The sequence below is a fragment of the Urocitellus parryii genome, chromosome 8, assembly GCF_045843805.1.
Source record: "Urocitellus parryii isolate mUroPar1 chromosome 8, mUroPar1.hap1, whole genome shotgun sequence".
In the NCBI taxonomy this organism is placed as follows: Eukaryota; Metazoa; Chordata; class Mammalia; order Rodentia; family Sciuridae; genus Urocitellus; species Urocitellus parryii.
Window position 1 is genome coordinate 102,297,508 of NC_135538.1, and position 144,179 is coordinate 102,441,686.

General features: G+C 35.4%; 4 protein-coding genes across 5 annotated transcripts in view; 1 reads left to right on the forward strand and 3 right to left on the reverse strand.

Moving 5' to 3' along the window:
- Nucleotides 1–609, reverse strand: part of C8H6orf141 (chromosome 8 C6orf141 homolog) — a 3,594-nt gene extending 2,985 nt beyond the window's left edge. The window contains exon 1 of the mRNA XM_026415289.2: nucleotides 1–609. This exon is cut by the window's left edge and continues 407 nt beyond it. Coding sequence (XP_026271074.2) covers nucleotides 1–579 — 579 coding nt within the window. The 5' untranslated portion in view covers nucleotides 580–609.
- A 15,760-nt stretch (nucleotides 610–16,369) lies between these two features.
- On the reverse strand, nucleotides 16,370–27,367 carry Glyatl3 (glycine-N-acyltransferase like 3). Its single transcript, XM_026415292.2, is given in 6 exon segments — nucleotides 16,370–16,393; nucleotides 16,395–16,797; nucleotides 19,954–20,080; nucleotides 21,432–21,558; nucleotides 23,231–23,338; nucleotides 27,290–27,367. Coding segments are annotated over 6 exon segments (867 nt in total).
- A 6,339-nt stretch (nucleotides 27,368–33,706) lies between these two features.
- Nucleotides 33,707–52,931, reverse strand: Cenpq (centromere protein Q). 2 transcript variants are annotated; one of them, XM_026415288.2, is made up of 9 exons: nucleotides 52,810–52,931; nucleotides 45,670–45,777; nucleotides 44,889–44,943; nucleotides 43,459–43,579; nucleotides 42,809–42,877; nucleotides 40,376–40,505; nucleotides 36,429–36,539; nucleotides 35,825–35,902; nucleotides 33,707–35,038 (listed from the first exon to the last, which is right to left on the reverse strand). In XM_026415288.2, exons 2-9 carry the CDS (start codon nucleotides 45,769–45,771, stop codon nucleotides 34,907–34,909), a joined length of 798 nt encoding a protein of 265 aa, XP_026271073.2. In that variant the 5' UTR covers nucleotides 45,772–45,777; nucleotides 52,810–52,931; the 3' UTR covers nucleotides 33,707–34,906. The 2 variants fall into 2 exon arrangements, with proteins under 2 accessions (XP_026271073.2, XP_026271071.2); XM_026415286.2 differs by having other exon boundaries at nucleotides 36,420–36,539.
- A 134-nt stretch (nucleotides 52,932–53,065) lies between these two features.
- Nucleotides 53,066–86,829, forward strand: Mmut (methylmalonyl-CoA mutase). The gene is made up of 13 exons (XM_026415285.2): nucleotides 53,066–53,167; nucleotides 56,786–57,209; nucleotides 58,440–58,807; nucleotides 61,607–61,764; nucleotides 63,811–63,982; nucleotides 67,201–67,449; nucleotides 68,889–69,000; nucleotides 70,232–70,347; nucleotides 73,768–73,883; nucleotides 75,412–75,543; nucleotides 77,450–77,597; nucleotides 82,712–82,879; nucleotides 86,401–86,829. Exons 2-13 carry the CDS (start codon nucleotides 56,825–56,827, stop codon nucleotides 86,527–86,529), a joined length of 2,253 nt encoding a protein of 750 aa, XP_026271070.1. The 5' UTR covers nucleotides 53,066–53,167; nucleotides 56,786–56,824; the 3' UTR covers nucleotides 86,530–86,829.
- The last annotated feature ends 57,350 nt before the right edge of the window (nucleotides 86,830–144,179 follow it).

Sequence of the window (144,179 nt, forward strand, 5' to 3'; positions counted from 1 at the left end):
CTCCTCGGTCCTCGTGGTCATGCGACCCTTCGTCCATGCAGTCCGCAGCACTTCTTGCGTCGCCTGATAATCCACGACCCGCACAAGCACAGATTTGGGTGGCGCTGCAGGGTCTCGCGGCTGGGCTCCAGAAGGAGCGATAATTCGCCTGCCAGAAATTCTCTTTTGTCCTTGAAAGAGAGAAGAGCAGTCGGGTTCCTGGTCGTGATCCTCTCCGCTCGCCTGGGGAAGATCCTCCTCACCAGCCACCTCCTCTCCGCCTGCAGGGTTCGCTTGAGTCCCCAACCACCTTTCTGGGTGCAGAAGAAAGAGCACTTTCTCTCGCACCCAGGACTCACAATCCAAATTCTCTCTGGCTGGCGGTCGGAGGGCTGGACCTGCAGACCTGGAGTCCTGGGAGCCGCCCAGGCTTCCGCTGGCCACCGCCGGTGCGGGATCCCGGGCGCCAGGAGCCAGGGGAGTCTGGCGCCCCACCTTGCACAGAGAGGACCCGGGGTCCCGCTGGGTGCGGGGGCAGTCCGTAAAAGGCACAAACCCCTGGGATTCCGGGGTCCCCATCCTGGCAGGAGGATCATTCATGCGTTGGTTCTTTCACCAGTTCGTGCAGGAAACTCCTACTGCTCTCGGAAAAGCGCGGGACTGGCAGGCCCTGGGTGTGGCCTCCGAAGCCAGTCTGCGACTCCCGCCCCAGGAGAGCTGGGTTGGCTAAGGCCAGTTTGTCTCTGAACCCCGCCTCCTCTCCTTGAGGATTTCTAGCCAGATGACTGACTTCAGGTCCCGGTGACTTTTCCTTTCTACCCTGTCCTTAGCCTTGCTCCTTTTGTCACATCTTTGTTTCTAACCCCTATGACTTCTCAGCTCTACTCTATTTCCCCACCCACCCTTCCTTTTTCTACAGTGCTAAAGTGCAAAGGACGCCTTTCCAAGGCGCCTCCCACAAATGCTCAAAACAAAGTGCTTTCTTTCCAGGGATGCTTTCCATGGGAAGAAACAGAACCAGGAAGTTTGTTTAGTTATCAGAGTTAATGAAAGTCTCCCCCAACCCCCGCAAAAAAAAAAAAAAAAAAAAAGAAAAGAAAAGAAAAATCATGCCCACTTCAGATCAAATCCCACTGGGTTTCCAATGTAGATCAAAGGGTGAGACTGAAATGTTGAAGCTTTCAGTTTGTTCTTCCTTTAAAATGCCAGCATCTGTGGGACAGTGGTCACTCCAGTCTTCATTATGATTATAATCAATGCTTATCTCAGGAAGGGGCCTAGTGCATTGCCATAAAACAAACTAAACAACAAAAGTAAAACATAAACTGCTAAATGAACTTCTTTAGGGTTTAAAATTGTATGATTTTATTTGTATTGCTTGCCTTTTTGTTGTTGTTGTTGTACTAGAGATTGAACCTAGGGGCGCTTAACCACTGAGCAGTATCGCATCCCCATCCTTTTTTATTTTGAGACAGGGCCTCACTTAGTTGCTGAGGCTACAAACTTGCAATCTTCTTGCCTCAGGCTCCCACTTTGCTGGGAGTACAGACATGTGCCACCATTTATGATTTCCTATTCATTATGGGTAATAGGTATTTGTTTTATTTAAAAACATTCACCATTTCACTGATTTAGAAAAATGACTACAATAATGGAAATTTCTGCATGTATATGAAAGACTAGTACTATGGTGAGATATTAGAAAGAAAGAATCTTCTGATGTCTTTCTGCCAAATTATATAAAAATTATTGGAGGAAGAGTGAGAAAAACTGAATTGGATCTGACTGATTAGATGCCTGCCCTTGGGCTGGCTTGTGCTATGTCACAATTTACTAAATTCTTCAGGTGTTTTAGACAAGAATTGCTCTAAGCATTCTCTATATTTAAACTCATTTATACTTTACTGAATAGTAAAGTAGTGCAATTTTTTTGGTATTCTTGAGAATTTTGCAAGAGAGGGATTAAGTATTTATCCAAGGTTAAGCACTCATGAGTGAAGCCAGGATTCTAACGTGTTCCAAAGTTTGCTTCTTAATGACCTCTAAATTGTCTTCCTATTTTGAGACTATGACTTCAGATTCTTTTCTATTGACACACTTCACCAGTTACTGAGTATGAACTAAATGTCAGCCACTCTTCTAGATGATAGGGACATAAGGAGGAACAGGTCAAATTGCTTAACTTCTTAAAAGTTTTTAATTCTAAAATGTATATGCATCAAACACAGAAGTCAGAGATAATAAATCAACTTGAATGTACATGAAAATCACTAGCAGATTAATGCCCTACCCTACTCTCAGAGATGCTGTTCTCATAGGATAAGGGTAGGGTTTAGAATACTGATTTTAGCAACACCACCAATAATTTCAATGCTAGTGGTCCATGGATACTATACAAAACAATAAAGAGTCAATTGGTAAATAAATTTGTTCAAATAATATTTTTCATCGTTAGACATTAAAAGGCCTGACATGTTATGACAGGCTGTGTTCACTCACATATCATTTTATCTGGAAATAGGTAAGTGATTTTCAGCTCTGGTTTGTACATGAAGCTCAGGCCTCACCTGATACCAATAGATCAGTATCTATTACATACTGATAGATCACATCAGAGAGGGTGCCAACTAGAATGTTTGAATATCCGAAATGGTTCTTGAGAAACTAGTATTAAAGACCACTGCAAAATGGAGCTTACTTATTGGTTGCTATATGCATGTCTACCATGTATGACTATATTATTCTTGCTAAGTAAATGCAAAAATTTCTCTAACTAGGGTTGAGAAGGCAAAGCTAATGAACATGAAACAGTTAAACTTTCCAATTTGCCAATAAGGTTAGGCTATGTCAGTATTTTTCAGACTTCACTGTGCACTGAATCATCTAGGAAAATGTTTAATGAAATAACTGTATCTGGCCTGCTCTGAAAGATTTTGGCTTAATTGGTCTGGACTGTGACTTGGAGCACTGGCATTTTAAAATACTTCCCAGATTAGTTCTAATAGGCCACAAAGTGTGAGAACACTGAAGTGGGTTATCTTTAAGCTATGAAACTAAGTTAAGGACAAATAAGAAGAAAATATATTGAAATGTGGCACTCTATCCAGTAAATATATAATTCCATGTTCATTAAAAACAAAAATGTATATAAAACAACAAATAGTGATAAATCTATGTATGCAGTAGAATACCACTCAGAAATAAAATAGATTGATTGTTCTGAACAAAGAAAAGAGCTTGTGTTGTATGAATTTATTCCCATAAAAGTATAGAAAAATGCTAGCTAATCCAGAGGCACAGAAAGCAGATCAATTGTTGGCTGAGTATACAATGGAACAAGGAAATCGGTAGGAGGGGGCAGACTACAAAGGTTCCTGAGAAAGCATTAATGGATGCTGAACATGTTCATTATCTTTGTGAGGATGATGGGAAAAACCTACCAGACTGCACAAATTAAGGATGCGGAGGTAAAAGTAACTGAATTTTTTATTATTGTTCATTTCTTGGTATTCTTTTGATGGACAGTCATTGTTTGGATGCCTGGAAAAATAAAGTCATATATAATTAATTTTTTTAAAGGAATTAAATGTACATTGCAGACTACAATTTAAGGAAAAAGCAATCATCTGACAATAAAACTATATTATCTATTACAAACAGAATTTGGTTCTGGGAGGGATAGATGGGATATTCTAGATGACGTGATTTTTTTTCTCTTTTTCAGTGCTGGGGTTCAAACGGAGGGCCTTGTGCATGCTTGGCAAGTGTTCTACCTAGATAGAACACTATGAGTTATTCCTAGATAAGGCAATATTTTGAGCCATGGTACAATGGTAGGTATAGAAGTATATGAAAAGAACAGTTGTGTACTTTTCTCATAAATCAAGATGTCCATAATTTTATCCATTCCCATAGTTTCAACTGCAACCTGTTCACTGATGATTCTCAAATTTATATTTACATTTGTATTCTAGATGCTGCTGCTTACTCCTTATTTCTAGTATTACAGAAGATAATATTATTGTCTTATATATATTTACTTCCTTATCTTGAAGAAGGATCATACTTCTTGCTTTTTCACCTTAGAATTTGCAAGGCACTTTCCTGCCCATGTTGACTTTAGCCATATTTGTTGCAGCTTATAAGATGTAAGGAAATGTGATATTGGATGGCTCTGGGAAGATGTTTGAGGTGTGACTGCAAGGTTGGCTCTGGGGTTGCCCCAGATCAGCTGCTATCTGGGTCATGATTCGAGATGGAGGCCCACACATGGAAGAGGACTGAGTAGAATCCAGTAGAGCTGAATTAGCTGATACATATTCTCAACAAGAAATGAGTTTATTCAGTTATTGCTATCATAAACCAGTGAGATTTGGGGGGTTGTGTCTTACCATAATCTAATCTAATGAAAAATGTTTCTATTGAATTGTCTACTGGACCTCTCTTCTGAATGTTCTGCACCTCACTCTGAACCTGAAATATCTAAAATTGAATTAATCAAGTATTCTCTTAAATCTGATTTTTCTGCCACAGAACTGCCCATTCAGTCTTGGGAAGATCTGGGTGATTCTGCATAAGCAAAAATGACTTGAAATTTATGTATAGACACACCTCTACCAATCCATCTTCAGATGACTGAATGTTTTATGATAGCCTTCTCCAAAGCAGGGGGGAATGTTCCAGTTTCACCAGATTCTATAAACTCATTTCATTTTTGGAATTGGCTTATAGATTTCAGATCATTTTTTATATATAACCTTTATTATTTTTCTTTTTTAAAACATAATTTTGTTGTGGATCAATGGTAGAACACCTGCTTAGTATGTGTGAGGCACTGGGTTTGATTCTCCACATTGCGTAAAAATAAATGAATAATGTAAAGGTTCATCAAAAAAATATTTATATTTAACGCCCTTATATTAGTCAATGATTAATGTTCAGCATGATTTGAACCATTTGCATTACACAAAGAAAAATACTTACTTGTGTTTAAAAAAAAAAACTAGTGAAGGAAAGTCTATAAAAAATACCTGCTTTTTCTTTCTGTGTTTCTTATTTCAAAGACTAGCATGACTGGCAATTCTAATGTCTTCTCCTCAGTGGCTACCTCTTTCCCATATATCTAACATTTAATAGAGTGTTGTAAATCAACTTTAATTTTTTCCCTTTTTGACCCTTCCTCTCTAATTTCCACAGTTATAAAAACAAAGATTGACTCTTAGGCATGGCATAAAAGATCTTCATAACTCTACCCGAACTAATCACTGCATATGGCTGAATGAATCCATAAAAGGAGGACCAGATAGCCTAAATGAATACACAATGTAGGTTGGAGAGCAATATGAGGTTATTCTCTATCAATAAAATCTAATCTGATTATGAATAAACCTCAAAAACTGCAAACCTTTGAAAAGAAAGTTTAACTATATTTCCTTTATAACTAAGATTCACATGACCTGAAAAGATCAGACTATGTAAAGACTCAGTACTGGACTGAGTCAGGAGCCTTGGTTGGCCTATATCACTCTGGGAAAGTTTCCAATGTCTCCCAGTCCGTGTTCTTGACTGTCAGGTACAAATAATACCTTCCCTGCTTCCTTCCCACGGTCATTATGAAATTCAAATGAAACAATTCTTCTGGTAACCCTTTCTAAACTATAAAGCCTGTAAAATATTTGTAATTTAACTTTTTAAAGCTCATTTGTTGTAGAACTCAGGACCCAATACACTTATTATTATTATTATTATTTTAGCCCTTGCAGGAAATATGTGGGAGTCAATGACTTAAGCTCAAAAATGAGAACCACACTTATAATTTTAGGATAGAAGAGCAAATATTGGTTAATAAATTGGGGGAAAGATAGAAAGAATGGGAGAATGGCTAATCTGTGAGTATCAAGTAGCATATTCACCTAGGAGTCTGGTGAGATAATTTTTTAAAAGAGGTATCTTTGGTTTAAATTTTGAGAAACCAATGTGCATGTTCTTGGAAGAAGACAGAAGAGGCTTAAATTTACTGGGACTAACTTGCTAAACAAAATTTAAATGGTATGTTAAAGCACTTTCTCTCCATAGAGAAGGTAGTAACTTTTCTTTAAGATGATATTGGCAAGATGTTTTGAAATTCCAGGTCAGACAAAGTATTGTAGCTGTCCCAGCTTACTGACAGAGTTGACTCATATAGCCCTCTGAGCAATAAATAGCTGTTTGAAAGAAACTTTAAAATTGTAATTCAGTGTCAGCTGTCTGCCTTTTACATGGTATTAAAGCATATTCATCATAACCTCTCCAGTCAGAGATCAAGGTTTAAGATCAGGTGCTCTGACAGAGTATGAATAAGCAACTTACTAAACAGGATATTACATCACCAGTAGTCAAATCAACATTTAACGATAATAAAGAGCCTATGTGTTTTAGCCCATATTCATCTGGAACATAAATAAGTTTATCTCTTTGACAGCAGTACATGGTGTTATTATAAAATTTAACATTTGACTAAATAAAAGTTAATATGTATTAAATTTTTAAATAAAACAATTAGTAAATTAGATGTCACAATCTTTATCTCCAATTAAAGTAGGTTTTTCTTATTACATCCCATTAAATGATCCATATACCTGCAATCAGGTTAGGGTTTGAAATAAGTAGATTTTTATAAGTCTGCTGTCTGTAACTTTATTTAAATGGTTCTTTATTTAAGTGGTTCCACCATTGTGTGTGTGTGTGTGTGTGTGTGTGTGTGTGTGTGTGTGTGTGGAGCAAGAGAAAGACAGAAAAAGAAGATATTAAAAGTGACATAAATAATAACTAATGGAGCTAGGTAAAGGGTATACAACCGCAATTACTCCAATTGTGGGAGCCTTTAATAATATTTTATATCCATAGAGATTCCAATCCTTAAATATTTAGCTCCATATGAAGATTTATGAACATGCTATCAACAAAGGAAAGGATGGGTGGAAAAGACTGTCTGCTGTTTAGCAAGTTAGCAAACAAGTTAATCTGGAATGTCCATCAATTCAAAGAAACTGTTAGTAGTAATCCCTCATCTCTTATACATACTTTATAATTCACCCCTCAAGGGCAAGCTTTGAGTGGTTATTAGAAAACCCTGCTCACCAGGTCTACTTCCTCATTTTTTCTCAACCCTTGTGATAAGGACAATCTTATGCTATTTTCTTATTCTCCCAATTTTATATTTCTGACAACTACCCTTTCCTCTGATCATGCTTTCCATCTCTTTTATTCTTTCTCTGCACTTCCTTGATCTTACTCCTTTACTTACTATTTTATTTACTACTTGTATTTATGTTACTACTTTTTCCCTTCAAAATCTTGCTTCCTCTCTCTTTCCACTTCTGCATTCTTTCTCTGTTAGATTTCCATCATCTATGGCTAACACTCTTATTTCTTATGTTGGGTTGAAAGCTTTTGAACAGGGTGAGGCATTGTAAATTCCATTTTTTAAAAAATAATTATTATCATGGGGTTACTAGTGAAAAAGACAAGAAATGCATAGTCTAGAAAAATAACATTTTTCATATAATATTTTATATTTTGCATTAAATTCTTAATGACTTATGTTTCAGTCACTTATACACAGTTTAAATTTGCCTGCTAATTTGCAGTATCAATAGTTTCATTTGGACTGGAACAATGAAAATAATTAAAGTAATAGTGCAATAAGCAGCTGTATACCCTTTACCCTGATCCATTAGTTATTAATTATGTCACTTTTAATCTTTTTTTTCTTTCTCTTGCTCTACATACACACACACACACACACACACATAAAATGGTGGATACATCTTTCACTAAGAACCATTTAAATAAGGTTATAGAGAGCAAATTTTACTTATAATACTTCAGCATGCCTTTGAAACATTAGCTTATATAACAACTTTTCCCCATTACATCTAAGAAAATTAACATTCAGTCATTAATATCATTTAATATAGAGTCTAGATTAAATTTTCCCAACAGTCCTCAAAATGTTACTTTTAGATTTTGTTCCCCTGAAGGCTTATAATTTACAGTTGATTAAGACAGTTATAATCTAAAGTAAAGCACTAATTTTTTTTTCAAGACATTAACTTTTGAAGAATTCAGGCCAATTGTCTGAGAAAAAGCTCCACATTTGGGGTTTTTCTGATTATTTCCTATTGTCAGGTTTCAGTTAAACACTTTTGATAAGAATCCCACATGGGTGGTGTGTTGCACTTCTGGTTGTGTCACATCGGAAGGCACATGATATGAAGTTGCTCCAATGTTACTCTTGCTAAGCGATCACTTGGATGGAATGGTGGCCCCTGGACAGCTATACTTTAGAGGTGATTTTACTTCTTATAATCAAAAAGTAATCTGTAAATTGAGAATCTGATGCTGTGTTACTCTCCAGTTAAAGCAGTCAGTGTAGATAGGTAATCGGGTTGGATCCAGAAAATGGAGGCCGCCTTGGGAGAATGTAAAGGTCACCAGAGCACCTTGATTACCAGTTACCTGCCTATACTACCCCTCCCCGAAGATTGCAGACAGGAATCTGCTAATTAATGCCCCCTGGGCTGCAGCTTCCTTCTTGCCCCATCACTCCTTTTGGCTCTTCCCTCTGTCCCTCTGCTTCTTACCTTTTGGCCATCCCACCTGCATGCTGGGCCTAGACACTAGGCAGGAAGGAGGGAGATAATGGGGAAGAGAGCAGGAAAACAAAGAAAATCTAAAATATATAAAAGAGGCAGGATGCTCTCACTTCTTGGGATACCAGGATACAAGCTATGGCCCCCAGCTTCTCTCTCTGGGGAGAAGTCTGTGTTACTGTTTTTAAATAAAACCTGCTTCATATGCTTGCCTCTGACCTTCTCTAATGTTCAAACTTCAACATTTGAGGAAGCAGAACTGATAATAGGCGGTATCACCATTTCCCAACATCTATTCATTTGTTGGCTTTAACATTCATTGATAATTTTTGCCTGAATCAATGATTAAATTGGGTGTTTCAAAACAACGATTTTCTAATTATGTCATCCTTTCTAAATTCCTTAATACTCTTCTCTAAAGAAGAGCTTTTGCTTGTCACCCCACTTGTATTTTCAAATCACTGAGAACTTAAAGATGTATTTAAAAATCAGTTGTGCCAGATGTAGCGACATAAGCTTACAAAATCCCAGCATCTCTGGAAGCTGAGGTAGGAGGATCTCAAGTTCAAAGCCAGCCTCTGCAATTTAGGGCAGCCCTAGGCAACTTAGTGAGATACTGTACCAAACATTGTTTTAAAATGAGTTGGGGAGGGGGCTAGGGACGTGACTCAGTAGTTAAGTGCCCCTGGATTCAATCCTCAGTACAAAATAATACATTTTAAAAAGTAAGTAAAAGTATTTATTTTTAGATCTTGGACCAGTATGCTGGTTATTATGTTAGAAGGAATGAGATATGAATCCTGTCTTACTTTTTTCAAGTAGCTATCCACTTGTCTCATTGCAATTTATCTAGAATTTCATTTTTATCCCAATGATTTGACATGACACTTTATTTTCAACTTTCCTAGCTACTTGTTCATAGCTCTGCATAATCATTAACTACATTATTTAAATTATAGAAAGTTTATAATATTTTAGCCTTTGTGGAATTAACCTTCCTCTTCCCTTCTTTTTTTTTAAATTTGTTTTAAAAATATTTATTTATTTTTTAGTTATTGGCGGACACAACATCTTTGTTTGTATGTGGTGCTGGAGGATCGAACCCGGGCCGCACGCATGCCAGGCGAGCGCTTTACATAATTTGTATTGCTATTTGTAAATGTTCATTTTCCATGTGAGGCCTAGAAGAACCTTATCCACCTTTAGAAAGAAAAAAAAATCTTTCATTTTTTACCAAAATTGACATCTTTGTTATGTCAAGTTTCCTACTCAAGAAGAGGTCTTTCTATGAACAGTGGTAAATTTTAAAAGAACATCATTTATCTACTTTTATCTGTAAAACTGAAGAGTAAGGCAAAATAGACTGCTTCAATTTAAGATCTTTAATGTGTTGTAATAAATTACTAGAATTAATCATGATAATACTTAAATCATCACTATTATAAATAGCTTACATCTCTTATTTATAAATCATGCTCAGAAAACTACTTAGTATACTTATATAGAATTCAATTCATATCACAATCTAAAATAAATTTTAAAAACAAAATTTCAAATTGCTAAATTCCACTAAATTTAACATATAATAGTGTAAACAAAAAAAAAAATCAAACCACTATATTCTAAGAATAGGATTTAAGTCACTGAGTCTTGCATAAAATATAATTTTACAATAATCACTTAAACAGAAAAATCAGTATGAACTGACATGAAAAAAATACTAAAATTATATTGTTAAGTCAAAAAGCAAAGATGTATTTGCAAAGCAATATATATATACACTATATATACATATATATATAGCATGTTCTCATTTCATAAATAATAGGATATACTCATGTGTTCTACATTACATAATATGCACATATATATATGTATATATACAACATGGGTATATACATTATATATGCTACACATATATTCACACACACATAAGAACACATGCATACAGAATTCTAGATGGAAACCCAAACTGTTAGTAGTTATTATTGGTAAGTGGCAAGATAAGAGATTCACTGTTATATATATATATATATATATATATATACATAGTTATATACTGTAAAATATCTATTTTTGTAAGGAAACATTCCATATTTTTAAAAATACATATAATTTTCAATAAATACTGGGACAGAACCTGGGGCAGAGTATCACAGAGCTATTTTTCAGACAGAATCTCACTAATTAGCCAAGTCTGACCTTGAACTTGCAATCCTCCTGCCTCAGCCTCCCAAGTCACTAGGATTATGGGCATACACTACTATATCCAGCTACAATTTTAAAATTAAAAAAAGTAAAAGGATAAGTCAAAAATTGATACAGTAAAAAGTTAAAAGTACTTAAAATATTTTAAAGTTAAAAACATAACTAACACTCTTATGTGAAAAATCTGAAATATTTACAAAAAATATTTATAGACATTTCTCAATAGGCAAACAGTACCTTATAATTAAATGGGCAAGTTAATACAGCAAGAACCCAATAACATACAAGAAGAATTTTTAATATTTGCAAAAGAACAATAAAAATGATGACAATATTTATAAAACGTCAAAAGTACAAAAATTTTAATAAACACAGGTTAGTTCAATCAAGTTAGTTTATTGCTTAGGATATAAAACAAAACTACTCATTCATGGCTCAATGAGGTCAAGTACTATAAGTTGGCACAATCGTTCGAGATAAGAGTTCCACATTATATATCAGGATTTTAAAATGTCCATATATGTTGATGTGGCGAGTAAACTTACAAGAATCTTCTGAAAGCAAATAGTTGAAAATGCAGCTAAAGTTCTAAGGAAATGAAACAACTCAAGTGCTCCCTCTATTGGGAAATAATCTGAAACTAAAATCTGACATCTGGTGTTTGCTGTGATAATAGCATGATATTGACTAAAGGTCTGATAGTCCTGTGGCAAGCGATGCATTTGAACTGTGTTTAAAACCTAAAGCCATTTGGAAATAGGTCTGTGAGTGAAAGAAAAAGTTTCATATAAACTCCTAAGAGGAATTGCTAGACATTTGCTGCTCTTTTCATAATTTTTCTTCTAATTACAAGAGAAGGAATAAGGGGAGATGAAAAAAAAGTTCCCTCAAGGAAAAAACATGTCACCCAAGAAGTGCACACAATTGAAAAAGGGCTGGGACATTTACAATACCAGCACTGCAAAGTGGGTAAGGAAAAGAGGAGAGGTGAGCAGTGGCTGTTTTCTCTTTCTTACCATATTCTTTGGTTGTAGCACAAGGCCAAGATCAGAGAGAGCAACCGTCTCTCAGCACTTGGGTTTTATAATTGGAACTAAGTTTGAGAATCTTGGGCAGTTAGATACTTGGGAAAAGTGAACTGGGGTGTCAATTCTAGGTACGATAATGAAGAAAAAAGCTTGTCTGTATTTTATAACTATAGGCTATTTTCATTTTCCCCACATTGAATTTTAATGCAGCCATCACAGGCAGGAAGGAAAAATTAATCCTTGTACTCTGAGTGTGCTCTTCCATCACACCTTTTTAGAGATAAAGAATACCAAAACTTTAGGTGTGTTAGAGACAACTTATAGAAATTTAATATATAACTATTTCATGCTCTTTCTCACAATTGAAATCACAAACTTGATTAAAAACACAAAGACAATCAAATGATATATTACTTGATGAGACTCTATTATAGTGGATGCATTAATTTCCACCCCAAATCACACTATCTTGCTCCCAAATTTTGAGAAGATTAAATTCTCAGTTGTTCCTTTTATTTTGCCTCATTAGTATTGGTTAAAACTCTTCATGAGTTTATATATCACAATAATGAGAGTGAATACTCATTATTGCTAAAATACCTAGCAGTTTACAAAAGCTAGTGGACATCCATCCTGGACAGACACAAGACAAGTACATATCTCAGGACAGCTGAGTGTGTTACCTTTACTGACTCCTTTTATTATCATTCCTGGCCATGGCTGCATCATAAAATACTTGGTGCTGTTTACCAAAGGGTCATCTCTCCCCAGTAAAAGCCATTAAACTGCTTTCAGAATTATCTGCTTATCATTCCCTCTTTACTGTCACAGTTAAATCTCAAATAGATTATGCATATTTTTCTGCAACTGCTTTGCCTTGTTTTGAATCTCATATTAACTTTTACATCTTTTCCATGTTAGCAATCATAGCTTTCTAGGATTCCATGAAATTTCATTGAAATTATACTATATATATTTAATCAGTGAACTAATTCACACATTTTAATTTTGCCTTTATGATGATGAAATGGATAACCTTTTGTATAAATCTTTGTACACTTTCTATCATAACAGGAAGACAAAATTTTAAAGGTAGTATTGTTAGATCAAAGGAATATAATCTATTATTTCTATTATAATTTTTATTTCTTTATTTTTATGTGGTGCTGAGGATCGAATCTAGTGCCTCATGCATGGTAGGCAAGCACTCTACTACTGAGCCACAAACTCAGCCCCCAGGCTTGTTTCATATTCATGAATATATCTCATTGCACTATAACATGCATACAGACAATTGCGTCATCATTTAATATATTGAAGAGCTTTCACAAGGTGAACACTCCTGTATAACCCATCCAGGAAAATAATAAAAATATTAACAAAAATCCAGAAGCCACATTCATATCTTCTTCTACTTACTCTCCTTCTCATGAATAACTAATTCTTGACTTCTAAAGCCAAAGGTTAGTTTTACCTGGTTTGAGATTTTATATAAAGAGAATCACATAATTTGTAATATTTTCTGTCTTCTTTTTAGTATATGTATTTAAAATATTTGATAGTGCAATGGAGATCTCTCATTCCTCATGTGTTGGACTCTCAGAATAATTTCACACCATTGACCATCTCTGTGTGTTGACATTTTTCTTCTGTCTCTTTCATGGCAGTCATTTCGTGGCATTCCTCCTATCTTCTGACTGATTCTCTTATTACAGAGTCTTTTCCTTCACTTTCCTTAAATATTTGATTTATTCAAGGTCCAGTTTTGGACAATCTCAGTCAGACTTCTAGCCATTGTTACCATCTACACCCAATGTCTCCTAAATATATATTTGTATCCCAGAAAACTTCTCTGAGCTTAAGACTCAAATATTCATCTTTTAAAAAAAAATTTTTTAGTTGTATATGGTCTCAATGCCTTTATTTGTTTTCATGTGGTGCTAGAATTGAATCCAGTGCCTCACACTTGTGAGGCAAGTGCTCTACCACTGAGCTACAACTCCGGCCCATGAAATATTCATCTTGATCTCATCTGTTGCATGTTTCAAAACTCTACATTCCCAAACTGAGCAAACATTTTCCTGTTCCCAAATGTCCCAGACCTGGCACTGTTCCAGTGTTTCTGATCTCAGTGGAAAAATATCACCAGGTATAGGTTTCACAACATAGACGTCCAGGAGTCAACTTGACATTTACATCTCACTATGCCCTACAGCCACTAAAATTACTAAGTCCTGGAAACTTGTTCTCCTGAATAGCTTGGGTAACTGTGAACTTTCATTATTTTCATTGTGAGAACATTCAAATGTAAGCTACTATTTGCTTAGATGATAGCCTCCCAATTAATTCCCAAACAAATTATACTCTGGTTAAAACTCTTCATGGGTTTATATATCACACTGAATAATTTCCTTGAATCAGCAATTAAAGCCCTGTTTTGACCTGGTCACTTCCTACTTCTTGAGTCTCCTTTCCCTCCACCCCATTGTTCTTCTCTCCTTACTCTAAATATTTCTTCACACATTCCTTAAAAGGGTTTGAAATAGGCATGAAAGTTGAGAGATTCTACCCAATGTGGCTATCTGGGAGAGAAAAAAAGAAAAGAAGATGATACATGCAATTTGATAGAAAAAAGGTTTTTGTTGTTGTTGTTGTTGTTTGTGTTTTCAAATATGTGTTCCATTTGGAGGATGAAGATGGAGGTAGAAAATTCAGAAAACAATGAGATAAAGGATAATCACCTTCAAAGAGTTTCAAGCTGTTTAAGGGGCCAATTAACATAATGACTAATAGTATAGTGTAGTTGCATGGTTTAGAGTCTGACAAACTCAGGTCATGGTTATGACTCAGCCATTTAAAGCCTGCATAACTTTTGGTGAATCACAATATCTTTAAGCCAAAACTCTCACAATAAGAGACTGCCTCATCGGTCACATGGATTAAGCTATGTATATCTAGTATTTGGTAAAGTTAACAGAGTTAAATGCTAAATAAGTGGTAGGCAGATTATCATTAAAAAAATAAGTCTATAATAGTATTGTCATATATTAGACAGGAGTAACTCATGCTTAATCAATGCTTAAGATAATAAGCATCCCAGGAGCAAAAATTAGACCATGTTCTCCCAAGAGGTTTATGGACTCCTGTTATTTGGTGCTCCTCCCTCTGACACCAAGGACAAGTTTCTAGGTAACCACTGACTCAGGATGAACTAAACATGTATGCACCCTCAAGGAGTCTTATTGTTTATTAAAATTTACTCAGTGTAAATCACCTGTTTTTATTGTAAATGCAGGACACAGCTTATGAGGTTTATCTCTTCCTTTACTGTCCTTGAAAAATACACATATATGAACAAAACTGAAACCCAAAGAAAAAATAAATATTGTTGGCATAGGAGAATAAATTATTAATTTAATTATTTAGGCATTTATATTTCCTTTAAGAAAGGATATACAATTTAATGAAAAGAATGACTTGAAATCAAAATTACAGAGTTCTGGCTTTGCCTTCAGCACTGATTATATAGAGTACAATCTTGACAAAATCATTTATTTTCCCTGTACTTCAAATCCTTCCTATGTAATAAGAGGGTTAAATTGTATTATCAAAATTCCTGTGTATGTGTGTGTGTGTGTGTGTATGTGTGTGTGTGTGTGTCTATACTTATATGGCATTTGTATACACACATATGTACCAATAAGGAATCTTAGTCTTTTAATGAAAAAGCATATTACAAGTAAGGGGGCCAGATAGAGGATGGATAAGTTCTACTCCTACATTGTCATCTGTTTATAGCATTAAAATCCCTATATTTTCATCCATCCAAGGCAACTGAGAAGTGGGAACCTGTTGGAAATGCAAATTCTCAGGCCCAACACTATATTTACTAAATCAGGAGCTGTGGAGGAGGGACCAGCCATCTGTGTTGCAACTTGCCCTCCAGGTGATTCTGATAAACACTAAAAGGTGAGAACCACTGCCTTTGAACATTCCCAGAGGAGAACTATTCACTAATTTCATAGGCATAAGCAGAAAGCCAACAATTAAAGGGGAAAATGCAGGACACTTAACAGAAAACTCGGAGCAGAGGTGGTAGAATAGAGGTTAGTTAGTGAGACATAGCAATGAGGGTCAAGGAAGTTTCATGATTGCAGCGAACTTGGTATGGTTGCGAAAATACAGAGCAGAGGCCTAAACAACTAGCCACATGCTCCTGTGTTAAATCATTATTTTTTCTCATGAAATCATTTTTGCCTATATGCTAAGACCTGCTGGCTTTAGAAACTTCTTTCCTATAGTGAATCCTACAGAAGAAAAAACTTCCTCTTCTCTTAGCCACAGCTATACTCCTGACAACTACAGTTATATACAGCAGAAACCTGAGGCAAGATTAGCCAAGACTTCTCAGATGATCCTGCACATCTTCTCCAGCCTCTTATCACCAGGTTTAGTTCTCCTCTACTTGCAGCTTAGAGAGTGTGTTTGGGAAAGCAAGAAAATTTCTGGAATGTCACTGGGCTAAAGGTGAGCTTGGGCAGAGAAAGGTTGGGGGGGTAAGAATAAGCCTATGAAAACGACAAGGCAAGAACTCAGCATGGACACTCTTGAGGAGACTTATAGATGCCATGTTGTCATCCAGAACATTTCCCTGAGAGGGGAATCCCCGGCTTTGCAACTTCCTGGCCAGCGTGAGGGCCACCAGCCGGCTATAACCTTTCCTGCGATGATCGGGCAGGGTGTAGCCGTGGCACATGGTGGCAAACTGGTCTGTGATAGACCAGGATACCGGGTTTCCCTTGTCATCACGGACACACACACTGGGGAAGCAGGAGATGAGTTTGGCAATGTACCGGAGACACTGCTCATTGCCGCCCCTTGACCAAGTGCGGTTGAGGAGATCAGCATCTGCAACACTCAGATAGGTGAGTCGCGGGGAAGACCCCGTGCTAAAAGAAATCAAGATGAAAAAACGAATGAGCTCAGGATTCTGTGACAATAAATAACCAATTTTCCCATACTGATTTAATTGAATTGCCAAAAAATAAAACCAAGTTTCTTAATATGCCAGGCATATGTACATACTCTGGAAATGTTAGCTCTTCTAGGCCTGGTCTTAAGTTGCTTTTCTCCAGGTTAAATATTCTCATTTTTTCCCGAGTTTCTCTTTTTTTATGGACTGCTACTCTGCACTACATTGATTCCAATGATATATGTGTTTCTAGGGGTTTACTAGAATACTACATAAAACCTCTGCCAATAAGATAAAGTGAGTGTAAGGTTTTTTAAGAACTGAGACAAATTACACAGTTGAAAGCCTATGAGGCTGATTGTGTCTTGGAATTTGACTTCATTTTTGAATTGATCAACATCATCAAGACCATTCTCAGTGAACATTAAGAGACTGATAATATAGTTCTTGCTATGATTTTTGTAAGTACAATTTCATGGTATTTTTCTTAGCAGCTGTATAGTGTTAGCTCACATTTTAAACATGCTGTCAGCTATGGCACTAGACCATTCATTAAGTGTGGGGAAAACCAATTTTATAGGATTTCAAATCAATTTTAAAAGTGAACTTCAAAGCAAGAATAAAGAATTCTCAGACAAAAATGTTGCTGCACACAAAAACATTGCCAAGGCCCCTGGCAAAGAACAGTTATGTTGGAGATTCTGACCTGCTGTCTACAGGGCAGAGCATTCAAAATGGAGTCCACAAGTTTGGGTAATGATTTATATATTAAAGACAAAAAGTCATTACTAGAAAAAAACACAGGGGATAAGCTCATGACATTTGAATAAGCAAGAATTTTTGAATAAGACTTCAAAAGCACAGAAAAGAAACAAATACACAAATGGGATTATACCAAATTAAAAATCTTCTGCATAGCAAGGGAATAAATGAAAAGAATAAAGAGACAATCTTCAGAATGGATGAAACTATACATCTGTTAGTTTGTATCTAGAATATAAGTCAAAAACACAAGAGAAAAATATCGAAATAACTCAATTTAAACATAGAAAATAAACCTAAATAGACATTTCTCAAAATAAGACATGCAAATGGCAAACAGGTATGTGGAAAAAATGCTTACCAATATGAAAAACTCAAAAGATAACAAGTGCTGGTGAGCAGGTAGAAAAAGGCAACCCTTAGTGTTGGGGGGAATGTAAATTAGTCAGCCATTATGGAAAACAGTGTGGAAGTTCCTCAAAAAGAAAAATAGAACTGTCATCTGATCCAGTAATCCCACTCCTGGGTATATATCCAAAGGAAATAAAGTAAGTATGTAAAAGAGAAATCTACTCTAAGAAACGGAACCAATCTAAGTGTCCTGATGAATGGATAAAGAAAATGTGGCATCTATACACAACAAAATACTAGTCAGCCACAAAAATGGATTAAGTCATAGCATTTGCAACAACATAGATGGAACTTGAAGAAATAATATTAAGTAAAATATGCTAGATACAGAAAGACAAATATGCTAGGTACTGCATGATTTCACCTACCTAAAGAATCTAAAGAAATTGATCTTAAAAAAGAACAACAGTGGTTACTAGAGGTTAGGGAATGTAGGGGAGAGTACCATTTTTTTAAATGAATTCTTATGATTTAGAGATACATATTAAATTATTTAAGGATATAAATTATTTAAGGATATAAAGATAATATTTATTTCATTCCCTTAAAATAATCCAGATGGTGCAAAGATATGTAGGGATGTGTATTAAATAAGACTATCTATATATTGGCGGGCAGTTCTTTACACTATTGTCTCAATTTTTGTTGTACATTTGAAATTTTAATAGTTTAAAAAACAGTAAAAAGAAAATCCATTTGCTTTCCTGTGACTTAAAGTGTCTGTTCTTCCCCAGGTTTAGTCTTGTCACACTCAATAATTCCTTCCATATGTATCATAGAAGAAAAGGAAATTAACAATCATCTATATGGGTACTTTTCACCTTGTTTCATTCGTTTACAAAAACAATGTGAAGATGATATTATGTCCTAATTCTTGAGGAAAAGAAATTAAGGCCCAGAAAGGTTAAAATGAAGGAACGGCGTTTAGTAAATGACAAAGCAAGAACCTCAAAGTAGGAGAAAATAAGAACAAATGCAGATACAAACTAACAAATGGGTTCAAATATTGCTTTATGGAGCTGGATTTCTTTGGATTATTTCCTGGTTCTAAAATTTACTTCTATATATTACTTCAAATCTATCAAAAATGGAATACTCCTCCTCCTACTACTACTACTTTATAGGCCTGTGGAAAGGATTAAGGGGAGATATATTTTAAAACTTTAATGCTATATACTTAAAATCTCAATAAAGTTCATTATATTATACCCCTTTCCTAAAACAACAAAAACAATCACATACATTTTGGATTCAGACAAGAGAGATTATTTAGAATTATGTTGGAGAGGAGAACACCCAAGGATTGAGTTTTCTATGTGCACTATGAAAATGCAGGTATTCTGCGGGCACAGTGGCACATACCTGTAATCCTAGTGGTTTAGGAGGCTGAGGCAGGAGGACTACAAATTTAAAGCCAGTCTTGCAACTTAGGAAGGCCGTAAGCAACTTAGTGAGACTGTGTCTAAATAAAAGATGAAAAAAGACTGGGGATGTGGCTCAGTGTTAAAGTGTCCCTGGGTTCAATCCTTGGTACTGAAAAAAGGAAGGGGGAGGGGGTGCAAGTCTTTTGAGTTCATTTACAACTATGGACAGAGACCCTTACTTATTTTCAAAGAAATTATGAGCACTGAAGCATGAGGGAGAGGGAAAGAGTAACACACACACACACACACACACACACACACCCCAATTAAAGGTGTTCATACAATAATCTAATACAGAAATGGTAAAGATATAAAATGTATGGATATAGGTTTGTTCATATGTGTGTATAAACACACACAAACACACACACACACACACACACACACACACACACATACACACACACACTTTTAGTATAATGGTCCAAAACCAAATGTTTAAATATTCCTAAATGATACCAAGAGCTCCAGTTTTTACTATCTGGTCTTTCACAGCACTTAAGTCCTATCCCAAATGCAGAACTTGGTTTACATACAGGAAACTGGTATCTGGCAGAGATGAAACAGGAGAAAAATGAACAGCCTTGAAGGAAGTCAGTTTTATATCCAATTGCTTTGAATTGGCAACAGCTTTGGAAGCATCATATAACTCACTCTGTAGCCCTGTGGAAAGACAAACAAAAAAGATGAGCATTTTATTTGAAAAAGCAAATTGCTCCAGTGTTTGTATACTGAACATCATCAATACCACCAGTTTGCTACCTTGTATTATCCTAAACTTACTACACACACACACACACACACACACACACACACACACACTCACTTATTATGGCTATTCTCTATCTCATTTTTTATTATTTTTTGGAGAATTTTTGAATTCTCATCACATTGCCACCCACCATAACTTTTCATGGAAAGTTCTGTTGGAAATATCCCATGAGAATTTGGAATTTTGTTGTACAAATTTTTATTTGTTTTTTATTACTTGGACAGATCTAAACTCCTTGAAATAAGGTACAATGACTTATAGCTCTAAAAATCTACAATTGACTATTAAACTAGAATTGTAAGAGTTTAGATTTGTTTGACAAGTTAACTTTAAAGTTTCTCTGCCAGCCTGTTGCCAAATTCTCCGTTATGGTATTTAAGGTGGAAACTGAGTGTTGATGAGATTTATCCTGAACTTTCTCAGATCCCACTTATTTATTATAGCTATACTGTAGTATTTATAAACCTTTATTCTGTACTTTTTAGATTTAAAGCACTGTGCTCAGGTACTGCTTCACAGTGGTAGAGAAAATTGTCTGGTCCTTCTTTGTTCTTATATAGCTTATAATGAGTCCTCTCTCCACTTCTCCAACTCCCCAGTACTCCATTCTTTCCATTCAGAATCCTGATTAATTATATTCTCTGGAAATTGACTTTCCTTCATCCTTCATTTCCTAGTGGCTTGTTCCCTCCCCTCTTGTGAGCCACTTCTCAGTGTGGCCTTGAAACTTCTTGAAAAAAACATAAATGGGAAGCCATATCCAACACAGTGTGGTATCTGAGCCTTGGTTCCACACTAGAGAGTTTAGCCTTAGAGAAGATAAGAAGGCTTCAAGTTGATGCCATTAAAATTACAAATGCTATGGTAGCATTCAATATTTTAAAACTCAAGTTACATCTAAATAATTTGAAGGGCTTTCTATGAGAAAAAAAATAGGCAGCACCAATCAAAGGTGTTCTTAAAATAATCTAATATAGAAATGGTAAAGATATAAAATGTATGGATATAGGTTTGTTCCTATGTGTGTATGTCTATTTCATATATATATATATATATATATATATATATATACACCCACCCACATCTGTGTCATACACACACACACACACACACACACACACACACAATACCTATCTATATATCTCTGAGATATATATATATATATATATATATATATATATATATATATATAAAATGGGAAAGGAAATGACTGCATAACATATGTCTTGCATATGACCTCACCTTGTATTTGAAAAACTTGGTTCCAGTTAATGACATCATGTTCTTCCAATAGCTGTTGGTAAGCCCTGACATCCTTGTAGAACACAGCATAGGCATTAGTATAATGGTCAAGGTTATCTGTCTCAGCCTAGGACAAAAGACATAATTATGAAAACATGAACGTATCATCTGGATAACCTAAATCCTAGAGAGCTTTGATATCATTAGCTAGGCATGCCTATCTAATTTTCTGTTACAAAAATTAATCACCTAAAAACACTAAAATGAGAATGAGGCTAATGTGCTGCAGTGTAAAGAGAAATAGTTTTCTTGATTCTTGATTTCTTTTTCTTGATTCTTTTTTGGGGGGATTAAAGAGGTTTCAAGACATTTATTTCACATTTTTCTCAGATTTTATTTATTTTTGAAAGTAAATAGGGGTCAGGTATAGTGATATATACCTATAATACCAGCTGATGGAAGCTGTAGGGAGGCTAAGGCAGAACAATTACCTAAGGCCTTGAGTTTGAGTTTAGGTTGCGCAACATAGGAACAGTATCACAACTGTGTGGTGTGTGTGTGTGTGTGTGTGTGTGTATTATCTGAGTCTTGACTTCTTGCTCAGGGAGTTCAGCCTCAGAAAAAGTAAGAAGTCTCAAATTAATGCTATTAAGGTTATAGATGCTATGGCTGGCATCCCAAATTATAAAAGTGAATTACATCTAAATAATTCCAAGGTTTTTCTGAGAAAATATTATATATTGTATATGTAATATATATTTAATATATTTTATATAAAATATTATATTATATATTATTGCATAATATATTATTACATAATATATTATTGCATAATATATAATACATAATTATATGATATACATAATATATAGTATATACGTATATTTAATATATTTTATATATGAAATATATAATATATAGCTATATATTATATATATAAAGGGCAAAACTCAGTGAATACATCTCTAAAAATCAAAGCTTCATGAATCTTCCTAATTTGGAGGACAGCATGGATTTAATCACTTTAGCTTCACTGGGTCTCAGAGGCAGAATGGACTGAGTGTTGTCTTCTTTAGTCGTCTTCTGTATTTATCCACGTGACCGAAGTCATCAGTCATAAGGAATCATCCATACAGAAGAAGCTAGTATATACTGTGGTCATGTATGCTTTATGCTTCTAGAGATGAAGAAGCACTAAAGGAAACACTTTTGGACTAGAGGTCTTCCATAGGCCAGACACTCTGAAGCCAATCACATTAAAAAGTTATGGTGAAAAAAAATGGGCTGAGGTTGTGGTTCAGTGATAGAGCACTTGACTAGCACATGTGAGGCACTGGGTTCAATTCTCAGCACTGCATAATAAATTAATTAATAAATAAAAATAAGGTATTGTTGTGTCCATCTACAACTAAAAATTTAAAAAAAACAAAAAAGGAATGGTGAACCTGGCACAGTAGTGAACACCTATAATCCCAGCACCTTGTGAATCTGAGGCAGAAGGATCTCAAGTTTCAAGCCAGGGATCTCAAGTTTCAGCAATGGCAAGGCACTAAGTAACTCAGTGAGACCCTGTCTCTAAATAAATACAAAATAGGGCTGGGGATGTGGCTCAGTGGACAAGTGCCCTTGAGTTCAATCCCCAGTACCCCCTGCCCCCCCCAAAAAAACTAATGGTGAACTATGTAGTATATCAAGATAATATATATGACTACTAAGATCATGCTAGTCCCTTTACCTAATCTATTTTTTTCCAATTGATATCAATTCTTGTTTTCATTTATTTGCCTTTCAGAAATTACCTCTCTCTGTCTTCGGGTGATAACAGCTTTGAAGTCTGGCCATGAATCTAGTACCACTTCCTTTTGAAAGGGATTCCCACGATTTATGTTCATCACCGCTCCATAAACCTGAGCCAGAGAACCAAGAAGGACAAACCAATCACAATACCATCTGTTTCAATTGCATATTACACTCTTTTGTTCCAGTATATAATCATGGTCATTAGAGGGGAAATTAAAAATATATTCACAGACAAATACATTATATAGACATATAAACTTCTTTACTGTTATCAGGGCACATGAAAACTGGTAAAAAGTCTACTAAAGCCTATGAAAACTCTCCCTAAACCTAGCTTTTACAGTGCAACAGTGAAAGAGTCTTAAGTTGATAGACTTACTAGGTGAGACTTGCCACAGATTGCTGAATAAACCACAATCTTATGGCCTATACATATTTTAAAAGTCCCACAGATATTCTTAATGTTTAGCTGATTTTGAACATACTATTCTATACAAAAATAACTTGTAAAATACAACTACTCATTCAAGCCTGAATAACAGGCAAAACAAGCCCAAATAAAAAATAAAAATTTGCATTTATTTCAGATTTGATGGAGCAAGGCTTTGTAAACATTTCTTGAGGGTCATATCTGGGTCTCATTCAGTATTTTATCGATGGAACCTGAAGTTGCTGATGGAATGTTTGGTGACTGAACAGTACTGGAGCAGTATTAGAATGTGCCGTTCACATCTTCTTTTTCTCCGCTAAGAAAAATATCTGTCCCCCAAACATATATGTATGTGCTTATAAAGGTGGGAAAAAGATATAGTGGTAGGTAACAAGAACTTCGGAGTTATGGGAAGAGGTTCCTAGCACTTTCATAAAAAAATAAAAATGAGAAACTAAATATCCATCGATGATGAAATGAAGAAATACATTTTGATATATTTATCCTATAGATTACAAAACAGTAATAAAAGTGAATAGACCACAGCTACATGGAATCACTACGAATCTCACACAAAAAGTTATGCAAAAGAAGCTGGGTATTTTAAAAAAATAAACAAAAAACACTTTTTGTGTGATTTAATTTATTTACATCCCCAAACAGTAAAAACTAAATCATGGCTTTGGAAGGTGTCCAATTTTAGGGAGCAGGGAGAGGTGGTGGTCAAAAAGGAGCAGTGGGAGTTGAGAAGCAGCCTCTGAAGTAAATGTTCTTTCTCTACCAGAGTGGATGTTACATAGGTATTCGATTCACGAATATTCACTGAGTTGCATAATTACATTGTGTGCAATTTGTAGAATGTATTGGACTTCAATGAAACATATTTAATAAATTAGTGAAAAATATTTAAATTGTAAGGGGTTTGGAACCTACATTTTACTTCCATTATCATGACCTGAACCCAAACCACACACCTAATTCACTCATCTTTTCTCAGTCTAGAACATTATACAACTTTCTTCTGTTTTACCTAATCTGGAATCTCCCTTGAATATGCTCACAGAGTGTGTCTTTCCGTATTGAGTGTGGTTTATATGAATGTGTAACTTGGATCATTCGGAGTGTAAACCAAAGAACCAAAGTAACCTGGAAGGGTAATTCTTATTCAGTTAATCATTAAATTCTGCAAATACCTGTCTTACATGTACACAATGATGTTTATTAAAATGATGTTATGTAAGGAGACTATACATCCTTATTGAAGAATGTAACCTAATTATGATTGGAATGTTCAAAAGGCTAAAAGGGAAAAACTCTTTTAGTATTCAAATTCTGAAAGAAAAAAAACGTGTTTGTATATGATTTGGAAATAAGTGAAAGATTTGGCATTGGTAAAAAAACAAACAAGCTCTTCTAATAGCTGGTGATTTAAAGGGTGAGTGTTGAGTGTGGGGGTTGCCTAGGAGGAAGTAAAGTTGTTGGGCAATCAGCAGTTAGAGCTTAGAAGGAAATTTAATCAAACACTAAGCTGAGGTCATAATACACATAGCCATAATCTTCATAGAATTGAGGAAGGGTGAACAAATAAAACTACATTTACTTCAACTTTTTAATTCTCAAACATCTTTTAGGACTCCATGAAGGTCACTGAGGCCTTTTTAATTATCTCTGGAAGAAGAACTAGCCAGATATATTATTAGAGCAAAAAAAGCCTACTAGCTTATTGCATTAATTAACTTCAGTGTCAGTATTAAAAATAGGAAAATATAGATCTCATTGAAAGAGGAAAATCTTTTAATATTTAGATTCTAAAAGTAAAATTTAAAAAACAAAACTTCTTTGTGTAAGATTTGGAAGCAATTGAAAGATTAGGCATTGGTAAAAAAACATTCTTCCAGTAGCTGCATATTCAAAGGATGAGTGGTGCTGAATGCTTTTTATAGTACTTTTTCTGATTTGGCAGCCATGTAGTCTCAAATTATTATTGGATATTTCCTACCACATGCATTTTAAGAACTATCAATAAGGCAAGATGACCAGATTTAATTAACACAGCACCATGCACCAGGAGACTCCAGTTAGACCCCTTTGTTTTAAATTTTAATGAACATAAGAATTATCCAGGGTATTAAAATTTCAGGACTCTGGTCTCCATCTTCAAAAATTCAGATTTATTATTTGTTTCCTGAGTGATCTTCATTTCATTCCCATTTGAGAACAGGTTGTACAACTGTCTTTTTGCTCAAGAAACTCAGCCATTCAAAGGCAATTTCATTGTAAATGCTTATAGCAGTTCTAGTTACACTTATTGTAAATTTTTTTTTTAAGTACTGGAGATTGAACCCAGGGATACTTTACCACTGAGTGCCATCCCCAGTTCTTGTATTAGACAGAGTTTAAGATATTGAGTCTGGCCACAAATTTGCAATTCTCCTGCCTTACCTTTCCAGTTTCGGGGGTTACAGGTGTGTGCCACTGTGCCTAGCCACTTATCATAATCTTTTGATAATGACATCTTCCAAAGTGGCACTGAGTTATCTGTTGGCCCTCCTGGATTTTAGACCACAGGTTTGATGGCCAACAGAATTGCTGAAAAAATTATCAATGCCTAAATTTCAGTTCTATTGTTTACTAGGTTTATGTTATTTATTTCGGTGCCAACCATGCTACACCCTTTTGCCTTTTAAAACATTTTATTAAGTTAATTTTGGGAGGGTAACAGGGATTGAACTCCAGGACACTCAACTACTGAACCATATCCCCAGCCCTATTTTGTATTTTTATTTAGAGAAAGGTCTCACTGAGTTGCTTAGCACCTTACCATTGCTGAGGCTGGCTTTGAACTCATGATCCTCTGTCTCAGCCTCCCGAGCCACCATTTAAAACATTTTAAAACTCAAACTTACTTTAGAAATAATGTATCCCAGAATTATTAAATATCCCTATAAGTCCTCTAGAGTGATTGTCAAAAATCCTCTGGGCCTTATCCACAATCCATTGTATCACTATTTGGCAGGAGACAGCTGGGAAACTATGTTTATAAAGTGTGCCAGAGATCTAACATCAGGGGGAAAAATGGTATGTGTGTGTGGTGGGGAGCCACCCCTGACCAGCATGGGCAGCTGAACTTAAGATCACTTGTGTGAATTTGCAGGGACACCAAATAAAACACAGGCACAATTTACCTTTATACAAGCTTCAGGTTGGCTTCCTGGTTCTGGGCCTCAGGCTCCCCAAAAAGGAGAGCAAGATTAAAGTCACGAGAGGCTGACGAAAGAGGGGACATGGTCGGAAGTGAGCTTTTATTGGGGGGACTCTTGTTCTTATAAAGTTCTGTCCTAAAAAAGGCATAAGTAACAGGACTACAAGGGACAGGTGAGTGTAACTCAATCCTGGGGCACATACCCACAAAGAAGACCCCTTACTATGTGAGCTAGACCCCGCCCAAGCTACAGCTAATGTAGTGGTTGGTCAGAATCTAAGGCATCAGGACTGGAAGGTGTGGTCATTCATTGTGACTACCCACAGTGGGGGGACAGCCACAAGGCTTACATTATTTTACAGATTCATGCAATTAAAAGAAAACAACTAATACAATAATAAATTAGTACAATAAAGTTTATAATACCTTGAGTGATTCAGGAAAGTGATTCTTCAATATGTTCTCTAGCATCAGTAATTTGGTAGAACAGTTTAGCACCAACATCTTCTCCAGATCTTTGCAATTCCACACCTAATTTGAAACTTGAAGTTACAATTTAATTTTTGAACCTACTTAGGAATATGTTGGTAGCCGTTTTCCTTGGGTATATTTCTGACTCTGAAGAGGGAAGAAGGAAGAAGGTGGGCAAGCGCTGGGATGAGTAAACTAGAAAATGGAGATTGCTTCTGACCTAATCCTAGACAGATGAGGCTAACTGTAAACTGGGCTAAATCTCTCTATTATATACATTCAATGTACTCTGAACCCTTCCTTCAGGGCACTGAATTACAATCGTAATTTTATGTTTAATTGTGTTTTCTTTGACATAGGTCTGCCTAAAGTGGCCTGTCAATTTCATGAATTCAGGGTCCCTGTTTGTGTTCCACTGTATCTAGAGCTCGTGCCACAGGGCCTTGCAGAGCAGGGACCTTCTAAAAATAGTTACTGAGTGGATAATATGAAACTCAGGGTAAGATTTCTGGGGTTAAGTAGAGAAACTTCTTAACAGTGTGGGGCAAAGGCTAGAGAAAGACTTGAGTGGTTTTAAAGAACAAGTTGGAAAGAATCAGATGTGGGCAGAAGCTGTGGCTCATTTAATCAGATAAAATTCTGGAAAGAAAAGGACCTAAATGTAATACATATAACTTCATCTTTTCTAATGCAATTACACTTTCCAGATTTGGGAGCTCTACCTCCCCTGATTTCTTCCCAAGAAACCTTTCCCCCAACATTGTGAGAGCTTGACTTTATTTAAAAACAAAACAAAACAAAACATTTTTCTCCCTACAGTCAATGTAAGAGTTTTTCCACTTACACTCCTGGCAGTCAGGCACTAAGACGACAAAGATAATTCAGATAGACATCATAACCTAATGCTTCTGGGATTTGGGGGAGAGCTAGAATTGTTCCTTCATGACACATTTGCTGGATAAATTGACTTGATTTCCTTATGTGGCATATCTCTGGAACTATAGGATACCCAGAATATTTGGCTATGAGCTACCTAAAAATCCCCTGTAAAACTCTTCCATGAGGTTTATGTGGGTATGAAGTTCTAGGCAGCATTCAAATAGCCCTGTTGCTCTAGAGTTCACTGAGTGGTGCACTTAAGGTGTCTTGTTTTCTACAGGAATCAAAGATGTACAAACGGCCAGCGAAGCACCAGAAAATCAGGGGGCTTTTGAACCCATGTATTCATAGTCTGGGCCAGTATTAGAGTCTTTGAAAAGATCAAGTTTCTAGATTTTTTTTTAAGATGAGCAAAGAAAATGAGAAATGTACCCTTCCTCTCTTTACCCTGGCATCAACTGAACTTTTCACTCACTTGTGTCATCTCTAAATTAAACTTTTTTTTGGTGGATATTTGCACTAAACACATTTATTCTAATTCAATATCTTTTGATAGAAAATGAAATTATTTCAAAGGTCAGTTTCTCATAAATTTCTTAATTTACTTTGATGCCTAGAGATCTTTTTATGCCCTAATACTTAGCAAAGTAGTTAATGCAAAGAGTAGGAATAACAAGTATTTGTTGATGATTTGCTGGCTTATTACCTGGCTTGTTTCCCAAAGAATATAAGACCACTTATGGAATAAGTAAAATACATGAAGAAAAATTAAGTTGAAAGCTCAAAGGGAAAATATAGTTACAAAAAGAATATAGATTCAAGAGTGAGGTTAGTTCACAAAACATGGAATATAGTCCTACATATACAACTGATCTACCTTATTCATATTCCATTATTTGAGAATGTTCCTATTCACTAAAATTTATTTCTAACTCACAAATTAATATTTGCAGTGCTTTTGCAGTAATTTTAAGACACGCATAGAGCAGTAAAATTTTTTCTTCCAACACACTTCCCACTAAGGTTGTTCAGGGCATACTCTGCTTTCTTGTTTCTACTATCAATTACTGTAAACAAATGTTCTTTTCATGGTCTCTCTAGTACCATTAAAAAAATTTTTTTAATGCTTTCTGTTGATTTTGCTGTTTCAAATAGTGTATAAGTGCTAATTTGACATTTCTAAGTTCAAAATGGCTGTAATGGGCCTTAAAGACAAAATACATGTAACAGGTAAGTTTCACTAATGCATCAATTATAATGTTCTCAACCACGAGTTCAATGACAATGAATCAATAATAATGAATCAATAGTAAATATGAAATGATGTATCTTTGAACAAAAGTACATGTAAAATAAGGTTTTGTATTACCTACTTAATGAAACCAGAGGCTTAGAGGAACGTAACTTATTATTAGGTTGTTGTTTCAATATTGGCTAGGTCTGTTTTCGACATTACTATCATGAAACAAAAGGACTTTCATATACAATCAGGAATCAACTGTACTTGCAGGAAGTAAGAGCCCACATTTGATTCTGAGCTGTTTTATTAGCTATCACACAGAGAAATGATCATGATCAATTATATGATTCAGATGCTCCTAAGAATATCATAAGCTCTATTTCTTAGCATTTGCTTGTTTTTTTCACTTATGCCATCTCTAAAGTCTAGTTCTCCAAATTCTTAATAATCAAAACCTTCCTTGATCAGGCATTAATCTACCCCTCTAGAGTAAGCTCTTGCAACTCACAAACAAATTACTCAGGGTGACAAATTAAAATGAGAGACATTTCTCCCATGGGTTCATATAGAAGACACTATAGTTAACACAACATTTGAAAATATGCCTTCAGTAAACAGTGACACATTTTATGGGAATATGTCACTAAATACAAAGATCTTTTTTTTTTTAATGATACAAACAGAATGCAGAAATCTTCACAAATGGAGAAAACATTTTTACACATTTTTGAATTATTATTAAAAAGTCATAATGACAACTACGAACTCTGAAACCGACAAGATCACCCATACCCTTCCGCTCAACACAGGTTCCCCATAATCAGTATGTGTTCTAGAATTGAAAGGTAAATGTTTGTAACACCTTTAACCTAACGGTTACCAAAAACAGACTCATGAATTGAAAGTCTTTGTCAAGAAAAATGGTCATATGCATATCAGTTTTAGGAACTGAAGATTCTTTGGAGCATTTGAAATGTTCATTAGAGCAAGTACCTGAAATGCTTTTGATTAATATTAATCATAAACATTAGATCTGTTTTTATGGTATTATACAGCATTTACAATACAATGGTGGGTCTTTTAGGAAAAACTTTTCTTTTTAAGCACTCACAATTCAATGTTCGTAATTATTTTTTATGTTATAGAGGCTTTTGGTTTTGAGAGATTACTCTCTCTTACTCTAGTTGTGCCCAAATCACAATGCAGTTTCATATTTCATAACACTCATTGTCCTCATATTAAGACATTTAAAAAGAAAATACAAACCAACAAAACAAAATGTACTTATTCTTTCTGCATAAAGTGGACTTCATCTCTATTTCTCCTGTTCTTCGCTACAATTATAACCTAATGATTTTACTATTTTAGTAGGGGGAAAAAATCTTACCTGCTATTGAGAGTTCAGTCTGAAACTGAGATCTCTTAGCTGTGTATCAGTGCAGTAGCTCCTTCTGTATAAATGGTAAATTTATACTTAAGGCTATTTCCCTAATTAGTGGAAAGAGAGAGGAAAAAAAAAAAACCCACACCTGTAGAAGGGGAGGGTTTATGATCTGTGTAAGGTGACAATCATCTCAAACAGAATGTAAGAACTTTTGTTCTACCACTTTCTATCCCATTTGATCTTAATGGTTTAAAAGTAAGGGAGCAATAATCTTGATTTGGAGATGGATATTTTTAAGACATACAACTATCAGGATCTCATGGAAGAAGATAAATATGGAATGTGACACAAGCAAATGAGAAATAAGAAAGTGATATAGAGGTACTGATCTTTGAGGTATTTTTACATGAAGAAAATGATTTTGCTGCCCTAAACTTTCAAAGCTGCAAGGGAATAATCTCTGGACAGGATACTTGTGAAATTGAGTAATTTTGTAAATTTTAATTCCTTTACCTTATTCTTTGAGAAAGTTTACTTTTCTTAAAATGGCTGCAATCTTAAACCCAGCATAAGTATTTGCTTGGACATCTCAGCACACAGTGGCAATACCTAAGTTTTGGAATGGTAAGTCATACAAATGTCTCTTCAGCATATGGAGAGTGGTTCAATTTGAATGTGGTCACATGGGAGGATGTTCTTCACTATCTTTATGTTTCATAAAATTAATAGACATTCTCTACTAGAAGACACTAGTAATACATTGGGCAGTTGGTAGTTAAAAGTGACTGGATAAATTGTTTTAAATATCAATTATGGATCAAAATAAGTTTTTTAACTTTGGTATATTCACAATTTTTAATTTTTAAAAAACATGTTACTGAGGGCAACATATTTTCCTGTTTGTACTCCTAGAGAACTTATTTTTTTTCCTAAATGTTAATAGAAAAATAGACTTAAAATTTGAATAGAAGCTGTTATTTGCAGAAAAGAAATGTTATGAAATTAAGTACAATATCCTAGGGAAAACTAATAAATTTAGAGAGGGTAGGATTATTTATGGACTCTGAAACATAAAATAATTTCTCTAAGTTTAGATTACATCCTGTTTCCATGAGCATCCAAAACAAACTTCCAATCTTTTTGAAAGTTCTTTGTTCTCTATTAAACATAAAAAATAATAAGAATAGCTGCTCTTTGCCTGAAGGAAAAATAACAAAAAAGGCAAAATGTACTTTCCCAGGAAAACTGCTTTGGTTGAAGGAAATTAAATTTGAGATAGACTAACTGGGCTAAAATGAACTTTTAATTCTGAGATTAAAAGGAAAAAAAACAAAGGAGGTAAATGAAGGTTGCCAATGTCAGATAAATTTAAAGGTATTTTCTTAGGTAAACTCAAGTAACAATAAACCCAGTAATAACAAATTATCACTATACTCCCAAAATACATGATTTTTTTTCTTTAACAGAATTTACTCATTAGATTCAGTAGCCCCTTCTATGTGTAGCTTAGTAGAAAATTCTTAAGTGTCAATTATTTTTTTTCACTTCCTAGTTCAATCTCTTACTAATTGTGTGATCTTAAAAATAGTTAATTAACCTTTCTGTACCTCAGTTTCTTCATCTGTTGGAGAAAATAGTGACTACTGAGGTTTAATCCCACCGGGGATCAAAGATTGTAATTAACATTGGTATAAATACGTGTATACATGTAATGGACTTAGAACAGCCCCTGGCATTCAGCAGGCACTCAATAATTAACACCAGCCATTTTTATCATTGTTTTTATTGTATAGCCCTCTTGTCCCACTTGAAAATTTGCATTATTAATTTTAAAAATCCTCTTTGGGAGCAAAAATAGGATGAAATAGGCCAAAGCACATTTGTTTTTAAATGAAATGAACTACTCTATAGTGGTTTATGAATTTAAAAAACATTATCTTTCTCTCTGTACAATTTTAAAACGTATAACCATCTTTGTTTATGGTTGTTACAGCACATTCATAGCCCTATAATGAAAGTTAACAAGGGAAACAAATACTTAGACCAACCAAGAGAAAGCGGTTCTGTCGTAGTTTAGAAGTAAAGAAATACATTCGATAGAAGCAACTTTTGATAAGAAAAGCTAGTTAGAAAACAAAACAAGCTTATTCCCTTTAGACATGCTAAAGCCCAATTGAGAAATGTGTTTGTTCTTGCTTTCATTTTTTCCTTTCTCTGAATATTTCTTGATAAATGAAACACGAGTGGATTTAGTCTTATGCTAAGAAACTAAGCCAATGCAAACCATTCAAATACTAATTAATTTTGACAGGTGCAACTGCGTATTTTTGGTAAACAGAGAATGCCAAGAAATTCTATCCAACCAAATAAAAGTAAATCCCTTAATTTTAGGTTCTAGCACAGGTGCCTCGTATTAAACAAAGCCTATTTGCTAGATATGCACAACTAAGAGTTGGGCAAATCTAAGGGCTCATATAAAGAATTTTAAATGATTACATTACACTAAAGTCTGTAACACATCCATTGTCTCTCTCTCAAAAAATTTAAACCAAATTTTCTTCCTTTGGCAGAATTTAGTTGCTTTGCCAGCTTCCTTTCCTGAAGACTTTCTTCCCCTTTAAAATCCATTACTGATCCTCCTTACCATTACTTCCTAAGAGAAAATTGTGTTTGATCCTTTAACTAAGGTGTTTCAAGATCCCAAAGATGTGTGATTGTGCTCATTACAATTAACATTAACTTCAACCTGCTTAACTACAAATGTGTTCCTGGTGGTCTCTGCCTAGAAGATATTAACAGAATTATGGCATCTTCTAAATAAACTAAGAAAAAGATTCTCAGACACAAAAACAAATGGTAGTTAATTTATTTTACAAACAGATAAAAGAACTAAGACAATTTACAGTAGTGGCTTAGGAAAGTTTTTTCATATATTTATAGCAATCACTTATTGACACAAATAAGCTTACTACATAATAAGGACAAATTTATAAGAAAGGGATTTGTGGGGGTCCAGTTTGAAATGACAATAGCCACATAAGTAGTAAACATCATCTGGTTACCAGGTAACCCTGGTGGTCACCATGGTGACTATGTATTCCAAACTCTGTACAATAAGCAAATTCATTAGTCAGCTAAGCATTTGTGTGAGACACTAACACCTGAATTGTCTCTTGACTGACTTTTGACATGTTAACAGTATTTGAGAAAGCCAAGGTGCATTTTGGTTGGCTGTGAGATACCTTCCTCCTGCTGTAGGGTAAAGGGATTCTTTACAGTCTTTAATAAACTGCATTTTATATAATCCTGAATTTGTCCACTGCCTTCTTAGGTTTCAATATAGTTTACCTTTGGCAGTCAGTTCTTATACACTCAGCTTTCTCAAAACAGTTTTTTGGTTGATTTTTGTTTCAAGGTCTAAATGTGCTTAGGTTCCTGTTTAATAATAATTTTTAAAAATAAAACTATACTTTGATGAAGGCAGAAAATAAATATTCAACATCTATTCCTTAACCAACCAAAGAAATAAAATTTGATGTTACTTTTAAAGTTAAAGATACCTGGCAAATCTTAATCACTCCACAAAAAGTTTGTGAGTTAGGTAAAAGTGAAGGCATTTGGGAATTTCTCAAGTTCCAGGTGACTAGACAAAAACAACAACAACAACAACAACAAAACAAAAACAAGCTATCAGCTAAAGAATGAGTGACAGCAAATACTTACATAATTATTCATTAGGCACTATACATAAACACTTTATATATAAGAAGTCACGATATGACAATTATATGCTAACCAATAAATGAGCTTCATACAGTCATTATAAATCATTAGGTCAGGACTATTCTTATTTTATGTGTTTAGGCAAATAACTGCAAGATACAACAATATAAATATTGGTCTTCTAGATTTAGCAGCTGCTCTAAACAGAGTTTTCAGGACTACATTAGATGCTAATTTTAAGTGCATACTAGGCTTTGGCCTCTGTAATACAATCATAAGTTAACAGTTTTATAAATTCATAAACATTAAATTAATATGAAACAATCTTAAAAAAAAAAAAAACTCTTTACGAGGCATCTAGTTTCTTATAGGCTTCTTCGATGAACATTGACAAGTTCTTCATCTGGGATGAACTGTGAAGAACATCCAAGTCCTTTAGAAGAGCATTTTGGTTTGGAATTAGCATCAAAATTTCTTTCTGTAGGTAAAATGGTGTAATCAGTTTTTAATATTTTCTTATGAAAAATGCCTGTTATTTAGAGAGAACAGTATAATAGTGTCAAGTATCCACCACCCAAATCACTATTCATCTTTCAAATCTATCTTTCCCTTTTTCTATTCCTGCTCCTCTCACCATTGATGGATTATGGATAGAAAAACAACAAAATAAAATAAAAACAACTGTTAAAATTTATTTCTCAAAATGTATTCTACAGTTGTAATAGTGTGTGTGTGTATGTGTTTGTGTGTGTGCACGCTCCTGTGTGTATAGCATCATCTGTAACACAAAAGTTCTTTATTTTCATCACAATTATATCTTGGTATAGCTGTGCAATGAAATGTTACCAACAAGCTATGGACAAGAATGAGAAATCTAGCAAGGCATGGTGGATCATGCCTGTAATCCCAGCAGCTTGGAGGCTGAGGCAGGAAGATTGTGAGTTCAAAGCCAACTCAGCAAAGGTGAGGTGTTAAGCACCTCAGTGAGACCTTGTCTCTAAATAAAATACAAAATAGGGATGGGGATGTGGCTCAGTGGTCAAGTGCCCTTGAGTTCAAACCCCAGTACCTCCCACCCCCCAAAAGAATGAGAGAACTATATGAACCAACAAGCAGATATGTTCAAACTATACATTCAAATGAGATAAGTGATTTGCCCGTTTTTCTCAGGATTAGACTTTTTTAAAGGAAGGAATAGGATATAATTTTACATATATGGAATTCATACTTGGTGATACAGTCAGTAGGGTAAATGGGTACTTACGTGAAGTGTGGGTGCTTTAAGACTGTTCTGAGAAAGTTCTGGAAGAGAGAGTACCCCACTACAATCCATTTGAAGCATCTAACATAGAAACAGAAAACTAGACATTATTTGAAAATATAGATATTGACCATTTTATTATTCTCCAAAGTTATCTTATTAAAATTTAAGCATTAAAAATTATATCTAAATTCCAGCAATACAATTTTTTCTTTTTTTATTAGAACTTTACAGTTACATGAAATAGTTGGGTTCATTCTGACATACACACATGGGAACTAATTTCAGTTCATGAGCCCCTTTTTCCCTCCTCCTTTTCCTCTACTCCACCCTCTTCTCTCCCATTTTTCTTTCTTTACTAGACTTCCTTTTACTCATCTATTAATTTATAATCAATTGGTTCTCTATGTTAACCTATCCTCTCCTCCCCCTTTCCTTTATTTTACTCTAGCTTTCACATATTAGAGGAAACATTTGATCTTTCAGTTTCTGAGTTTGGCTTATTTCACTTAGCATGATATTCTTCTCCATTTCCATCTTTTTACCAGCAAATATCATAATTTCATTCTTTTTCAGCAACATATTTTTAAGCAATTACCTGTTTTACCTTTTCCTCCTCTTCTTCTACCTCATGTGCCACAATTTGAATTTTGTTCTTTAGTCTATGAATATTTTCAGTCATTGATTCTGTGGTCTCTACCATTTTATCTATTTCTTCCTGAATCAGAAAGAAAAAACAATTAATATTTAAATTAAATGTTATCAAATTAACTCCATTATCTATGTTTATATATGCATATACATATATAGATAGTCTTAAAAACCTCATATATTAAGACAGTTTGGGAAGAAAATACTGAATTTTTCTGTTTCTTTCAAAAAACTGACTTCCTAGAAAGCTGTTTTGCCAATGTAATAATGCCTTAAAATGAAACTGAATTTTACTGGAATAAGGAGATACACTCTATGTCCATGAATGCTTCTTCAAAAACTTACTAAAGCTGCTAGTATCAGGATCCTTGAGGACCCAAATGTGAGTCCAAGAACTGATAATAAGCACATATAGCAGCCTTCCTTACGTATGATATAACTTCAGGTAGCAGAGAAACTAATTTCAAAGTTTTTTCATTTAGTTAGGAACATTTGCATGTCTGCTATTTTAGTTTGTCAAAGAAGGCAATACTGATCATTAGAGCTGGGATAGTAATAAAAAAAAGTGACAGTTTCCCACAGACATGAATGAAATGAGTATGGGAAAAAACAAAGGAATGAGCTGGTTGTAGGCCAAGTATAGAATTAGTTAGCTTCCAGAATTCTAAAGAGTATTAAGTACTGTACTGAAATTCCTAGCAACAGTTAATGATAGCAATGCTTCTGGGAGTTAGGGAACAATTAAATACATCTTAAAGAAAATATTTAGAGGTAATAACTCTTAATACTGTTCAGCAATACAGCCAATGCTACATCGATGTTCTTCTGCAAATACTGGAAGCAGAATTGCTGCTGGCAATTATAGCAGTATTCTTCAAGAAATATAATATTTATATAAAATATAAATTCTAAATGGCTATTTTCTTAAAAGTGCACCTGCAGGTATTGGTAACTGCCAATTACAGCTTTAATAAACTTCAAGAATTATAAATGGTTTTTACATTTTTAAATGAGAGTTAAAAACCAAACCAAAAGAATATGCAACAGGGAAAATATGTGTTCCACAAAATCTAACTTGTTTATTGCCTGGCCTGTTACAGGAGAAGTGTGCCAATCCTTGAGTGCCTAAAGTGTGAGACTGTGAATTTAACTCACTAGAATGCAAATTCCACAGAGGAAGACTTTAATTCTTTTTTTGTTGTTGTTGTTTTTTGCACCAGGGATTGAACTCAGAGGTGCTTAACCACTAAGCAACATTCCTAGCCCTTGCCCATCCCCTTTTTTTAAGATAGGGTCTCACAAAGAAAAAAGTTACCTATAATAAGGATTAAAAGTTTTCATTAAAAAATTTTAGAATTTTTTTGTAGCATTGTTTTGCTTATCCTCTTTGAGTATTATTATCATTCTCATGCTGTTTCTTCATCAAAATTTTGTCATTCTTTTTCAATTCCTTTTTTTTTAAGAGAGAGTGAGAGAGGAGAGAGAGAGATAGAGAGAATTTTTAATATTTATTTTTTAGTTCTCAGTGGACACAACATCTTTGTTGGTATGTGGTGCTGAGGATTGAACCCGGGCCGCACGCATGCCAGGCGAGCGCGCTACCCATCCCCTTCAATTCCTTTAAAAAACATTTTTTTATGATTTAAATTGTTTTCTCGGTTTATCTTCTTTTTAATCATACACATGATCTGTTCAGTCTATTTGCTTTAGTGTTTCTGCTAATTTAACTTGCAAATGCAAACTATTTACCTAAATATCTAATTCTTTCCTGAATTCTGTAACTTCATTTATTAGTAGTTTTAACACTGATTTACAATTTTTTTCCCCACACCTTCTATCATTTTTTTCAATTTCTTTCAACTCAGTTGAGATATTAGGTTAGTGTTCTTCTGTTTTGTGCCCTTGTCCTTTTGGCATGCTTTTTAAAAATTTTCTATAGGAATGCTATTTTTGTTCCTCATTTTCAACATTTGTTTATGCTGATTTTGAAATCCTATCGCTCCATTGTTATGAAAGATCTGGAGATTAAAAAAACAATGCCTCAGCAGTTTTAATGCCATCTTCCCAGAATATGAGACTTTGTTCAGAGTTTCCTTTTCCTTAGCATCATCATTAAGAACAAAATAATCAATCATGTTATATAGGAGTAAAACTTGTGTTACTATTAACAGGTTTCAGAAAATTACTAACAATAACTCTAGGCTGCAGAGGGAAAAAGCAATGTTTCCAAGTAAGAAACATAAAACTAATGTATACAAACAGTTTAAAAACTACTAATTTGAAGACCATCTTATGTAAATAAACTCTGCCCAAAACACCAGTAGTGCTTTCATTGAGTAATTGACTACCACAAGGCTTAGACAGTATTTGTTTCTGTCACATGGATGTATTATTTTAACTGTAAAACAGAAATGTTTCCCCGTATTATAAAAATCACACTATTGCTTACTACTTCTGAATATTTTTAATTGATTTGTGGAAATATTAAATATTAAAATAACATTCACCATTATTATTCACTAAAATCTTTTTTTTAATATTTTTAGTTTTTCGGTAGACACAACATGTTTATATTTTTATGTGGTGCTAAGGATCGAACCCGGGTCCCGCTCGTGCGAGGCAAGCGCTCTACCGCTAAGCCACAATCCCAGCCCTCACTAGAATCTTAAAAAGATAACCTAACTGATATCATCTCAGTGTTTATTAAGTGGTGGAGGTAGTGCCAATACTAAAAAGACACCCTGATAAAGTAGTAACACTGGGGGTAGAAACTAAAGGTAGTATTACACTAGGAATAAATGAGGCAACCACCAAAACAAAAAACAAAACAAAAAAACCCTATTTATTTATAATATATTTAGATCTGTGGCTCCTATCTCTTCCACTAAATTCTTAAAAAACTATGGAAGGCTGGAATGAATTACTTGAGAATTTTGAAAAAATGCTAGAAATTCTTGGGGATATATTGTTTGCATAAAGCACTACTACCTCTACTACCTTGCAATCAGAATTGCTAACAAAGACCTAATCACCACATCTACAAACTACTTCAAATGTTTGAGGAGGATTGGGACTGTAGCTTAGTGGCAGAGCGCTTGCCTACCATGCGTGAGGGACTGAGTTCCATCCTCAGCACCACATAAAAATAAACAAATACAATAAAGGCATTGGGTCCATCTACAACTACAAAAAAAAAAAAAAACCTAAAAAAATGTTTAAAGAATACTTGGTCCAAATTGTTTTAGTTTTTGTAATTAATTGATAAGCTTCTTTAAGGTTCTTATTTGTTCATATATCCACAAATTAAAATTCTTAAAGTTCACCAAGATGGCTAAGGTTATTTCCTGTTAAGAAGTAATATAGCATAATGATTAAGCATCAAGCTCTAAAGTCAGACCGATTAGATTAGCATCTCAACTTGAAGCAGTTTGTTTTAAGGTTCCATTAGAAGTAACAATGTATGTATTTTTTTCCCATTTGTAAAATGAGATAATTAAGGTTAGACTCTAACTTACTGTGAGGATTAAGAAATATAACTATATAGAAAGCCCTCAATACACTTAAGCTATGATAACAATAATACAATGACTATATCTTCTTGCCATATACAGGATGAAACTAATGTTTTGAGATTCTATGGCATCTAGTGATGAATTCCTATAACTTTATAATTAAAAATATTAAGACAGTTATATTAAAACAGTTTGATAGAAAACAACAACAACAACAAAAATAGGACTATTACTTCACCACAATTATATCAGAAACATTTCAACTTCAGAGACCCCAAATCCAGTATTTATTACTGGAAAAATATTATGGTAATTCTTAAAAATATTTTTTAAAGTCTCTTTTTCTTCCCCCTAACCTTCTAATTATGGATTCTCTATTCAAATTCCATACCTGCAATAATGCCAAACCTTCTTCATTAGCTGTTTCTTGTGCCTTTTCCATTTTCAGTAGATTTGAAACATCAGTTAAATATTTCAGCTTTCTGGGAGGGACTTTCATAGTTTCACACAACTGTAGTAATCTTAAGAATAGAATAAAATATGATTGTTTTATTTCTGTTTTCAAACAGTTCTCTCTCTCTCTTTTTTTCTGTCCTGATATTCATAAAGGCTATAAAATTCTTCTACTAACAATGGCTAAACTATGGTAGAAACTCCTGTCCCTCCTTCCCCAAAAAAGTTCTGGTAAAATTTATGAAGAATTATCTCAGATCACGGCTTTTCACCAAAAGAACACTTTTTATTTTACACACTTAACAACTTACATGTATTTTAAAATCAAATTTTCCTTTTATTACCTATATATGTTTCTTTAAAAAAATTTTTTTTTAGTTGAGGTTGGACACAATATCTTTATTTATTTATTTTTATGTGGTGCTGAGGATCAAACCCAGTGCCTTGCACGGGCTAGGCGAGCACTCTGCGCTGAACCACAGTCCCAGCCCTTATAAATGTTTTTTAAACTATGATGGCACATAAGTCTATTACTAATTGTGAATTGTTGGGTTAAGAGAGTCTACTTAACCCATTTACATTAATCATACATGAGAGTTTTTACCACAAAATTAATTCAACACCAAGAAGCGCATTACCTAAGCTGGGTCTGAGACTATATCCCAGAATTTTCTAACTGAAGTAAGGGGATAAAAGTATTTTTTTCCTGTTTTTTTTTTTTATAAGACTGAAAGATGTATACTATAGGGAGCTGTATGTTTACGTTTTTAATCTAGAGAAAACAACTGATAGCTAAAAAGAACTAAAAGAATGAAGATAGCATGCAGAGAAAAGCAGAAACAAGATTAATATGTGAAAATAGGTTCCAGTAGTAAATATCAATTTGGCAGATGTAGAGATATGTTAATATACCCAAATATAATTTGTCACAGATTATAGTTATTCATAGAATAACTTTAACAACAAGTGTTTCAAATACACTTTGAGAAATGCTGCTATAAAAATATTTATTCAGATTTCTAATTAGGACCTGGTATAGATTCTAATGCTGCACTCTGTTGTGTCAGAATTAAGAATATCAGTAAGATGATTATTTTGGTAACTAAAGAAAGTGAGTTGTGAAAGTAAAAATGTAAAGAAAATAGGCAGGCTTTGAAATATATATCTCCATAGCTACATGAAGAGAACTGCCTATCTGTTGAATATAATTTCATCTTTTCTGACAACAATTATTATGTACTATGATATTGTCATTCATATGCTAAGCAACACTGTTTGTCTTATAAAGTTAAATTTTTTTTTTTTTGGTACTAGAGGTTAAACCCAGGGGAACTCAACCACTAAGCCACATCCCCAGCCCTTTTTAATTTTTTTTTAATTTTGAGACGTGGTCTCACTAAGTTGTTTAAGGTCTAACTAAACTGCTGAGGCTAGGTCTAGAACTCGTGATCCTCCTACTTCAGCCTCCCGAGCTGCAGGGATTATAGGTATGCGTCATCACACTTGTCACTGTCTTATGAGTTTATATAGCTGGTTTTATTATACTTCTATTCATTAATTTTTTTGGTATCCTCCTTGTTCTTTAATAGTGGCCATTATATCTTTATGAAGCTTATAAGCTTGCTTCCAGTAGTCCTTCTTTAATCTGTTCAATTTCTTTTAACAAACTCCTACCCTCACCTACCCCATTCTATCCCACTCTTATTTTGCTACTATGGGTTGAGAACTAAAGAAAAGGAAATAAAATTTGTGCTCAAAGGACTCATAGAAGATAAAATACTAGTTCACAGACATTTCTAGGCTAACCTGAAACTGAGATGTAAAACAAGATTTTATGAAAAGAATAGTTGTGCTAATACTAGAGAAAAGTAATCACTGAAAATCATGGGCAGTGGTGTGGTTTTTAAGAACACTTGAAAAGAAACCTGTTAATGACTTGTCACAACATAAAGAGTAAAAATATCTTGGAAAATTATATCTGCTCCTTGTGCAAAAAGGATAACACAACATGAAGTGGCGGAAAAACCACAGAAAACGGTTAAAAATACAATAGTGAATTGTTAACTTCAAATTGTTAAAAATGAAGTCTAAAGAAGTTAAAGTTGAAATATTTTTCAAATTTTGACATAGGACAATGAAACATGGCAATAAGAGTTTTGTGATTCTTGGTATTTTATACAAATTCTCTGAAACTAAAATTATTTCATTAACAAATGCAGCAGCAGTTTAGGTGAGAACACATATTTCCAAGCTATATACTTTATTAAAAAAGTAAAACAACAACTTACATTTCATAAATGTCAATTTTAGCAACAGAAACAAAATCAGACTTTAAAAAATTAGTCATTTTTTAGTTGCATAACTATATTACCTTATCTTCAGGTAGTTGAGATGACATTGTATTTGTTCCTTTTCTTTAATTTTGTTACTCAAAATTGCTCTAGGAAAAAAACATTTTAAATAAATATTTATTTAAAACACAAATGAATGTGTGTACTTTTTTTCTCTGAATCCTCTCTAGTGCTACTCTTTACTAGACAGGCAGAATCAATCACTTTTCCTTTTATATTAAATATGTTTTAAACCAAAGTATAATGCAATTTTAAAAATCATTGTATTATAAGAATTTTTGTGCCTCATTCTTCTGAGAGAATTTAGCTCTACAATAGCAGAATTCTGTCTTAATTTCTTTGTATCCCCAGTAGCATTGTAGCTTCCATAGAAAGAATCACTTTGAACTCAATTTCTTCCAGCATCCTTATTGACAGAACAAATTAAAATTTTTACAGAAAGTAGATCAGGCCACAAAGACTAGACTTTTATTTCACTGACAGAATCTTAAGTTTCAAAAATTAAAGACTTTTTGCAGAAGGTTAATGCCCTCATAAGGTATTAAATTTATCTTCTTCTGAAATAGAAAAGGAATCCATCACTTTAACATATAGTGATATTTTAAAAAATGTCTATAGGAAACAAATAAGTAGGAACCAAATGAGTTAAAAGGAAAAATTGTATACTCACATTATTACTGATTCTATCATAGTTTGCAAATGCTCTCTGGTACTGTTTGAAAGAAGTTGCCAGGTTTTTCTCTTGTTGGATGCTATCTTTATCTGTTTTAGATTAGTATGTTTTATTTGTTCTGTTATTGATAATAGAAAAAGACTTTGGTCAATTCATAAAGCTTGCTTGTTTTTACTTAAAAATTACTTTTTTTAAAATCTAAAAACGTTAAGGGAATTATGAAAACAAAAAAAAATCACTTTTATTACATAGCTATAACGTGCAAGGAGTTGAATACGAGGGTTTTTTTTTTTTGCCTACTATTATGTTAACTGAAACACTAATATTGGAATACAAACTTCAAATATATTAGGGATTGAACTCAGGAGCACTTAACCACTGAACCATATCCCCAGGCCTATTTTGTATTTTATTCAGAGACAGGGTCTCACTGAGTTGCTAAGTGCCTTGCTTTGCAGAGACTGGCTTTGAACCCCCGATCCTCCTTGTCTCAGCCTCCTGAGCCACTGAGATTACAGGCGTGCACCACCGTGCCCAGCTCAAATAATTTTAATTGAAGAACTAAGCTATAATTATTACAGCTTGGTACTCAGAAATGACTTGAATTCCTTAAGAACTTCACTAAGATAAGAAAATGATTTCTACCAAATACTGCATCGGAACTGGAACAAAACAGACTAATGGAACCACAAATAGATGTTCAGTATGGATTACATTGTACTTATAAGGAATAAACAAGAATACATAGTATTGGCTCCTGTAAATATCCGTTTGAAGAAAAACAATGTTAAAAAATTACAGATGTGCAGAGCATTACAAAAGAAAAAAGGACTGTGCCCTATGGAAGTATAAAACCAGAACCTCATCTTTGGGGAGGAAAGACACAAATCATACCAATGAAGAAATGATGTTCAATGGGGCTGAGGATGTGCCTCAGTGCTACAGCACTTGCCTGGCATATGTGAGGCCCTGGGTTCGATCCCTACCACCGCCCCCCCCCCACACACACATAAGGAAAAAAAGAGGCAATGTTTAAGAAAGCAACAACTTCAAACTAATTATTCCAAACAAACTTAGTGGTTCAAAACTAATCTACACAGTTATACAGTAGTGATAGAACATAAAGCATATTTGTCTTGAAGAGAAATAAGTAGGTTTGTCTCTATTCATAGATCAGTAATAATTCAGATTGTGATATGATTTTTCTCTAGTCCTATCAACTTAGTTGCATAGAAGCCTAGATGGTATTTTGTTGGAGATATACAGTAAAATTTCAGTTGACCAAAATAATAACCATATCTTACAAAACTCCGAATTTCGGGATTTATTATTATCTTTAGCTTTTGCAGAATCAATAAACAAGATGCTGAAAATTTGTTCATGGCTTGAAAAAGTTACACGGTAGATAAGATATAGGTAAGGAATACCTTCAGAAGACAAATTCTTTGGATGATTTTTATTTCTTTTTCCTGTGTTTCTAACCTAAAAGGAAACACACACAGAATTAAACAACAGATAAATATCATCGTAACAATAGATTTGTCATATATATTGAAGAGGATTCATATACCCTCTTGTGGGTAGAAAAAAAGTTGCTGGTTATTCATGTATTCTTTAATAGGGAAGGGCTGCTAGATATATGCCTGTAATTCCAGGGAGGCTGAGATAGGAGGATGGCTAGTTAGTGAGACACTGTCTCAAAATAAAAAAAAAAAAAAAAAATTAAACAAACAAACAAAAAAAAAGGCTGTGGCTAAGTAGCTAAGCACCACTGCATTCAATCCCTGGTACAAAAAAAAAAAAAAAAAGGGAGGGGGGCAAATTTAGTTAGAATTATAAATTTCCCCCCAAACTATTTTCTCTCTATGCTAATAAAAATCTACACCAAAAGACAGACTCTTATCTTTTAACATAGAAATGTGATAAGAACGCATAGACTTTATTCCTAACCTTTGCATTTAAACATCTTAGCAAAACCCCCAGGGACCCTTCTTCCTCCAAGAATTCTATGGTCAATGTTTATTTTTAGATTTGGAAGTAAGTAACAATTTTTATTTGACAACTTCCTAAATGTTAGAAAGGTTTCCAGACTATGAGATGAATTTTATAATTTGTACGAAGTCTGATCCTCTTGTATTTTCTCAAATACAAGAGATGATGTTCCTAATCAAAAGAGTACTAAATGGTAAGACCTGATATTTTCATTACCTGTTTCTTGGACAACTCCAGTTCCTCATTATCGATTTTTCTTTTTGAACTTCTTTTCAACTGTTGAGACTTCTTCTTAGAAGCATTTGCTTTACCAGGCATCTCGATCTACATAGTAAAAGAGTAACAATGTTTTAAAAAGTGTGTAAAAATGAAAAGAACACTGAAAAATGCTAAAGCCAATACAACGTTTTGTTATAATTTTTCCTTCTTTAAAAATAATAATTTAAATAAGTTTTAGGGAGAGTATTATATGTTTTTAATACATTTTAAAACAAATAATTTGGCTTTTTTATATCAGGAGATCTAATTCAATTTCATTTTTTGAAATTGTTTCAATTTTGATGGTTTTAATAATAATTTAAAAATGCTTTTGCATCTTTCACCTCCTATCATCCATACATTATCTCCATGTTAATATCAAAAAATTATAAAGAGTCAGAAAATGTCAGATCAAAGAATAATATCTTCTGATTTTAAGTAATGGGTTTTCCCATTGTTCAATTTATGGAAAAGATGGGAGAAGATAATTTTTAAGATTATATTATCAATGAATATTTGTGGATATTAATGTGACAGCCTGACACTTATAAGGATTTAAGTCACATTTAAATACACTATGTACATTTTAACAAGAGTACAAAAGTATACCAACTACAAAATACACATGGGAATGGTGGTGTCAATGAGAATACTTAGAACAATTCCTTTTCCCTAATAGCCCTTTATCACCAAACTCATTTCTGATAGAGGAATGAGTTATGTATTCTTATACTAGGCCACAGGAGTAAATAGGTTACAAGATAGCTATAGTACACAGGAAATATGTATACACACACACACACACACACACACACATATATATATGCATACATTGTTTATAGGTACATATACTGGATATATAAAGTACTCACCATTCCTTTTCTAAACATACTTCTCTCCTACTGGTAATTCTGCCATTCATGTATACACTGTTCCTTTGCCTGAGCTGCTCTCTCCCCTATCTTACCTATCCTCTCAGATTATGAGCCATCTTCTTCCCAAAGCCTACCTAAAAATGCTACTTCATTTATTCCAAAGTTTATGGGCTCTTATGTCCTCTCTCATTTTACACTTACAGTTTGGATGTTATTCACTTTCTCTTAATATTCTTTACCCAATAACATGTAATTCAGTACTATTTTAAATTTGATTCTCAAATTGGTGCAATTCCTTTAAAAACAGAAATTGAGAATAACTTCAGAGGTAATGCTTTGTTTTTCTCCATTCATTATGATGCTAGCTTTGGGTGTATCATACGTATACAGAACTTTTGATGAAGTTCCTTCTTGTTCTAGTTCTACACCGTTTTTTTAACACGAATTGGTGCTGAATACCATCAAAGGCTTTTTCTGCATCTATTAAAATGATCATGTATGCAACTTCAGTCCTTAATTATATTTATGTTATAGATTATATTTATTGGCTTACATATATTGACCCAACCTTGCATAACTGAATGAAAATAACTTAATAATGTTGTACAATATTCTTAATGTGCTTTTAAATGTGGATAGCTAATCTTTACTAAGGATATATGCATCTATATTCATCAGGGATTTTGGTCTAGTTTTCCTTCCTTGATGTATTCTTACCTGATTTTATTATCAGGGTGATACTGTATTCATAGAATGGATTTGGGAGGGTTCCCTTCCTTTCTATTTCATGGAAATAATTTGGAGAGTACTGGCACAAGTTCTTTAAAGATATTGTAGAATCCAGCTGAGAATCCATTTGGTCATGAGTTTTTCTTGTTGGAAGGCTTTTTATTACCACTTCAATCTTGCTGCTTGTGTTTTGGTCTGTTGAGGTTTTCTCTATCTTCCTAGCTCAGTATGGGTAAGTCATGAGACTAGAAATTTGTCAGTATCTTCTAAATTTTCCAAATTATTGAAATGTTTATGTTCAAATTAGTCTCTGGACATCTTCTGGATTTCAGCTATGTCTGTGGTGATATCTCCTTTTTCATCTCTAATTGATTTGGGTGTTCTGTCTCTCTTGGTTAATTCACCAGGGTATATACATCTTATATGTCTTTTCAAAGAACCAACTTTATGTTACACTTATCCTTTCTATTGTTTTCTATTCTTTATTTCATTAATTTTGGGTCTGATCTTAATTATTTCCAGTTGGAATTAGTTTTTTTCCTAGGGCCTTGAAATGTAACAATTGATTGTTTATTTGGGATTTTTTAAGTATAGGTATTCAATGTACTCTTACCACTCCTATTCAATATAGTACTTGAAATTTTAGTAATGAATAATTAAGACAAAGAAGGAAATTAAAGGGATATAAATAGGAAAAGAAGAAATCAGCTTATCTATTTGTAGATGATATGATACTACACATAGAAGATCCAAAAAACTCCACCAGACTTCCAGAGCTGATATTGAGCAAAGTAGCAATATACAAAAATCAATAGCTTTTCTATCCAGCAATAATGAACGTACCTGCCCCCCGTGTAAATCTAATCAAATTTAGATTTGGTTAAAAGACCTTTATAATGAAAATTATAAGCTACTCCCCCATACACTCCCCTAGGGCAACTGAGAATCAAACCCTGAATCATTCTACCTCTGAGCATCCCTAGTTCCCTAGTTTTTAGCATCCCTAGCACATCCCTAGTTCCCCAGTTTTTGTTGTTGTTGTTGTTTTTACTCTCACTAGGTTGCTCAGGCCAGCATGGAACCTGGATCCTCCTGCCTTAGTCTCCTGCTTTGCTAGGATTACAGGCATGCACCACTGCATGCACCTTAAAGGAAGAAATTGAAGAAGACATTAGAATATGGAAAGACCATCCATGTTCTTGGATAGGCAGAATTAACATTTTTAAAATGGTCATATTACTAAAAGCAATCTACATATTCAATGCATTCCCACTGAGGCAGGACCACAACCCCAGATTAAAACCCTAGGCTAAAGCTTGATTTTTTTGTTTTTATTTTTGGTTGTCTGAGTAGAAGACCCCACTCATGCTTAGATACCCATACATTCTGCTGTTGCCCCAAGTTTCCTTAACTACTCTAATATTAGTTAACCTCATTAAGTTGTTTTGAACCCAAGCAATTCTTTTGTTTTAAGGAACAAGTACAGATAAATTCAGGTAAACAAACACACTAAATAATCCCATTATGGGAATAAGAAATTAAAGTTGTGCACCTTCAATTGAGACAGAGAAAGAGAACAATCAAAGGGGAACTTTCCACTGAAAGGTTGGTTCTTCATCAAAACAGTATAAATACTCCTAGGCAGTCCCTCTTTGGGACCCCTCCCATGCTGTAGGAGCTTTCCTTGTTTGCTTCTAATAAATCTGCTACTGAATTCTCACCCTCATCATGGTGTACTTCATTCTTTGGGTGCATGAGACAAAAACCCTCCAGCACTCACATGACCCTGTGTTACACCATCAAAAATATCAAATACATTTTTCACACAACTAGAAAAAAGTCCTAAAATTTACATGAAAGAATAAAATATTAATAATAGTCAAAGCAATTATGAACAATAAGAATAAGGCTGGAAACATCAAAACACCTGATCTCAAATTATACTACACAGCTAGAGTAACAAAAAAGGTATGGTACTGGCATAAAAACAGACATGTAAATCAATAGAACAGAAGACACAGACACAAATCCACATAGATACATTTATCTGATCTTTGGCAAGGGAGTCAAAAACATATGTGAGAGTAAGGATAGCCATTTAAACAAATGGTGCTGGGAAAATAGGATATTAATTGGCAAAGAATAAAACTAGATCCCTCTCACCCTGCACAACAAACAACTGAAAGTGGGTCAAAGACCTGAATATTAGACCATAAATTTTACAACTGATAGAGGAAAACAAAAGGTCAATATTCCAGCACTCCAGCATATAGGCACAGGCACAGACTTCCTTAATGAGACTCCTAAAGCTCAAGAAATGAAACCAAGAATGGACAAGTGGGATGGTATCACATTAAAGCTTCTGCATAGCAAAGGAAACCAAGAGTGTAGAGAGAGTCTACTGAATGGGAGAAAAATCTTTACCAACTATTCTTTCAACAGATTAATATCCAGAATATACACAGAACAAAAAACACTTAACATTAAAAAACAAAAACAAAACAGAATAACCCTATCAACAAATGGGCAAACAATCTATACAGACATTTCTCAAAAGAAGAAATACAAATGGCCAAGAAATATATGAAAAAAATGTTCAATATCCTTAGCAATTAAGGAAATGCAAACCAAAACTATACTGCAATTTTGTCTCACCTCAGATAGAATAACAAACATCAACAATACAATAATAGTGGGGCGCAGTGGCATATGCCTGTAATTCCAGCAGCTCAGTAGGCTGAGACAGGAGGATTGTGAGTTCAAACCCAGCTTTAGCAATGACGAGGTGCTAAGCAACTCAGTGAGACCCTATCTCTAAATAAAATACAATAGGGCTGGGGATGTGGCTCAGTGGTTGAGTGACACTAAGTTCAATCCCTGGTGCCAGAGAGAGAGAGAGAGAGAGAGAGAGAGAATACAAATAATAAATTCTGGTAAGAGTGTAAGGAAAAAGTCTCATATTGTTAATGGGACTAAAATTTAGAACATCCACTGTGGAAATCAGTATAGATTCTTCAAAAAACTAGCAGTGGAATGATCCTATGACACAGCTATTCCACTACTTGGTATTTATGCAAAATAATTAAAATCAGTATACTATGGTGATACACACATGCATATGTTTATAGCAGCATATTTCACAATAGCCAACTTATGGAACTAGTCTAGATGTCTGTCAAAAGATGAATAGTTCAAGAAAATGTGTGTGTGTGTATATATATATATATATATATATATATATATATATACACACACACACACACACACACACACACACAATAGAGTTTTACTCAGCCATAAAGAATGAAACTATACCCTTTGTTGGTAAATGGATGGAACTGGAAAATATTATGTTAAGTGAAGTAAGCCAGACTCAGAAAGTCAAGGATTGAATTCTTTTTCTTATATGTGGAAAACAGATGGAAAAAAAAAGTGATCCCATGACAATAAAAGGGAGAATAATAGAGTAAGAAAGGAGATTCAAAGGGAAGAGGGAAAGAGAAGGTACTGTGGAATGAAACTGACCAAATTACACTATGTCCATATATGAATATACACAATCATCCTCACTTTTATGTATACTTATAATGCACTAATTAAAAAAATACAATGGAGACAAGTAGAGTAGAGGAAGTAGGGAAAGGGGAGGTACAGGGAAATGAGATTGATCAAAGTATGTTATGTGCATTTATGAATGTCACAATGAGTCCCACCATTAAGTATAAATTATAATGCTCTAATAAAAACTACAAAAAGAAATTGAGCATAATAAAAGTTTCCATAAAATATGAAAAAGCAATTTTATGTATGTCAAGTCTAATCATAAAATAATTGACCTTGTTTTTTGAATCTCATTTTTCTGGTGTAATATTTAAAGAGTGGACTTTATTTTTAGACCAATTATAGTTTTACAGTGAAACTGGGCAGTAAATATAGGGAGTTCCCATATAGCCTCTGCCTATGCCAATCCACTCCAATTTCCCCCATCAACATCTAACACCAAAGTACTGGAGCTGCTACAACAAACCTACCTTATCATATCAACCCAAATCCATAATTTAGATTATAGTCCATTACTGATGTTGTACAGTCTATGGGTTTGAATAATAAATTTTAAATTGTATTTTAAGAAAGTATCAGTTGTGTATGACAAGATTTTTTTAAAAAAATCAGTCCTTTGTCAAGATTTTAGAAAGAATTGTTTTAATACTTACTTGAGATCATAAAACACAACATAAAAGGTTTCTAAACCTCAGCACTATTAATATTTTGTATGGGATAATTTTTGGAGTTGTTGTTGTAGGAGGCTATCCTATGCACTGTAGGATATTTAGAAGTATTCCTTGTCATCATGCTTCAGAAGCTAGAATCCACCCACTCACAAAGAGTGAAAACCAAAAATGTCTCCACACATTGTGAAATTTCCCCTGGTGCAAAACCGCCCTATGTTGATAACCACTGTATGGTGGTTAAGAGTAAGCCAGGGATGAGGATAAATAAATTGTCCAGGCTGCAAATCCTAGCTCTGCCACTTAACAAGCTATATAGCTTTGAAATAATTAACTCAGTTTCTGTATTAGTAAAATAGCTTAATAAGAGTACTAACATCAGAGTGGCTGAGGGGCTAAAATGATTTATTACAGAACATATAAAGTGCATAGAACAATACTTGGGTTACAGTAAGAACTCAATAAACAAAAGTCGTCTTGAGATAACTGTGGTGTATATAAAAAGAAACAGAAATTTTGTCCTATTTCTGAATCCACAGGAAACCATAGCCTTGTCATAGTGACTAGAAACAGATATGGCAATTCCTATCTATCATGTGGTAACTGCTATGAAAGAGACATGACTGAATGAATACCTCAAATTTGATTGCGTGCACATGTAGGAATACACAGTATTTAAAGAAACCATTATTTGAATTACAATAAAATATTTAGCCAGAAGAAGAATGAATGAATGAAGTATTTAAGAGAAATCGGCAAAAGCAATGGCAGGTCAGAGGGAATGTAACTGGTGTCGACGGCAGGAAACCTTCAGCGAGGCTTTCACAGTGTAAGGTAGGAGTAGAAAGAAACAAGGCACCAAGAAGAGTTTGCAGTCGGACTGTACACCAAAGAGGGAGGTATCCCACGTAATCTGGTTTCCCCATCACCTTGCTGAAGCTCAAATCAGGGTGCTCAACCCAGAGGGCACAAGAGGGTGCACGACCCCTGAAGAAACACGGACACTGCTCTCTAAAGCTGCACCACCGACTGCGCAGACCTTCAGGAATGTGGCCAAGGAGGATGACCACAGTGAGGACCGTGCGCGGCTTCGCGCCCTGGAGAAAAAAACAAATACCTCAGCCTTTGGCTCCTGAGTTGCAGACTTTTTGGGACTTCGGACATTTCCCCTTGAAAAACCGCCTCGCTCGTCAAACAGAAATCTCGGAGTTTGCTATAAACGCGTTGGCTAGAAACTCATCCCTTAACCTGGATTCACGACTCACCACTGACTGATTCTTCTTCAGTCTCTCTGGAACTTGAGCTCAGACTACTTCGCGCCCAAATAATCAAAAGCCGGAGACCCGGAATAACGTGAGAAGAAAGCGGAAATGCTTGCAGTAGAAGGCGGTCGTCCAGGCCTGCTCCTAACGTCATCAGAAGCGCGCTCGCAGAACGTGTGATTTGATTGGTCTGGCAGAGGGCGGTGTCAGCCTCGGCTCCCTGATTGGCCTAGGAGTCGTTCGCGCTTGCGTTGTTGCCGGGACTTCCAGACGTGTTGACCTCTTGGCAAGTGAGGGGCGGGAGCGGTGTGCGTGGGGTCTGCTGCCCTCTCCCACAGAGCTGTCAGCAACAAGTCCGCCAGTGAGTAGAGCTCTGCACCTGGGAGCCGGTCAGGTTTTCAGATACTTCCATTTTCATTTTTCTGGCTCGTCTCTGCTCTACCCCCTTTTCTCTTATCTCCCCTACTCTGTCCTGTCCTTCTTTTTGTTTTCCTTCATACTGGAAAGGATAGCACTTTTCTCGACTTTCTTTCTTCTCAGGGTTAAATTTTCATTCAGGTCCTTGGGTATTTGAAGGCACCACTGCAAAGGTGCTCTTCAGTTCAGGAACAATGTCGCTGTCAGCTCGGGCCACAGGAGTACCCATTAAGCAGAGCTCATTTTTCCTATGATTCCAGAGGGGTTGCCCCCCGGCTCCAAGGCAGCCTTCCTTCTAGTCTCCGGCTCATGTATTAGAGTTTTTCCAAAAAGGCGATGAGACAAAACGTAGTTGGGTTAGGAGTGAGAGATGGAATAGGAAAAACAGGTCTAAATCGGCAAAGTGTAAAATATTTACTTGCTCTTGGCTTTGTCTAGAAAGAGGTCTTTTAGGAAGCATGCAAGGTTTTAAGCCACTTGATTTAACGCAGTATAATTTGTAATTAATGAATTCTTTATGCTAATATTAATTTGCACGTCCTTAGTTGCTAATATTAACTGACATCTCTAATCCAAAATGCCTGAACATGGAGGTAGCTATTTCTTTAGGTACTCACATGAACAGTCAAACTTGAAAATGGTTTGGTTCAGAGTTTTTTTCCCTAGGTATATTTTCTGAAGGTGAGAGGAAGAATTTTTATCACCTCTATTTAACCCATTCTAATCATCATATTTGTTTTGCATGTTGTTTCTCTGAATGCTTGAAGCCTTTCCTGATGCATCTTCTAAGAAAATTCAGAAGTCCTATTGCCATCAATAGTGGTTATGTTCTTATTTAAAAAAATTTCCAACCTTCCCAATTTGCCATTTGGTTTTCAGGAAGTCTCTGTTTTACAAGGCTCTCTCCTGTCATTTGTCCAAGTTGAAGAAAAGTTCAGAGTATTTTGTGTGAAATGGATGTGGTACTTCCCATCTTCAATTTAGTCTCAGTTATCAAATTACCTTTTATATTATTGCTGCAGGAATGGTTCAGATATAGCTTGTTAATTTTTCTCATTAATCTTTAAAGCTAGTAAATACAAGGGTAGCTTGAAAAAAGATGGATGACAAGGACCCCCAGGCTTAATAAAATAAAAACCATAATACCTTTAAAACTTATGAGAGTTGTTTTTATTTTATTTATGTTTAGACTTTGTCCTAAGGACTTTTTACCTATTTGAGTGTATTGCATTTACAAAGATGTACCCTGATTCTTTATGAGCTTGTCTACTTTTTTTTTTTCAAAAAAATCTATACATAACCTAGTTTTAACTTTTTATTTATTTTTATATACTTATAGAAAGCATATACTTTATAGTTTCACAGTTTAATAAATTTCCACAAATGCAATACATCTATGTAATTGGCATTCAGTTCAAGACTATCACCTCAATGGGTTCCCTCTAGATCCCTTTCTGTACTAGCTACCATAAGTAGCCACTTTTGTCACTTTTGATATAAAAATTAATTTTTATTGTTTCCTAAATATTTAGATAGCTACATAAAAATTCTTTCATTTGCATATGCTGCAATTCAGTTATAGCTAATACTTCCACTAGTGAATTGTTTGTTATTTCATGACCCTATAGTGTTAGTCTTTTATGCTTCATTAAATCTAAGGAATGGTATGGAATATAGAATTTAAAATTCATTTACCTTGTGGGTTCACCAGTTTAAAATAATATGGTATGATAAATTTATTAATGATGTTTGCATATAAAATAGTTTAAAATGATAATCTCTATATACTGAGGCTGGATAACTCTAAAGTTATTCAGTAACTCAAATAAACAGTTTACTCTTTTCCTCTATGGGATTTTGATCAAGCCACTTTATTTCTTTATTTTTCTGAACCTCAATTTCTATATCTGTAAAGTGATGAAATTGGCTCCATCACTTAATGTAAGACTCTATGCTAGTTATTAAGAATATATAGAGGGGCTGGGTATATGGCTCAAGTAGTAGCGCGCTCACCTGGACTGCATGAGGCCCTGGGTTCGATCTTCGCACCACATAAAAAGAAAATAAAGACATTGTGTCCAGGGACTGGGTATGTGGCTCAAGCGCTAACGCGCTCTCCTGGCATAGGCGGGGTGCTGGGTTGATCCTCAGCACCACATAAAATAAAGATGTTATGTCCACCAAAAACTGAAAAATAAATATTAAAAAATTCTCTCTCTCTCTCTCTTTTAAAAAAAGATATTGTGTCCACCTTTAGCTAAAAAATAAATATTTAAAAAAAAAGAATACATAGAGGGGGGCGCAGTGGTGCACACCTGTGATCCCAGTGATTCGGGAGACTGAGACAAGAGAATCATGAATTGAAAGCTAGCCTCAACAAAAGCAAGGCACTAAGCAACTCAGTGAGAGCCTGTCTTTAAATAAAATACAAATTAGGGCTGGGAATGTGCCTCAGTGATAGAGAATCCCTGGATTCATTCCCCAGTACGGAAGGAAGGAAGGAAGGAAGGAAGGAAGGAGAATACATAGAATATATAGCCCTAATGTTTGAGCAATCTGTAAACTGGAAGGAGAAAGATTACTGATGTGGCTATTTGGCCCAACTTCTGGGTTCAGGGAGTATGGAAAAATATTAATTAAAGGGAAGTTCTTTGAAATTAGGCTGTCAGTTGGGTGTAGTGGTTTTCATGTGTAATCTCAGCTATAGGAAGGTTGAGACAGGAGAACCGAAAGTTCAAGGCCAGCCTCACCAATTTTGTTAGGCCCTTAGCAACTTAGTCAGACCCTGTTTTCTTAAAAAAAAAAAAATAATAAGTAGAAGAAAGGAATAAATTAGGCTCTCTACATTCAAGTCTCTAAAATTAGGACAATATTGATACCTACCTCTTGGTATTTTCAGAATTAAAATTTCTGCTCTCTGTGAAGTCCTCAGGGCCTTCTGTGTGCCTGGAATACAGAAAATGCATGTTAAGAGATAATGCCTTAGCTGAATTAGCTAAATAAAAACAGGATATTTTAGGCTGAAGGGAGAACAGAACAAACTCATAAATCTTTGGCATCTGCAGTGAACTGTAGGGAATCCAGTATTTCAAGAATATAATGTGTAGAGTACAAAGGAAGACGTGAGTTTGACACAGAATGTGGAGTGGACAAAGTCAGATGTGAGTTTGACAGGTTAGCAGAAACTGGTTATGGAAGTCTTAGATGTCTGTTTGATTTTTTTACCACTTTTTTTCTTCACCAGCTACAGTACTGCCTTTCATGAAGTAAATATCAATTACAACTCTTTTAAATGAAAAAAATAGGAATTTATACTTTATCTTCAATATGGTGCAGAACCTTTGAAAAATTTTGTGAGAATGTGACAAAATTTGCACTGGTGTCAGTGGGTAAATGGATTAGATGGTGCTAAGGCTGGTCAGTAAAGCCAACTAAGGGTCTAAAGAGGAAGAAGAATAACTAGAACAATTGTAAATGTGGAGAAAAGGAGCCAATATTAGGTGCAGAAAGTAGCAAAAGGGATATTTTAAAATATATGCAAACTATTTTTTTATTTTTCTAGATCAGTTCTCAATTTCCTTGAGTATTTTCATGCTTCACCATGTTGAGGGCAAAGAATCAGCTTTTTTCACTTTCACCCCATTACCTGAAGCAGTTAAAAGAACCATCATCCTCCAGGCTCGGATGGATACGGTGTCTACATCAGCAGAAACCTCTTCATCCAGAATGGGCTGCCCTGGCCAAAAAACAGCTGAAAGGCAAAAACCCAGAAGACTTAATATGGCACACCCCAGAAGGGATCTCTATAAAGCCCTTGTATTCCAAGGAGGATACTAAGGACTTACCTGGAGAACTTCCAGGAGTGAAGCCATTCACACGTGGACCTTATCCTACCATGTATACTTTTAGGCCCTGGACCATCCGCCAGTATGCAGGCTTTAGTACTGTAGAAGAAAGCAACAAATTCTATAAAGACAATATTAAAGGTGAGATTTTAACATGAGACATTATATTTCTCATTACACATAACTCCTAATCTTGGCTTTTTGGTTTTTTTGAGTAGACACTAATAATCTCTTTCAAGATATTCACTTTATAATTTTGTGATTAGAGACTATGCTGAATGAAATAAATGTTTTTCAACTTCTGTGGTTAAAAGGATAAGTGAGTTAGAACAAAGTGCTTATACCTTTATGTATAAAAGCAATTAGGTGAGGTGAAGATGTATGAAGAAAAGACTTTTGCTTTACCTTTGAAAAGCTTTTAATTAATATTGTTGGAATAAGTATTGGAGGGGAAGATAGTTTAAATTATGACCAAAGAAAGTAAAAAGAAAATGATAATATACTGGTAGATTCAGTGAAATCTTGCATTCATTCTCTGAAAATTATGTTTATAATTTCTTTTTCTGATCTATAATTAAATCATGTTGGTTACATGCTAAACTTGAGCATTCCTAAGTGTGTATTGTTAATGGAGGACTGAACATATGTTTAGTGTAGACTATATATTTATTTAAAAATTCTGGATGTGGTCTGGGGATGTAGCTCAGTAGTAGAGCTCTTGTCTAGCATGTAAAAAGTAGTGGATTCGATCTCCAGAATTAAACCAAAAAACGGGGATGAGGTGTCTTTCATAATTCTGTTAGCTAAAACATCTTCTTCTGACCATGTTAAAGAACAAAAAAGTGAGTAAACAAATGTTCTTGTCTTAACTATATTTGAACAGCCCAATCTTTTTCATGAGTTTTAGAAATATTTCAGTCAAAAACTGTCAAGAACAAACCAGGTGATTTGCCGCTTGAGCTTAAGCAACAAATCTCAGATAGACATGAGTATAGAGATACTATGATCATTCTCTTCTTTCTCATTGATTTGTAACTCAGTTTTTACATTTTTAGCACATCAGAAACAACATCTAATATCTTAAAGATATCTAAGCATTAAAATGTTGTAAAATAGGGCTAGGACTGTGGCTCTGCGGTAGAGTGCTCGTCTAGCATATGCGAGGTCCTGGGTTTGATCCTCAGCACCACATAAAAATAAATATATAATATAAAGGTATGTGTCCAACTACAACAATAACAACAACAAAAATTTTTAAAATGTTGTAAAATATACAGTAATGAGACAAATCAGTGTTTTGTGTAGTGTTAAAGTAAATCAGTTCATTTTGATGCCATACTAATCTTACATAATATTTCTTTATATATTTAGCTGGTCAACAAGGGTTATCAGTTGCCTTTGATCTAGCAACGCATCGTGGTTATGATTCAGACAACCCTCGAGTTCGTGGTGATGTTGGAATGGCTGGAGTCGCTATTGATACTGTGGAAGATACCAAAATTCTTTTTGATGGAATTCCTTTAGAAAAAATGTCAGTTTCCATGACCATGAATGGAGCAGTTATTCCAGTTCTTGCAACTTTTATAGTAACTGGAGAAGAACAAGGTGTACCCAAAGAGAAACTTACCGGAACAATTCAAAATGACATACTAAAGGAGTTTATGGTCAGAAATACTTATATTTTCCCTCCAGAACCATCCATGAAAATTATTGCTGACATCTTCCAATATACAGCTAAGGTATACTTCATCATTATATGTTTTGCTGTACTTGTTTGAATATAGGAGTTTTTACAGAATTCTGTGACTTCACTTGAATATAAGAAAGGTGTGAGTAATAGAGTACAAAGTCATTATGTTTTATTGTTATTAGTTTTTGTCTTTGATGTATATTTTATGGTCTACCATTAACCTGCACAATGTACATTTACTGTATTATATTTATTGTTTAAATTTAATTTTATGATAATTGGTAGAGTCAGGGAAGTCTCATAATTAATAATTTTTATTTTTCTCCAGAATTCAGATGTAGTTGAAATAGACACTGTTGTCAAGACAGATGAGCTCAGAATATCAGTTGTATTTATGCTAAATGCAGGATTGAAAGATCTGAATTATATCTTCAACATCAATGGGGTCCCTAATATTCATCCCTGAATTAGATTCATCTTCCCTAATCAGTATTAGCTATAGAAATAGCACAGGAAAACATTTTCCTCCTCCTCCTTCATTTTCCTTTGAGCAGTTCATATATATTTCTACCTGTTTCTCAAATTTTACTTCTTGCTAGAATTGCTTTGCTTCTCCTTACCTACCTTATTTAATGGCAAGGGGAAAATCTCTTCTCTATCTAATGTTTTTAAATCTTATTAATTCACACACAGGACTAAAAGAAAAAGAAAAGAAAAAAGATACTTAATTCATTCACCCCTATATATGGCTATCTCCACAAGCATTGGTATACTGCTTCCCATTTGATATTAGATTTTACACTTTATAATTTTACTTCTTTTCATGAACAGCATCTGCCCAAGTGAAGTGTATTGCATATACTTATGCATTTCTGTCACTTTTAGATTTCAAGAACATGTACATAGGAGGATTGCATTTAGCAGCATATAGCAAACACACAAATATCAGTAACTTAAACTAAATAGAAGTCAGTTTCATCTAAAGAGGTCAGAAGATGGACAGTCAGGGGATTGCTTAAATGGAATCTCCATATTCATCAGGGTTCCAGGATCCTTTTATCTTGCTTCTCTTTTACTGTTAGTGTGTCAGCTCTGGTTAAGGAAGGAAGTGGACCAGGTATGTGTCAGAAGAAGAGAGACCCAGCTCCTCCAATTAAAAATGAACTTCCATAGAGAACACACCAAACTCCCACTTGTAAGTTCAGTGGATGAAAATACTAGTAAAAGAACAGTGGAAATGTAGGGCTTCGTATTTTGCTATTCTGAATTTATGGTTCCACTAATAGAGGAAGGGGGAGAATGGTTATTGTATAGATAATAGTAGTCTGTGCTATTTTATAGTTGGGTATTTCATCTTGTGAAAGATTCTAATGCCATCCACAAGTTCAAAATCTCTTGATAACAATCCTTCATATAAGTGATATAATGCCAACTTCAGATACTGATCAAATAATGTTACTTTGAAGGACTTTGTGAGTGTGAATTTTGTATTTTTTAAAGAATTTTAAATTTTGGCAAAATAATAGGTCATAAAATTACCATCCTAACCATTTTAAGTATACAGTTCAATAGCATTGAGTACATTCACATTGTTGGGTAACCGTAACTATCATTTATTTCCAGAACTTTCTCCTCTAGCAAAACTGAAACTCTATTATATCTATTAATCAATAAGTCCCCATTCTGCCCTCCCTACTGCTCTTGGAAACCACCATTCTACTTTCTATCTCTGTGAATTTGACTATTCTAAGTGCTTTTATAAGAGGAATCATACACTAATGCCTTTTTGTAGCTGCCTTGTTTTATTTAGTGTAGTATCTGGAAGGATTTTTGAGTGTGTACTATATGCTGGAATAATACTAAATTGTTTAGATGAGTCATTTCATTTAATCCTAAAACAATTCAATGAGAAAGTTATAGTTATTGCCTCTATTTTGTAGTTTAGGAAACTAAGGAATAGACAGACTGAGAGACATGTGTAGAGTCTCAGCTAGTTGAGTGGCACAGAATCTGAGCTCTCTGATTCAAAAGTGTGTCCTTTTAAACACTGTACAATTTCTTTGTGATTGAGTTTTTATTATTTGATATTTAGTTAATTCTGGAAGGATAATAATTTTTGGACTCTGTAGAACACTTGTGATTATGTACTTTATCTAACATGAAATTTTAGGGTAAGAGTGGAAATGCAGTTCTCTTAGTGATTGTGGTAAAAAGAACCCAACTGAGATATGCTTAGCATTAAATCTAACAATAAATCAAACCAACTTTTTATCTTTTAAAATTTTTTTTTAGTTACTGATAGACCTTTATTTTATTCATTTATTTATATGTGGTGCTGAGAATCGAACTCAGTGCCTCACACATGTCAGACAACTGCTCTACCACTGAGCCACAACCCCAACCCCCATTTTTAAATTTTTAAGCCTTTCCTTTTATCTTGTTTCATTTGAAAATAATTTTTCCACTGTGTGCTTATTCATGTTTGATGCTTCATTCCAAAGAGTAAATGAATAACTAGTAAATAATATCAAATGGATACATCTTCTTCTGAGGCCAGAATATTGTTTTGGAATCAATTATATTTTCTTTTATTTAACCTAAAGAATGGTTAATGCTGATTCTTTCCATTAGAAAAATAAAACAGGTACAGTCTTTTTGATGATTTATGGATAGATCTTTTAAATTTGAGATGGAATTTAGTATAGCAATCCTTAAATGTATTCAGTAAATAGTATGAATTATCAAGTATATCTGACTTGAACATCATTTTTTAATAATTGCTCTTAGAAAATGGTTTTAATACAATCTCCTAATATTTTTGTTCACTTGTGATTTTTATTTTATATAGCACATGCCAAAATTTAATTCAATTTCAATAAGTGGATACCATATGCAGGAAGCAGGAGCTGATGCCATTCTGGAACTGGCCTATACTATAGCAGATGGATTGGAGTACTGTAGAACTGGACTCCAAGCTGGCCTAACAATTGATGAATTTGCACCAAGGTAAGTAAATTAAATTTAGATATTGTCTCAAAATTAAGAAGATTCTTAAAACTATTTTATTACTATGCAGCAAAATATGTTGACAAAATGGATTTACAAATATAAATGTCATGCTAGTTTTGGATTGTCTTATGTTTTATCTATATGGTAATGAGAATGATTGAATACTGTTTATTGACAAATTATATTAAAATGTAAACATAAGATTAAACAATTTTACTTTTATTAATTTTTCCATTTGAAAATATATAAATCATCTATTACTTTTTTCTGTAGTACTTATGTAATATAAATATTGTATGTACAGTGCTATGAAACATGTTTCAAAAAATCTTGTTAATAAAGTTGCATGGAAAAGTAAGGGAAAAATATGGTTTATAAAGAATTTACTTGTTAAGCTTTGCTCTGAGCCAAGCACTAACCTGTATACTGGCAGTAAAGCACTTGGAAAATATGTCTTCTGCCTTTTAGAGATCAATGAATGTACCTGTATACCAGGATATTGCATATTTGTTATGACAGCAGTTCTCAAATTGTGGTCCAAGGACTTTTGGAGATTGCTAGACCTTTAATGGGGCCTTCAAGGTCAAAACTGTTTTCATGACTAACTTACAACTTTATTTGCCTTTTTCACTTTAATTCTCCCAAGATTATAGTGGAATTTTCCAGAACTCACATGAGATGCAATGTTGCAACAGATTGAATGCAGCAGAAAATCTAAGACTACAACTGTTACAGAGATTTGCAAAAATATAAAATAATGATTTTTATTACAATTCTTGTGTTAGAGAAGTATACCTATTTGTCATAAAAATGTTACTTAATGTTGACATGTTGTAAGTTTATTGTTGTTTTTAAATGAACTAGTAAATAAAATATTGATAGATATTACCAAAATGAAGAAATATTCCTTAGGATCTTCATTAATTTTTAAGAGTTTAAATAGTTGGTGGGGGGGCTGGTGTTGTGGCTCAGAGGTGGGGTGCTTGCCTGGAATGCATGGGGCACTGGGTTCGATCCTCAGCATCACATAAAAATAAAATAAAGGTACTGTGTTCACCTACAAATAAAAAATTTTAAAAAAAAGAGTTTATGGGACCAAAATATTTGAGAACTCCTATATAAGGAACTTCTTCCAAGTGTACATGAAGTATTTTTTTAAATTAAGTTTTGGTTTCTTAAAATTCACCTTGTTTTACTTAAGATATAACCTTTGTGGTTTTAGAGGTGGTTAAGTAACCTGTATCAACTACAGAATATAAGATAGCAGAAATGGTAAAATTAGAGACAAATTGGAGAAAAATCTGCTTAGACCAAATCATAAATAATATGAAAAAAAAATAACAAACTTTTTTTGTGTGTATGGTACTGGATATTGAAACTCTTGAGCTGTACTCCCAGCTCTTTTAATTTTTAAAAAAATTTTGATACAGGGTCTCACTAAGTTGCTAACACAGGCCCAAAACTTGGAATCCTCCTGCCTCTCCAGTGCTACAAATGCAGGTATGCACTACCCCAACCCAGCCAAAAAGTGTATTTTTGCTACCCATTCAAAGCAAGTTTGACATTTATCCCCTCCATAAAAAACCCTGCCTTACATACTGGATATGCTAAAATATTTTTTTATTTTTTAGAAAATGAATATTTAATTAAGGACACATTAGGAGATTATTTCTTAAGGAAAAGCAATTGCAAATTGGATAGTTTTTAGGCTACTTCTAAGCTATTTCTTCTACATGCATAAAATTATACTTTTATATGTTAAGGTTTGCACATACTTATATATGTGTGTATTGCTTTTAATTCAAATTAAGATGTTTGATATTAAAATCTGGACATTGATTTTCTAGTGTGTGATACAATTAATTTTCTGTTTTATATTGTTAAATTTAAGCAAATTCTGGATTTAAATTCTTTATTTTATTGATGAAGGCATATATGTTCCAAAATATATTTGGAACATAAAATAAATATATTATATTTATGGATTTAAATTCTTTATATCATTGATGAAGGCACATATGTTCCAAAAAATTATTGTTTTAGGTTGTCTTTCTTCTGGGGAATTGGGATGAACTTCTATATGGAAATAGCAAAGATGAGAGCTGGGAGAAGACTGTGGGCTCATTTAATAGAGCAAATGTTTCAGCCTAAAAATTCTAAATCTCTTCTTCTAAGAGCACATTGTCAGACATCAGGATGGTCACTTACTGAACAGGTATGTATATAATTCAAAATAGAGAATTTTAATGAAGAAAATAAATATTTCCTTATACCAGTATGGTACAAGCAGGAAGTAAATGTAGAATTTATCTGTTAACATTTGAAAAATTGTAAATATTCTGAAGCATAATACACACTTAAATTTGTATTCATACATATTGCATAAATAAAATTTGCTCCATCTAGTGGTTAGCAATATAATATCATTTAAATCTTACAGTGATGTTTTACTTTTTAAAGGGAATTTCTCCTTTAGGTATATGTAGAAGGTAGCAATCAAAAATAGCTTGGCATGGTGACTTATGCCTATAATCCCAATGGCTTGGGGGGCTGAGATAGGAGCTGAAAGCAAGCCCCAGCAAAAGTGAGGTACTAAACAACTCAATGAGACCCTGTCTCTGAAGAAAATAGAAAATAGGGCTAGAGATGTGGCTCAGTGGTTGAGTGCCCCTGAATTTAATCCTTGGTACCAAAATAAATAAATCCTGATACCAAAAATAATTAAATAAAATAAAATGAACAAAGGAGTGAAAGATCAATAGAGTAGAGAAGGGAGAAAAGTGGGAGGGAAGAGGGGATAAAAAAGGGAGGGGTAATGGGAATTGAAGTAAAATACTTTGTATATATCATTTTGTGAAAAGGAACCCAAATACTATGTATAATTATAATGCTGTAATAAAAATAAATTTTTTAAAAGTAAAAATATTTGATGATGAGAAAAATCTAAAGTCATAATTTAATTACTACTGTCATATTGTTTTAATAGGAGTCTTAATATAAAACTGAGTAATTAAAAGTTGATATTATACATATATGTGCATTTTGTTTATAAAAGCTCTGTGTTCAAGCAAGCATTAGAGCAAAAAGTCCATTTAAATACTATTATCTCTGGGGTTATTTATTTTAATTCTCTTTTATTACACTAAAATTGTATGGTCATAATCTTGTCTCTTTTTTTCTCTCAGTGAATAGATGTTTAATGGCTACATAAAGAGCAAATAATTTATAAATATTATTCATTTCTTTAATACTATTATTAAAACTATTCTTTATATCTTTGATGGAGGCATATATGTTCCAAAAAATTACAGGATGGACTCTTCTAAGATGCATACATTTGCAATTTTTTATAAGGAGTATAAAAAAGGCCAAGTTTGGAACCTTGGCTTCATTTCAAAACCTCAAATAATTCATTCAGAATCTAATATGGTATCATATTTTACCATTTTTTAAAATCAAAAGAAAAATATCAATAGAGTAGAAAAGGGGGAGGGAAGAGAGGTCAGAAAGGGAGGGGGAATGGGAATTGAAGTAAAATCCAATATTCCTAAGTATTATTTCACATCTATATGTAAAAATATGCCTGTCTCCAAAAAAATGTATAGTGTTCTATAGTTTTGGTTATGTTTTTAAAAATAGGACCAAAATAATTGGCAATTATTTGCACAAATAATGTTGCATGAATGTATTTGTAAAAATTCATTTTTTTGCACAGTATGGCTAAAATTTATCAACTCTATTTCATAGTATTACCAAATCACTCTCCAAATAATCAAAATATAGTTCCATCAACAATGTATGAGAATACCTATTTTCCCATAATAAATTATATATTATTTAAACTTGTACTATTTGGATATATCTATATTTCAAATCCCTTTTGGCATGGGGTTAGAAATGATGGTGGAATATGATGATCATTATTATTCAAAATACATGTATGAAGACATGAATTGGTGTGAATATATGTTGTATACAACCAGAGATATGAAAAATTGTGCTCTATATGTGTTATAAGAATTATATGCGTTCCACTGTCATATATTAAAAAAATAAAAATTAATGAAATGACCTAGGAACTTGACAGTGTGCAAATTTAGTCTAGAATAGTAAGTGGAAAATGAAGCACAGCATGCAATATAAAACATAATAGCCTAGAAGTAAAATGAAACACCAGGAAAATAAATTCATTGTGAATACCTCATACTACAAAAATTGTAATGAAAAACAAAAATTCTGTAAAATTGCAGTTTTCATATGAGGAATGAAAACTAAGTAATTTAGTGAAAATATAATATGCAATGTTCTACTAAGGAACAGATTTTGGAGCCAGGCTCAATAGTACACACTTGCTCAGGGAGGCTGAGTCAAGAGGATCATGGGTTCAAAGCCATCCTCAGAAACTTAGCAAGACCATAAGCAGCTTAGTAAGACCCTGTCTCAAAATGAAAAATTAAAAAAGGGGTGAAGATGAGGCTCAGTGATTAAGTATTCATGGGTTCAATCCCTTGCATTCACTCTCCCCCCCAAAATTGAATGAAGTTCAAATTTTGGAACAGGAAAATAAAGTAGGATACAAAATTATAGACAGTGGAAAATGAATTATTAACATTAAAGTAGGTATTGAGTGAACCACAGTGGATTTAGAAAACAAAGGTGAAGGCTAATCTTGTTTATACATGTTCATTTTACATAAAGTATTTTGATACGTTTAAAAATAATTTATAATTTAAAATTTCCATTGCTTTTATACATTTAAAAGTGAATTACAGCTTATATGTTCCATATGAAATATAACTTCAGGTCCTTATAAATGGAGAAAGAGATTTTGAGTTTGGGATAAACTTTAATAATACTTTTTTATCTCAATTTGCTTACTTTGTAAGCTAAGGAAACTAAAGTTCAGAGAAATAAAATGAGTTTCCCAAATTATATTTAGGAACATAATAAGTTCTAACCCAGATTTCATATCCCATAGTCCATTGTTCATTTTATTATTCATTTTTTTAATTTGTTTTAATTATTCATGTATTGAGTGCCTGTTTTGTGCATATCAATGAAGTCCATACTTTGATGTATAAGAAATAATTAGAAGATAGAGAATTAGGAGATGTGGGCTCATAAAATCTAAGGAGAAAAGACATGATATTGTTACCAAATATTTATGAACTATAAAAGTGGGCACAACAAATGTTTGATATTTCACAATGCTTTAGTGCCTAAGCATATACTATACAGTTGGTTTTTAATTCTAATTCCACTAATAATCACTAATTTGTCTTAAGTTTATTTGATATTTTGAAGCCTAATGTGGACATTGGCATAGAAAGTGGGCAGCTTAATTATATCTGCTTAATTATATCCTTTTATAATCACAACATCTATCAACTGTTTCCGTATTTTGTTGTTTCTATTTCTTACCAAATGTTTTAGGATCCCTATAATAACATTATCCGAACTGCAGTAGAAGCAATGGCAGCTGTGTTTGGAGGGACTCAGTCTTTGCACACAAATTCTTTTGATGAAGCTTTGGGCTTGCCAACTGTGAAAAGTGCTCGAATTGCCAGAAACACACAGATCATCATTCAAGAAGAATCTGGCATTCCTAAAGTGGCTGATCCTTGGGGGGGTTCATATATGATGGAATCTCTCACAAATGATGTTTATGATGCTGCCTTGAAGGTCAGTTTCTCCTCTTTGCAGCTTTGTTGTCAAGATTTATAAATTTATAATGACTGATAAATTTATATATCAAAGTTCTTGGGGTTTTGTTTGCCTTATAAATCTAATCATTTTTAAACTTACATCAAGATTTAGAAAATGTGAGAAAAGGGGAAATTGAAATTTGATTTTGTAGTTTTCAAAATTGAAACAATTTAAAAATGTTCGTTTGTATGTTAAAGTATTTCATTCAAAGAGTTAAAAAGACTGCTAAAGTTAAAGAACTTATGCCAAAAAAAAGCAGTCATTAGCTTTTCACTTATTTTTTTCCTATTTCTTGGCAATGCTTCATACTTTTGTTTGTTGTCCTTTTTGTTTTTATCTACTTTAAAGTCATACATGACTGTTTCTTCTAATTTTTTCATGTTTATAGACATTAGCCATACTAAGACAAGCATTTATTCTTTTCTTAGTATGATAGTTTAGTATTTTAGTTGACTTGTAGTACTTTCCCTGTCTCTTATCAAATTCCTTTCCAAGTGTTCCGATGTTCTCATTTGATTTAAAGTGGTTTCTCTCTAAGATGTTGATCATTGTTGTCCTTTGGTTTCTCTTTGCTTGTATGCTAAGAATACTTTTTCATTTCTTCTATGTTGTATTCTGAATCCTGAATCCCATGCTTCTGTTTTTCTGAAGCACTTATTTTTTTAAAAAGTTTTAGGGGCTGTGTGTGGCTCAGTGGTAGACTAGCATACATGAGGCACTGGGTTCAGTCCTCAACATCACATAAATATAAAATAAAGATATTGTGTCTACCTAAAACTAAAAAATAAATATTTTTTAAAAAGTTTTTAAATTTATTATTTATATATATATGTATATATATACATATATATATATAACAGTACATTTGACATATTATACATACATGAAGTAAAACTTACTCTAATTAGGATCCCATCCTTGTGATTGTACATGATATGGAGTTCTACTGGTCATGTATTCATATACGAACATAGGAGAGTTATGTCTGATTCATTCTACTGTCTTTCCTAATCCCATTCTCCCTCCCTTCCTTTCATAATGTTGGCAAGGATGTGGGAAAAAAGGTACACTTATACATTGCCAGTGGGACTGCGAATTGGTGAAACAACTATGGAAAGCAGTATGGATATTCCTCAGAAAACTTTAGTCTTCTCCCAAGATTCAAGTGAAGTTTTCTGTCTTTAGAATATACTTGTTACTTTTGTTATTGTCTTTTCAACAGAAAACTTTAAACTCACAAGTTCTAATTAATTCCCTTGCTAGCTGTTTAATTCCTTTCTTATGAAATATTGACTTTTAGCTTATAATTTTATTGTATTGTTAGTAATTATATAACAACACTCAGAGCTAATTTGTGTTCTTTAAAATTTTCTTATTGTGTTCTAGTTTTATTACTCTGTTTTTCTTATTGTTAGCTCATTAATGAAATTGAAGAAATGGGTGGAATGGCCAAAGCTGTAGCTGAGGGATTACCTAAACTTCGAATTGAAGAATGTGCTGCCCGAAGACAAGCTAGAATAGATTCTGGTAAGAAACAATGGAAGAGTATGTGTATGAAATCCAGTATCAAGAAATACCAATTTTTGTTTGATGATAACATATAGTTAATAAAAAAAAAATGAGAAAAATCTCTTTATATGTCCATATATATTTATATTTTTGTATTTGTGCCTGCATAGATGTATGTAGGCAAGCATATATATATCCATGAATGTATATATATATATATATACATGCATGAGTGTAACATTTTGAAGATTACACTATCAGTTATTATTGTGTTCTATATTGGCATATTCACTCATTCATTCAATCCATGAATCATTTTTACCATGTTAAATTTGAGGCACTTGCTGTGTCTGGGCATACAACTGTGATCAGGCCAGATCTAAACTCTGTGCCCAGAGGACTTACATTCTAGGGAAAGAGAAAATGAATAAGTAAACAAAGTAATTACAGATTGTGTTAATTGCTATGAAGAAAATAAAGAATATAAGCTAGGGTAGGAGTGTTAAGATGTGTTTAGATAAGAATAATAATCTGTTCATTTGAGGCAAAATATATTTTTTATCATGTAAGGAAGTGCCTTTTTAATTCTGATTAATCACTTATAGATAGTAAAAAGTGTTTGTATTTTATTTATTTATTTATTTATTTTGTTTGTTTTGGTACTGGGGATTGAACTCAAGGGCACTTGACCACTGAGCCACATCCCCAGCCCTAATTTATATTTTATTGAGACAGAGTCTCACTGAGTTGCTTAGCACCTCTCATTTTGCTGAAGCTGGTTTTGAACTCGTGATCCTCCTGCCTCAGCCTTCTGAACTGCTGGGATTACAGGTGTGTGCCACCATGCCCAGCTGTATTTTATGTTTGAAAGTGATTTACTGTAAGAAAATCCAAGAAAATTTAGAAAAGCTGTTGGGTGTTGATTCTCTAGCTTCTAAATCTTGCATGGTAACTGCTCTGATTACTTATGTTTTGTAATGTTGTAAGAAGGCTTATCAGGAACACTGAAAAAGCATGTAGTTTGGGAGAAAATAAAAGTCCTCCTTCATAGAAATTCTCATATGCAACTGTACTTTTCCCTTGCACCTTCACCCCAAATTTGAAATTTGCTGTTCTACACTGAAGTTTCATTAAAAGTTAGGAATATTACTTTTATTGTTATGGAAAATACATGATAATTACAGCATAATTGTTAGGCAATTATTTGTGAATAGAATCTCTATATTATTCTCCTTTTGGAAATTTATAGGTTCTGAAGTAATTGTTGGAGTAAATAAGTACCAGTTGGAAAAAGAAGAATCTGTAGAAGTTCTGGCAATTGATAATACTTCAGTGCGTAAGACACAGATTGACAAACTTAAAAAGGTATGAATGGCTATTATTTTCTAAGTATTTTCTGTTTTCTGGATGCTGGATAATTCCTTATATTGTCCTGTTTTAATCTTCACAACAATTGCATGAGATGGGGATTACTCCTATCTTTTTAACAGAGAAACTAAAGATAAGAGACTTGATTGGGATAAATGAACAGCCAAGACTCAATTGAGGTCTGTTGACACCAGAAACTCAAGTATTTTTAAACTATGATATTTGCCCCTGTGAAACTTATATTTTAGTATTAAAAACACACTAAAATAATTGTACCTTACATAATTTACTGATTAGAACTGAGGCTTATATAATTATGTAAATCACTCAAAAGTAAAAAAAAAAAAAAAGAAAGTTCAGAGTCCATATTTGAATCTAGGGCTTTTCATTGTAATTTCTTTCTTCTATGATACTAGTATGAAAGAATGATTCGCTTTCTGATTACTAAAATCCAACGATAGATATGCTACAGTTTATAATGAACTTAATTTTGAGTATAAGATATTTATTTTGATTATGTATCCTTTTTATTTTCAGTTCCTCATTGAGATAAGTAAAATTATGTAAAATACCAAAATAGATAAAACATTAATTTTTACTGCTGTAACTTGTGTATTTCTCTTGTAACAAGCTACCTGTAGCTCCTAATCTCTGGCATTTGTAATTACTTGCTATTTCTAAGTCACAAAACAAAATCCCCAAATGATTTTTCTTTGTTCCCTTTTCTTCTGGTTATTTAAAACTGCCCAGTTATATTGAATGCATGATTGTCTGTGTCAAATTTTTTTCATTGTTAGTGGCAGGTGTTTAATGATATTGTTTACACGTACACCTTCAATCTAATCAGGAATAACAATGATTTTTCACTCTTATAATTTTATCATTTTAAAGAAAGACCCTATTTAGCATGTACCATTTTATTTTCAGTTATCTCCAAAGTCTTTTTTTTCAGATATGCCATTATTCTTTATTTTAATCATACATTATTTCACGAATTATTGTAGTAATACACATTTCTAGAGTTTTTATTTCCAACAACACTATGTTATATAATACAGATCAACATTGTTAAACACATTTTAACAGTGTTTATGAAAAAATTTTAATTAATCTGAATGTGTTTCTATCTTGTTGTTTTCAAAAAAAAAGGTTTAACAAAATAGTTTTGCCCAAATAGTCTTTTTTTTTTTTTAGATTTTTTGTGTAATTTACTCCTTGTCCTCCATGATTTATTACTTTTTTTTCAGTAATAGATATTAAACTGAGGGCCACTCTGCCACTGAACTACATCCCCAGCATCTTTTTATTTTTATTTTTATTTTTTTTATATTTTTTTATTGGTTGTTCAAACATTACAAAGCTCATGATATATCATCTTTCATACATTTGACTCAATTGGGTTATGAACTCCCATTTTTACCCCAAATACAAATTGCAGAATCACATTGGTTACACACTCACATTTTTACCTAATGGCATATAAGTGACTGTTGTAGTCTGCTACCTTTAAAGAAAGACCCTATTTAGCATGTACCATTTTATTTTCAGTTATCTCCAAAGTCTTAGTATTTATTTTGTTAAAGGAAAACTTTTTTCCTTCTCCAGTACTTTAGGTTCTTATTAACTCTATACCCTCAAGCTTGAGGGATTCCATTTATCATAAACAATGATAAGCCTTATTTTTGGCAAGAAAGAGAAATTCAGTAAGGACAATAGTGCAATAATTAACATTTTTTGAGCACCTTATATGTACCACACACTGTGCTAAGTTCTTTTCTTAGACTGTTGTTTTTCTATATTATTTTGCTTTGTAGGTATTTACTATATTTATTACTTTACAGGGATCCAATGATAAGATGTTAAGTCATATATATGTTATACTGGCTGTAAATGCAGAAGCTCTTGTTTCCTAAAACCATGAAATTCTTAATTCTTAATGAAATTCTTAATTCTTAAATTCCTTTCATAAAATTGAGATTTATTGAGTGCCAGTGCTATACTAGGAATTGCTTTAGGTATGCATTTTCTCATTTCATCCTTGTCAGAACTGTATTTTTTTTCATAAATCCAATTTGACAGAAGATTGATATAAAGAGATGTCAATAATTTTCTTTTATACTATCAGCTAGTAAATGTCAGAGCTGGAACTTGAACCCAAATGTTGTTCCTGCCTGTGCTCTCAACTCCATGCTAGTGGCATCCCAACTTTTTGGAACATGACTCACAGTTAAAAGTACATTTTACCTACATGCCTGTCTACATACACACATGTGAATGCGCTCATAACTGAAATAAAAGTTTTACAAAACAGTACTTTTTCAAACTATAAGCCATCCACTTAGATATTTTCTATTCTATTTCTATTCTAATTATAGTTCACTAATTCTATATCACCATCCATTAATGGATTAAAACCACCATTCAAGAAACACCTTACTACTATATTGCCTTCCTTATAATGGAAAAAGCTTGCAAATTAGATTACATAAAATGAAACTATATATAGAAAAATGAGCATTTCCATAGAGTTTGGAGTGGAATTTTTTATACCCTAATATAAATTTTTCATCCCACCTCTTATTATAGATTCTATATGATTTTTTGGCAGCATTTTGAACAGTATCATATTTTAGGCTTATTTTCAGACGGTGCAGCTTATAAAACATTGAATTTGAATAACCATTTTGGCAAATTGTTTACAGAGAAGAGTAGAGCTACGATCTACTGGAAATGTTTTTAACCATAATTTACATTGTTTGTCTTTCCCTCTCTTTCTGTCACCTCTTGGGATTATTTTAAACACAGAGAACGGCAATATATGTATAGGTATTATTGCCAATATATTGTTAATTAGCTAAAGGAAACTTAAAATTTAACTAAAACATTCTCTAAGTTCTGATCTATTTCTTTCCTTCTTACTATGAATCTTTAATATTCTGTTGAAATTATTCTATAAAAGATTCACTTGTGTTCAACGTCTTGCTGCTTTAGGAAAGTCAAAGTACCTATATCAGCAGTAGTATTTCCCTGTTTGTTTCTAATTTGTTAGTATTGTATTGAATTAGTACTATTTTAGGAGATCCTGAGTGAATGAATTGTATGAATGAATGTACTTCTTAGGTTATATATTATTCTCTTTATTTCTTCTCTCATTTTTGAGCTTAGGATTACAGAAAATTTCATATTGTATATGTCAGGGTCTAATCTCCTAATATCTGTTTTTTTTAATTTTTATTTTTTAGTTTTAGGTGGACACAATATCTTTATTTTATTTTTATGTGGTGCTGAGAATCAAACCCAGTGCCTCGCGCATGCTAGGCGAGCGCGCTACCACTTGAGCCACAACCCCAGCCCTTAATATCTGTTTTATTACATGTTGATGTAAATTTTACTCTTTTTTTTGACCTTTTTTATAAGATCAAATCCAGCAGGGATCAAGCTTTGGCTGAACGGTGTCTTGCTGCACTAACCCAGTGTGCAGCCAGCGGAGATGGAAATATTTTGTCTCTTGCAGTGGATGCAGCTCGTGCAAGGTAAGGATATATACTAAAAGTTTTTGAAATACTAAAAGTTGATCACTTTACCTCTTCAGAATGTACTTAAGTGAAATATTCTTCCTGTAAACCTGAAAGCTCAAAGGAAAATAATGGAAAACATAACAACTTTAATTATTATTTTTCCTTAAATATCTGTACATTTGAAACATTAATATACTTTGGGGTAGTCATACTGGTAATTGAACCCAGGGGCACTGTAACTCTGAGCTACACCACCACAGCCCTTTTTATTTTGTATTTTGAGATACTTACTCTTGCTAAATTGCCCAGGCTATCTTTGAACTTGTGATTCTCCCGCTTCAGCCTCCTGAGTTGCTGTGATTGCAGGCAAGTGCCACTGTGTCCCACATTAGTATACTGTGAATTGGTTATATTAATGCTTGTATATTTCATTGTGGCTCAGGATATTAGATTCATTATAATGAATCTATTTCACAGCTTTGTAGATTGAAATTTGCTATGCTTACAAGTATATTGTCAAGATGAACCAACTTGATATTTAACCCATTAGACAGGCCTTGGTGGTATATGGGTAACATTTTTTTTTTGAGAATTGAATAAACCAATTGTCTTGCTATATATTTTGAATTATTCTTAATCATGAAGGAAACAGAAGAACCATCTTCCCTGTCCCAATCATTTTCCCTGAATCCCTATTTCAATCATTTTCTCTTCTTGCTAAAGGGATTGTTTTAAAAACAGAGTAGTTGGTTTTTGTTGTTGTTTGGTACTGGGTATTTAACCCAGGGGTACTTTGCACTAAGCTACTTCCTCATTCTCACTAAGTTGCTGAGGGTCTCAATAAATTTCTGAGGCTAAACTTAAACTTGCAATCCTCCTGCCTCAGCCTCCTCAGTTCTAGGATTGCAGGCATGCATCACTGCACTCAGTAAGGTGCATTTTAAAATTTCCCAGTCTCTTTATTTTAGGTTAACATCTTAGCCTACTTTTTCTGGTTTCTTCTATAGTATAACTGGTCTTACTAAATTCTCCAGCAACCTCCTCTTTGTTGAAAAATGTTAAAAGATATACTGAAGGGCTGGGGTTGTGGCTCAGAGGTAGAGCGCTCACTGAGTATGCATGAGGTACTGGGTTCGATTCTCAGCAGCACATAAAAAGAAAATAAAGGTATTATAATTAAAAAAATAAATATTTAAAAAGATATACTTATCAAAAAATAAGAGGGGAGTCTTGCTTTTTGTTCATTTGTATTGTTAAGTAGTAATATATTCATTAATCTTCAGATACTTGTCTGTAGTTTTTTTTTAGTCATTCAGGTGAATTTTTGTTACATGTTGAAAAGAGATTACAATGCATATAGACATTCAGAATCACTTTTTCTATGTATTCTCAGGAAAGCTGCTTTGATTATACTTTAAAACATTCTTGTTTAAATTTTGGATAGCATATTTTTACTTAGATAAATAGAATATGTCTAATTATAGTATTAAAGTAAACTATTTCAAAGTAATGATGTTACTGGAACCTCCATTTAATATTTTAGATGTACAGTTGGAGAAATCACAGATGCTATGAAAAAGGTATTTGGTGAACATAAAGCTAATGATCGTATGGTGAGTGGAGCATATCGCCAAGAATTTGGAGAAAGTAAAGAGATAACTTCTGCTATCAATAGGTAAAATGTGAGATTTTTTAAACCTAGAAGTTCATCTTTTCTGTTAACCCTATTCCCTTGAATTTACTGGGACCTTAGCTTAGTTTTTTCATATACAACTTGGAAAATGTTTGAATTGACTTTACTACTAGACTGTAATTAGACTGTAATTCTAATAAAACTAATTAATATTAAATATATATTTATGTATTATATAAGATATAATTATATAATCCATATAAAGTTCATGAATTATATATGATATATAATTTATTATACATAATGTATAATTATAAATATACTGTACAGTCATGTGCCAAAATGCAAAATGCCAGTGGGCCACATATGCAGTGGTAGTTTCATAAGGTCATAATGATGCTAAAAAATTTCTCTCTACTTATCATGTTGTAGCCGTAGCTATAGTAACATGAGGCACAACATATTACTCATGTTTGTGGTGATGCTGGTATAAATCTATATGCTGACAGTTGAATACAAGTATAGAACATATAGTTATAAGCAATAATAATGATGATAATAACTCTGTTACTAGTTTATTGTGCTTTTATTGTTATTTTAGAATGTATTCCTACTTATAAAATATGTTTATTATAAAAGAGTATGCTATGTTATGTTGGCAGAAGCCTCATATATCTTATATTTATAAAGTCTCTTGATCATGTCATTTTCTCTTGTGCTTTATTTAAGATCATGTTTTCTCCATTATATATATAAATACACATAAGTATGTATACTTACCATAGAGCCGAAGTGTGCAGTAGACTACACCATCTAAGTTTTTTAAGTAGGCTCTATGATGTTCACACAGTGACAAAATCACATAACTATACATTTCTCAGAATATGTCCTGGTCATTAAGCTGAGCATGATTTTGAATAATTATATGTAATTTTATAACATATTCAGTATCAATTAATAAAGATTAAAAGAACTTTGAAATTGTTAATATTAGTTTTAGTAAAATTAATCATATCTTAAATTTTCACTGTAGTTTCTTTTAAGAGTTCTCATTTCAAACAGATGTTTGTATCATTAACACTAATGTTGCTTCATATTCTCCAGGTAGTTTGCTTTCAATCTGTTTACTTTAGTAGTCTTGCATGTTTTCTTAAGTTTATTTGTTCAATTACTAGAATAAAATTATAAAATCTTGATTTTTTTCCATTTAAAAATAAACATCTGGTTAATATCTATGCATAAATTAAAACAGTCTTCACTGAACTGACAGTAAATGACACTGTCACAGCATGAAGTGAAAATATGGAATAATGTGATCATGTTTCTCAAGTGTAAAAACTGGATTTTTTGGTGATTGGTGTCCTGAACCTTTGTAATAAGCTTCCTATTAGGAACTTTCTATTAATTTTTATATACTACAAAGATATTAAAACAACCAATATGGAAGTCTTCAAAAGGAAAGTTCTTTTCTATTAACAGAATAAATGCAATATTTTTTATGTTCTGCTTAAATTTGTCATATTAACAAAGCAGTCATTTTGATGAAACATTATTATAAAAAAATTATATTGCAGTCAGCTTGGTAGAGTTCATAGTTGTGAATGGGAGGTAAGATAGAGATAATTTAAAACTAGTGGGTCACTTATTGTGTAAAGGAATCTGAAGGGTACCAGATGAAAAGATTGGAAAGTTGTCATTTTTCATCTGGCTTCACTGGATATTCTCTGAGTAATGGGCTTACAGGCTAGGCTGTCTTTCACCTCTAAGAGGAAAATAGTAAACATTTCAGGCTTTAATATCCATCTCAATGTAAAATAATGATATTAAGAAAACACAAGTGAAGAGATCAAGGGTTCATGAACATTTACTGTGAATAAATTATAGTTTCTATATCCCACCTTTGGTCAATTGATACTTAACTGTTGTTGTCTTCTAAAATGTTCGTTAGAGTTCATAAATTCATGGAACGGGAAGGTCGCAGACCTCGTCTTCTTGTAGCAAAAATGGGACAAGATGGTCATGACAGAGGAGCAAAAGTTATTGCTACAGGATTTGCTGATCTTGGTTTTGATGTGGACATAGGCCCTCTTTTTCAGGTATGAAAAATGGTGGGGACAGTTTCAAATATAGTATGCTATAAGTCTCATTAAAAAAAGTAGAAAATGATAGATCAATGTGATGTTTTTAAAGTTATAAAAGAACTTGTTCAACCAGTCCTCTAATTATTGAATGCTTTAATCTAATTATGAAAAATTAAAATGAAATTCATATTAATTCTAACTTTGTATACTTAAATTTCAGTTCAGAATTACAATTTTTATTAGACTTTGGAAACTGTAAATAACTTTTCAAAGATTTCTCTTTGAGAGGTGACTTATATGTTGTAGGAAAGATAGCCCACAAGGGATGGTGGAAAGTGTTTTGAAAGGACATAAAACATAAGAGTAAGCTCAATCTATAAGAAGGTTTTCTTCTTTCTTACTCTCTCACTGGCCTTTCAGAAGCTGAGAGAACAAGGCAGGGAAGGCCATGCTACAAAGGAGGGTCAGCTTTAGCAGAGGGAGAGAGAGAGCAATAAGAAGGCATGAAACCTTCAGCTAACTGCAAAGGTAAAATCAGAATGCAGTTCTGAGATGGGGTGAAGATTATTAATATCCTTTTATGCAATGTAAGAAGGTTCATCTCAAAGGTGTTTGGGTACAGGACCACAATCAAATTTGTATTTTAGAAAGCTCACTTTCTAGTAAAATCACTTTCTTAAGTCGAATGAGAGGAGTTGCAGCAAGATACAAGGAGTCCAGTTAAGATATCCAGTAATGAGTGAGAAGCGATGGAAATCTTAACTAAAGTGATGTCAGGATCACAGTAGAAATCAAGTCACAGTTAAAAGATTTTGCAGAAAATGTAATAATGGGGTATTTACAGATATATAGACAGTAGTAAGAGAACCAGCATTGACTAGTGAAGCATTCAGGAGTTAAATTTGTAGGTATTTTGAAAAGCAGTTGTTTCACATTGCCATTATTAACATTGCTGAATAAATTATATTAAAAGTAAAGGTGAGTGGAGTATGGTGTCGCATGCCTATAATCCCATAGGCTTGAGATGCTGAGGCAGGAGGACTGTGAGTTTGAAGCCAGCCTAAGCAACTTAGTGAGGCCCTAAGCAACTTTATGAAACCCTGTCTTTAAATAATAGTATATAAAAAAGGGTTGGGTGTGTAGCTCAGTAGTTAAGTGCCCCTGGGCTCAATCCCAGGTATCAAAAACTAAAATAATAAATAAAAAAAGTAAAGGTGATAGGTACTCAAAACATATCGCCTCCTATTTATCTTACTATATTTTATTATTATATGTGCTCTTGAGGCTATTTCAGTCTCTCATGTTCACATATTGGAGATATTGTATAATTGTGAGCTAATGTGCATTTTTTCTCAGCTGTGCATTCAGCAACATCATGCTGATAGACTAAAACTGGTTATGGTTGGAATGTTTACATCACGGAAATCAGCAAACATTAAAAATTAGGAATTAATTCATTGTCTTCTTCATGATCTAGCTATATAAATGTGATGAAGGGAATGTAAATAAATGCAAATTAATTTAAAATTTTATCATTTTTTGCTATTATTATGAAAAGCCCCCAAATTTGAGAAATATTCTTCTAGAATTCAAAAAGTATGATTTAACATAACTTATAAACAAGGGAAGTTCTGAGACATGTCTGTGATTTACTTGTTACTCTCTAATGTTAAAAAAATCAGTCAATTCGGGGCTGGGGATGTAGCTCAAGTGGTAGCGCGCTTGCCTGGCATGCGTGCGGCCCGAGTTCGATCCTCAGCACCACATACAAACAAAGATGTGCCTGCCGAAAACTAAAAAGTAAATATTAAAAAATTCTCTCTCACTCTCTCTCTCTCTCTCTCTCTCTCTCTCTCACTCTCTCTTTAAAAAAAAAGCAGTCAATTCATGTTAGAACTATTCTTATTGATCAATGATGTGACTTATTTGCTAAATCAAATGATAAATAACCATTTATCTATAGTCTGATTTTGCCAAATCACAGTTGTTAGGGATTTAAACAGACATTAGAAACAGAGATTGGAATGCTGCAGTTACAAAACAAGAAATCCAAGGATTGCTGGCAGCCCACAGAAGTTAGGAAGAGGCAAGGAAGGATTCTTCCCTAGAACCTTTTGTAGGGAACATGGTCTTGCTGACACCTTGATTTTGGCCTAGTCTATAGAACTATGAGAGATTTCTATTGTTTTTAACTCATGCTGTTTATGTGAATTTCCTACTGCAGCCCTAGGAAACTAATATAGAGGCTAAATTTGAGTTTGGACATGTTGTGTTTATAGTATTTATGGACTATTCAGATAAAAGTGACCATATAAGTTAGACATACATGTCTAGAGTATAGAAGGACCCCAGTTAGAAACAAAGGTTTTGAGACTTTTATCAGTATATAAATGCTGCTGAAAACCATGGTGTTGGATGAAATGTCTCATGAGGAGTATGTACAGCAATATGAAATGAGAACCAGGACATTAAGTGGAAGTAGAGGAGAAGTCAGCAAAGGAATGCAAAGAAATGGAATAAAAAGGTAGTGGAATAAAAAGTAAGGCAGAACAGTTTCAGGAGGAAGGATATAGCATTATTACATACTGCAGTGAGGTAACTAAGTTGAGGACTGAAGAATAGTCCTTGCATTTTCTTCAGTAAAGAAGTAAACCTGAGCTGGGGTTGTGGCTCAGCGGTAGAGTGCTCGCCTAGCATGGTGACGCCCTGGGATCGATCCTCAGCACCACATAAAAACAAATAAAAAAAATAAAGGTATGGTGTCCAACTACAACTAAAAAATAAATATTTAAAAGAAGTAAACCTTCCTAAGGAGGCCCAGCCTTTGAGTAAGCTCCCATAAGAAGAGTTTTCTCTGTTTGCATTCTTAAATTTCACTCAGAAGAATCTAGAGGAAATTGTAACTGTAAAGAACTACCCCAAACTTCTAGAGATATATCCTTAAAGTGTATTGTTAGGTAAATATGTAAATGTGTTTAATCTTATGTATTCAATGCAGATTTTGTTAAGGACCTCAAATAAGTTGTTTTTATTTGTTCTTAAAATTGAATCCTTTTCCATTCTAATTTTTTCAATTAAAACATATTTGATTTATTTGATTTACATTTTCCTACTCTTTTGCTTTGGTTTTTATTTGTTTTAAATACTGAGCAAGTACAATAGACTTTCAATAGTTAGCAGTTAAATTTGGGGAAATATTTTTCCATAAGATTAAAATATTTTTAAAATAGGTGTTGCCAGCTGTTGACACATAAAGGAAAATTTTGAAGAAACTGCATTTTTACTCTTCCTTTATATCCAATATATAAAAATATATTTTAACATCACAAATTTTGGTAACATAACATATATAACATATATGTCACCTATAGTTCACTGATTACCGATTTAATCAGTATTTTATTTGAATTAAAAATCTAAATTTCTGGAAATGTAAATGCAGTTTAATATACATAAGCAGAAAGCATGGAACTGTATTTATTTAAATAAAACTTTAATATATTTTGGTAATATGATGGTATGAATGGTAATCATGTTTAATTAAATTTCATACCTATAAGAAATGAATAGCAAGAATGTGTACATTTTCTTTTAAGAATTATAATTTTACTCTAGGCATGCCTATAGTCCCAGTGACTCAGAATGGTGAGGCAGGAGGATTGCAAGTTTGAAACCAGGTTGGGTAACATAGCGAGACCCTGTTTCAACATCATCATCATAATAATAAAGGGGTTTGGTGGTGTAGTTCAGTGGTAGAGCATCTGTAGGGTTTAATCCTAGTACCAAAAAGAAAAATAAAGAAGTTTTAATTTTGCTTGCTAATATTTCTCAGACTTAAGTTTTTTGCCTATATGCTGTGTGATTTACCTAGGAATGTCCTCGCATGTGGCTCTATTACCTGAGAGTTTAGAATCTTTTGTTTTTACACTAAAATTATGAGCCTAAAAATCTTGCCAAACTTAGAAAATTCATAGGCTGATGAATATTTTTGTCCTATAATTGTACAGTAGTTTGTGAATTTCCAAATTTGTACATTTCCAATGTGAGAGTTGTAGTTACCTTTTACATGAAATGATTTAAATACATGTGAATTAACAAAGCAGTGTCATCAACTGATTAGTGCTGAGAAAGATATGAGCTTGGGCAACTCAATTCATAATTGAATACTTAAAACCATCTTTGTAATCCCATCTCCCAAAATGGTTAAATACAGTTAATTGACACAAAAAATAAACCCTTCTTGATGTCATTCCTTCTTTTCATTCTGCACTTACCCAGGTGTTGTAGCCTTTTCTTTAATTTCTAAAAGTGTTATATTATTCAATATAGTACTGTTAATTTGGTGTCTCAATGGGAGAAAAAAATTCTGGAGTTTCCTGTCTTTTCTCTTGCTGATGTTACTGTTTCCCATTCAATGGTCAAAGTTCCTGTTTTTAAAATCCATGTTTATTTGGTTTTTAACTTCTTTATAGATGCCACAAGATACTGTCTTATGTTGTGTAACAACCCAATAAATATTGGTAATTAAGACCACCTATATACTTTTAAAAAATTATAATGAGGGGCTGGGGCTCAGTGGTAGAACACTCGCCTAGCATATTGTAACACACCGAGTTCGATCCTCAGCATCACATAAAAATAAACAAAATAAAGATTAAAAAAAGATATATATACACACATACACACACACACACACACACACACATATATATATATATATATATATATATATATATATATATATATATAAATAATGGGACCCCTTAGGGAAGAAGAAATGGATGTTAAGTAATGATCAGTTATGAAAGTTATAATGAGAGCTATAGCTTTTTTATCTTGAAGATTTGGGGGGGGGGCAACAGTATTTTGATGTAAATTGATAAAATTAATCAATTCTAGTGCTAGAAGGAAATACAGAATTGATATTTATTGCCTAAATAGCTTTAGCAGTATTTGTAATTTGAGAATGATGAAATATGAAGCGATAGTCATTTTACTATTTTTAATGATAGAAATCTTGGAATGTTGACTTATTGACTTAAGTAGCATAACACCTTTACAACAGGTTTTTTTCTAGTCATTGCCTAGGAATAAATGATGACTTGTCTCTTTACTTTCTGATTGTTTAGACTCCCCGTGAAGTGGCCCAGCAGGCTGTAGATGCAGATGTACATGCTGTGGGTGTGAGCACACTGGCTGCTGGTCACAAAACCCTAGTTCCTGAGCTCATCAAAGAACTTAATGCCCTTGGACGGCCAGATATCCTTGTCATGTGTGGAGGGGTGATTCCACCACAGGTATCTTTTGCTCTAGTATTTTTCTAATACTATGATCAGAATCTTCAGTAATGATAGCTTATTTGTAGCTTTAAAGATAAATTTATTGTGGATTTAGAGCCAAATTATTTACTGGTAATTTCACTAAGTAAATTCTACAAAGACCAAAAAATGAGTAATGTTCGTTTCTCTTTGAACTATATTTTTAACTCCTTGTATATGATTCAACAGTTTACAAAGATTCTATGAGAGAACTATGTTCTTGCAAACCAATAACTTAGGATAGACATATATCTGCTTCATATTTGATAAACAGTGATAGAGAAAGAGCTGATGAAAGTAATCAAATATTACCACTGGAATGGAGAAGAAGGGTAAATACATGGTGAACATATCAAACCTAGTCAGAGACATAGTTTGGTTTTCTTCCTAATGCAGCGAGTTCTGTATTCATATATTACATTTCCGATTGGCTAAAATAATTAGTTAAGATGTTGTGTCCATCTACACCTAAAAAATAAATTAAAAAAAAAAGATAGAAAAAGGTTCTATTTTCAGTCCAATTTCTGATTATGCCAGGTTTTCCTTTGTTATTGAGATTGGAAAAAAATATTAAGTTAGAAAAACATTATATGAGGCTATTCTAAGTAAATGATTTGTAGCTACTCCAAAGGCCCCACCACTATAAGCAGAACTTTAGGAATGTGGCTTTGTTTCTTGCTCTTCAATTTTTTCTTCCTCCATTACAACTTAGAATATAGAATAATGAATTCATATACTACTTATGAAATGAGAAGTACATATATGAATGAGATTGTGGAGTATGTGATAATGTGGGACTAGTGAGGAAACAACATATTATTTATTTTATTTTAAACAATAAATTTCTTAAGGTGATATAGTCAATATAAAACTATTAACACACCTGCCTGTTATTTTCACAAATCTAATATACTATTTGGGAAAATAAAGTGCTATTATTCATTTTTTTTCTTTTTCCTTTTTCTTACTTTATTGAGACAAGGTATCACTGTGTTGCCCAGACTGGTCTCAAACTTGTAGGCTCAAATGATCCTCCCTCCTTAGCTGCTGAAAGTGCTGGGATTATAGGAATGTGCTACCATGCCCAGCTAAGGGCTTTTATTCTTTATTGCTGTCTACTTATGGGACAATTCCATCTATTTTTTTTTACTTAGAAGACAATAATTAAATTTTCTTTTTTATTTTTACGTATGCATTATAATTATACATTTAGTGGGATTTGTTGCATATTTGTACACATACATAAAAGAAGAATGTTGTGTGGTCAATTTCTATATTTCTATCTATCTTGCATTTATTTATGGAGTCTATAATAATTAAGCTCTTAGACAAGATATTTACAGTATATTAGTCACTTTTCCATTATGGTGACAAAGAGCTGAGATAATCAACTTGCAAAGTAAAAGATTTACTTTGACTCAGAATTTTGGAGGCTTCAGTCCATAGTCTCTTAGCTTTATTGGTTTTATGTCTGTGGCAAAGCTGAACATCATGCTGGGGAGAACATGGAGCAGTGAAATCATTCCCCTCATGTCAGTAAAATGAAAGAAAGAGAAAGAAACATTTTGGAGAGAAACATCCCCCACTCCCCACCACCACCTAATACCTCCCGCTAGGTCCCCTCCTCCTAAAAGGCTTCTCTGTCTCCCACCAGTACCAGGGACTGGATTTAACACATGGACCTTTGAAGAACACTTATCAAGACCATAACATACTGAATATATAAAATGGTACCATTATTCAGTTGAAAGTCACTTAGTTTTAAAATTAGAAGGTATTAATTTATAGTGGTCAAACAGTTATCCCCTGTCAATGTGAAGCATCCAGTTTTTGCAGTTAAATAAATATGACCTCTTCTTGCTAGTAGTTTACTATAATCAAGATCTTCTAACTATCTTAGCAGTAGTGGCCTCCAGGTATTTTAGGCAAATTTAGCATACACATGATGCTCACTTACATCCTTACATGCTCACTTACAACCCCTGTCCCAGCTTAGTGGAGAATATTTCAAAGCAAAAAATTTGTTTGGAAAGAATTTAAAGCTAACAGATAAGGTGCAAAAATAAAAATGGTACAAAGAACATCTCTATACCCTTTATCTAAATTCACTTGTCGCTACCACTTTGATCCTTCATTAAGGTATATTTCACAAGGTTTATGTAAGATTTTGGTAAGTTAGAAACCCTTTTCCAGTTGCAACATTTCATGGTTCTCTCCAAGTTCAATACTTCATTCCAAATCTAGTATTCAGGTATCAGGACAAATGGCGTGAAGTAATGTTGTGAACTAGAGAGAGAGAGAACCCATTTTTTGACTGTCACCAATTTAGAGATGATTGTTATTAAACAGGTTTCATTCTGTTTTCTTATGAGTTCTTAAAACTATACCACCTGCTCAAGCGCTAGAGATACAAAGATAATTGGACATGACCTCTGATCTCAGTAATTCACAGATTTGAAGAACACAGGTTGAACAGAAAGTGTTAAATGTCATTGTAAAATCATAATATTACAAGAATATTATGCCGGGCATGGTGGCTCACACCCATTGTAATCCCAGAAGCTAGGAGGCTGAGACAGGAAGATTGCAAGTTCAAAGCCAGTCTCAGTAACAGTGAGGTACTAAGCAACTGAGATCCTGTCTCTAAATATAATACAAAATAGGGCTGGGGATGTGTCTCAGCGGTTAAATGTCCCTGAGTTCAATCCTCAGTACCCCCCCCCCCAAAAAAAAGAATATCATATGAATTCGATAGAGACAGAAAAATAGTTGGGGGACCACATAATTCATTATCTAATTTTGATCACTTAAGAGTAGAAATGGGTGCTGTTAAAAAGGAGTGCTACAACAATAAGCCCAAGCTAGACCATCCTGCATATAAAATAAGGATCAGTGCCTTAAAGCATAACTTGACATCGTAGTTATAAATGTTATAGTATTAAAATAGCCTTAAATCTGGGGCAGTATATGTGCCCTGGGAATCTTTACACCCAGACTTTGACTTTCGTTAAACTAAAAAACAGTTGAAGCAACAAAAATAAAAAAGCTTTATTTATGGAAAATCTGATTTCATCCTGAGACCATGTTCAAATTACCACCATTCACTAGCTGCAAAATACCTAGGAGGAAATAAACAGCCTTGTACTCAAAACTATATACAAATTTAACCCAAATAATAAATATTTAGATGAGAGAAAATTATGATTTTAAGCTTAGAAGTTCTTTGTTGGAGCCATACAACTTCTGATCACAAACAGTACATAGGCAGAGTGTGTTTTTTTTTTTTTTTTTTTTCATGAGTTGAGTTTGGATGATGTTGCTATTGGCTGTTAGCAGTAGCTCCAGTCAAGAAAGAATTATTTAGCCCAACATGTCAGCAGTAGTTGAGAAAGTTTTTGGCACTGGGGACAGAAAAAAAGGGAACATGTCATTTTTTTTTGTTCTTTTATTTCCTTCATATTGTAAATAATCATTCTTTATTAATTAAATTCTTTCAACAGGATTATGAATTTCTGTATGAAGTTGGTGTTTCCAATGTATTTGGTCCTGGAACTCGAATTCCAAAGGCAGCTGTTCAAGTGCTTGATGATATTGAGAAATGTTTGGAAAAGAAGCAACAATCTGCATAATATCTTGGTCTTGTTTAATTTTTATCTAAAATACTCTTTCAGTTATGATCAAAGAAGAGAGTAAAGTCATGTCTTCAATTTAATTCCAATTTCCTTGAAAGCTTTAAAGTATCTTACTTATAAACATGATGTCATGCTACAAATATGTATGTATAATTTCACTTTAAAAATTAAAAAAATTAATTTTTAAAAAAGTATTGTCCTTCAAGTATTATATGTAATATTACTTTATCAGAGATATTATTTTAGTAAATCGTAGTGATATATTATTTAGAAATGTTTTTTATTAATCTAGTAGCTTTTTATTTTTAAGAATTAAACTTATGAAAAAAACTGACTAGTCCTTTTCTTCAGTTTATCATTACATTACTTGAGTATAAGAAAATAAAACCCACATATTAATAAATTAATCACATTTATCTTAGAAAAATTAGTGAAGACTATTTATATTAGAAAATAGATTATGATAAACCTTAGCCAAATTCTACTAGAATCAACTCAATTTGAATATTATATTAGACCCTGGTTGAAAGAGGGAACAAATGACAGAATATTTCTTTAAGGTGGGTTACCAGATAGGGGCCTTTGGTTTCCCGGTATCTGATTGGAGGTTGGCCCGGTTAGTCCAAGCTAGGGGCGCGCCCATCTCCGCAGGCTCCTGGAGATCTGTCAGCTTGGCCCCTGGCCAGAGCCGCTTTGTCCAGGGTGATGGCGGCTAAGGTTGTGGGGAGGAGCGGGAAGGAGGCACAGACCCACTGATCCAGGCACCTGGAGCCCATGAGGCAGGGCGCCTGCACAGCCTCAAGCCCAGGCCTGCCCGTCCCGAGCGCGCCCCCACAGGCCCTGGCACCGGCTGGCAGGTGAGCAGGAAGCTCCGAGCCCGCAGCTGCCACCGCCTCCGGCTGCTAGCCTCTCCACACGGTCCCGCTGGGGTTGTGCGCAGTGATGCAGAGGGATCGCGGCAGACAAGTTCGGCGAAATTTGGGGGTTGGACAGGGGAAGCGGAGATAAGAGGCTCAATAATCTTTGTGGGCTATCTCTGAAGTGGCAGCGGGGCACAGGTCTCCCACGATCGCCTCTAGGAGGCGCGTTTCTCAAGGAACCCCTTACCCAATCCTAGTGGCCCAAGTTGAGCTTTCCCAGTAACATACATGAAGGATGGAGAATGACTACTGTGATCCTCTGGGTTGGGGTTTGGAGAAGGGACGAGGGAAGCCTGACAACCCAGAGATATAAGAAGAAAATAGAGACCACTCTCTTCTCAAGGTTTAGCCAAATGCTGTAGGGACCAGGAAGGTGCTTTAAGGCACCACATGCTGAGAATTCGGTCCTGCTTGTGACTAGCGGGCTTGGGTTATCTAAGAAAAATGTCAAGTTTGAAACTGAAATGAACTGGATGGCTGTGTGCGGGATTTGTCTTTCCCGTGAGACGCTTTGCTCCAGAAATCATCTGGGGGAACTGGCATATCCCAGTAGTCTAATCCCTCAGTGGACTCTGGACTTCGCTGGTTTCCAGGATGCCTCATTCCACTTCTAGTTACTGATTTTTTTCTCCAAGGCCCTACGGTCTTTTTCTTACCCCAAAGGGATTATACCCGAGTGTATCTTTGATACTTTCATGTTTCTTCCATTGGGATAGAGGTGATCAGTGGGCCTATAATGAGTCCAATGCCAGTTGTTTATAAGAAATATTGTTTTAGTAAAAACAAAAGGTTTCTTTTTTTATTGATTTTTTAAAAAAATAAATGACAGTGGAATGCATTACAATTCTTATTACACATATACAGCACAATTTTTCATATCTCTGGTCGTATACAAAGTATATTCACACCAATTCCTGTCTTCATAAATGTACTTTGGATAATGATGTCTATCACATTCCACCACTATTAATAACCCCCTGCCCCCTCCCTTTCTCTCCCAACCCTCTGCCCTATCTAGATTTCATGTATTCCTCCCATGCTCCCCCTCCCTTCCCCACTATGAATCAGCCTCCAAAACAAAAGATTTCTTGACTCCCACAGTCCCACAATTTTCCACAAATGGAGATGAAAGCTCTTCCTTCTTCTCTTCAGCCAGTATGCCATCTATCATACAAATGGAGGCTTTAGGAAAAGTAGGACTTCTTGTCAGTGCAACTCATCTCTCACACTTTCATTGTTCTTAATTCCACCAACCCCTAAATGAAGGTCAAGTGTATCACAGGCACAGGGTAGCATTTGCTAATGAGCCCTCTCCATTCTTGGGGTACAATGAAGATGTACATGCTCAGAAGCTGGGAAGGACCAAGAAACACGTCAAAAGGGACAGTGGAAAAGGCACCAAATATTCACCAACGGAGTGAACACTTCTTTGCTTTTGGGTATCCTCACTGATTTGCTTTATGCCTTGGAGCTATTATACTAAGTATGATCAGTCAGTGAGTTTAATGAGTTCAAAAATGTGTTGCACTTGACTTGCAAATCCACTACATATCCTAACTGAATTTTTTGAGTCCTTACTGTCTGTGTCCATTCCTTAGGATTTTGTGAGCAAGAAGTATCCACTTTTAAAGTTACAGGATTTCAAAAGTTTTGAAAATGCCTAGTGTGTGCAGGTTCTACAGAACTCACCTTAGTGGGAATATGTGGCTCTCTCTTCAGTGAAGAACGTGTCACAGACAAGTGGGAACTTGAGAGCTTTATCTTTGCAAGTACTCATCATACACTTGTAAAAACCTCTTGCATAATCATTTGTAGATTCCCACCCACATCCTGTGCTGGCGGTGGAAATGGGGTTCCCCTCAGTGGAATGGCTAGCTGAGAAATAAGAGCTAAGAGAAATAAAATGGAAAAACCCCCACAGAACACAGAAAGTAGTTTCAAAAGCGGGGGCAGGACAGGCAACCTGACCAGACAGATTGAGCTTCTGGCAAAATGGTGCCTGCCCCTGCTTTATTTATAGCAGGAAACATCATAAAATGTTCTTCTCCAAAACAGGTTAAAGGTGGGCTGTTCATTTCCTAACATCTTACACTCATCTCCAGAGCTACTATGAGGAAACTTTCTAGCAGAGAGGAGGGAATGGTCATGTGCATTGGGCAGTAGGAGAGCCACTGATAGTTCCCAATGCCAGGCCTATCTCTACTATGCTGAGAGAAGATCCTCATGTATTTCACAGATGGCTTCCCACAGTAGATAGTCACATTTAATGCAGAAATTGGCAGTTACTTTATTGAGAACAAATTTGATGGTTTCTGTGGTCCCCTTTTTCTAATCCTTTTACTTTCTGTGCATTCACTTGATTGATTTAAGGACCTAGTGTGTCCTATATGCTGGGGGCTAAAAGACTGAGGCCCATATTTCCCAGAAATTTATCTAACAGAGAAGGATAAGAAAATAAATGATAATGTTTCAACATGGTGAATGTTTAATGCAGATGAGAACAAGTTCAGCAGCAGCCAAGGAAGGAACAGTAGAGGGAATCTAGAGGAGTTGGCAGGAAAGTTTGGATTGGATCCAAGGGGTATTTGGAGTGCTCTAGAGAAGGCACTAGGCACATGTGATGGAGAGTTCTCCTTCAGAAAACACAGGTGTTCTGAGATGAGGGGTTGGCAGGAGAGTTTGAGGTTAGTGAACCTGGGCTGTGAATATATTCTACTGAGGAGGAAAAATCATGCAGCCTTTAATGGAGAAATGATTTAATCTAATTTATATTTTGCAAAAGTGACTTTGGAGGTGGTGGAGAGGTAAGATTGCAAAAAAAAAAAAAAGGAATGATCTCAGAATCCAGACCATTGGAATGGTCCTGGCAAACACACACACACACACACACACACACACACACACACACACACTCTGAAATGTGCTGAATGGGGGAAAAATGGGAAAGAGAAGGGTGATCTAGAGAAAGCCATTTGAGAGGGAGAATGGGTAGCACTTGGTCACCAAGTGGGCAGTGGTATGGAAGGAGAAGCTTTTATGTTACATGGAGGTTCAGGCTTTTGACTGAGATAAGGAGCAAATGAGAAAGAGTAGGCTCAAAGAAAAATGGCATTTTTTTTTTTTTTTAGTTTGAACATCTAAATAAGACTGCTAAATAGGCACTTTAATTATCAAAGGTAACTTCTTCATTCCTGGTGCTAACCTTCTACTGTTCTTACTTTCCTGAGACCATCTGGGGCTGTCTTTGGCAAAGAGGAGATGAACTTGATAGCAGGAGATGTTTCTACCTGTCTTCAAGAATGAAAACCTTAACTCAGTTATTTGAACTACCACTAGTGGCAATAATAATGATAATAATTTTGAAATAATGTTTATTTGGCTTAGAATGCTTTTCTCTCTGTGTTTGAGTATTTGTGACTGATAACAAAGAAGAGAACTGGACTGAGCTGAAAGTTCTGGAAGGCCTGGATTCCAACTGGGTCTGATTTGCTATGTAGCTTCCTCTCAGGCTTCAGTTATCTTAAATTTGTGCAACAACAGGGGAACTGGTTGGCTAGGAATAGTCAATCTGTCTCAGTACTCTGAAGTCCTGCCAACTTGTCTCAAATTCTACTATTAGAGCCTTTGTTTTGAGTTAAGATTGTGTCCACTTGTCACTTTTAGAATACAGACATCTTTGAAGAGGATCAATTCAAATAGTGTCTTGTCTTTAATATCTTGGTGTGAATGAGCCCATAGTGCAGAGCTAAAAGAAATACCTAATGTTGATGGAACACAGTTCGGAGAAGAACCCTTACATGGGCACTGAAGTAGAATCTGCATAGTCATTGATTACATCCTTTACTTTAGAAAGGTTACTTAAACTATGGGAGCATTTCCTCATCTCTGAAAAAATGGGGCAATTAATATACATGTAATAATATTGTTGTGAGCATTGAAACAGATACTGATGTAAACTAGGCACAACAGTTGACCATCTGAAGGTGGTCACAGAATGGCGGTCCCCACCCTTGCTTCCAGGGTAATGGACTTGAAAGAAGGGAATGTAGAGTGCTTTAGAAGATAAACTTTCCTACTTTATAGTTTTGATAAGGGCCAACCTTTAGTTGAGTATCACTGTTTATCTTAGAAAGAATTATATGCTAGGGATATAAAAACACACAGCACATTAAAACATTTTAAAGTGTGAATTGATCATGTGTATTAATCAGTTATCCTCTTCTATATAAAGAAACTTCAACATTTTACCACAGAGTTTTGAACCCTTCTTTTTGCCAGTTTATGAGATCAAGTTTCTATAAAGAAATAATATTCCCTAGGGTCGAAGATCCTGGATTCCATTATTATGGTGAAGAATATCAAGGGGACAGAATGGTTTCTTGTCCAGACTGCACCTATGCACGGTTGCCTTTTCATCTTCCTGAAGTGATTTCTGCCTCTGACTATAAAATGTTCACTGTCCTTATGTCTTTTTGCTATGTTACCCATTGTCAGGTGTCATGTGTTATAGGTTTTTCTTCCAGTGTTGGGATGAGGTATAAAAAGCCGAGACTTGGCATGAAAAGGCCAGGATTCCAATCCTGGTGTTGTCACTTCCCAGCTATGTGACTTTGAGCTTCCCACTGACCTAATAGTCATAGGAGCTGGTGTTTGTTGAATGTGGTCCTGTTCCAGACATTTTACTCAGCAAGCTGCATATGTTATCTCAGTTAATCCACATAACAACTCCTGGGGATGGGTATAATCATCACTATTCACAGGCGAGTAAGCTCTGAATCAGGGAGAATAAGGCACTCAGTGCCAGGTCTCTAAGTTGCAGTTGTCTGCAAATTTGGAAAATAATTCTTGATATCCCCATCTTACAGAGGTGTGTTACCTGCTATGAATTGTGCACTGAAAACTGAAATGCTCTGCACAGATAGTGAAGGTAACTGTTGCAGTAGGGACCTCCCATGAGACCAGTTATAGTTGAGTCTGATACAGCACCATGTCTGTGAGGGGAGGGAGGTCTTCTTTATATAAAAGGGATTTAGGTAATATATTAAGAAAGCTATATTTCCTTGTTCTGTTATTTGGTTTAAATAACTTGTTTCTTTCAATGGTAACTTGTTTATTGTCAGTACCAAGAGTGGCTTGAGCTAACCTAGGACAAGGCTGATCAGGCCATGGAACTACATCCAGATAGTGAAGAGGGAAGGTGAGCCTGGTTTGAAGAAGAGAGTTGAGTGCTAGAGGATGTTTCAGTGTAAATAGAGAAGGTTGAAAGTTGAACCCAAGTTTGAGGAAGAGACAGGAATTATGTAGGGAGCAAGAAAGGGAAGTCATCATCAGGGTTTATGTCAAGGTGAGTAACATATTATGAAGTCTGTCTGCTCAAGGAGGCTAGAAATATTTCCCAGTGTCTGCTGAGGTCTGTCCACTCATCAGAAAAACTAGGGACCTTCTTCACTGACTTATTTTTCTTAGATATATGTGCTTTACATAAATTTTTTTTTAAGAGAGAGTGAGAGAGGAGAGAGAGAGAGAGAGAGAGAGAGAGAGAGAGAGAGAGAGAGAGAGAATTTTTAATATTTATTTCTTAGTTCTCGGCGGACACAACATCTTTGTTGGTATGTGGTGCTGAGGATCGAACCCGGGCCGCACGCATGCCAGGCGAGCGCGCTACCGCTTGAGCCACATCCCCAGCCCAACATAAAATTTTTAGAAACCTCAAAGTTTTAAAAAGAGAAAGTTAATTTGAACAAGTTTCCATGTGATTCTAATGGGCAGCCTGAACATATAACTATTGAAGGAAAACAGAATTTCTCTAAGCAGGCCACTATCCAGAGTTAGATGTGTCCACTTCACAAGTGTAAGCTGATGTGTGGAAGTTTGGATTGTGGTGCTTAGAATAATATTGAAAGGGGCATTTCTGATCAGCAACCCTCCTATCATCTTACTCAATGGTGATTGACATTTTCCAAAGGAATCAGCAAAGGGTTTTGGGTTGAGTACAAAGTTTAGGGGACAAGGACTACTGATGTATGGAGTGAAGGGGTTGCTCCCAGATAATGGGAGGGCTAATTTCCAATGCTGTCTTAATTGGAACCCAAACATGTAAGCAAAAGCAGTTGGATGGAATGGACCCATTTTTTTTCAAACATATCCTTTACTCAACACCATAGTGAGACAGCTTTTTAAACTCTCCTTTTCCCCCCCAATCCAACAGTGTATGTATACTTCATTTTATTTGCAAGGAGGTATGAAAACTGCTGAATTTGGAAGATGAAGCTGGCAGTGTTTGCCATGTCAGATAAACAGAACTGAACTCTCAGCCTCCAGGGCAGACTGAAAGGGCTCTGAGTCAAGGTGAGAAGATGTTTTTTTTTTTTCTTGTAGCCCTTTCTCATGGTCCAACTGAGTGCTGAGCCAATGCCCTCAGGAGGTGTGATAGTAAGATTTCCATAACTATGATGAAATACATGAGAAAAATAACCTCAAAACAAGAAATACTTATTTTATCTCATAGTTCAGAGTTTTCAATCCATAGTCACTTGGCCCAATGTGACTTAGTCACTTGGCCCAATGGCTTAGACTTCCAGTGAGGTAGACCATTTTGATGGGGAGTATGTGGTGGAACAAAGATGCTTACCTCCTGGTGTCCAGGAAGCAGAGAGAAGAAGGAACAGGGAAGAGAACCAGGGATAAAATAACAAAATGTATTTTTCCTTATAGCTCTAATGACCTTTTTCTTCCAACTGGGCTGTATCTCCTAAAGTTTCCACCACCACCTTCCAATAAAATGTAGTTATAAATCCATCTGAATCCTCATAATCCATTTATGAGGTCAGAGACCTCATGATCCAGTCACCCGCCAAAGGTCTCACCTCTGAATACTTGTACTGGAACCAAGCCGTTTGCATGTGAGCTTTTGGGGGATTTAAGATCCAAACCATAATGTTCTTCCCTCAGCCCCCAAAAGGCTGATGTCTATTTCACAATGCAAAATGCATTCAGTCCATTTCTCAGAGTTCCTATAGTCTAGTTCCAACATTGTTCCTAAGGTTTAAGTTCAAAGTCTTCTTTGAGATTCAAGGCAAACTCTTAGCTGTGAGCCTTGCTAAAAAAAAAAAAAAAAAAAAAAAAAAAAAAAAAAAAAAAAAAAAAAAAAGTCACAAGGTAGAATGATACAGTAAAAACATTCCATTACAAAAGGAATAATAGCAAGCCAACCATTAAATCTTGCGGTACGGGTTCTGTGCCTGGGATTGAGGTCTCTGATAAAACTTCGTGATTGTGGCATGCTTGGTGGCTAGAAAGTTTCTGTGCAAAAGCACAGAATGCCTGGCTGCTAGGAATTTTCTGTATGCAGAATGTCTGGCTGCTGGGAAACTTCTGTGTAAAGACATGGGATGCCTGACTGCTGTAGTGATGTCCTTCACAAGGAAGCTCTATCATCTAAGGCACACAGCTCCTGGGAATACAGGGACTCTTCTTAGAAAACCACAATGTTTCACTAAACCTAAATCTGTCAACATAACAGTAACTATATTATACAATGGACTTTCTTAAGAGCTGCACAAAGCTCCTAACATCCTTTATTGTAACTGTAAAATGCAACTACAAAATAAGCCACCTTCCTGATACTCTAAACAATAATGTAGTTATGGTCCTAATGATCTACTGGTAGAAATAAACATGGCCGCTTGGACAAGGAGTCATTTCTTTTCCTGCCTCTGCATCTTGTCTCTGTGTCTCCATTATTATTATTCCTCACATCTTCCACCAACCAAAACTAAAGTAAAAGGGTAGGAAAATGGAGCTGACCCTCTTTTGTAGTGAGACCTTCCATGCCTTGTTCTCTTGGCTTCTGAAAGGCATAGTTCAAGTGTGTTCATACAATACTGGACACAAATGAACTGCCTTCTTGTGTATACTTCAAACATAGTAATTACCACACTCTACTGTGATTAGTTTTTAGTAAATCTTTCCTTATCAGGAGACTGTAACCTCCCTCAAGACAAAGTCTTATCTTGTTCAACATGTAACCCATGTAGTATCTGGTGAATGACCTGCAAATATATAGTAGATAAAGTTTTCAGTACAAAAGTTATTAAAATATATTTTTTCAGTCCAAGATTCTTTTTATTAGAATTTGGGTTTCACTTACCACCAACAAATTTTTATTTTCCTGACTGGTTCTAATAGTCTGTGACTAAATAAAATGCTAGTTAGACAATAAGAAAGAAGAAAAACTTTTTACAGTTTGACCTCACTCTGATGTTTTATTTCTTTTTCAAAACATTTCCACCAATTCTATGTGGGCTTTCTCACAAAATGTAAGTCATCTCTCAAGGAGTACAATGAAATCTTTGAAAGTCATCTCCAGCTTCCAAAGTCTAATAAAAATTGCAGTTCTGAACTGACATTTACTAATACAAAGTTAGAATTAATATAAATTAATTAATTAATATAAATTAATATTAATTTTATTTGTCATAATTAGATTTAAGCATTCAATAATTAGAGGATTGGTTGAGCAAGTTCTTTTATAACTTTAAAAACATCATCTTGATCTATCATTTTTTTCCATTTTTTAATGAGACTTATAGCATACTATTTGGAACTGTCCCCACAATTTTCATACCTGAAAAAGAGGGCCTATGTCCACATCAAAACCAAGATCAGCAAATCCTATAGCAATAATTTTGCTCCTCTGTTATGACCATATTGTCCCATTTTTGCTACAAGACGACAAGGTCTGCGACCTTCCTGTTCCATGAATTTACTAATTCTAAGGAACATTTTAGAAGACAACAACAGTTAAGTATAATCTCCCAAGGTGGGATATAAAAACTTCAATTTATTCACAGTAAATGTTCATAAACCCTTAATCTGTTCACTTGCATTTTCTTAATGTTTTATTTTACATTGAGATGGGCATTAAAACCTGAATATATTTATTATCTCCTCCTTAGAGGAAAGTGAAAGATGGCCTAGCCTCTAAGCTCACTACCCAGAGAATATCACAGTGAAGCAAAATGGAAAAATGTCAACTTTCACTTCTTGAGCAGAAATAGTTATATATACACTAACAAGTAACCTTCAGATTCCTTTACAGAATATGTGAACCACTAGTTGTTTTAAATTTTCTCTATCTCACATACCTTTCAAAAGTGTGAACACTGTCAAGATGACTGCAATGTAATTACTTATAATAATGTTTCATCAAAATGATTGCTTGGGCAACATGACAAATTTACACCAAACATGAAAAAAACCATTACATTTGTTTTGTTGAAAGTAAAATATTTTCCTTTTGGTGACTTTAATACTGGTTGTTTTGATACATATTATTTAAAAATTAACACAAAGTTATTAGTGGGACATTTGTTACAAGGTCATTAAGAGCACCAATGATCAAAAATCCAATTTTTATACTTGTGTAATATAATCACATTATTCTACATTTATATATCATCCTCTGCCAGTGTTACTTCTTGTCAGTTCAGGGAAGACTGATGTTAATTTATGCATAGATATTAACCAGATGTTTACTTTCATACTGAAAAATCAAGATTTTATTATTTTATTCTAGCAATTGAACAATGTAAATAAACTTAAGAAAACATGCAAAAGTCTACCACAGTAAATAAACCGAAAGGTAAATACCTGGAGGATATGAAGTAATATTAGTGCTAGTGACACAAATATCCATGGATCAGATATAGTAAATATAATTTTCAGAGAATGAATGCTAGACTACACTACTAGAGTACCATGTTATTATTTGTTTTTCATTTCCTTTGTTCTTCATTTATGCTATCTTCCCCTCCAAGTCTTAGCCCAACAATATTAATTAAAGGTTTTTCAAAATCATGGTGTATATCTCTTTTCTTTATACAACTTCATCTCACCTAATTCCTTTTATATAATCTACATGAAATTATGGTTTACTTTCAAGAACTTTGCACTTTATTCTGTCTTACTGATTTTTTTGACCATGGAAGTTGAAAAATATCCATTTCTTTCAGCATAATCTCTAACCACAAAATAATAAAATGAATAGAATCTTTATGGAGATTATCAGTGTCTCCTCAAAAAAAAAATAAAAGTCAAGATTAGGAGTTATGTCTAATCAGAAACACTATGTCTCACATTAAAATCTCACCCTAATTATAGTCTTTATAGAATTTATTGCTCTCTTCTACATTACTAAACCCTTCATACTGGTGGATGGGCTAGGGCATGAAAACATACATGGTAGGATATGGTCCATGTGTGAATGGCCTCACTCCTGGGAGTTCCAGGTAAGTCCTTAGTATCCTCTACGCAAGGGCTTTATAGAGATACCTTCCAGGTTGTGCCATTAAGTCTTCTGCGGATTTGCCTTTAAACTGCTTTTTGGCCAAGATAGCTCATTCTGGGTGAAGGGGGTGTTGCTGTGTAGACATCATAGTCATATGAGCTGGGAGAGAGATGAGTTTTTTTTTTTAACTACTACAGGTAATGGGGTGAAAGTGAAAAAAGATGTTTCTTTGCCCTCAACATAATGGAGCATGGAAATATTCAATAGGCATAAGAACTGACCCTGAAAAATAAACAACAGTGTGTATACATTTAGCATATAGAGGAAAAACAGGAGCTACTGGTGAGAAAGAAATAAGAAGTGGGTACAGTGGCTGGTGCCTGTAGTCCTACTACTCAGGAAGCTGAGGCAGGAGGAGCCTGTGTCCAGGACTTTGAGAGCAGACTATGCAACATTTCAAGATCTCATCTCAAAAATGAAAGAAAAAGAAAAGGTATAAAGGTATATTACTGTGATTTTATATTTTCCCCCTTCCTGCTTTCTATATATGATATAACATTGGTCCCTCTTCTTCACAATTGCTATTGTTCTAGCTACAGTCTTCTGCCTCCTCAGCCCCTTAATTGGTTTTAATGCCCAGACCTAGCACCATCTAATCCATTTACACAGTGAACTCAGAGCAAATCTGTTAAACTCCCCACAGTTTTTTTCCCCAAAGGTTCTGCATCATATGGAGGATATAGTATACCCTCTTAATTATGTTTTTCATTTAAAAAGGATTTATTTAATATTTAGTGTATGAAAGGCATTACTGTAGCTGGTGGAGAAAAAAAGTGGTAAGAAGACAAACAGGCATCCATGACCTTCATAAGCCAGTCTCTCCTTACCTGTCAAATTCACATCAACCTTTGTCCTCAACACATTCTATGTTCTTGAAATACTGGATTACCTAAAGTTCACTGCACTGCCAAAGATTATGAATTTGCTCTTACTTTCTTTCAGCCTAGAATGTTCTAGTATTTTTTGGCTAATTCAGCTAAGGCATTATCTGCAATATGCAGTTTCTATGTGTCAGACACACAGAAGGCTCTAAGGACTTCACAGAGAGAAGGAACTTTAATCCTAAAAATAACACCAAGAGGTAGATAGTAATATTATCCTCATATTATAGATTTGAATGTATATAGCCTACTTTCAAAGATCTTCCTTTCAACTAAAATGTTTACAGACTCCCTGAACCTAGGAATTGAAATAAACAGCCTCATCAGTGATCCACCTCTTCTAGTTTATAAACTGCTCCAACATTAGCTCTGTATATTCCTAATAATTAGCACTGTCTTAGATTGAGCCCAATTTCATCACTTTACAGATGTGTAAATGGAGGTTCAGAGAAATGAAGAAATAAAGTGACTTGATTAAAATCCCACATAAGAAAACAGTAAATTCTTTACCTGAATTACTAAATATATATTCAACCTTAATATATAGAGCTTATCATTTTAAAATATTTTATATGTAAATTTCATTAATATATTTATCACATCATGTTGTTTTATTATAAATAAATTCATAAGATAAGTGAGTTTAAAAGTTCTATTCTCTATACAATTTCTTACTTTTCAATTTACAATGGGGTCTTAAAAATAAGAAACAAATCCCTGGTGGAAGTATTAACTGTAAGTAAATGACAGAATTTTATGTAGTTATTTAAATATATTTAAGAAATGTCAGAAGTCACAAGAGTAGTTATTTATGGTAGCTAGTACAGAATGGGAGTTAGAGGCAACCCTTTAAGGTGATAGTCTTAATCCAAATGCCAATTACATAGTTTATTACTGTTGTGAAAAATACATCAAACTTTGCAACTATGATGTATGTGCTTTCTGTAAGTATATAAACATAAATAAAAAGTTAAAACGAGGTTATACCTAGTTTCTTTTGAAAAAAAAAAAGGAGACAGGCTCAGAAATCATTAGATAAAAGAACTAGGGCATATCCTTGTATATGCAATACACTCAAATAGGTAAAAAGTCCTTAGAACAAAGTCTAAACAGAAGTACAATAAAAATCAACTCCCATAAGTTTTAAAAGTATTATGATTTTATTCTCTTAAACCTTGGGTTCTTGTCATCCATCTTTTTCCAAGCTACCCAGTATTTACTACCTTAAAATGTTAAGAAGAAAAACAAAGAAGCTACAACGGAATCATTTCTGTAGCAATAATATAAAAGGTAAGTTGATAACTAAAATTTGAGACTAAATTAATGAGTTAAATTTTACACAAAATACTCTGAACCCTTCCTCAACCTGAACAAATGACAAAAGAGAGCCCTGTATAACAGGGACTCCTAAAAATTAAATGGCAAATCATGAAATTTTGAAACAGTGGTTTTTAAAACAAGAACACAATCACTCTTGATGACAATAGGATGTCTGGATTTTCTTCAAAGATTTGTCAGGAAAGGCTTCAAGCATTCAGAGAAGCAACATGCAAAACAAATATGTTATGATGATTAGAACAGGTTAAATACTAGTGATAAATTACACCCCCTTGTGGTAGAGATTTTCTCAGAGCACAGAAAAGATAACATGCTAGTCATCTGTATCAATGTGAACTTGTCAGCTCAGTTGCAACATTGTTGCTACTTTGTAGTACAGAAATAGAATGCCTAACCAGAAATATGTATTATCTCAGAGGGGAAACAAAAGTTTATAAGGCTATGCGTGCCCCCTGTAGATTAGGTACACAGCCTTTGGATGATAACCCACTGAGCCAGTGCTGGCATTAAACACTTTTGCTTCCTGCTAGTAGCCCTGGTGTCTCGTGTCTCTATCCGAGGATCTCACAACATTTCTTGGGGGATCATGTCCAGGATTCAGAGAGAGTGATTTTTGCCTTCCTTGTGGTCATGGTGTGGGCTCTAGGACTTTGGATGAGGTGTCTTGGCCTGATGCCAACAGTCTGATCAATCTGTATGAGACAAGCCATCATCGTGGCCTAGGGTAAGAATCCTGGGAACACAAGGGAACCTGGTAGGACCCAGGAACCAGTGCAGGGAACAATGCCCATGGGATAGGTAGGAACTTGGCTCAAGAGGGATACCTGCCCTCAAGTGGTAGAAGGGGTGACTGATCACCTCACAGGGTTGCTGGTTATAGTCTTGATAACATGAGACAAAACTGCAACTCTAAGATATTGGGCCAGTGATTCTGTGAATGGTGACTGAATGAGATGGACTGAGCCCAAAGCAAGTGTGGAGTCCTGATCCGCAGTTCTGTGCTGATACTTAAGCAGTTTCAGGCATGCCATGTTCTCTGCAAGGTCTACAGGTCTGGTCCAGGTGGAGGGTTTATACTGATTTGCCAATGCTAAGAGGCCTCTGAAATATCTTCAGCTGGAGACTGGACAAAGCATTGCTCACTGCCTCCTTCCCTTTTTGTGTGTGATTGTCATCTTTTAGGGGGAGGAAATGGCTGGTAAACAAAGTAAGCTCACCCCCTAGAGTGTATGGTAAAGAGGCCCATTCTATCTGGGGATTCCAGGCCTTGTGTCTCAGTGTATCCCCTGCCGCCACCTACATCACCTGCACCTGCAATCGAATCCCCACAAGAGGGCGCTTGGACCCCAGAAACTGTTCCTTGCAGGACGCTACCAGAGATGCCCCTGCTGTAGCCATCCTGGAGCCACCTGTTTTAACACTCCCCCACATCCCCCATACTCGGGCCAGGAACACCAGGAGAATTTTACTAGCAGCCCCCTTCCTAAAGACACCAGGGTGCCCTACAGATGCCAGGAGAGAAACCCAAGGGCCCATCTGCTATAACCAAGATGTCCAAGTGCAAGAACCACAATGCACCTTCATGTATCAGCCTTTACTAACACTGGTCTTCTAAATTAGAAAAATTACAACCCGTTTTCATATCAGGTTATGATAGATTTAATGCATTCCATCATTCAGATCCACAAGTCCACATGCACTGCTTGTTGCAAGTTTCTCCTAACTTTGTTTAACACCCAAGAATGCTGCTGAATCAACCAGGCTGCATTAAAATGGCTAGAGGAGCAAGCTCCAGAAGAAACAGATAATGTCCAGGCTTACACCCAGGGCCAATTCCTGGAGAATGACACTCCACTGGGACCTCAGTACTGGCTGGGGATTCCAGATGCTTCAGCATTACCAAGAGGCCCTTCTAGGTGGTATGTACAAAGGAGGGAAGATAGCCATGAACATGAGCAAGACCTCAGAAGTGATCTAGGGACCTCAAGAGAGCCCAAGGCAATTGTATGAGAGGCTATGTGAGGCATTCCATCTTTATACCTCCTTTGACCCCAAAGCAACTGAGAATCAAAGGATGATTAATGCAGCCTTTGTTGGGTGGGCCCAGAAAGATATCAGATACAAATTATAGAAGTTAGAAGACTGCTGGGATGAAAGTCAGGTAATTGCTAGAGGTTTCAATGAAAATATTTATCAATTTGGACCAAGAGGCCCAATGAGAGGCTGACCAAAAAATGAAGAATAAGGTAGAATAAATTGCGGCCAATTTATTCTAGTAGTGTCCTAATAGAACAACTAGGACACTCTCTGAGAAATGCCCCATTGGTACACAGCCAAAGCCAAAATAGAATTCAGCAAGATGGACCACCTCACCCAGAGATGAGACTGGAATAAAACCGGTGCGCTCATTGCTGTTGGAAAGGTCACTAGAAAAATGAGTGCCCCGATGGTTGGGAAGTTATTGCCTGATCCCAAGATGAAGGATATTACAACATCCACGATGACTATATGAAGCACCCGAGGATGATTTTGTTGTATTGACCACCATGGGAAACTGGAAGGTAGACAGACTGGGCTCCATTTTGTTAGGCCCCCAGAATCTTATGGTCTGAATGACTTTGGGCACCTGATCTATGGACTTCATTGTTGACACCAGCGTAGAATATTCCATGGTGACTCAACCTATGGGTCCCCTCTCACAGAGACAAGCCTCTATTGTGGGGGCCACAGGTAATCAAGCTTGCCTCCCCTTCTTACTGCCTTAACAGTGCAATTTAGGTGATCATGAAATTGTTTATAAATTCTTGCACCTCCCTGACTGTCCAGTGGCTCTGATGGTTGAAACCTGTTGGGAAAACTGCAGGCCCAAATAACTTTCAACTCTCATGGCTAACCTGCCCTGACCCTAGGCCTCCAGAGATCAAAATCCCTACTCTTGCAGTTCCCCAAGGAGAAGACTGGCACCTCTACAGTCCCTTAGAAAGACCACAATAGGGACAATATGCCTGGGGTGTGGGCTGGATAATCCTCCTAGGTTGGCTTGAAACATATCCCCTGTAGTAATAGAATTAAAACCAGAAGCTGAGCCATCCCATCAAACACAATATTTCATTCATCACAAGGTGCAAATTGGAATCCAAAGATGCCTAGAGAGACTTCTAAAGTATGGAATTTTTTGACTCTGCAAGTCCTGGAACACATCTCTCCTGCCAGTCCAAAAGCCAGGAACAGATGACTATCAGCCAGTTCAAGTTTTGTGAGAAGTAAACCAGGCTACTGTCACCCTACACCCATTTGTCCCTCATCCTTATTCTCTCTTGGGTCTTTTCTCCACAAAAGCTGCTTTTTTTTTTTTTTTTTACATGTCTGGACTGTTAAACCATGACACAAAGAAAAGACCACTGACTCCAATTTTAAATCAAATTAAAGCAAGCTTATATTGTGTACAGAAGAGAGCTGGCCAGTGACTGCCTCATTCCAAAATGTAGGGCCTGAGGACAGCAGCTATTCTCCAGGAAGAAAGGTTTTTATAGCACAAAAAGTTACAAAGGGGGATGTCTTAAGAACTTACAGCTAACAGGGTTCTGGAAAGCATAATACAAAGGCAGATGGCAGATTAATGATCTACATTAACATGCTTAACATTTCAAAGTAGGGAGTAAATTGAGATTCCAACATCAGAATTCATAACGTGTCACTGAGGGTTTAGGGAGGATTGTAATCTGGTCAGGGAGAGCCAGACTGGGTAAGTTCAGAGCACCAGCAGGAATTCCAAACAAGTTTCACAGTATGGTCAGGCCAAATAGAAATCTTAGTATTTTATAGTAAAACAGAAATGAACTTTTCATGATTTTGTGACAATATGGCTCCCAATCTTAAGATGAAATTAGTTCATCAGGACTTCAAGGATGCTTTCTTCTGAATCTTCCTGGTCTCTCAGAGTCAACAAATCTTTGCCTTCTAGTGGGAAAATCCTGAGGATGGAGACAAGGCCCAGTTGACTTGAACTAGACTGCCTCAGGATTTAAAATTCTTCAACCATTTTTGGCACAGTGTTACCCTCTGATTTAAGAGCCTTTCCAGAAGACCAGCATAGCTGCACACCTCCAGAATGTTGATGACCTGCTGCTTGCCAGGCAGACACAGGAGGATTGTATAGAAGAAACATGATTACTCCTTACCCTCCTATGGAAGCTGCCTACAAGCATTCAAAACAAACAAACAAACAAAAAGGCCCAAATATGTCAAGAAAGGGTCAAATACCAAATACCTTGGCTTTCAACTACTGCAAGGGTAGCATCAACTCTGCCCAGAAAGAAAACAAGCTATCTGCTCAATCCTGGTTCTGACAACCAGGAGTCAAATTTCAGTGTTCTGTGGGACTGCAGGTTTCTTTAAAATATGAATACTTGACTTCTCTATTTTAGCAAAATCCTCTTATGAGGCCACAAAGGGTGTGTGTTGCAGGGGGCTGATGAGAGCACAATAAAGGGGAGATGTAGGCACAACAAAGGAAATTAAGCAGGTCCTCACTAACATGCCTGGCTTGGGACTCCCAGACTTGTCCAAGCCTTTCTTCCTATACATACACGAGCACCTCTCCAAACAGCTTGACTCTGTTGCCCAAGGCTGGCCATCCTGCCTACGGGCACTTGCAGCTATATCCCGCTTAGTTTCAGAGGCTGACAAACTAACTATGGGACAAAAATTAACAGTCTGGATGACACATTCAGTAGTAACATTAATGGAGTATAAGGAGCAATATTGGCTGACTAACACCAAGATGGTCAAATATCAAGGGAAGCTATGCAAAAATCCATGCATCTACCTGGAGGTAGTGAAGACTACCCCACCACCCTGCTACCCATCTGGCCAGGACAGCCAGATCATATCTGTATTGAAGTCATGGACAATGTGTTTTCCAGCCAATGAAACTTACTTAACAGACCAGCTCTCAAAAATCCTAATACTGGGTATTTCACCAATGATAGCAGTTTTTTGAAAGAGGGAGAACACTTTGCTGGATATACTTTGATGACCCTAAATTCTAATATCGAGGCAAAACCTCTGCCAAAATAAACTTCATCACAAAAGGCCAAACTTATCGTGCTGACCCGATAAGCTAGCAGCAGAAATATGTGTTAATATGTACACTAACTTTAAATATGTTTTCACCAATCTTCATGTAAATGGGGCTTTATATAAAGTAAAGGGCCTAATCAACTCATGAGGGAAAGATATAAAGGATGGCAAAGGAATCCTTAACCTCTTAGATGCTGTATGGGCCCCTAAGAAAGTGGCAGTTATGCATTGTTGGTGACATCAAAAGGGAAATGCCACAGTTGCTAAGAGAATCCATAAGGCAGACTGAGCTTGCACTCAGAACCAGTAGCTCTGACTGGTGCCCTATTCCCTACTTCACTGGTGGAGTGGGACCCTAACTATTCACAACATGAGAACACTTGGTTTAAGACTGAAAATGGGAATTATCTCCCAGGTGGATGGTGGAAATTTGAAGATGGCTAATGTAATGTTTATTCTAAATTTTCAACTGGATTACATTAAGAGATGCCTAAGATTAAGAGGCTTCTGGTGTGTCAATGAAGGTGTGTCTAGGAATGATTGGCATGTGGGACAGCGAACTAAAGTGGGGACTCTCCCTCTGTGAGGGCAGCACTGTCCAGTAGGCTGGAGACTTGGATGGAATAAAAGTTGGAAGAACACGGAAGGAAGCAGCAGTAGATGCAAGCTCCATTGTTCTTGAATGAGTTCTTGATTGCTGCTGCAATTGCCTGAGGACATGCGACTCCAGCTCCTTCACTTTTTCAAAGTGGACTCTGTTAGTGATTATTCAGGGAATTTCTGAGCCTTCAGTCTAGGATTGGGGTGGCATCATTGATCCCTCTTGTTCTGAGGATTCAGCATGTTGGGACTGTGCAGCTACTGGTTCCTCCAGATGGCCATTGTGGGACTATTCATCTTCTCTTTGTGTAAGCCAATCTAATGAATCCCCTTTCTATAATATCTCTCTCTCTCTCTCTCTCTCTCTCTCTCTCTCTCTCTCTCACACACACACACACACACATCCTATTGGTCCTATTCCTCTAGAAAACTCTAATACAGCTGAATAGCAATTCCTGAGGCCCTTGCCCCAGCTTTTGTCAAGCAGTTCCGCTGGGGCACCCATGCTGGCTGGACGGCTCTTGAGTCCACACTGAGCTGACATTTTTATGTTCCCTGGCATGTCAGCATAGCCCAAGTGGTGTGTGAACAATGTGAGACATGTGCTTGAAATAACATACACCAGGGACTTCAAATCTTCCCTGGGATGCAAAGTGTTGGAGGGGGCATATTTGAAAATTTAGTTGTGGATTTCGCTGAGCTTCTGCAGATCCAAGGCTACAGATATGTTTATTTTTGTATGCACCTTTTCAGGTTGGGTAGAAGCCTTCCCTACTCACACACAAAAAAAGCATTGGAAGTCTAGCTGCTCTTAAAGGAAATCATTTCTCAGTTTGAAATCCCAATCACCTTGGGATGAGATAAGGGGCTGGCATTCATAGCTGAGGTGGTGCAATTCATGACAAAGGAGTTAAAGATTATCTGAAAGTTACATGCTGTATACCATCCCCAGAGCTCCAGGAAGATGGAAGCAATGAATTGAACTACAAACTACAACTAAGCAAACTGTGTCAGAAAACCTACCAACATTGGGATCGAGTGTTTCCAACTGCTCTGTTGAGGATTATGTTGAACCCTGCTAGGAAAACAGGTTTCAAATCCTTATGAAATTCTTTACGTGTGCCTTCCTCCCATTATAAGGGGTATATGAAGAGATCTAAAAGAACTGGGCGATATTACCTTGAGGCAGCAAATGTAGGCTCTTGGCTTAATCCTGATCACTATACATTGTTGGGTTAGGGAATCACTACTGGTAAGCCTGACCACAGATGCTGATCCATTTAAAGAAGAGGATTTTGTGTGAGTAAAAGAATGGAATGTTCAATCCCTAAAACATCATTGGAAGTGTCCATTCACTATTATTTTATCCACCTCTACTGCAGTGAAGGTGGCCAAAGTGTTCCCTTGAATTCAGCACAGCAGAGTGAAATTAACCTCTTAGGATCGGGAGTGCATTCCCAATTCAGTGGCACTGTGCAAACTGACCTTCAGAAACAAGCAAGCTGCACTCTGAGAGGCCCCTGAGGACAACAGCCCTGCTTTAGTCACTCTGAAAGCTGACTAATCTATGCATGGCAGAAACTTGAGGAATAGACTGCCAGCTGGGATAAACAGGCTATTCTTATTTTCTGTATTGCTGTGATGTTTTGGCACCTCCACCCTTGATCCTCTCTGCTGCCACAGTCTTAGCTTTAGTTTTTGCTGTAGGTTAACAGCAACTGCTCCAGCTGATTGGCATTTAGTTGAAAAGCTTTTGTTTACAGTCTTTTGCCTCCTTTTGGTAGGATGTTTTATTGTTATTGGCTGTGTCTGATTTGACTCTCTCTTACAGACCTAAATCCCTCCCCTTCTGACCCATGCCTTTACAGGACTCAATCAGGCCAGGAAATCACAATTCCACTTTATCATACCTATTTCTCCTGCCAGGGAATAATCTCAGGGACCTGCAAACAAATAAGACTACCTATTCTATCTGTCAACAGGGGAACAATATAATTGTTTCAACCCATAGTACTCCCCAGTTGAAAAGTGGCTAGAAATCTGAAGCAGTGACAGTTTGTATAAAATAATTAGCTGGACTCAGATCACTTATTCAAAGCAGCCAATGTCAGTCATCTAATGCGGCTAAATTTTGGCAGCCAAGAATCCCCTCCTCCTATGGAGGGCTATCTTGGGAATGGAAGTACAGAATCAATGAAAAATGCATGTGTCAGCAGCCCTCAACTGGATAAGAATGTACTAAGAGCAATCATTACTGTCCTTCTTGGAGCTGTATTTCATGGGCCACCACATGACAAGGGGAAAACAAAATGATACTCTTCCAAAATGGTGTTGCCACCTCCATTAACAGGGTTTATAATCCCGTTAATTTTACTATCTTTAACGTGGAAGAGTCAAGATGGGAAAAGTGCCACAAAATTGGTGTACCTATATCTGGGTAAGGCATGGACTCCTGCATCCCAATACACACAAAAGAGTTATAATTCCACTTAAATCTTCTTCTTACCAAGTCTTTCATTCCTTTTATGAGGAAATGGAGAAAAGTCATCCTCTGCCATAACCAAAAACCTGTTCCCATCTTTGGCAGAGACTATCGGTTAGTTCCTAAACATCTATTCTTGCTATGTACATGGAGGAACTAATATAAGGAAATCAATAGCCAAGGGAAGCCAGAGTTACACTTTTATGAGCCCTATTATGAAACAACATCTCCTCATCCAGCTACTGGTGTTTGGCTCCTCAAGACCTCATTTATTGAAAAAATATTGTCTCATATGAGAGAGAACAGCTTAATGTCTCTGTTAGAACTTTATCATGTTTGGGCCCAAAATTCTATAATGTATAAATTCTATAAATTCATAAAAACCAGTGGTGAGAATCTTTAAATCATAGTCAATCCCCACCCCTTGTCAAAGTTCCCTAATTTCAAACAGGCTTGGGACAATGCTGCTGCAGAGATCAAATGGCAAGGTCCAGTGGGATTATACTGGATATGTGGAAGAGATGCTTACGCAAAACTGTGCTGGTTCTGGTCCAGAGCCTGTGTATTAAGGACAATGCATCCCTCCTTTTTCCTTTTCCTGTTATCCAGTGGGGAACAATTGGGGGTTCCAATATATAGGGACCAAGGTGCCTCAAAAGAGTGGGGAGCCTTACAAATTGGAGACTGGTAAGATGATGAATGACCCCCTGAGTCAATAATTCACTATTATGGTCCAGCACCTGGGCAGAGGATAGATCCTGGAGGTATAAAATTCCCATCTACATGATAAATCACACCACCAGGCTACAGCTGTTGAAATTATAACTAATGAAACTGCAAAAGCCCTCAATTTAGTGGCCCAAGTAAGCATTCATATGTGCAATGCTATTTACCAGAACTGCTTAGCCTTAGACAATTTATTTGCTTGGTGTGGGGAAGTCTGTGGAAAACTTAACCTGAATAATTGTTGATTACAAATACATGACTTAGGCAAGGTTATAGAAGAAATCACTGGTAGGAAGAGACAACTCCCATATTCTAGTCTAAACCTGGAAAGGCTGGATCCTCAGGGGATTATTTGAGGATGGTTTTCAACTTCAGGTGATTAAAGAGTCTCATATGCATTATGATTTTTGTGTTAGGGATCTGTCTTCTCCTGCCTTGCCTGTTACACTGGGTTATAAGATCTATTTCTCTGGTTAAAAGAAAAATGGCTGCTTATATCATGATGTTATGGAAATAAAAGCCATTAAATCAGGATGCTGCTTTTTTGACTCTGAAAAGATCCCAGAATGGAATGCGGGAATGTGGTAGCAATTTTCTCAGAGCACAGAAAAAGATAACATGACACCATCTCTATCAAGGTGAGCCTTCCACAGCTCAGTTGCAACACTGTTGCCACTCTATTATAGAAACAGAATGCTTAACCAGAAATGTGTATTTCCTCAGATGGGAAACCAAAAGTATATAAGGTTATACCACACCCCTGCAGTAGGGGCTCAGCCTTTGGATGATAACCAGCTGAGCCAGTGCTAGCTATAAATAAACACTACCTCCTGCTGATAGCCTTGGGGTCTGTAGTCTCTATCCAAGTCTCCCAAAACACCCTCACCTTCAGAAAATAACCCTAAGAAAAAAATTAAGTTTGACTGTTTATGTGAGTACTTGAAGAAAGGTTAGCCACCTCCCATGTTCAGGCATTCTGGATTAGAGATACAAGTTAATATTAGCAATAAAGGACATGCAAATTAATATTAGAATTTCTTTAATAACATTAAAGAAATCATTAAATACAAATCATACTGGGAGAAAATCAAATGGCTTAAAATTTACGTTTCAAGCTTCTGAAAGACCACTCTTTCTAGAGAAAACAGAGAACAATTTAGGACTTTACACTTCAATGCCAATTTAGACCTGTCTTTCCCATTCCCTCTTACTCCTAACATACCTACGTTTTCTCTCATTGCCTTTTTGGAAAAACCATAATAACATGAACCTGAGGTTAGAAGGGAGGCAGCCATGCAGCCAGGGCATCTCTCTGAAATCATGGGAGAATGAGCTCTGCCTACTGGGTGCTCATGTGGCCACAGAAAAAAGGGACATTGTCCTTGACCTGAAGAACAACTGCATAGGTGCCTCTAAATTCCCAAGGACCTGGTAGAAAATGAGAATTCAGTCTAGGAAAGCATCTAATCTTAAGGAGAAGGTCGAGGAAAGTGAGATCCTTCCTAGTAGAAAAGTAAAGAAGAAAGAAAGTACAGAGTAGGGGAGAAAAGAGGGCGAGATAGAGCAGAGAGGAACCAGAAAAACAAAAATGTTAAGTATCTGAAAGCCCGAAGGGCTCCCTGGTGGAGAGTGCAACTCACTCTAGGGTGTTACAGACTGCACTGAGGAAGAAGGCGGCAGAACCCGCGAAAACAGCCTCCGCTCGCGTCTTGCCAAGACATCAACACACCTGAAGTCTCGGCAACTGTGCAAGCGCGAACGCCTGCTAGGCCAATCAGGGAGTCGAGACTGACACCGCCTTCTGTCAGGCCAATCAAATCACGCAATCTGAGGGCGCGCTTCTGATGACGTCAGGAGCAGGCCTGGACGCCCGCCTCCTACTGCAAGCGTTTCCGCTTTCTTCTCAGGTTTTTCCGGGTCTCAGGTTCTTGATTGTTTGGGCGCGAAGTAGTCTGAGCGCTAATCTCTGAGAGACTAAAGAAGAGTCAGTAGTGAGTCGTGAATCCAGGGTAAGAGATGAGTTTCATGGCCAACGCGTTTGTAGCAAACGCGGAGATTTGTATTGACGAGAGCGAGTTGGTTTTTCAAGGGGAAATGTCCGATGTCCCAAAAAGTCTGCAACTTGGAGGGCGAAGGCTGAGTATTTGTTTTCTCCAAGGCGCGAAGCTGCGCACCGTCCTCACTGTGGTGATCCTCCTTGGCCTCATTCCTGAAGCTCTCCGCAGTCGGTGGTGGGCGAAGTGCAGCTTTAGAGAGCAATCTCCCTGTTTCTTAAGGGATCGTGCTCCCTCTTGAGCCCTCTGGGTTGATTTCCAGGAGCTTCAGCAAGGTGATGGGGAAACCAGACAACGTGGAATGCCTCCCACTTTGGTGTACGGTCCAACAGTCACCTAGGTCCTTGTTTCTTTCCACTCCTACCTTACACTCTGAAAGCCTCGCTGAAGGTTTCCTGCCGTCGACACCAGTTTCATTCTCTCTGACCTGCCGCTACTTTTAAAAACTTCATTTTCTAATCAGTGACAACGGATATTTTTGTAAAATATAATTATGATTATTATCAAACCTGTAGACTGTATATCACAGTGGACTCCAATCTGAACTTTTGGGTGTTATGTCATTGTAGGTGCATCAGTTGTAGCAATTGTACTTATTTGATGTTGTATATGGGTGGGGGAGATTGGAATGGGTGAGTGTTAAGTAAAGCGTGTCTGAGAACTTATACTTATTGCTCAGTTTCAATGTAAAAAGTATAATTGGTCCGAAAAATAAAGTCTGTTTTTAAAATATTAAAACAAAAATGAGATTAAAAAGACAGGGCCAGTTGTTTTATGATTAGACTTGACATAAAATTTCCTTGTAATATTGCTATGGAAAGTTTTATTCTTAATTTTTTTATGGTTTTTGTTAATGCATTATAATTTAAACACAATAGTGTGATTCATGACATGTAAATGTGCATCAATCCTATTCCATATTACTTCCCTTTTCCCCTTCCCTAATCCTCCTCTCTGGTTTTCTTCCTTCCTTCCTTCCTTTCCTTCTCTGCTTCCTTCCTTCCTTCCTTCCTTCCCTCCTTCCCTCCTTCCCTCCTTTCTCTTTTGTACTGGGGATTTAACCCAGGGTTAACCCATCTCAAGGGTGCTTTAACACTGAGTCCCATCCCAAACCCTGTTTATGTTTTGTATTTTGAGACAGGATGACACTACATTGCTTACAGCCCTGCTAAGTAGCTTAGCCTCAAACATGAACAATCTTCCTGCTTCAGTCTGCCAAATCATTGCGGTTACAGACATGCATCACACTGCTCTATTTTTAAAATTAGTTCATTATATTATACATAAAAGTTAGATTCACTGTGGTATATTGTTCTATGGACATAGCATAATTTGCTCAGTTTCCATACACAGCATCTCCTCTTGCTCTCCCCTCCTCCTTCCCTTTCAATCCTCTTCCTTACTCTATTAGTCTCCCTTCTACTTTCATGAAATCCTGTTTTATTTCTTTTTTTTTTCTCTTTAGTTTTGATTGTAAGAGAATTCAACCTCTGACTTTCTGAGTCTGGCTTACTTCACTTAGCATGATATTCTCCAGTTCTATACAGGAGAGTAAAATTCTATTATGTGTTTATACCACATTTTCATTGTTCATTCATCTGTTGATAGACACTTAGGCTGGTTCCATAAATTGGCTATTGTGAGTTGTGCTGCTATAAACTTTGGAATGCATGTTATCACTATAATATGCAGATTTTTTTCCTTTGGGATAAATATCTGGAAGTGGGATAACTGTGTCATATGGTGGTTCCATTCCTAACTCATTTGAGGATTCTCCATACTAATTTCCATAGTGGATGTATCAATTTGCAGTCCCACTAACAATTTATTTGTGTACTCTCTTACATACATTCTTAGGAGCATTTATTATTTGTATTCTTGATGTTTGCCATTCTGTATTAGGTGAAACAAAATCTCAGTATAGTTTTTGGTTTCATTTTCTTGATTGCTAAAGGCGTTGAACTTTTTTTCAGATATTTGTTGGCCATTTGTATTTCTTCCTTTGAGAAATGTCTGTTTAGATCATTTGTTAATTAAATTAAGTTATTTGATATTTTTGTGTTGGGTTTAGTTCTTTACATATTCTGTATATTAATCTGTCAGAAGAGGATCTGGCAAAGATTTTCTTCTATTCAGTAGACTCTCTCTTTGCTCTCTTGTTTTCTTTGCTGTGCACTTATTGACTCTTGGTTTTATTTCTTGAGCTTTAGATGTCTCTTTAAGGAAGCTGATAATTGTGTCAATATTTTGGAGTATTGACCTTATTTATTTATTTATTTGGTAGTAGTTGCAGTGTTTCTGATCTAATTTTTAGGTCTTTGACCCACTTTGAGTTAATATTTGTGCAAGTTGAGAAACAAGAATCTGGTTTCTTTCTCTGTGTATGGATATTTAGTTTTCCCAGCAAAATTTGTTTAAAATGCTACCTTTTCTTGAATGTATGTTTTTGGCACCATTTTTAAGGATCAGATGATTTTATCTATGTGGATTTTTCTCTGTAATCTATTCAATTCGTCTTTCGGAGAAGTTTGATGTCAATACTATGCTGTTTTTGTTACTATAGCTCTAGAGTATAATTTGAGATGAGATAATGGGTTGCCACCAGTATCACTTATTGCTCAATATTCCTGTTTTTTAATTGTTGGTCGTTCAAAACATTACATAGTTCTTAATACATCATATTTCACAATTTGATTCCAGTGGGTTATGAACTCCCAATTATACCCCATATACAGATTGCTGAATCACATCAGTTACCCTTCCATTGATTGACAAATTGCCTTTCTAGTGTCTGATGTATTCTGCTGTCTGTCCTATTCTCTACTATCCCCCCTCCCCTCCCCTCCCCTCCCCTCCACTTTTCTCTCTCTACCCCTTCTACTGTAAATCATTTCTTCAATTTGTATTATCTTGTCTTACCCCTCCTTTCCTCTTATATGTCCTTATGTATAACCCTGAGGATCGCCTTCCATTTCCATGCGATTTCCCTTCTCACTCCCTTTCCCTCCCACCTCTCATCCCTGTTTAATGTACATCTTCTTCTCAAGCTCTTCGTCCCTACCCTGTCCTTGTTTACTCCCCTTATATCAAAGGGGTCATTTGGTATTTGTTTTTTAAAGATTGACTAGCTTCACTTAGCATAATCTGCTCTAATGCCATCCATTTCCCTCCAAATTCTATGATTTTGTCATTTTTTAATGCAGAGTAATACTCCATTGTGTATAAATGCCACATTTTTTTATCCATTCATCTATTGAAGGGCATCTAGGCTGATTCCACAATCTTGCTATCGTGAATTGTGCTGCTATGAACATCGATGTAGCAGTGTCCCTGTAGCATGCTCTTATTAGGTCTTTAGGGAATAGACCAAGAAGGGGAATAGCTGGGTCAAATGGTGGTTCCATTCCCAGCTTTACGAGAAATCTCCATACTGCTTTCCAAATTGGCTGCACCAATTTGCAGTCCCACCAGCAATGAACAAGAGTGCCCTTTTCCCTGCATCCTCTCCAGCACTTATTGTTGTTTGACTTCCTAATGGCTGCCAATCTTACTGGAGTGAGATGGTATCTTAGGGTAGTTTTGATTTGCATTTCTCTGACTGCTAGAGATGGTGAGCATTTTTTCATGTACTTATTGATTGATTGCATGTCCTCCTCTGAGAAGTGTCTGTTCAGGTCCTTGGCCCATTTATTGATTGGGTTATTTGTAATCTTATTGTCTAATTTTTTGAGTTCTTTGTATATTCTGGTTATTAGGGCTCTATCTGAAGTGTGTGGAGTAAAGATTTGTTCCCAGGATGTAGGCTCCCTGTTTATCTCTCTTATTGTTTCTTTTGCTGAGAAAAAACTTTTTAGTTTGAGTAAGTCCCATTTGTTGATTCTAGTTGTTAACTCTTGCGCTATGGGTGTCCTATTGAGGAATTTGGGGCCCGATCCCACAGTATGTAGATCATAACCAACTTTTTTTTCTATCAGATGCCGTGTTTCTGATTTAATATCAAGCTCCTTGATCCATTTTGAGTTAACTTTTGTGCATGGCGAGAGATAGGGATTCAGCTTCTTTTTGATGCAAATGGATTTCCAGTTTTCCCAGCACCATTTGTTGAAGATGCTATCCTTCCTCCATTGCATGCTTTTAGCCCCTTTATCAAATATAAGATAGTTGTAGTTTTGTGGATTGGTTACTGTGTCCTCTATTCTGTACCATTGGTCCACCCGCCTGTTTTGGTACCACTACCATGCTGTTTTTGTAACTATTGCTCTGTAGTATAGTTTGAAGTCTGGAATCGCTATACCGCCTGATTCACACTTCCTGCTTAGCATTGTTTTTGCTATTCTGGGTCTTTTATTATTCCATATGAATTTCATGATTCTTTTATCTATTTCTACAACAAATGCTGTTGGGATTTTGATTGGCATTGCATTGAACTTATAGAGAACTTTTGGTAATATCGCCATTTTGATGATGTTGGTTCTGCCTATCCATGAGCAGGGTATATTTTTCCATCTTCTAAGGTCTTCTTCTATATCTTTCTTTAGTGTTCTGTAATTTTCATTGTATAAATCTTTCACCTCTTATGTTAGGTTGATTCCCAAGTATTTTATTTTTTGGGGGGATATTGTGAAGGGAGTAGTTTTCCTCATTTCCGTTTCAGAGGATTTGTCGATGATATACAGGAATGCCTTTGATTTATGCGTGTTGATCTTATATCCGGCCACTTTGCTGAATTCATTTATTAGCTCTAATAGCTTCTTTGTAGACCCTTTTGGGTCTGCTAGGTATAGAATCATATCATCTGCAAATAGTGATAATTTAAGTTCTTCTTTTCCTATTTTTATGCCTTTAATTTCTTTCGTATGTCTAATTGCTCTGGCCAGTGTTTCGAGGACTATGTTGAACAGAAGTGGTGAGAGAGGGCATCCCTGTCTTGTACCAGATCTTAGAGGGAATGCCTTCAATTTTTCTCCATTCAGAATGATGCTGGCCTGTGGATTATCATAGATTGCTTTTACAATGTTGAGGTATGATCCTGTTATCCCTAATTTTTCTAGAGTTTTGAACATAAAGGGATGCTGTACTTTGTCGAATGCTTTTTCTGCATCTATTGAGATGATCATATGGTTTTTATTTTTAAGTCTATTGATGTGGTGAATAACATTTATTGATTTCCGTATATTGAACCAGCCTTGCATCCCAGGGATGAATCCTACTTGATCATGGTGTATAATTTTTTTGATATGTATTTGAATCCGATTCGCCAGAATTTTATTGAGGATTTTTGCATCAAGGTTCATTAGAGATATTGGTCTGTAGTTTTCTTTCTTTGAAGTGTCTTTGTCTGGTTTTGGAATCAGGGTGATGTTGGCCTCGTAGAATGAATTTGGAAGTTCTCCCTCTTTTTCTATTTCCTGAAATAGCTTGAAAAGTATTGGTGTTAGTTCCTCTTTAAAGGTTTTGTAAAACTCTGCTGTATACCCATCCGGTCCTGGGCTTTTCTTAGTTGGTAGTCTTTTGATGGTTTCTTCTATTTCCTCTATTGTTATTGGTCTGTTTAGGTTGTCTATATCCTCCTGGCTCAATCTGGGCAGATTATAGGACTCAAGGAATTTATCTATGCCTTCACTATCTTCTATTTTATTGGAGTATAAGGATTCAAAGTAATTTCTGATTAACTTCTGTATTTCTGAAGTGTCTGTTGTGATATTTCCTTTTTCATCCTGTATGCTAGTAATTTGGGTTCTCTCTCTTCTTCTCTTCGTTAGCATGGCTAAGGGTCTGTCAATTTTATTTATTTTTTCAAAGAACCAGCTTTTAGTTTTGTCAATTTTTTCAATTGTTTCTTTTGTTTCAATTTCATTAATTTCAGCTCTGATTTTAATTATTTCTTGCCTTCTACTTCTTTTGCTGTTGTCTTGCTCTTCTTTTTCTAGGATTTTGAGATGAAGTATGAGATCATTTATTTGTTGGTTTTTTCTTTTTTTGAGGAATGAACTCCAAGCAATGAATTTTCCTCTCTCTCTTCTTCTCTTCGTTAGCATGGCTAAGGGTCTGTCAATTTTATTTATTTTTTCAAAGAACCAGCTTTTAGTTTTGTCAATTTTTTCAATTGTTTCTTTTGTTTCAATTTCATTAATTTCAGCTCTGATTTTAATTATTTCTTGCCTTCTACTTCTTTTGCTGTTGTCTTGCTCTTCTTTTTCTAGGATTTTGAGATGAAGTATGAGATCATTTATTTGTTGGTTTTTTCTTTTTTTGAGGAATGAACTCCAAGCAATGAATTTTCCTCTTAGAACTGCTTTCAATGTGTCCCATAGATTCCGATATGTTGTGTCTGTGTTTTCATTTAACTCCAGGAAGTTTTTAATTTCCTCCTTAATGTCTTCTAAAACCCATTGATCACTCAGCAACCTATTGTTCATTCTCCAAGTGATGCTTGATTTTTCCTTCCTTCTTTTATCATTGATTTTCAGTTTCATTCCATTATGATCAGATAAGATGCATGGTATTATCTCTACCCCTTTATATTGTCTAAGAGTTTCCCTGTGACATAATATATGGTCTATTTTTGAGAAGGTTCCATGTGCTGCTGAGAAAAAAGTGTAACTACTTGATGTTGGGTGGTATAGTCTATATATGTCAATTAAGTCTAGGTTGTTAATTGTGTTATTGAGTTCTATAGTTTCCTTATTTAACTTTTGTTTGGAAGATCTGTCCAGTGGTGAGAGAGGTGTGTTGAAGTCTCCCATGATTATTGTATGGTGGTCTATTAGACTCTTGAACTTGAGAAGAGTTTGCTTGATGAACACAGCTGCACCATTATTTGGGGCATATATATTTTTGATTGTTATGTCTTGTTGGTGTATGGTTCCCTTGAGCAGTATGAAGTGTCCTTCTTTGTCCCTTTTGATTAACTTTGGCTTGAAATCTATTTTATTAGATATGAGGATGGACACCCCTGCTTGTTTCCGCAGTCCATATGAGTGGTATGATTTTTCCCAGCCTTTCACCTTCAGTCTATGAATATCTTTTCCTATCAGATGCGTCTCCTGTAGACAGCATATTGTTGGGTCTTGTTTTGTGATCCATTCTACTAGCCTGTGTCTCTTAATTGGTGAGTTTAAGCCATTAACATTTAGGGTTATTATTGAGATATGGTTTGTTCTTCTATCCATATTTGTTTATTGATGTTACTAACCCTGATTTGTTATCCTCTTTGACTACTTTCCCCCCTTTACTGTCCTATCTCCCATTGTTGGTTTTCAATGTTATTTTCCATTTCCTCTTCCTGTAATGTTTTGCCAAGGATTTTTTGAAGAGATGGTTTTCTAGCTGCGAATTCTTTTAACTTTTGTTTATCATGGAAGGTTTTAATTTCATCTTCTAATCTGAAGCTTAATTTCGCCGGACACACGATTCTTGGTTCGAACCCATTTTCTTTCAGTGTTTGAAATATGTTATTCCAGGATCTTCTAGCTTTCAGAGTCTGTGTTGAGAGATCAGCTGTTATCCTGATTGGTTTACCCCTAAATGTAATCTGCTTTCTTTCTCTTGCAGCTTTTAAAATTCTCTCCTTATTCTGTATGTTGGACATTTTCATTATAATGTGTCTAGGTGTGGATCTCTTATGATTTTGCACATTCGGCGTCCTGTAGGCTTCTAGGATTTGGGAATCTGTCTCATTCTTCAAGTCTGGGAAGTTTTCTCGTATTATTTCACTGAATAGACTTTTTATTCCTTTGGTTTGGAGCTCTGTGCCTTCCTGTATCCCAATGACTCTTAAATTTGGTCTTTTGATATTATCCCATAATTCTTGGATGTTCTGCTCACGGTTTCTTAGCAGACTTGCTGAGCTGTCTATGTTCTTTTCCAGTTGAAATACTTTGTCTTCATTGTCTGATGTTCTCTCTTCTAAGTGATCTACTCTGCTGGTAGTATTCTCAATTGAGTTTTTAAGTTGGTTTATTGTTTCCTGCATTTCTAGAATTTCTATTTGTTTGTTTTTTATTACCTCTATCTCCCTGTGAAATTGATCTTTTACTTCCTGGATTTGTTTGTCAATGTGATCTTTCATTGTCTGATTTTGCTGTCTCATGTCTTCCTTGAGACTCCAGATCATCTGAAGCATATAAATCCTGATCTCTTTATCTGATATTCCATCTGTTGCAGCTATTACCTCTTCTAAAGTTGAGTTGACCTGCATTGCTTGTGGTCCTTTCTTTCCTTGTCTTTTCATACTGCTCGCGTTTCTTTCTGCTTGGTGCAACTGTTGTGTTTTTGAAATTTACCCCCTATTTCTTTATGTTGCTCTTGTATAGTTGGGAAGTCTCCCTTGCAGGGCGGGTATTGGCTGTGCTCCTCCTCTAATTATGGTGGTCTGTCTACCCCTCTGATCGGTCGCAGGTCAGCCCCCGGTGGGGGCACGGGTGGTGGCTTTGCTCTGCCCCCACTCCAATTGTGGTAACGTAACTACCACGCCCTGGGGTCGTTGGTCCTGATCTGGATGTGGGTGGCGGCTCTGCTGGGCCCCCACTCCAATTGGTGTGACGAGTCTACCGCGCTGGCAGACCTCTAGGCCGGTGGGTCGCAGTTCTGCACAGCCCCCACTCCCAATGGGGGTACCTGACTACCTCTCCAACGGGTCCCTGAGCCCCCTCCAGACCCGGGCGGCGACCCTGCTCCACCCCCACTCCAACCAGTGTGACGCGACTGCCTCGGTGTTACGTGTCCACCACGCTGGCAAGCTACCTGGCCTGTCTTGCCAGTTGGCGGCAGGTCTGCCTGCCCTGGTTGCTCGGATGTCAGCTCTGCACAGCCTCTACTCCAAATGAGGTTACTTGGCTACCGGGCCGCGGAATCGCTGGTCCTATTCTAGGCGTGGGCGGCTGCTCTCTTCAGCCCCAGCTGCGTTTGGGGTGTCATGGTACCACGCCGGCGGGTCACTTGGCCTGCTCTGGGCGCAGGTGAAAGCTCCACTCTGCCCCTACAGCACCCCGCCGGACCCTGATTGAGAAGCAGTCACTGCCGGTTCCCTAGCCTTGGGCCAAAGCAGCTTAGGTAGCCGGAACCCCGCCTCTCCGATTCCGATACACTCTCCGCTGGGAGCTGGCTCCAGGGAGCGACCTCACGGGTTCCCCAGCCCCAGGCCAAAACTGTTCCGGGAGTCAGAACCCAGTCGCCCCAAGCTCAGCGCACGCTCCACTTGGAGCTGGCCTCCACAGGCTGTCTCCGCAGTTTCCTCAGACCTGGGCCAGGTTAGCCCCGGGAACCAGAATCCAGCTGCTCAGTGCCCGGCGCATGCCTTTCCCAGCACGCGCCTCTAGGAGTATTCTCCACAAGAACCCCCGCCCCGAGCCTGAGCAAGAAATCTGTCTGCTAGACGCAGGCAGATACCAGCCTGATATCACCTGTTCTGTAGTTGAATGGGCTGAGATCAGTAGAACACGGGGATGATTACATCATCTCTCCGAAATGGCGGCTGCTGTCCTCCACTGTGGTCCGACCGGTGTCTGGAACCAAACTGGGCCGCTTCTCTCCTCTGTTTCAAAGCCGGAACTCAGCACTAAGGGCTCCGATGTACCACTGGCAGGAGCCCCCCCGGATCCGTATCGCTGTTCCCCTGCTCCGGCACCCTGCCGCTCCCCGGCACGCACCACAGACTCCAGCCTCCGGGCGATCGCCTGTCAGGCTATGTGACCCTCCGCGCGGGGAAATGGAGCTCTCAGAGCCGAACTTCTCACGATGGAAATCTGTCCACTAGATTCTGGAGCACCTCAATTTTACTGGAACTTCCCAAAGATATCCTTCAGCCGTTTTGCATCGTCTTTCTCCCACTTAGTGATGCAGCGCCCTGGGGTGATGCACTCCCTTCGCCGCCATCTTCCTATTCTCCTTGAGTTATCTGTGCTCCACAGGAAGGAGGATCACTTTGATTTTTTCTGCTTGCCCCTCCCCCAGCGCTGGCTAGCCAGGTTTCGTTTTGGCTGCTGCTGGGAGGAGGGGTTGGAGGTCAGGTGTCTCTAGTTTCCCCCTAGTCTTTATGGAGGCTCAGCTTGATACTCCCTCTCCCGGCAAGCCTAGGAGAGATTTTATGCGAATTCCCGATGTCTGGGGGGTGAGCTGATTGACACAAACCTGTTTTGATGCTGCACTCTGTGGGAGAGTGGCGATGTATCCTTCAGCTTTACCGGATGGTGGCCGCTGACTGCCTCGGTCGAGTGTCCGCTGTGGGGGATGGGACTGTACCGCTTCCTTCCCCTTCTGAGATCCCGTGCTCGGCCCAAGGATCAGTGTGGGCTTGGCTGGCGGGATTCCACCTAATGGCCTCAATATTCCTTTGACTATCATGTTTTTTAAAAAAATTCTTTCCTATGAATTCTAGTATTGTTTTTTTCTAGTCCCATGAAGAATGTCATTGGTATCACATTGAATCTGTATATTGCTTTTGGTAATATGGCATTTTGACAATATTAAGTCTATATATCCAGAAAAACAGTGTATTTCTCCATCTTCCAAGGTCTTAAATTTCTTTTTTCACTGCTCTATAATTTTCACTGTAGAGATCTTTCACCTCCTTGCTTAGTTTTAATTGAACCTCTAATTGGACATTTATTAAATAAAGGGGTTTCATCAAATTTTTATAGGTGTATGCCATGTAACAAGTGTGACTTAAAGGCAGCAGTAGTCTCCATTATTGTGTATGTCTTCTAAGACTTTCACATAACAAGTATTTAATATAGATTGGGTAAGCATCTTCCCATCACTTATTAAAATCTATGACAATTCCTGGCTCTACTTAGTACTCATATGATTAAGAATGTCTATGGAAATGATCTAAGGGAATTAAATTCAAATTTCTGAATTTAACTTACTTATTACCAGTATCAGGATGGAAAAAGAAGAATAAAACTGGGCTTGGGGATGGGAATAAAATCATTTGGATGTGTTAATAGCTCATAGTGGATTTGACTAGTTGAAGTTGGGATCTGGGAATCTGCATTTAGCAACAACCAGAGGATTCTGATAAAAGTGGTCACCACTAATAATCCAATATTCTTTGCTTTTAAGTTTATTTGCCTGAATACTATTGGCTCATGTATTATTGAATTTGCTGAGCCACTGTCTGAGTATGCAAAAAAACTAAATAGTTAGAAATGCAGATATAAGTATAATATATAGTTATAAAAATTAGAAATTCATTTTTCTTGGCTACCTGTAATTTCTGGTGTCACCTATATGTTCTTACATTAATGATCAACATTGTTATGTTACTCTATTCGTTAACATTTGTGTTCTGGTTAGTTTCCTTTCTGGAACTGAGGTCTGAGGAAATTGAGACAGTGTATGAGAGCAGTCCTTTTTTTTTTTTTTTTTTTTTTTTTGTTCCTGGAATTGAATTCAGGGGCATTCAACCACAGAGCCACATCACCAGCCCTATTTTGTATTTTATTTAGATACAGGGTGTTACTGAGTAGCTTAGCACTTCACTATTGCTGAGGCTGGCTTTGAACTCACAATACTCCTGTCTCAGCCTTCCTAACCACTGAGATTACAGACATGCACCACTGCATCTGATTGAGTTGTAGCCCTTTCTGAGTCTCATGTGGTTATTATGGTCTCAGTATGTAAAAATGAATGAATGAACAAACAATATGTTTTCCAGTCATTACAGTGTCACTTTTGCACAAGTCATCCATCTTGATTTTCCTCATATAAAATAATAGCTTCCTGCTTGAGTTAGGATTAAAATGAGAATGTATATTTGAGTCATTTTGTAAATAGAAAATTTATAAAAGATAGTGAAGGTAAAAAATATTTTCAAAGAGGTGACAATGAGAAAAAATAACATAAAAATTAAAAATATTTTCATTCATGGCGGTATTCCTTTGGGTAAAGATAGCTTCTCCAATGAAAAATTGCTGATCTAAAGACTAAAACAAGTTTGAAAATTTAATGAAGTTGCTGGATGTGGTGGCACAAGCCAAAAGGCTGAGACTGGATCACTTGAGTCTGGTAGGCCAGCCTGGGCAACATAGTGAAAATCTATCTCAAAAGAAAAAAAGTTTCCCAGCAGAGGGCACCCACCTGTAATCCTAGCTACAGAAGATGCTGAAGTCAGGAGGATTTGCAAATACAAGGCCAACCTGAACAATTTAGTAGAGGATATAGCTCCTGGGTTCAATCCCCTATACCAAAAGAAAGAAAAAAATTAACAAAGTAGTAGGAACTGAAAATATTACATTCTGTATTATCTAACCGACTACCAAATATTTTATATACTGAAACTTCTTCCTAAAGTTTTTATTTGAATAGCTCTCACATTACAAAACATTCTCTGAAGTTTTCCCTTGAGAAATTTGTAATAATCTACAGTTTATCCAGTGTTAGATTTTTCTACTTGGGGGAAAAATTCATCAACCTGGAAGCAATATCACACTGTGTAAAAAAAAGAGGCAAACACAGAATTCACGGTTATTGCCTTAATTTTTTAACCCAAATCATTGCCCTTAAAGGGCTTTTGTTATGACTTTTGAGCAACTCTAACAGTTTTTGCAACCATGTCATCAGACCATTTAGAACTAGCACAGGGCCCAGAGAATGTGTTTGAATAAAGTTCACACACATGCTAGGCTTCCTGAATGTGGCATATATGCATCCTATGAATCTTTCCTCATGTTAGGAACCTCATATTTCTGTACAAATTTTGAACTATGACATCTAAATCTAGAATGTAAACTATAAACAATGTGGATATTTATGGCTAAATATAATTCTGTTCCTCTGAAAAATAAAGATTTTTGCTCAGAACTTCTAAATTTTTTTGATATTTTATGTGATAACCATTGAAGTTTGAGTATCTTTTAATAAAACCTGTTTTTAAGACAGTAAAGGAAATAATTAATGTATGCCAGCCCTTTGAATGTTTTTATTGAACTCTAATAGTGCATACAGCATTGTGTTGCATTGACTTTAAATACAAAGCATAAACAAAGTTGACATTTATGGCCAAATATAATTTGGTTGCCAAAGAAGTTTTTGATGGACTGTCTACTGTGTTGGTAGCTTTACTTTCAAATTGTGCTAATTTCCAAATTGTGATACTGATACCATTACCTGTGATATCAGTCAGTTTTGCATTGCTATGACCAAAGTACCTGAAAAGAACAACTTAGAGGAAAGAAAATTTATTTTGGTTCACAGTTCCAGAGGTTTAATCCATGCCCAGCTGAGTCCATTGCTCTGGGCCCAAAGTGAGGCAGAACATTATGGCAGAAGGTTGTAGCAGAGGGAAGCTGCTCCATACATGGTGGCCAGGAAGCAGATAGATAAAAAATGAGAATATAGAGGACTGTGGAGGAGTGTTTCTCCATTCATGACAGCCAGGAAAGGGGGGGGTAGGTAAGAAGGGGGAGAGAGAGAGGTGGAGAGAAAGAGGTGGAGGGGAGAGAAAGAGAGAGAGAAAAACAGAAAGGAGGAGCATGCCCCCAATGACCTACCTACTCCAGTCATGCCCACTTGCCTACAGTTAACCACTCAATTCATTCAAACTAGGATGAACTGACTAGCGTACAGTTCTCACAGTCCAATAATTTACCTCTGAATATTCCTGCATTAACATAGGAACTTTGGTAGCATCCTCATATCTGAACCATAACACATTCTAATAATATGCATTTCTGGTGACTGGCATCAAATGTTCATGGGAATTCATACTTTTCATTCTATTCTTTCACCCTGATCACTGAGTAGTATACCAGTAGCTGAGATATTAAATGAAAAGAAAAAGGAATAAAACCATAGCCCTGCTTTGACCAAGTCAGTATATTTCATATTTCCCTAGAGATATGACTTTCAGAATCATCTTTAGAGATAAACCTCAAATAACTTCAATTTTGTACCCCAAATCTCTATAATATGAATTTGAGTGAGGTATTTTAAGAATAACATTTACAAGAAAAAATTACAGAAAATATTCTAGCAAATATTCAGAATAACAGTTGGTTCAGAATAATATTATCTGTGACTTTAGCCACAAAAAACAAAAGCCTTGTCAAGACCTCATAAAATGATAAGTTGATTATGGCACATCTTCTCTTCTTACAAAGAAAGAAACAAATATCCAGAGAGATTTAAAATTGTATCCCAAAATTAAAATTTCATTAGAGATTGAAACACTGATTTTTTTTCATTTATAAAGAAACTTGAAACTAAACAGGCATCATCTCATTTAATTTTGACATTCTGAATTGATTATATAAAAATTCAAGGTGTGCATATGGTACAGTTTTAAAATGATTTGGACTCATTGAACATGCTATACTAGAAAGATCAACCCTGCACTACTCAATTAGAAACTTCTGGGTACAAACCTAAGGTCCCTGAAAGAAAGCTTTAGTTTCCTTACATGTGAAATGGACATCATAATCTCTTCTTGGGTATCATTTTGTGGTCTAAATAAGACAGTATATGTGAAAATATCTTGATCAGTTCCTAACTCATTACAGGAAATAAGTGATACTTATCTATTTGTAGGCTTATTCTTATGTTAACCAGTATACATTCCTGACAATATAATCTGTTATAAATTATAACACTATTATAGACTATCAACATCATAATCTGTTACAAAGTATAACACTACTACAGACTATCATAAAAAAATCTAAGTGACCAATAAATTACTATTTGATCCAGGAATTCTATCATTCCATTGCTCTCAGTGATTCTCTTACATTCTTAATAGAAATGAAAACATGTCCATATTGAAGCTTGTAAATAAATACAGCAGAATTATTTATAATACTCCTGAAGTGGAAACAACCCAAATGTCCATCTACTGAAGACTAAATAAATGGAATGTGAAATAATGTACAATGGAATCTATCAATTAAAAACAAAAGAAGCCACTATGGATGAACCTTGAAAGCATTATATTAAGTGAAATAAGTCAGTCATGAAAGACTGTACATAATGATTTCATTAAAACAAAATACCTAGAATAAACAAATTGATAGAGACAGAAAATTGATTATGACTTTCAGAATCATCTTTAGAGATAAACCTCAAATAGCTTCAATTTTGTACCCCAAATCTCTACAATATGAATTTGGCTGAGGTATTTAAGAATAACATTTACAAGAAAAAATTACAGAAAATATTCTAGTAAATATTCAGAATAAGAGTTAGTTCAGAATAATATTATCTGTGAATTTAGGTGCTGAGGTGAGAATTGAAAGTGAGGAGTGATGGAAGTTTTATTCCATGCTAAAATCACAAGAAAAATTAAAAATGATAATTTGGAAAACTTATTCAACTCTTAACCACTGCATAAGACCCCATCTCAAAAACAAAACAAGTTCTAGTACGTATCATTTCATATTTGCTTACATATGATTTATTTCATTCAGTCATGGCATTTGACCACCATGTTTTAAAATTTTTAACCAAGAGTGAAAATGCAAAAGCAAACTATAAAAATGCAAGTTCATTATATTGGACTGTATTTTCTTCGTAGGAATTTCAGGGGAAAACATACTATTAGAACCTGAGTTATTAAGGAATATATATATTCCATCTGTGTCATATTGCCCTGCTCTAGTAAAGTTCGCAGTACTCTGGTTCTAATCATCTATTTTTTTCCCTTATGCAGTTCTGAAAATCTTGAAACAGTGTGATTGAAAGAACAATTGTGTTGCTCTATTTCTTCCATCTAATTCCCAAGAATTATTAGGATCATTACTGTTTAGTCATTTCAGGGAAAAGAGTATTTATATTACACCTATTACAGAGGAAAAAACAAATATTAAAAAATTGAAACATCAGAGGTGCACCTCTGAAATGATCAGATCTAAACAAGGAAAAGGTAGTAAAAAAAGAAAACATTGAAAAGTGACCTGTCTTTGCATCAAGCTTCAACACACATTTGCTCTCCATTTGGATTGGCCAGTTCATTGTTGTTAATTACATTCTTTTTTAAAATCTTGTTTAGTTTATTCATTTTTATGTGGTGCTAAGGATCGAACCCAGGGCCTCACATGTGCTAGGCGAGCATTCTACTATTGAGCCACAATCCCAGCCCCCTCTAACCAATAGAGGATTCTGTTCTATTTCTCAGCCATGATATGAAGTGTTTAAGAAATCTCTTTCAAGGGTTGGGGTGTTCAGTTGTAGAGCACTTGTCAAGCGTGTTCCAAGCTCTACATTTTATTCCCAGCACTTAAGAAAACAAAAACTTTTCATACTTTATAGTTCTTCTTGATCTCTGTTAGGAGTTTGATTCAAGACAGGAAAGGGAAATGTTGTAAAGGAAAAAAAATTTTTTTTTGGTATGGGGGATTGAACTCAGGGGCACTCAACCACTGAACCACATAGCTCTATTTTGTATTTTTTATTTAGAGGCAGGGTTTCATTGAGTTTTTTAGCACCTCACTGTTGCTGAGGCTGGCTTTGAACTCGTGATCATCCTGTCTCAGCCTCCCAAGCCACTGGGATTATAGGTGTGTGCCATTGCCTCCTGCTGTAGAAGAAATTTTAAAGGAATGATACCTTGTATGATTTTAAGGCATCATAAGTGTTAGTTTGGCTTAGAAGGAAAAATAATTAATTGGTCATGTCATAGGAAATTGTCTTCCGCTTTCTTTCTTTCTTTTTCAAAGTAAGTAGGTTTATTTTTGAGAAAGTTTGTAAATATTTTGAAAACTTAAAGTATATATGCCCAAATAGGTACTGGAATTACAGTTTTTCTGCAGTGAACACAATAATTAAATGTACTATGGTAGTTTAAAATGCATCCACACATCCTTAGATATTCCCTTCAAAAGGCGGAGCCTCTTTTCTCTCCCTTTGAATGTGGACAGGATTTAGTGACTCACTCCTGACAGGAAAATCCAAAAATGAAGGTCTAACTCGTTCATAAGAGGTTCTACAGCTGCGTGTTCACTCACTCTCTTGGGTTACTCACTCTGGGGATTGCCAGATGTCATTCCATGAAACCCAAGCAGCCTGTGGATAGAGGCTCACTTGGCAAAGAACTGAGGCATGTTGCAGTCACCAGAGTAGACCATCTTGGAAACACCTTCAGAGGACTGAGCTGAAAGCTTGACTGCAGCCTCAGGAGATGACCTAGAATGACCCTGAGATGAGTACAGTCAAGAGGACTGCACTATTGAGTAGTACTAGCCATCTCTGTTTATGAAAGTGCACTATCATGTTCACACAACAATGACATTGCCCAGTGAATTTCCCAGAACATGTCCCATGGTTAGCAACATATGACTTGTTTTAAGCCACCAGGTCTGAAGTAATTTGTTACACAGCAGTAGATAATACATGTATTTTCTATAGTGACCATGTTGTAAATTTAATTAAAAAGTTCTAACATTGAAAACGAGCAAACTCTATTAAGCAGAACAATTTACAGAGTGTCTGTTTGACGTAGCCACTATCTGTACATACTGTACTTGACTGTTGAAGCTGTGAAAGTACTGAAATGGTAAGACATTTTGATCCTTACACTCTACACATCATTTTTCTTTGGTTAATTAAGACATGAATATAGTGCCTTTCACATATCTGACCAAAAAAATAACAGACGTAACTGTTGATTTAATAATATTTCCATTGATGCTGTCTTATCTTTTAAAAAATTCTTCCTTGCCTTGGTCTCCCTCTTCTACCTCTCAAATATTATGTCCAAAATTGGCTCTGTGGTGCAATGAATAGAGCATTGAACTTCTAGCCAAACCTGCAGTAGCCATTCAAATATCACTGTCACATTAATTAATCTTTCTGAAGACAATTTTAATCATAAAAAAACCCTCAATGAATTCTTTAATATAACCTCCACTTAATGACTTGTTTGTATAGTTCTTTCATTTTGACACTCAGTGTATCAGACCAAAATAAATGAAGAAATGCTTTTGAAGACTTTGTAATCCAAATGTAATGAATACAAGGCCTTAGAGAATGCTTTTTTACAAGGTTATAAGAGGGTCATGTATACAGATACCTTATTTTTCATCTCTAATGAATAAATGATGACTTTACTGGAGCAGGACACAATTATACTGATGGAAAGTAAATCCTTCAGTAACTTAGGTTTCAGTAGTATGCTTTTTCCTGAAATTCCTAATGACATGCATCCATATATAATATGGGACAAAATATATTAGGAAAACATTTATAATACAATTTCTACAATACAATTTCTTTTGTGAAAAAAATAAATAACCAAAACGTTAAAAACAAACAAACAGTAGGACAGACCATAAAATAATATTCTCATTGTAAAAAGAAGAAACTTTTTTTTCTTGGTTAACAAAACTTTAACATAAAATTATTGTTACTGGAGTTATGGGAAAATAACAATGACTCTGTTTTTGAATCTTCCAGAATTCCCATGAAAAATATATTAATATAACAACCAGATGGAAAAACTAATAATCCAGGGGTAACATTTTCAGCAGCTAGGTGACAGTGCATCTTCATGAACTTCAAACTAAAAGTGTATAGGACAAGCCACCTACAGTAACAAGACCTGTAGTTACTGGAACCTGTTCAAATTAAATAAAAGTAAATAAAAGCGTATAGGGCAAACCACCTACAGTAACAAGACCTGGAGTTACTGGAACCTGTTCAAATGAAGGAATGGATCTGAGAAAAAAGGAATAATGGAAACCTGAACCACGGAAGAAGATTTAAAACACATTAAATACACAAAATCTGTATGAGTAACTTATAGTATCTAGGAATATACTTATGTGTGATAAAATTGTAAAGAAACAAATGGAAGTAATTGCATGTAGATGAAAATACGATGGAAGGAAATTGGAGGTAAAATTGCTGCAGGGCTTGAAGAACAGTGGGGATAATGTTAAATGTATATTTCTTGACTTGGGTAGTTCAAAGAGAGTTTGTTGTGAAAATAATGAAATGAGACGAATTTGTTTCATTTATTTTTCTGTAGATGTTGTATATTAATGTTTTAAAATAACAATCATTTGCTCTGATAGATCAATAAAAATGAAACTTATAGAAATGAGTATTTTCTTGATACAACTCAACTCTGAATTTTACAGAAGTGAAATAATAAGTCACATAGTGTTAAAAGGCATGTGCAGTGTTATATAGATGCCTATGAGCAGATGTAAAACTTGTTTCCAGGTCTTATTCCAGTGTTCTTCCCCCAACTCTACATTTCTGCCTGTCACAGCCTTATCTGGATGGGTATCAAGAGCCTTTCCCTCTGGCTCATGCATGAAAATTTTTCCAAGTTCAGGAAAACACAGGAGGAAGCAAAATACTGAAGACAGTAACTCACAGTGATCACACTGGCATACCGGGGAGTCCTAAGAGGTATTCTGATAGTTGAAGATGCCCTATAAATTTGCACTAGTTTTATTTCAAAGTATAAGAGAACTCAGGAAAAATTAAGACTAGAGCAATATCCCATCATTCCTGAGTCAGTCCCTTTAGGATTCTCCTAAGTTTCTGAGGAAGATCTCTGTTAGAAGTTAGAATCAAGGATGAGACCTAAACAACTATGAGAACTAAATGGCATTATAGTTGCTACCAAAGGCACACATGAGCCCTATTCTTGGTTGCCTTCAATTATCCTTTCTTCCTAGAATAATAATAGGAATATATCAGTAACTTTGACCTGGACCCTGATTCTCAATGCTATCTGAGTGCCTTTTTTTTTTCTAAATAAAAATTGTCTTTCCCACTCCAGAGGCTTTATTTCTGTAAAATGAATGAATATTTTTCTTTAATTTCTTTGGTGTCATCTTTGGTTCTTTTCTTTCTTTGAAAGTTTTGCCTTATTAACTATGTGTTATGTGGTCTCTTTAATGCCTCCCACATTCTTTTATCCTCCCATATCATAGTTCTAGTCCATATTTTCATTATTCTTAGCTATATATTTGTTATAATCTTCTGAAGTACCACTGTCTCTAGTCTTTCATCAGTTACCTATGTGTTTCCAAACTGCTTCATTCAAAGCTGACAGATTGTCTTAAATGTCAAAATGTTATGTGATATCCTTGCTCAGAATATGATTTTGGCCTCCTACACAAAACATAAAAAATTATGTATTACAAATGTTTTTATACCATAGGGAGTTTACCTATAAACTATTTGTACAACTTCCTTTTCCACAACTTGCTCTTTCTGTTTCATCTGAACTAATTTCTTTACTGATCCCCCGCCACTCTAAAGAAGTTATTATTTATGACTTTGGAGAAAATACCATCCACCTCTATTGTGTAAGGGGCCAAGAAAGTAGTGATTTGTGAATCACTCAGATCTTAGGAATATCTTAAAGAGGTGGTAATGTTAGTATTTGAGAAGAACTCTCTTGTGTGGACTTGAGAATGAATTGCAGAGAGCTGAATTAGTGAGTATTCCAAGTAGGTACCCTACAGTCAGCATCAGTCCTCCTCCTGACTGACCAATAGGCCAAGCCTATTGGTTGGGAAGAACTTATTTTCAGAATTCTCATTCCTCAAAAAATAAACAAGAAGAGGATCTATCCTGAAAATTTTCTAGGTATTCCTGAGTATATCTGCATTTACATCAAGTGTAGAGAATCCCTTATTTTATTATACTTTAGCATATTTTTTCAGTATTTTTACCCCTTTTTGTATTCAGTTGACAGGGAAAGACCACTTAAATGAGCCCATAATTTACATCCATAGGAAAATCTTAGCAACTTAGGTTCAACCAGCTGAACCTAGGAAGAGATACAACATGGAGTTCTGGTCTCCCATACATAAAATTCAAAGAATCACAAAAGCCTACCATGTAGAAAATAATAAGCCAAATTTATAAGTAAAGAAATTATCTCTTCAGATAACCAATACCGAGTTAATGAGAATTTTTGCCTTTGTAAAATGTGGTGAGATTAAGCACAGATGTTCTAGAAGGACCAGGAAACATCTTCTGTTGTCAAAGATTAAAAAATGCTGGTATCATTCAGCAGTGTATGATGGGCAATGTCTACTTGTTTCATTTCTCTGGCAGAATAGACACTTGAATTTTAAGATCTGTACACCCCGAAATATAAGCATATTACACAGTTCCATAAGTAAACTTTTCACACAAATGGAAGACAAAACATAGTTTTAAACTCATTCTATACACCTCTTTGCATTTAAATGTCAATTATTTTGGTGAGAGTGTCGCTTTATCTGTCATATAGATAGAATGCTGTTTGTTGAAACAAAAATATTTTAGAAATGCTGTAATATCAAAGATCTTTCTCCCTTCTTCCTCTCCTTTCCTTTTTCTTTCCTTCCTCTATAACTTTTTCTTGATTCTTCTCTTTCATTCTCCCTCTCTTCCTTCTTTCACTTCTTATTTTCCAAATTTCTACCCTGTTCAAGAAAGAACACAAAAATTATACATACGATGGCCAGATCACATAACTGAAAATTCCCAGAAACAACAACAGGCAAAGATAGATGTGGGGTTCTTGTTCTTGGTAAGAAGTGCAGAGGATCCTATTTCTTCCATTGCTTTGTCAGAATGTTTGGAGCAGCAATGTGATTAAAAGCAAATAATGAGGGGCTGAGGATGTGGCTCAAACAGGCTCGCCTGGCTTGCGTGTGGCCTGGGTTCGATCCTCAGCACCACATACAAACAAAGATGTCGTGTCCGCCAAAAATTAAAAAATAAATATTAAAAAAATTTCTCTCTCTCACTCTCTCTTAAAATAAAGCAAATAATGAAAGATTTGTATTTCCTCTGATATATTGCAAGAATTATGTTCTTTGGAAGTAACTATCTATTTGTTGTCCAGGTTAAATATTGTAATATTGTTTGTATGTATTCATCAAGAGAATGTATCAGCTGCTTTTTTTTAACTTGTTCCAGAGTCAAGTTTTAGAAATAAAGTAAAATAAAGATCATGGTGGAGTAAATAAGTCTATGTGGTCATTTTATTACAAAACTACTGTGATCAGGTGCCAGGAATGTAGAGAGGGTGGTGGGAAATATTATCAAAAAGACTACAAATTTAAGAAAGAAAAGAGGAATGGGAAGGGGGAGGGGAAGGGAATGAGAGAAAGAAGATCCAAATTGAGCCAAAAATGTTAAACTATATAGCAGATACGCATCCTTAAACAGGTTGTATTAGTGAAAATTTTAGTTTCCTCTCTGGTAGGCAAAAGCAGCATGAAGTCCCCTCAAATGATATTTAGACATCTAAAATTCCTCCTTCTCCCCTAAAAGCAACAAAAAATTTATAAAAATGATTGGCGTCAACTCATCAAGGAAAGTTTATTCAATAAAATGGTTTTAATGTGGCAAAATCTGTGAGCTTTGTTGTATTTTAACTTGTCCCAGTTCTATCTGTTTTCAAGTTTCTCAGTAGCCTCGAAACCTTACAGCCAGTATTTGTGGTGAGGACCAGTAACTTGGAAGCCACAGGAGAAAATAGAATCAAATCTGAGCTTATTCATTGTCTCCCTCCTAGAGAATTACCATTTGACCTGATGTTTCCCTGGAAGACCCCATTTGCAATGCTGTCTGTATTTGACATGACTGAATGAATGGACTAAAAAATAATACCCAAAGTTATGCCACATAAAAGAAACTTACCTTACCTGAAGACACATAAGAAACTGAAAGGAAGGAATGGAAACAAATGGAATCCAAAAGCAAGCAGGAGTCATTTTACTCATCCAATCACATAAACTTTGAGACAAAATGAGAAGAAACAAACAGTCACTATATATTGATCAAGGGAACAATATATCAAGACGATACAACAATTATATATGAACTGAAAGAGCACACAGTTTTATGGAATGTTACTAGACACAAAGGGAGATATAGAATCAAATATAATGGTAGAGGATGACTTCAGTATCTTACGCCTACTAATTGATCTCCCAGATTAAAAAAATCAACCAAGAAACATTTGAGTTACATCACACTATAAGTCAAATAGATTTAATAGACATCCACAATATATTGTATCCAACAGCTGAATAATACACATTCTTTTTAGAATACCATGGAACTCTTACAAAATAGACCATATATTAGGTCATAAAGCAAGTGTTAATAAATTCAAAAAATAGAAATAATGTGCATTATAGAAGATCACAATGGACTGAAAACAGAAATCAACAGTAAGAGAAATTGCACAAATTATAAAAGCACATGACAATTGAACAACATATCTTTGAATTTAAAAATTCCTCATGAGTGGGAATATACCAAACTCTGTAGGATGCAACAAAAGTAGTTCTAAGAGGAACATTCATAGCAGCGATTGCCTGCATCCAAAAAAAAAAAAAAAGGGAAACTCAAATAAATAAACCAATGATGAATTTCATAGTCTTTGAAAAACAAGAACAAACCAAACTGCAAATAAGTAGAAGGAAAGAAATAATAAATATATGTTGGTTTCATTTCAGATGATGCAAGGATAGTTCAATACATTACAAATCAATAAATGAAGTACGGCACATAAGCAGGAATCATTGATAAAAATCATGTAATCATCTTAATAGTTGAAGAAAAGACCTATACAAGAGGAAAGGAGGGGTAAGACAAGATAATACAAATGGAAGAAATGATTTACAGTAGAAGGGGTAGAGAGAGAAAAGGGGAGGGGAGGGGAGGGGAGGGGGGATAGTAGAGAATAGGACAGACATCAGAATACATCAGACACTAGAAAGGCAATATGTCAATCAATGGAAGGGAAACTGATGTGATACAGCAATTTGTATACGGGGTAAAAGGGGGAGTTCATAATCCACGTGAATCAAACCGTGTAATATGATGTATTAAGAACTATGTAATGTTATGAACGACCAATAAAAAAAAAATTTGATATTCATTTTAAAAACTTTGAATAAAATAGGCATACGGAGATCATAGCTTAACACAATAAGGGATGTATATGACAAACCCATAATTAATATCCTACTGAATGATAAAAAACTGAAAACATTTCCTCTAAGATCAGACTCAGAGAAGGATGTCCATTCTTACCACATTTATTCAATGTAGTATTAGAAATTCTATTCAGAGCAACCTGATGAGAAAGAAATAAAGAGCATACAAAAAGGAAAGAAGGAAGTAAAATTACAACAAAATGTCATAAACTGCATTGAAGATAGACCACAAAGATTTTTTTCTAACAGTTCTAGTGAATGGAAAATCTAACATCAAGGCATGAGCAGAATTGGTGTCTGACAAGGGCCTGTTTCCTGTTCATAGGTAGCACCTTCTTCTGTCCTCACAGGGTGGAAAAGGCAAATGAGCTCCATGGGGCCTTTGTTACAAGGGCACTAATAACATTCAGGAGGGTGTAGCCCTCATGACCTTGTCGCCTCTCAAAGATCCTACCACCTAATACTGTCTCTAGGGACACAGAGATTGAACATAGGAATTTTCATCTTCAACATACAACTTTGGGGAACACAAGAATTCAAACCTTAAGGAACTATATAGACCATAAATAAGGTTTTCCTTTCTTTCCTTGTCTTTAGACTCTCCCTTCTTAGTTCTTGGAGGGCTTAATCATTGCCAGATGATCAATTGCCATGTCCCTTAGGAGTCTGCAAATCTATCTTCAGTCCCACAATCTTTACCAAAGCCCAAGATTATGTGGATAAATATGTTCTGTCACTTTACTATGTCAAAGTAAACTTATGCCAAATTGATATGTTTTATCAAAACTTCCTTAAAATTTTCACTTCTTTTCTACCTACATCTACATAAATGATCATAATTTAGTTGCTACTAAAGGTATAAAGACTTGGTCATACTTAGGTTCTCATTTTCTCCTCCTCTTCTTTTTTTCCTCACTGCTAATAGTTCCCCACTGCTAATCTGTTCCTGTGGTGAGCAGGTTTTCACCATTACAATGCCTTTTGACATTGGTTCTTGCTTCTTGTCTTTCTTAGATCCAGGGTATTTATACCAGTGCACCAGAATTACATTTTATAACCCTTTTCATATCATCCCATAAATTTTGCTCTGAAGTCATCTATAATTCCTCATTGTCAGTCATACCAAGTATCTAGTTGCTGATGTAGACACATCCACATCGCATCCACATTGTTGATGCAACTTCTGCCTGAAATGCCATCCTTTTGATTTGATAAAATCTGTGTTACAGGGTATTACTCTTTTTAGTTTTTGGAGTAAAATGCCAAATTGTTCTCCATAGTGACTATGCTAATTTATATTACTATTAACATGTATAAAATTTCATTTTTCTGTACATCTTTGCCAGCATTTGTTACTTTTTTTTTTTAACAATAGTCATTCTAACTGGAGTGAATGATACCTCATTGTAGTTTTTAATTTGCATTTATCTAATGGCTAATGATACAATGATACTGAGCATTTTCATATATTGTTTTAATCAGGGTTCTCTAGAGAACAGAACCAACAAGATATACAATATATATGATTCTGAAAATGGAATCTATTAAATTGACTTAGAGGATCAAAATGTGAGTAGTCCCACATTGGCTATTTGCCAACTGGAGATAGGGAGGAACCATTAGCTGCTCAGCCCAAGAAGTTGAAGCCTCAGAAGAAGAAGGACCAACAATGCAGTCCCAGGTCAGGGCTGCAGGGATGGAATCTAAGAGGAATTGTTGTTCAGAGTCTTTGTAAGACTGTAGGAGCTGGAGTCCGATGTCCTTAGGTGGTCCCAGCAGAGACTGAATCACGTTCTTTAGAAGAATCAAGCTGTGTCTGCCTGTGCTTTCTCCTTTTTCCACCTTTAATTTCCTCTAAGCCTCCAGTCTATTAGTGCCACCCACATTCAGGACAGGTCCACCCTCGGTTTGCTGTCCCACTTGCCAATCATTCCTGGAAACACCCTCATCGACACACCCAGAAACATCTTAATCTTAGGCACCTCTTAGTCCAATCAAGTTAACAGCCAGATTAATCATCATATACTTGTTGGCCATTTGTATTTCTTCTTTTGAGAAGTATAATTTCAGATAATTTTCCCAATTATAATTGGATTTATTATTGTTTTGTTTTAAGTTTTTTAAATTCTTCATACATTCTAGATATTAATCCTCTTTTAGATGAGTAGTTGTAAATATTTTCTCCCATTCTGTTGGTTGTCTGCGAGTATACATCAAAATGAAAACAACCTACATACCAAAGAGACACCTGCACACCCAGTTTTGAAGCACCATTCAGAACAGCTATGATATGTAATCAGCCTAGGTGTCCATCAAGACTTCAATGAAAAATGAAAATGTAATTTTGTAGGCAATGGCATGTTATTGAGTCATAAAGAAAAATGAAATCTTGCCATTTTTATCAAAATGAAGAACTGAAAACATGTTAAGTAAAACAAACCAGATGTCAGAAGACAAGCATTGTGTGTTCTCTCATCTGTGGAAACTAAAAAGTCAACATGAAAATAAAATAGTTATTACTAGGGATTAGGAAGGTTGGGGGAGGTGTGGAAAAAGGGTCATTGGATTTGATCAGCACACTCCTTATGCACATATGAACCCCATCAATACATACAATTAATACATGTTCATAAAAATAAAATAAATTGGTATCCCCCTGGATTTCTGACTCAAATTCTTTTCATTGAAACTTTCCAAAACTTGCTTACTCAGACATGATGCACTACTTTCTCTATATTTTTGTAGTAAATCATTAAACATTTTATAGATTTGAAGAAATGTATTTGACTAGTGCATTTCAGATTCTTTCTTTGTCAAATTTCATCATCATCTGAAGTTACTGTGATTACAACCCTCCCTGCACTATATTATTGACCTATGACTAATATCCTTTCCATATATGTTAGATCCTTAAGGAAAGGGCAAAATCTTTACCACATTGCTCTGTCTCCATTTCTCTGCTCTTGATGGTCCTGATAATTTTGTTTCTCAGTAAGCTTTCTTACAAAAGAATTAGAATTCAATAAATCTGTCTTTTGTGTGAGCATCTCAATTTTGTTCTGATGGTTCCTCCTGATTCCTGATTGTGCATCCCTTAGTGTTTGCACTTGAAAAATGGACCACACCTTTTCCAATCCAAGTGAGACAATTGAAGTTTATGAATAGTGAAGATTACTAATTTAATTAGTCATATCTGTGCCTTTTTATATAAGATGGATTTAAAGTGCTTTCTTGTGCTGATTTTGTTTCACTTTTTTATTTCAAAGACTAGGGCAAAAATAACATTTATAATATTATCTATTAATTTTATTAAATTCTTTCAAAACTACAGGTACAATATTCAGGGTTTACTATTGTAAAGATGTAAGCTTTTAAAGTCAAGTATAACATTGCCTTTACTACCCAATATATTAACAGAGATGTAAACAACTAACATTCAAAGCCAAATGAAGTAAGAAATAAAGATATAGGCAGCTCTGTGAAAGGCAAAAACCGGGAGATTGTTTCAGACTGAGATATGGAAAATATTTTATGAAGAAGGAGGTCATTTAGAGGATATTTACCTAATTAGTCTGAGCTGCTCATTTGTAGCAGTGATTGGCTCACTTCAGTTTCTCTCATTGAGGTTTATTCTGTTTTTGTTTCTTCTTCAAACAGCAACCCATTTCCTTTTCTTCCATCCCTCTGTCATCTCATAGGATAATAGGAGTTTGCATGTCATTTTTATTTTGTTAATTGCTATTTAACTACTGTGGAATGCAGTTACTTGGTGGTTAGACACTAGTAAGCACCACTTAGCAAGATATATGGAACTTTCATCAAGTTAAATCCCTATGGCAAGCTATGAATTTAGCATTTCTGAATTTAGGATTGTTTGCAACAGCTGTTTGGAGAATAATTCCAAAGAAACCCTGCACACTGCATCGACCAACCATGTTTCATGAACCAATGTCAGTTTCCTTTTTGAATTCTTAGAAGCTGAAAGCAATAGTTACTGTTTCAGCTAGTTCAGTGCATTTAAATAAATTTATGTAACATTAATCTGGATGTAGAAATTAGGTATTCTAACCATGTACTTATCTCTTTTGTAGACTGCCTAAAATTATTGTCCTTAACAGATGAAAATGGGGTGTGGGTGGTATTAAAAATAATCTAACACTGAGTTCTAAATTTTTCTAAATATCTACACTACTCATTTCTATTAAGGTAGTTAATAGTCAAATTTCTTTATTTTGTATTTTCTGTTATTAGTATAAGTATGGAAGAATGCTTTAAAATGTCTCCAGTTACTTTTGTCTTCTTCCTTGCATCCCTAAAACCACCCAGTTCCCACACCATAATTTATGACTTTGTCACACAATCACAAATATAGGGAATCTCATGCTTAGAACAAAGCTATTCTTAGAATATATTAAAATACAGGGATTTTTCAATGCCCACATAATCACTAAATTTAAAAATAAAGTGATAAATGTGGTGGAAGAGCAGAGAATAGAGAAAATACACTGTGTTTTCTAGGTGTTAATTATAAATTATTTTCCTAAACTGCTGAAATAGCAAAAATATTCTCTGCTTTGTTAATGTATTTATGTCAAGGAAAGGGCAACAGTCAAAGAAGCTTCCTAAACAGCACCCCCAAGCAACAGGAAACACACAGAAATAAATCATTAACCTCTCTTTAGAGGCACTGTAGATTTGCAGAGCTGTTGAGTATCACTTAATTCTGTGTTAGACAAGACAGGTGACCTCTCTGACTCAATTTTCTCAAGTATAAATCATGCAAGTGAAGTTTCCAAAACTCTTAAAAATGAACACTTTCTACAGGTTTTCTAGGAATGAACCCTACCTAATACATCAAATTAATGATCATGGAATTTTACAATAACACACTTTGTAATTATTTTTCTTCCATATATTCTAGGCACTCTTTCATCTACCTTTTAAGATTTGAACAGCTTGGGGTAAAATGGAGGGAAGGTATATTTTTTTAAGTATTTAATATATCTTAGGTCAGACCCTTGTGCTATATATTATTCATCCTCACTGGAACCTCCTCACACAGCTGGAGGTGAAGGCAATAGAACAAGTAGCATCTGCTTTTCCTCCTTAACTCCTTATGACCAGAAAGAGCCAGGGAAGGCAGCGGGTATTCCATTGCTTCCACAAAGGGAAACAAGAATGTGACCCCCACAATGAGAAAGTTTCTTATGACTTTTACATCCTCTTTCCCCAACTCACCTTGGCAGGTTAACTAAGTATGGAATAAAACCCTTAACTAAGAAAGGCAGATCTTGGCTGAAATGAGAGAATGAGTATCTCTCCTCATTCTTTATGATTCATATACCTTTTTATTTTTTCCTATTTTTATTGGTGTATTATAGTTGACTATAATGGTGGGATTTATTGTTATATGTTTTCATATTCATTTTAAATAAATATTTTGATATGTTCTAGAATAGGATCTACAAAATACATAAACTTACTATCTAAATCCAATTCTTCACATACTATAGGTGAAAAGGAATGTCAGGAGGGTAGATTTTTGGAACTTCTGCATCTTTATGTGCTCAAAATGTAACCTGATTGCATGTGTGAGGAAACAGCTGAAGTGTCACTAGGATAAACATGAAGGTAGTGGGGGGAGACAGCAATGGCTGAGTGTCTAGGCTCTCTATGCGCCAATACAGATTCTAATCCTGCTTGTATATTCTCAAAGTATGAACCCAACATCTTCTCTAAAATTATTTTTTGCTCTCAGTATTATATTTCTTGCCTGCTTGCTAAGGCTAAGTCCTATATGAAGTTGTTTTAAATTTTCCCTTTTCTCAGGTCACCAGGCATCCTCCCAAACACTGAGAGGAGAATAACAATATGTGCATTTTGATTTTTAGGACTGAACAGTTATAGAATTAATGTTTTCTTTGAAGATCATCGATTCCAACCACAGATATTTTCTTTATTGTAAGAAGAAATAATGTAAGAATTACAAAGAATTGGCATAGGCCAAAGATTCATGGAATGGTAGACTGCTAGAGCTACGTGGAATCATTTCCTGTCAATCCTTAATTTGATGGATAAGTAAATGAGAGCCTGAGAAAATTGAAAGGACATGTGTCGGGTCATAAACTTGAGAGGTGGGGACTAAAGTGACAATTTCCTGACCACAAAGCAGTGCTGCTTTCATTATATTACCTTTCTTAACTCACTTCTGCATAAAACCCTTCTGTAATGCCTTGGTCTACTGTATTGCAAACCGCTTTGTTGAATCTTTGAAAATTTCTTGGAAGAGGGAAGAGATTTGGAGTAACTTTCCAAGGCAATGGAATTGTGAAAATAGTATGCATGAAAGTGTGTGTGTGTGTGTGTGTGTGTGTGTGTGTATGCATACACGTATACACATAAATAATTTAATTAAATATATATGCTAATGATGTAGGAATAGAACTCAGTAGAACAGAATAAAGATTCTAAAACTAGATGTCAGTATACATGATAAATTTGCTTTTTTTGTTTTGCAACAGGAATTGAAATGAGGTTCATTTTCCTCCTGAGCCACATCTCCAGTCTGTTTTTATTTTTTATATTTGAGACATGGTCTCACTAAGTTTCTGAGGCTGGCCTTGAATGTACCATCCTTCTGCCTTAGCCTCCTGAGTTGCTGATATTAGAAGCATGAAACACAGATCAAGGGCATGATAATTTAATAAATGGCACAAATGGCTTTTTAATTTGTGAGAAAAGAGATTGTAGGATATCTGGTCACATACCTATAAAAGGAAATATTGGTCCTTGTAGCTGTTAGGATTGTTTTTAGTTTTAAGTATCCCAAACTCTTTTACAGTAGGTTAAATATATGAAGGTTTGCAATTTCAAATACATTTGATGGGGTGTAAATTGGCTCAGGCCAGCTGCTCAAGGACACAACCTTCTTTTTACCTTTCGGTTCCTCCTTAGTGTGTGTGTGTCATTTTCATCAATATAAGATAGCCCCAGAAACCAAAGGCATTTTAAAGTCCACAATATCCATTTTAAAGTAAAGAAGAACGTGGGAAAAGGGACTTCATAGTGTTTTGTGTCTGTTTTAAATAGACCTTTTTTAAACTCAGAAAAGGATGCCTTGCCCATGGATTGTGTCACACCCCAACTACGGTCATGTGGCTCCCAAACTATAAAGAAGCCTGGATATCAAGTATTTGCTTTTATTTTTTATTTTTTGGTGGTGCTGGGGATTGAACCCAGGCCTTGTGCATGCAAGGCATACTCTACCAACTGAACTACATCCCCAGCCCTACATTTTTTTAATATTTATTTTTTTAGGTAAACTAAATATCTTTATTTTATTTTTTTTATGTGGTGCTGAGGATCAAACCCAGTGCCTCACATGCTAAGCAAGTGCTCTACCTTTGAGCCACAACCCCACCCTTGGCTTTTACTTTTGATAATTAAAAAGAAATGCCCAGAGAGCACAATTTGAGTAAACTATAGAACAAGCGAATCCACAGAATCTGCCACATATGAAAAACAAATCTCAGGTAAATTTAGGGATTAAATGTAAAATAAAATGAAATTAGAGGCTTATTAAAAATTTGGGAGATTGTGCATCCATCCAGTACCAGAAAAGACTTCCTTAAACATTATTTTAAAATGTATTATTTTAATTTATAAAAAGAAAAATCCATGTTAATAAACAAAAGATTAAGAAAATTGTTTATTATGCAGATGGCAAACACAGATGTGCATACAAACATAAACATTTGGGCACACAATGAACCCTTGTAAATTTATAAGAGAGATAATAAGGCTCCAATGAGTAAATGAACAAAGGACATTGTTTGAATAAATCATAAAACAGTAAATTGAAAGAACAAAATAACATAGATGCTCAGTTTCCCTAGTCATCAGCAAAATGCAAATTACATAAACGATGAAATATCATTTCATATTTATTAGACTCAAACATTTTAACGAGAAAGAAAACTGTACCCCCTGTAGTGAGAACTCCTCTGGAAAAGGAGTTCCTTTCTCTGGCAGAGGAAATGTCAAATTTTATCGCCTTTCAGAAAGCCATCTGGCAGCATCTTTTAAAATCTGAAATGAACATACCCTTGACAGTAGGAATAGCCTTCCTGGGAATGAACTCCCCAAAATAAAATTCTTTCAATGTGAAGTTCTAACTGCAAGAATACTATTGGCTATTGTTCACAGTGGCGAAACACTAGGAAAAGAAATTAATTTCAATCAAGATGAAAGTTGGCTAAATTTTGTTATATTCACATTCCAGAATAACATGTAGCACACCATAAAAAACAAACTTTTACCAATTGCCTTGAAGAATTTCCATGATCTTTTTTTAAATGAGAACAAAATTTCATAAAACCCATGTATGATACTTAAGTTTTGAACAGTAGTAAACACATATGTGCATTTATATGTAGATAATAGATAATAGATATTTGTGTGTCTATGTGAATATGCTCATATGTAATTATACCAACATAGAAACAAGTAAAATTATATCCCATTGTTAAACAAAAACAGGGTTGGAAGTGGCCTTCATGGAGAGTGGGAGGAGATGGGTCTAGTTAGCCAAGTAAAAGAAGACAAGGAAAAGTGCACTAATAACAACAACCTAACAGCAGATAAGATCTGCTGATTCTGTTTTTAAAATAATATTTGTGGATACATTTAAAATTAAAAAAACTATGTTAGAATAGAATATTCTTTGGAAACAAAATACTACATGGAATATTGTGGATAGGGCTGGGGATGTGGCTCAAGCGTAGCGCGCTCACCTGACATGCTTGGGGCGCTGGGTTCCATCCTCAGCACCACATAAAAGTAAAATAAAGATGTTGTGTCCACCAAACACATCTTTATTTTAAATATTAAAAAATTTTTTCTCTCTCTCTCTCTCTCTCTCTCTCTCTCTCTCCGCCCCCCCCCTAAAAAAATATTGTGGATGGTTCTAGGCAAATATCTGAGACATTTTTAAAAATGGGAGAAGATCATGGAAAAGCAACTCAAATCATCTTTGAGTACAGACACTTCAGTTTAAGAATTCTAGGAAAATAACAATTGAGGTGGAAGGGGTTGCTTCTCTTCAATGAACTCTATCCTTACTTTCTCTTCAGAGTCAGCAGATAACTTTACCACCCACAAATGAGAAAATAGAAACCAATGCACTAAAATTCCTCAACTGCAGATGCTTTAATCCTTTCTTAGTCTTTCTGTGACCTATTTATATATCATTGTGTAAAGTATGTGTGACTTCAGTGTTTAGATATTAGAAATTAAGGTTGGAATAAAAGAACTTGTG

What these genes read in the sequence shown, in the direction of transcription:
- Cenpq (XM_026415286.2), bottom strand. Translation starts at nt 45,771, where the DNA reads ATGCCTGGTAAAGCAAATGCTTCTAAGAAGAAGTCTCAACAGTTGAAA. An exon ending in ATGATAGAATCAGTAATAAT is followed by an intron (nt 42,878 to 43,458) that starts GTGAGTATACAA and finishes TTTTTTTCCTAG; the next exon opens with AGCAATTTTGAGTAACAAAA. An exon ending in CTCAACTACCTGAAGATAAG is followed by an intron (nt 40,506 to 42,808) that starts GTAATATAGTTA and finishes TCTATTCTTAAG; the next exon opens with ATTACTACAGTTGTGTGAAA.
- Mmut (XM_026415285.2), top strand. Translation starts at nt 56,825, where the DNA reads ATGTTGAGGGCAAAGAATCAGCTTTTTTCACTTTCACCCCATTACCTG. An exon ending in ACAAGCTAGAATAGATTCTG is followed by an intron (nt 69,001 to 70,231) that starts GTAAGAAACAAT and finishes GGAAATTTATAG; the next exon opens with GTTCTGAAGTAATTGTTGGA. An exon ending in GTGGATGCAGCTCGTGCAAG is followed by an intron (nt 73,884 to 75,411) that starts GTAAGGATATAT and finishes TTAATATTTTAG; the next exon opens with ATGTACAGTTGGAGAAATCA.